This window comes from Mustela erminea, chromosome X, assembly GCF_009829155.1.
Source record: "Mustela erminea isolate mMusErm1 chromosome X, mMusErm1.Pri, whole genome shotgun sequence".
Taxonomy (NCBI): Eukaryota; Metazoa; Chordata; class Mammalia; order Carnivora; family Mustelidae; genus Mustela; species Mustela erminea.
In genome coordinates this window covers 81,388,755-81,532,933 of record NC_045635.1, presented here as the reverse complement: position 1 = coordinate 81,532,933, position 144,179 = coordinate 81,388,755, and positions in this window count along the sequence as shown.

Sequence of the window (144,179 nt, the reverse complement as noted above, 5' to 3'; positions counted from 1 at the left end):
CATTTAATACAATCCCTATCAAAATTCCCAGCATTTTTCACAGAGCTGAAACAAACAATCTTATGATTTGTATGGAACCAGAAAAGACCCCAAATAGTCAAAGAAACTTTGAAAAAGAAAAGCAAAGCTGAAGGAATCACAATTCCAGAGTTCAAGTCATATTACAAACCTGTAGTGATCAAGACAGTATAGTATTGGCCCAATAACAGATACATATTCTGTGGACCAGAATAGAAAACCCAGAAATGGACCCACAACTATATGGTCAACTAACCTTTAACAAAGCAGAAAAAAAATCATCCAACAGTAAAAAGACAAATGATGTTGGGAAAACTGGACAGCAGCACGTAGAAGAATGAAACTAGACCACTTTATTATCCCATACACAAGAATAAATTCAAAATTGATGAAAGACTGAAATGTGAAATAAGGAACCATCAAAATCCCAGAGGAGAACACAGGCAGAAACCGCTTTGACATAGGCTGTGGCAACTTCTTAGTAGACACATCTCCAAAGCAAAAATTAATTATTGGGACCTCATCAAGATAAAATGATTCTGCTCAGAGAAGGAAACAATAAAACTAAAAGACAAACTACAGAATGGGAAAAGACATTTGCAAATGACATATTCGATAAAGGGTTAGGATCCAAAATTTATGAAGAACTTATTAAACTTAAAATCCAAAAATCAAATAATCCAGTTAAGAAATAGGCAGAGGTTCTCACCCTTTGTCCCTCCTTCAATTTGCTCTTTCTAATAAATAAATAAAATCTTAAAAAAAAGAAATGGACAAAAGATATGAATAGACATTTTCCTAAAGAAGACATACAGATGCCTAATAGACCTATGAAAAGATGCTCAACATCACTCTTCATCAGGGAAATACAAATGTAAACTACAATAAGATATCATCTCACACCTGTCAGAATGGCTAAAATTAACAACACTGTTGGTGAGGATGCAGAGAAAGGGGGGCACTCTTACACCCTTGGTGGGAATACAAAGTGGTGCAGCCACTCTGGAAAACAGTATGGACATTCCTCAAAAAGTTAAAAATGCAACTACCTCATGACCTAGCAATTGCATGACTAGGTATTTACCCAAAGTGTACAAAAACACTGATTCTAAGGGTCACCTAAACCCCATTGTTTATAGCAGCACTATCAACAATATCCAAACTATAGAAGAGCCCAAATGTCAATTGACTGATGCATAATTAAAGAATATGTGTGTGTGTGTGTGTGTGTGTGTGTGTGTGTAATTAAATAATACTTAGTTGTCAAAAATAATGAAAAAGCTTGCCATTTGCTATGACATGGATGGAATTAGAGTCTATGATGCTAAATGAAATAAGTCAGACAGAGAAAGACAAATACCATATGATTTTATTCATATGTGGAACTTATGAAACAAACAGATGAATATAGGGGAAGGATAAAAGAGAGGGTGGTAAGCCATAAGAGACTCTTTAACTATAGGGAACAGAGTGAAGTTTGCTGGAGGGGAGGTTTGTGGAGGGATAGGTTAAATAGGTGATGGGTATTAAGGAGGGCACTTGTGATGAGAAATGGGTAATATATGTAAGTGATAAATCACTAAATTCTACTCCTGAAACCAATATTACACTATATGTTAACTGACTAGAATCTAAATAAAAATTTGGGAAAAAAAAGGGGGGGGAAGCAACTAAAATGCAGTTGTAATTTTCCAAGTTAGGATTCAATTATGTCCTCAAATTAAACAAGGTGTCAGTGACAGTGGAAGCAAAGAATGACTAAATGACCCATTTCTGATGCAAAATTGAAAAGCATTGTGATCTATTATGTAGAAATTATATACAGAGGTTAGTGAGAGGGAGAAAAAAGTTAGTAATAAAGTCCAAGTAGAACATGAGTCAATCAATTGACTTAGAAAGTGGAGAAGGAGTTTTGAGTAGATTTGTAATGCTTCTATAAACTAAATTTTTAAGTCAAGAAAAGGTCTGTGTTGGAGATAAACCAAAATCATCAGAATATAACTTTTATTGAGGTCTTTGCTCTAGAATGATTTTACCAAAGGATAGTGTGAAAAAAAATAAGAGAACTGAGAACAGTGATATAAAATATAATATTTTAGTGTTGACAAAAAGAGAAAAGTCTTGAAGGCTAGAGAAAGATTATTTGAGAGGAAAGAGGAGCACCAACAGAGGTGTCATAAAATCCCAGTGAATCTGAGGATGAAGAATACAAAAGATTGTTATTGAAGATAGTTAAGTAATTAAGTCTAGAGAGAAATCCAAGATGACTTACAATTTATGAAACTACTCCTGAAACTAATGTTGTCTTGTACATTAACTAAATAGAAATTAAGCAAAAAATTAGGATGAATAAAAAAAAAAAAAGAAACTGATAGAATAAGATAATTCTGGTGCCACCAGCCACTACAAAAATAGTAAAAAAAAGATTAAAATATGTTGGGTTTTGGCTTAGTTTGTGATGTTTTACATGAAGAGAATTGAAGTGACATCCAAACAATATAGTCTGATTGGCATTGATAGATATGGACTGAACAAAAAGAGATCCTTATTATTCAAAGAGCTCTGGGAATGGGTGCTTGTGCTAATAGGATTGAATATTGAGCCTTTGTTACATCTGATTTAAGCTTCTGGACATAGCCATAGATGGTAATTAAGCTGCATGTGAATAGTTTCTATTACTATGCTTTAGCTCATGGAAAAATCTCTGAAGTGTAGAAATATAAAAATGAAAACAATAAACATGGGGAGGTGTGTGTGTGTGTTTTAAATAAATATGAATTTATGGCTGAATATGTAATTATTGCTGTGCATATACTGATATTGCATAATAAATATATGCACATCTAGCTGCATATATGTAGAGTTTTCAAAATATTTGAAATAATCATTTGCAATTATTTAATATTTTGAGGATATTTTCTTCAAACTGGTTGTCTGGCTATAGGCACTTTTGATCCTAAAGGTAATTACAGAGAATTGTGCTAAAGAGACTAAGTTCTTCAGCTGGAAATGTAGGATATTTGCAAATAACCTCTCTAGTACCTGAAATGTTCATGACATCACTTTGTAAAGTTTTATTTCATGACTTATGTCAGAAACCAATGAAACTTTACTATTATATCTGTTTTCCTTTTTTGTCTCCCAAAATACTTAGCCTTTAATTTTCAATCCCTCTGATTTCCAAGAAAATGTAAGGAACCAAAAATAATGTTTAGCATCGCAAAGATTTTATGACTGAAGGAATCACTTTTACCACTCCTAAATGAGAGGTATGTATATTTTCATTAATTGCAAATGGTGGAGAATAATAGTCATGGAAGAGATTTACCTTTTTAAAAATTATTTTTTAGGGGCGCCTGGGTGGCTCGGTGGATTGGGTCTCTGCCTTCAGCTCAGGTCATGATCCCAGGGTGCTGGGATCGAGCCCCACATCAGGCTTTCTGCTCAGCGGGGAGCCTGCTTCCCCCTCTCTCTCTCTCTGCCTGCCTCTCTGCCTACTTGTGATCTCTCTCTCTCTCTGTCAAATAAATAAATAAATAATCTAAAAAATTATTTTTTATATTATTCAATGACACATGGACATGGTGAAAACATTAAAATAAGATTGAAGTGCATGTGAACAAAAGGAGTCTTTTTTTCCATCCCAGACAACATCTGCAACTTCTCCAACAATTTCTTGAATATTGTTCCAGAAATGTCCTGTGCTTACATGCAATCATATTGTATGTATTGTTCTGTAAGTCAGTTTTTTTCACTTCACCATGTCAAAGATCTTTTCATGTCACTACAGAGCTATCTTACTCTTTACTGTCTGCTTAGTATGTCATTATATATATATTGTGTGTGTGTGTGTGTGTGTGTGTTATAAAAGCAACCCTCTATTGATGTATTTATTTCAGTGGTTTTCCTGCTTTATTCTGTCTTTAAAATAATGATGAAACAAACATCCTGATCACAAGTTGTTGTGTATATGTGCAAAGTTATCTATAAGATAAATTAATAGATATACAATTGATGTATCAAATTTTATGTGTATTTTAAATGTTGACAATTTTGAGGGTGCCTGGGTTGCTCAGTTGGTTATGCCATCAACTCTTGGTTTCAACTCAGGTCACGATCTGTGATCTGGTGGTTGTAAGATCAAGCCCTGCATCAGGCTCTGTGCTCAGTTCAGAGTCTGCTTTGCATTATCTTTCTCTCTCAAATAAGTAAATAAAATCCAAAATAAATAAATAAATAAATAAATAAATATTGATAATTTTTGTCAGATTATCATTAAACAGATAACAGTTTACTCAGCTACTGATAGTACATGAGTGCTTATTTGTCAACATTCTTACAAATAAGGTATTAAAACTAAATTTTTTTGAAAGTCTGATAATGGGGAGATGATATATCATTACTGATTTAACACATTATGTTTTTTAAAGAATTATTTATTTGTTTGACACAGAGAGAGAGTATGTATACATAACATGGTGGGGGAGCAGAGGCAGAGGGAGAGGGAAAAAGAGAATTTTGAATAGACTTCCTCCTGGGTGTGGATCCTGATGAAGGGTTCAATCCCAGGACACTGAGATCATGACCTGAGCTGAAATCCAGAGTCATATGCATAACATACTGAGCCATGCAGGCACCCCTGTATTGTGTTCTTTAAAGAAAATTTTGGTGAGGATGTGGAGAAAAGAGAACCCTCTTGCACTGTTGGTAGGAATGTAAAGTGGTGGAGCCACTCTGGAAAACAGTATGGAGGTTCCTCAGAAAGCTAAAAATACAATTACCCTATGACCTAGCAACAACATTAGTAGGTATTTACCCAAAGAATACAAAAATACTAATTCAAAGGGTTACAGGAGCACCTGGGTGGCTCAGATCATGCCTTTGGCTCAGGTCATGATCTCTGGGTCCTGGGATGGAGCCCTGCATCGGGATCTCTGCTCAGCGGGGAGCCTGCTTCCCCCTCTTTCTCTGCCTGCCTCTCTTCCTATTTGTGATCTCTCTCTCTCTCTGTTAAATAAATAAAAAACAATATTTTTAAAAAAGAAATTTACAAAGGGTTACATACACGCTGATATTTATGCAACATTGTCTACAATAGCCAAATTATGGAAACAGTCCAAGTGTCCCTTGACTAATGAATGGATATATATACATATATAAATATATATATACATATATTAGATACATATATATATGTATATATACACACACACACACACAATGGAACATTATTCAGCCTTTAAAAATAAATTAAATATTGCCATTTGCAATGACATGGACAGAACCAGAGAGTATTACACTAAGCAAGATCAGTCAGAGAGACAAATACCATATGTTTTCACTCATATGTGGAATTTAAGAAACAAAACAAGTGAGCAAAGGGGAATGAGGGAGAAGCAAACCAAGAAACAGACTCTTAACTATAGAGAACACACTGATTCTCACCAGAGGGGAGGTGGGTAGGGGAGATGGGTTAGATAAGTGATGGGTATTAAGGATTACACTTGTGATGAGCACCAGGTGCTTTATGTAAGCCCTGACTCACCAACTTCTGCACCTGAATCTAATATTACACTGTTGGTTAATTAACTGGAATTTATATAAAAATTTCAAAAAATGAAATTAAAAAAGCAGTTAAACCAGTTTAAGACATGTATTTGAGCCTTGCAGTTTTTAATGTTCCCAATTAATTATAATTAATTTGTAGTTTGTTGTAGTTATCATGTGCTTGATTGTTTAGAATAAATCTTGGAAGTGATAAAAAAAGACTTTTAATAATCCACACTTTATTGTAATGAAACTGGGGATGGCCTCACTTATAACTTTGACAGAAAAGTGTATAATCATAACAGGTTAGCATTCCACCAACAGTACTTGAAGTTAGGTTTGATACATTGAGCTTTAGTGCCTAGCACAGTACCTGGCATATAATGGTCCATCAGTAAATATTTATTGCATAAATTAAAATCAAAGTTCGTTTAAAGAGGGCATTTTTATAATTTTATAAAGCAATTAGTGTAAAAATATAAGCTTAACCCAGATAGTTGATGGATACAAATATGGTTAATGTTGTAATGTTTAAGAGTTAGAGAAGATCTTAGAAATACTGTGTGTGTGTGTACTTGTAGATTTTGTATTTGTAGAGAATATTTTATACATTATGCAAAACAAATGGCTTTTGTACATCTAAGTCAGGAAAGAGTAGTCTCTTTCCTTACAATCAAGTGTTTTCAGTAAGTAATGTTTCAATTGATTTAATTATCTTTCTGCTGTATTAGTTATTTTCCCTGAAAGTTTCTCTTTATTTTTGTTTTAAATAAGTGATACAGATCAATAGTACCCAGGTATGTACTGGTCTACAAAATGTTACTGGACTGTAACAAGCTAAATATAGAATTTGAAAGTAAGCTTTAGAATGTTTAGTAGCAAGCTGATTAAGCAATTCAGTTTGCATTGAATCTATAATATTAAAAATATAGACATGTCTTTTATACATTTTTATTATTCTCTTCTATTTCCCTAGCTTTTTTATTATATTTTATAAAACTTTGGTCTGGAACAAGTCAGAGATTTGGAAAATTAACTGCTTTTCACCACAGATAGCTTGAGAAACAATGGTTTAGATGATGTTTATAAAAGACTTCAGCTGTATCCGTATTTTAAGGCAGATTTTCTGAAAGAAAAAATCCCATTTCCTTTGATCTCCTTGAGATGGATACTCAAAGACACAAAATTTTCCAAATAAAATTTTTCTGATCATGTTAAGATTTATTAATGGGTCCTCACTTTTGATAAGATTTAATGTTTAATAGGTTCTCATGAGGCTACTCTTTTAAAGTTTTATTTAAATTTATGTTTTATTAAATTCTAAGCACTACATGCATGGTAGAAATATTTTAAGGTAATTATAATTTGTAATTGCAGAAAAACAATCCAAATTCACTATCAATCTGTTTTAAAGTGACAAATTCTCAAAGTAGTTGACAGCCATGATAATTTTGTAGTATTTCTGTACAAGTGATTTTTCCTTCATTTGTACCACTCTTTTTTTCAAAAATACTAAAAGTAGTTTTCACTTTTCTCCTTGTATTTTTCATATTAAATTACCAGAATACATTACTTTACTCTCCTTATTCTTTATTACTATTTCATACTCTATCCATTTTTATTTATTTATTTATTTATTTATTTATTTATTTATTTATTTTTTATTTCCAGCATAACAGTATTCATTATTTTTGCACCACACCCCGTGCTCCATGCAATCCGTGCCCTCTATAATACCCACCACCTGGTACCCCAACCTCCCACCCCCCGTCCCTTCAAAACCCTCAGATTGTTTTTCAGAGTCCATAGTCTCTCATGGTTCACCTCCCCTTCCAATTTCCCCCAACTCCCTTCTCCACTCTAAGTCCCCATGTCCTCCATGCTATTTGTTATGCTCCACAAATAAGTGAAACCATATGATAGTTGACTCTCTCTGCTTGACTTATTTCACTCAGCATAATCTCTTCCAGTCCCGTCCATGTTGCTACAAAAGTTGGGTATTCATCCTTTCTGATGGAGGCATAATACTCATGAAAGAAATTGAGGAAGACACAAAGAAATGGAAAAATGTTCCATGCTCCTGGATTGGAAGAATAAATATTGTGAAAATGTCTATGCTACCTAAAGCAATCTACACATTTAATGCAATTCCTATCAAAGTACCATCCATCTTTTTCAAAGAAATGGAACAAATAATGCTAAAATTTATATGGAACCAGAAAAGACCTCGAATAGCCAAAGGGATATTGAAAAAGAAAGCCCACGTTGGTGGCATCACAATTCCGGACTTCAAGCTCTATTACAAAGCTGTCGTCATCAAGACAGCATGGTACTGGCACAAAAACAGACACATAGATCAATGGAACAGAATAGAGAGCCCAGAAATAGACCCTCAACACTATGGTCAACTAATCTTCGACAAAGCAGGAAAGAATGTCCAATGGCAAAAAGACAGCCTCTTCAATAAATGGTGCTGGGAAAATTGGACAGCCACATGCAGAAAAATGAAATTGGACCATTTCCTTACACCACACACAAAAATAGACTCAAAATGGATGAAGGACCTCAATGTGCGAAAGGAATCCATCAAAATCCTTGAGGAGAACACGGGCAGCAACCTCTTTGACCTCAACCGCAGCAACATCTTCCTAGGAACAACGCAAAAGGCAAGGGAAGCAAGGGCAAAAATGAACTATTGGGATTTCATCAAGATCAAAAGCTTTTGCACAGCAAAGGAAACAGTTAACAAAATCAAAAGACAACTGAAAGAATGGGAGAAGATATTTGCAAACGACATATCAGATAAAGGACTAGTGTCCAGAATCTATAAAGAACTTAGCAAACTCAACACCCAAAGAACAAATAATCCAATCAAGAAATGGGCAGAGGACATGAACAGACATTTCTGCAAAGAAGACATCCAGATGGCCAACAGACACATGAAAAAGTGCTCCATATCACTCGGCATCAGGGAAATACAAATCAAAACCACAATGAGATATCACCTCACACCAGTCAGAATGGCTAAAATAAACAAGTCAGGAAATGACAGATGCTGGCGAGGATGCGGAGAAAGGGGAACCCTCCTACACTGTTGGTGGGAATGCAAGCTGGTGCAGCCACTCTGGAAAACAGCATGGAGGTTCCTCAAAATGTTGAAAATAGAACTGCCCTATGACCCAGCAATTGCACTATTGGGTATTTACCCTAAGGATACAAACGTAGTGATCCAAAGGGGCACATGCACCCGAATGTTTATAGCAGCAATGTCCACAATAGCCAAACTATGGAAAGAACCTAGATGTCCATCAACAGATGAATGGATCAAGAAGATGTGGTATATATACACAATGGAATACTATGCAGCCATCAAAAGAAATGAAATCTTGCCATTTGCGACAACATGGATGGAACTAGAGCGTATCATGCTTAGCGAAATAAGTCAAGCAGAGAAAGACAACTATCATATGATCTCCCTGATATGAGGAAGTGGTGATGCAACATGGGGGCTTAAGTGGGTAGGAGAAGAATCAATGAAACAAGATGGGATTGGGAGGGAGACAAACCATAAGTGACTTTTAATCTCACAAAACAAACTGAGGGTTGCTGGGGGGAGGGGGTTTGGGAGAAGGGGGTGGGATTATGGACATTGGGGAGGGTATGTGCTTTGGTGAGTCCTGTGAAGTGTGTAAACCTGGTGATTCACAGGTCTATCCATTTTTTTATATCAAGTTTTCCCATGTGTTCTTTTTGCATTTTGGCAGAGGTAAGTTTTTACTGGGTATATTTATGTGCTCCCCTCTCCCATATTTTCCATAAATAGTCATGCTGAAGCCATTGGGAACCTAGTTCTCATTTGGAAACTGAGCATATAAATCATTTTTTGCCATTTTAATTGTGTTCACTTTAAAGTGTGAATGACAGTTTGCTCCTGAGCCTGGTCTTATAATAAAAATAGCCCTCAGATAGGTAGTAGCTCTTGACAACAGATCTTAAATTATAATGGATAGCTAAACATTCAATGTCCAACACTGATGTAATGGATAAGATTTGTTATGACCATATCTACACTATTACTCAATGGCAGAGATGCCAAGATGATCAGGGGTGGGGTCCTTTATTTCCAGGATAAGCACCAACCATTGGCCACTTCAGAGATTCAGTTTAACCTTTAAAACATAAATCCAGACTGTGATTTAAAATAATGTCATGGTTTTGGAACACATGGGTAGCTCAGTCATTTAAGTGTCTGCTTTAGCTCAGGTCACAATCTCAGGGTCCTAGGATAGAGCTCTCAGTTAGACGTCCTGCTCAGTGGGGAGTTTGCTTCTCACTCTCCATCTGCCCCTTCACACTCAGGTTCTCTCTCTCTCTCTCTCAAATAAAAAAATAATTAAATATAAAAATAAATAAAATTATTTCATGATTTAGGGAATTAAAATTTAACAAGCATTTATTGAGTGCTGGTTATATGGTTGTACTAGATAGATGAGGGGAAATTTGAATTAAAAAGTTACTTTGTCAAGGTACTCACATTCAGTACCTAGCACATACACCCCATAGTATGATGAAACTTCGTCATGTCTTTATATGAAAACTATCAAATTTCTGTCTGAGCACATTTCAAAACGTCTATTGAAATATTAAATATAGTTAGATATAGAGAAATAAACTCTGTAAAAGCTAAAGACTACGTATTATTGTTCCCTGGACTTTTTAAGTTTTTATTTAAATTCCATTTGTTAACAGATATTGTGATATTACTTTCAGCAGTAGAAATTAATGATTCATCACTTACATAAAACACCCAGTGCTCATCATAAGAGGTGCCTTCCATAATACCCATGACCTGTTTAACCCATTCCTTTGCCAACCTACCCTCCAGCAATTCTGTTTGTTCTCTATAGTTAAAAGTCTATTTCATAGTTTATCTCTCTCCTTTTCTCCTCTACATTCATCTATTTTCATTTGTTTTTTTTTTCTTAAATTCCACATATGAGGGAAATCATATAGTATTTGTCTTTCTCTGATTAATTTCACTTAGCATAACATACTCTAACTTCATCTGCATAATTTCAAATAGCAAGATTCCATTATTTTTGATGGCTAATATTCCATTCTCTCTCTCTCTTTTTTTAGATTTTTTCAATTTATTTATTTTCAGAAAAACAGTATTCATTATTTTTTCACCACACCCAGTGCTCCATGCAATCCATGCTCTCTACAATACCCACCACCTGGTACCCCAACCTCCCACACCCCCCGCCACTTCAAACCCCTCAGATTCTTTTTCAGAGTCCATAGTCTCTCATGATTCACCTCCCCTTCTAATTTACCCCAACTCCTTTCTCCTCTCTAACACCCCTTGTCCTCCATGATATTTGTTATGTTCCACAAATAAGTGAAACCATATGATAATTGACTCTCTCTACTTGACTTATTTCACTCCGCATAATCTCTTCCAGTCCCATCCATGTTGCTACAAAAGTTGGGTATTCATCCTTTCTGATGGAGGCATAATACTCCATAGTATATATGGACCACATCTTCCTTATCCATTCGTCTGTTGAAGGGCATCTTGGTTCTTTCCATAGTTTGGCAACCATGGCCATTGCTGCTATAAACATTGGGGTACAGATGGCCCTTCTTTTCACTACATCTGTATCTTTGGGGTAAATACCCAGGAGTGCAATGGCAGGGTCATAGGGAAGTTCTATTTTTAATTTCTTGAGGAATCTCCACACTGTTTTCCAAAGTGGCTGCACCAACTTGCATTCCCACCAACAGTGTAAGAGGGTTCCCCTTTCTCCACATCCCCTCCAACACATGTTGATTTCTGTCTTGCTAATTTTGGCCATTCTAAGTGGTGTAAGGTGATATCTCAATGTGGTTTTAATTTGAATCTCCTGAGGGCTAATGATGATGAATATTTTTTCATGTGTCTGATAGCCATTTGTATGTCTTGATGGGAGAAGTGTCTGTTCATATCTTCTTCCCATTTTTTGATATGTTTGCCTGTTTCGTGTGTGTTGAGTTTGAGGGGTTCATTATAGAACCTGGATATCAACCTTTTGTCTGTACTGTCATTGGCAAATATCTTCTCCCATTCCGTGGGTTGCCTTGTTTTTTTGACTGTTTCCTTCGCTGTGCAGAAGCTTTGATTTTGATGAAGTCCCAAAAGTTTATTTTTGCTTTTGTTTCCTTTGCCTTTGGAGACATATCTTGAAAGAAGTTGCTGTGGCTGATATCAAAGAGATTACTGCCTATGCTCTCCTCTAGGACTCTGATGGATTCCTGTCTCATGTTGAGGTCTTTTATCCATTTTGAGTTTATCTTTGTGTACAGTGTAAGAGAATGGTCGAGTTTCATTCTTCTACTTATAGCTGTCCAGTTTTCCCAGCACCATTTATTGAAGAGACTGTCTTTTTTCCACTATATATTTTTTCCTGTTTTGTTGAAGATTAATTGACCATAGAGTTGAGGGTCCATGTCTGGGCTCTCTACTCTGTTCTACTGGTCCATGTGTCTGTTTTTTTGCCAGTACCATGCTGTCTTGGTGATCACAGCTTTGTAATAAAACTTGAAATCAGGTAAAGTGATGCCCCAGGTTTATTTTTGTTTTTCAACATTTCCTTAGCGATTCAGGGTCTCTTCTGATTCCATACAAATTTTTGGATTATTTGCTCCAGCTCTTTGAAGAATACCGGTGGAATTTTGATCAAAATGGCATTAAAGGTATATATTTCTCTAGGCAGTATAGACATTTTAATAATGTTTATTCTTCCAATCCAAGAACATGGAACGTTCTTCCAACTTTTTGTGTCTTCTTCAATTTCTTTCATGAGTGTTCTCTAATTCCTCGAGTACAGATCCTTTACCTCTTTGGTTAGGTTTATTCCCAGGTATCTTATGGTTCTTGGAGCTATAGTAAATGGAATCGATTTGCTAATTTACCTTTCTGTATTTTCATTGTTAGTGTATAACAAAGCCACTGATTTCTGCACATTGTATCCTGCCACGTTGCTGAATTGCTGTATGAGATCTAGCAGTTTGGGGGTGGAGTCTTTTGGGTTTTCCATATAAAGAATCATGTCATCTGCGAAGAGAGAGAGTTTGACTTCTTCATTGCCAATTTGGATACCTTTTCTTTCTCTTTGTTTTCTGATTGCTGTTGCTAAGACTTCTAATACTATGTTGAACAAGAGTGGTGAGAGTGGGCATCCTTGTCGTGTTCCTGATCTCAATGGGAAGGATGCAAGCTTTTTCCCAATGAGGATGATATTTGCTGTGGGTCTTTCATAAATAGATTTGATGAGGTTCAGGAATGTTCCCTCTATCCCTATAGTTTGAAGCGTTTTAATCAGGGACGGATGCTGGATTTTGTCAAATACTGTTTCTGCATCAATTGAGAGGACCATGCGGTTCTTATCTCTTCTCATATTAATTTGTTCTATCACATTGATTGATTTGCGAATTTTGAACCATCCTTGTAGCCCAGGGATGAATCCCACCTGGTCATGATGGATGATCTTTTTAATGTGCTGTTGGATCCTGTTGGCTAGGATCTTGTTGAGAATCTTAGCATCCATATTGATCAGTGATATTGGTCTAAAATTCTCCTTTTTGGTAGGGTCTTTGGCTGGTTAGGGGATCAGGGTAATGCTGGCTTCATAGAAAGATTCTGGAAGTTTTCCTTCTGCTTCAATTTTTTGAAAGAGCTTCAGGAGAATAGGTGTTATTTCTTTGAAAGTTTGGTATAATTCCCCAGGGTATCCGTCAGGTCCTGGGCTCTTGTTTTTTAGGGGGTTTTTGATCACTGCTTCAAACTCATTATTAGATACTGGTCTATTCCGGATGTCGATTTCTTCCTGGCTCAATTTTGGTAGTTTGTAGTTATCCAGGAATGCATCCATTTCATCTAGGTTGCTAAGCTTATTGGCATATAACTGTTGATAATAACTTCTGATGATTGTTTCTACTTCCTTGGTGTTAGTTGTGATCTCTCCCTTTTCATTCATAATTTTATGACTTTGGGCTTTCTCTTTTTTTCTTTTGGATTAGTGTGGCCAATGGTTTATCGATCTTATTGATTCTTTCAAAAAACCAGCTTCTAGTTTCATTGATACATTCTACTGTATCTCTGGTTTCTACCTCATAAATCTCAGCTCTAATCTTGATGATTTCCCTTCTTTATGTGTGGAGTTGGTTTGATTTGTTGTTGATTCTCCAGTTCTTCAAGGTGTAGAGACAGCTGCTGTGTTCTGGATTTTTCAACATTTCTTGAGGGAGGCTTGGATGGCTATGTATTTCCCCCTTAGGACAGCCTTTGCTGTATCCCATAGGTTTGGGACAGAAGTGTCTTCATTCTCATTTGTTTCCATGAATTGTTTCAGTTCTTCTTTGATCTCCTGGTTATTTCAAGCATTCTTTTTTTAAAATTTTTTATTTTTTATAAACATATATTTTTATCCCCAGGGTTACAGGTCTGTGAATAGCCAGGTTTACACACTTCACAGCACTCACCAAAGCACATATCCTCCCCAATGTCCATAACACCACCCCCCTTCTGCCAACCCCCCTCCACCAGCAACCCTCAGTTTGTTTTGTGAGATTAAGAGTCACTTATAGTTTGTCTCCCTCCCAATCCCATCTTGTTTCATTGATTCTTCTCCTACCCACTTAAGCCCCCATGATGCATCACCACTTCCTCATATCAGGGAGATCATATGACAGTTGTCTTTCTCTGCTTGACTTATTACGCTAAGCATGATACGCTCTAGTTCCATCCATGTTGTCGCAAATGGCAAGATTTCATTTCTTTTGATGGCTGCATAGTATTCCATTGTGTATATATACCACCTCTTCTTAATACATTCATCTGTTGACGGACATATAGGTTCTTTCCATAGTTTGGCTATTGTGGACATTGCTGCTATAAACATTCGGGTGCACGTGCCCCTTTGGATCACCATGTTTGTATCTTTAGGGTAAATACCCAGTAGTGCAATTGCTGGGTCATAGGGCAGTTCTATTTTCAACATTTTGAGGAACCTCCATGCTGTTTTCCAGAGTGGATACACCAGCTTGCATTCCCACCAACAGTGTAGGAGGGTTCCCCTTTCTCCGCATCCTCGCCAGCATCTGTCATTTCCTGACTTGTTGATTTTAGCCATTCTGACTGGTGTGAGGTGATATCTCATTGTGGTTTTGATTTGTGTTTCCCTGATGCCGAGTGATATGGAGCACTTTTTCATGTGTCTGTTGGCCATCTGGATGTCTTCTTTGCAGAAATGTCTGTTCATGTCCTCTGCCCATTTCTTGATTGGATTATTTGATCTTTGGGTGTTGAGTTTGCTAAGTTCTTTATAGATTCTGGACACTAGTCCTTTATCTGACATGTCGTTTGCAAATATCTTCTCCCATTCTGTCAGTTGTCTTTTGATTTTGTTAACTGTTTCCTTTGCTGTGCAAAAGCTTTTGATCTTGAAGAAATCCCAAAAGTTCATTTTGCCCTGGCTTCCCTTGCCTTTGATGATGTTCCTAGGAAGATGTTGCTGCGGCTGAGGTCGAAGAGGTTGCTGCCTGTGTTCTCCTCTAGGATTTTGATGGATTCCATTCTAACATTGAGGTCCTTCATCCATTTTGAGTCTATTTTTGTGTGTGGTGTAAGGAAATGGTCCAATTTCAACCACAAGAGGAAGTTTGGAAAGAAACCAAATACATGGAGACTAAACAGCATCCTTCTAAAGAATGAATGGATCAACCGGGAAATTAAAGAAGAATTGAAAAAAATCATGGAAACAAATGATAATGAAAACACAACTGTTCAAAATCGGTGGGATAAAACAAAGGCAGTCCTGAGAGAAAAATATATAGTGGTACAAGCTTTTCTCAAGAAACAAGAAAGGTCTCAGGTACACAACCTAACCCTACACCTAAAGGAGCTGGAGAAAGAAGAAGAAAGTAACCCTAAGCCCAGCAGGAGAAGAGAAATCATAAAGATCAGAGCAGAAATCAATGAAATAGAAACCAAAAAATCAATAGAACAAATCAACGAAACTAGGAGCTGGTTCTTTGAAAGAATTAATAAAATTGATAAAACCCTGGCCAGACTTATCAAAAAGAAAAGAGAAAGGACCCAAATAAATAAAATCATGAATGAAAGAGGAGAGATCACAATTAACACCAACGAAATACAAGCTATTATAAGAACATACTATGAGCAACTCTATGCCAACAAATTTGACAATCTGGAAGAAATGGATGCATTCCTAGAAACATATAAACTACCACAACTGAACCAGGAAGAAATAGAAAGCCTGAACAGACCCATAACCAGTAAGGAGATCGAAACAGTCATTGAAAATCTCCAAACAAACAAAAGCCCAGGGTCAGACGGCTTCCTGGGGGAATTCTACCAAACATTTAAAGAAGAACTAATTCCTATTCTCCTGAAACTGTTCCAAAAAATAGAAATGGAAGGAAAACTTCCAAACTCATTTTATGAGGCCAGCATCACCTTGATCCCAAAACCAGACAAGGATCCCATCAAAAAAGAGAGCTATAGACCAATATCCTTGATGAACACAGATGCGAAAATACTCAACAAAATACTAGCCAATAGGATTCAACAGTACATTAAAAGGATTATTCACCACGACCAAGTGGGATTTATTCCAGGGCTGCAAGGTTGGTTCAACATCTGCAAATCAGTCAATGTGATACAACACATCAATAAAAGAAAGAACAAGAACCATATGATACTCTCAATAGATGCTGAAAAAGCATTGACAAAGTACAGCATCCCTTCCTGATCAAAACTCTTCAAAGTGTAGGGATAGAGGGCACATACCTCAATATCATCAAAGCCATCTATGAAAAACCCACCACAAATATCATTCTCAGTGGAGAAAAACTGAAAGCTTTTCGCTAAGGTCAGGAACACGGCAGGGATGCCCATTATCACCACTGCTATTCAACATAGTACTAGAGGTCCTAGCCTCAGCAATCAGACAACAAAAGGAAATTAAAGGCATCCAAATTGGCAAAGAAGAAGTCAAATTATCACTCTTCGCAGATGATATGATACTATATGTGGAAAACCCAAAAGACTCCACTCCAAAACTGCTAGAGCTTGTACAGGAATTCAGTAAAGTGTTCAGGATATAAAATCAATGCACAGAAATCAGTTGCATTTCTCTACACCAACAGCAAGACAGAAGAAAGAGAAATTAAGGAGTCAATCCCATTTACAATTGCACCCAAAACAATAAGATACCTAGGAATAAACCTAACCAAAGAGGCACAGAATCTATACTCAGAAAACTATAAAGTACTCATGAAAGAAATTGAGGAAGACACAAAGAAATGGAAAAATGTTCCATGCTCCTGGATTAGAAGAATAAATATTGTGAAAATGTCTATACTACCTAAAGCTATCTACACATTTAATGCATTTCCTAACAAGTACCATCCATCTTTTTCAAAGAAATGGAACCAATAATTCTAAAATTTATATGGAACAGAAAAGACCTCGAATAGCCAAAGGGATATTGAAAAATAAAGCCAAAATTGGTGGTATCACAATTCCGGACTTCAAGCTCTATTACAAAGCTGTCATCATCAAGACAGCATGGTACTGGCACAAAAACAGACACATAGGTCAATGGAATAGAATAGAGAGCCCAGAAATAGACCCTCAACTCTATGGTCAACTTATATTCGACAAAGCAGGAAAGAATGTCCAGTGGAAAAAAGACAGCCTCTTTAATAAATGGTGTTGGGAAAATTGGACAGCCACATGCCGAAAAATGAAATTGGACCATTTCCTTACACCACACACAAAAATAGACTCAAGCATTCTTAAGCAAGGTGGTCTTTAGCTTCCAGGTGTTTGAGTTCCTTCGGAACTTTTCCTTGTGATTGAGCTCTGGTTTCAAAGCATTGTGATCTGAGAATATGCAGGGAATAGTCTCAGTCCTTTGGTATCTGTTGAGTCCTGATTTGTGACCCAGTATGTGGTCTATTCTGGAGAAAGCTCCATGTGCACTTGAGAAGAATGGGTATTCTGTTGTTTTAGGGTGGAATGTTCTGCATATATCTATGGGGTCCATCAGGTCCAATGTGTCATTCAATGCTCTTGTTTCTTCATTGATTTTCTGCTTCGATGATCTGTCTATTTCTGAGAGAGGCATGTTAAGATCTCCTACGATTAGTGTATTCATATCAATATTACTCTTTATCTTGATTAACAGTTTTCTTAAGAAATTGTCTGATCCCATATTGGGAGCATAGATATTTACAATTGTTAAATCATCTTGGTGGATAGTCCCTTTAAGGATTATGTAGTGTCCTTCTGTATCTCTGACTACAGTCTTTAGTTTGAAGTCTAATTTATCTGATATGAGAATGGCTACCCCAGCCTTCTTTTGAGGCCCATTGGCATGAAAGAAGCTTCTCCATCCCTTCACTTTTCAGTCTGGGTGTATCTTTAGGTTCAAAATGGGTCTCTTGTAGACAACATATGGATGGGTCCTGTCGTTTTATCCAATCTGCAACCCTGTGCCATTTTATGGGTGCATTTAGGCCATTCACATTGAGAGTGATTATTGATAGATACGTTTTTATTGACATCGAGTTACCTTTGAAGTCTTTCTTTCTGTAGACTGTCTCTATATTTCTGTTCAATGCTATTCTTGGGATTTTTCCTTTTTTATAGAACCCCCCTTAATATTTCCTGCAGTGTCAGCTTGGTGGTTGCATAGTATTTCAAGCCTTGCCGGTCTTGAAAACTCTTTATCTCTCCATCCATTTTGAATGTCATTCTTGCTGGATAAAGTATTCTTGGCTGCATGTTATTCTCATTTAGTGCCCTGAATATATCTTGCCAGCCTCTTCTGGCTTGCCAGGTCTCTGTGGACAGGTCTGATGTTATTCTGATGGGCTTCCCTCTGTAAGTAAGGAGGCTCTTTGCCCTGGCGTCTTTCAAGAGATTATACCTACTATTATAATTCCTTTATTTGACTATCAGGTGTCATGATTTTTTTTGGAATGTATTATCTTGGGTGGAGACCGTTCAGCCTCTAGTACATGAACGCTGGTTCCATTAGCGAGATTGGGAAAATTTTCATGAAGGACTTGTTCCACTATATCTTCTAGAATTCTTTCTTTCTCAATCCCCTTCAGGGATTCCAATAATTCTGACGTTGGAACGCTTCATGGCATCATTTATTTCCCTGATTCTGTTTCCGTGGTTTCTAAGCTGTTTGTTCCAGGCTTCATCCTGATCCTTTCTCTCTATCTGTTTGTCTTCCAGATCACTAATTCTATCTTCTCTCTCAGTTACCCTAGCTTTGAGAAAGTTTAGATTAGATTGGAACTCATTGAGAGCATTGTGAACCTCCTCCCTGGTAGCTTTAAGCTCCGCCCTAACGTTGTGAACATCCTGTCTGGTCGCTTTCAGTTAGGCCCTAATCAATTCTGTTTGGTCATCCATGGCTTTCTCCAACCTAGATATTGCCTGGATAATTGTTAGCCTGAATTCTCTTTCCGACATATTGTCTATGTTGATAGCCATTAGCTCTGTTGCAGAAGGTCCATCCTCTGTATTTTTCTTCTGTTGGGCATTCCTCCTCCTAGTCATTTTGGTGGGAGATGACTGAACAGATGTAGCTGGATGTATCAACTGTGGTGCAGTCAAGGTGCACCCTGGAACACTTCTGAGCAATCAGGATTCCCCACCCAAATGAGAGTCAAAAGAAAAGAAAAAGAAAAAGAAAAAAATAGAAAGAAAAAAAAAGAGAGAGATAGAGAGACAGGAAAGAATGGGAAGATGAAGAAGAAGGTTCAGCCCAGATGGGCCCCAAAGTAGGATTTATGAAGTAGACAAACAAAAAGAGATAAAAATAACTGATACAAATATATGAGAAGAGAAAAAATATATATGTATGCAAATAAAGAAAGAACCTCGTCAAAAAGAACCCCAAGTGTAAAACTTACATGCTATCAGGACAAACACAAAAAAACACAGAAATACTGTTGGAAGAAGATGGGAGAGTTCTTATAAATTCTCAGTGTGTGCGAGGAAGGTTGTTTTTATTCTTCCTGGATTTATCTTTATATCTTTGTTAAAGGACTCAACTTTCCTAAGATAAAGGGATTAAAAATTGGTTTACCTATAGGGGTAGTATTGATTGGAGAAAGGGGATTACTTTGAATTTTAACTCTATATGAATATTAGAGGACAAAAATAAAAAGGAATAAACTAGACTAAACTAAAATTTTAAAAAAGGAATTCAAAAAATAAAAATGCAAAAGAAAAACATAGGTATATGTATCAAAAAGTTCAGGTTAGAAAGGTATTATGGAATTTGATGTACTGCACAGCTCGCTGTGATGGTAAATAGGTTAAAAAAATTACCTATGTGTAAAAAAAAAAAAAAAAATTAACCGGAATAGTGGGAACGAGTGAACAATACAAGTTTTCCTATGAAGTAGTGGTTGTTCTCTTGTAGTCCTTTTTTTTTTTTTCTCTCTTTTTTTTTTTTCTTTCTTGGTTTGTTTTCTGGGGAAGGGGCCTGCCACGTGGGTTGTCAGTCAATGATGTTTCCTGAGTTAAGTCCTCCTGCCCCCCCCTCAAAGGGCGGGCTCTGAGGAAACTGTTTTTTTTTTTTTTTTTTTTTTTTTTCAGGCTTTTGTTCTCTGGCGGTTTTTATGCTTGTTCACTTTTTTTTCTCTCACCTTGACCGCCTTTGATGGTTTTTGTAGTTTTAGAGGAAAACAAACCTCTCAGAGAGAAGCCTTAGTCTGGGTGCAGAGCCTAAATAAGTTCCCCCTTGGCCGCTGGCAGAGCAGGTTCCAAGTTGCAGACCCTGGGGGTGCAGGATCTTTTGCTTGTACCCAAAGCCAAGGCAGTGGCAGCTGTCTGGGAGCTCCCGACCACCAGAGAGGTTCCAAGCAGCGATTGCACACTGAGATTTTGCCGCTGTCCAGGGCTGGGAGTGCCCGGATTGCGCGCACCTCTTTCAGAGGCGGCTATGGGTCCGGCGCACATCTCAGGCACTGAGAACAGGGCGCAAGTCCATAAGCACCAGGCTGGGCTTTTGCGCACCTCTGTCAGGGGAGAGTTTGGGGCATGTGGCTTAGGCTTTGAAACAATGGCACGGGTCAAAGAGCACCAGCCAGGCTTTTGAGACTCAGGGGAGCATGAGGGACATGCGCGCGTATCTCAAGCTTTGTGGTAGGGCTTGCACGTTCTGCCGACTGGCATGGCTTCCATCTCCTCACAGGAGCTAGAATCCACTCATTCTCTCGGGTGCGCTGGCGGCTTAGGGACCAAGAGCTGGTTTCTCTGCCTCACTCTCTCTTCCTCAGCGCCGGGGAGGCTGTTCTGGGACCGGGGACTTAAGTCCCTGTCCCTAGCCGCCCCGATTCCCACAATTTCCCCCCGCGATCCTTTGCTCTTTTGGAGTGCTTTCAACCAGTCTCCAAGTTAATGCTGGTCCCCAGACACAGGGCACTCTCACTCATATTGGGGTATTACTTTCCAACCGGTCGCCGCTGGTGGCTCCCTCCCCCTTTTGTTTATCTTCCCATATCAGTCCGCAGTTCCCACTCTGCTTTACCTGCCCACTAGCGTCTTCTGCCCCTGTAGAGATCCAGACGTGTATAATTCTGATCTCAGGCTGATTTCATGGGTGATTGGAGTTCTTTGGTAGGTAATCAGCTCACTTTGGGGTACTGGCTGAAAAGGCAATTCCTCCTACTCCCCCGCCATCCATCTTGTCCCTCTTCTTTCTCTCTCTTTCTCTCTCTCTCTCTCTATATATATATAATCTCAAGATGTCTATCTATCTCTCTATATATATACCTCACACCTCTTTATCCATTCACTAGTCAATGGACATTTGGACTCTCTCCTTAACTTAGCTATAATTGATAATACTATATACATATATAGTTATGCATATATGCATGTCTATACATATGCAAATATATGTATATACATAACCATGTATATGTATATACATATGCATATATATGTACATAGTATTGATAATACTACTATAACATATGTGATGTATATATCACTTCCAGGCAGTATTTTTTTTTTAATTTTTTTCTTTCTATTTTTTTTTAATTTTTTATTTTTTATAAACATATATTTTTATCCCCAGGGTTACAGGTCTGTGAATCACCAGGTTTACACACTTCACAGCACTCACCAAAGCACATACCCTCCCCAATGACCATAAACCCACACTCTTCTCCCAAACCCACTCCCCCCAGCAACCCTCAGTTTGTTTTGTGAGATTAAGAGTCACTTATGGTTTGTCTCCCTCCCATTCCCATCTTGTTTCATTTATTCTTCTCCTACCCACTTAAGCCCCCATGTTGCATCACCACTTCCTCATATCAGGGAGATCATATGATAGTTGTCTTTCTCTGCTTGACTTATTTCGCTAAGCATGATACGCTCTAGTTCCATCCATGTTGTCGCAAATGGCAAGATTTCATTTCTTTTGATGGCTGCATAGTATTCCATTGTGTACATATACCACATCTTCTTGATCCATTCATCTGTTGATGAACATCTAGGTTCTTTCCATAGTTTGGCTATTGTGGACATTGCTGCTATAAACATTCGGGTGCACGTGCCCCTTTGGATCACCATGTTTGTATCTTTAGGGTAAATACCCAGTAGTGCAATTGCTGGGTCATAGGGCAGTTCTATTTTCAACATTTTGAGGAACCTCCATGCTGTTTTCCAGAGTGGATACACCAGCTTGCATTCCCACCAACAGTGTAGGAGGGTTCCCCTTTCTCCGCATCCTCGCCAGCATCTGTCATTTCCTGACTTGTTGATTTTAGCCATTCTGACTGGTGTGAGGTGATATCTCATTGTGGTTTTGATTTGTATTTCCCTGATGCCGAGATATATGGAGCACTTTTTCATGTGTCTGTTAGCCATCTGGATGTCTTCTTTGCATAAATGTCTGTTCATGTCCTCTGCCCATTTCTTGATTGGATTATTTGTTCTTTGGGTGTTGAGTTTGCTAAGTTCTTTATAGATTCTGGACACTAGTCCTTTATCTGATATGTCGTTTGCAAATATCTTCTCCCATTCTGTCAGTTGTCTTTTGATTTTGTTAACTGTTTCCTTTGCTGTGCAAAAGCTTTTGATCTTGATGAAATCCCAATAGTTCATTTTTGCCCTTGCTTCCCTTGCCTTTGGCGTTGTTCCTAGGAAGATGTTGCTGCGGTTGAGGTCGAAGAGCTTGCTTCCTGTGTTCTCCTCAAGGATTTTGATGGATTCCTTTCGCACATTGAGGTCCTTCATCCATTTTGAGTCTATTTTTGTGTGTGGTGTAAGGAAATGGTCCAATTTCATTTTTCTGCATGTGGCTGTCCAGTTTTCCCAGCATCATTTATTGAAGAGGCTATTTTCCATTGGACATTCTTTCCTGCTTTGTCGAAGATTAGTTGACTGTAGAGTTGAGGGTCTATTTCTGGGCTCTCTATTCTGTTCCATTGATCTATGTGTCTGTTTTTGTGCCAGTACCATGCTGTCTTGATGATGACAGCTTTGTAATAGAGCTTGAAGTCCGGAATTGTGATGCCAACAACGTTGGCTTTCTTTTTCAATATCCCTTTGGCTATTCGAGGTCTTTTCTGGTTCCATATAAATTTTAGAATAATTTGTTCCATTTCTTTGAAAAAGATGGATGGTACTTTGATAGGAATTGCATTAAATGTGTAGATAGCTTTAGGTAGCATAGACATTTTCACAATATTTATTCTTCCAATCCAGGAGCATGGAACATTTTTCCATTTCTTTGTGTCTTCCTCAATTTCTTTCATGAGTACTTTATAGTTTTCTGAGTATAGATTCTGTGCCTCTTTGGTTAGGTTTATTCCTAGGTATCTTATTGTTTTCGCTGCAATTGTAAATGGGATTGACTCCTTAATTTCTCTTTCTTCTGTCTTGCTGTTGGTGTAGAGAAATGCAACTGATTTCTGTGCATTAATTTTATATCCTGACACTTTACTGAATTCCTGTATAAGTTCTAGCAGTTTTGGAGTGGAGTCTTTTGGGTTTTCCACATATAGTATCATATCATCTGCAAAGAGTGATAATTTGACTTCTTCTTTGCCAATTTGGATGCCTTTAATTTCCTTTTGTTGTCTGATTGCTGAGGCTAAGACCTCTAGTACTATGTTGAATAGCAGTGGTGATAATGGACATCCCTGCCGTGTTCCTGACCTTAGCGAAAAGCTTTCAGTTTTTCTCCACTGAGAATGATATTTGTGGTGGGTTTTTCATAGATGGCTTTGATGATATTGAGGTATGTGCCCTCTATCCCTACACTTTGAAGAGTTTTGATCAGGAAGGGATGCTGTACTTTGTCAATGCTTTTTCAGCATCTATTGAGAGTATCATATGGTTCTTGTTCTTTCTTTTATTGATGTGTTGTATCACATTGACTGATTTGCAGATGTTGAACCAACCTTGCAGCCCTGGAATAAATCCCACTTGGTCGTGGTGAATAATCCTTTTAATGTACTGTTGAATCCTATTGGCTAGTATTTTGTTGAGTATTTTCGCATCTGTGTTCATCAAGGATATTGGTCTATAGCTCTCTTTTTTGATGGGATCCTTGTCTGGTTTTGGGATCAAGGTGATGCTGGCCTCATAAAATGAGTTTGGAAGTTTTCCTTCCATTTCTATTTTTTGGAACAGTTTCAGGAGAATAGGAATTAGTCCTTCTTTAAATGTTTGGTAGAATTCCCCCGGGAAGCCGTCTGACCCTGGGCTTTTGTTTGTTTGGAGATTTTTAATGACTGTTTCAATCTCCTTACTGGTTATGGGTCTGTTCAGGCTTTCTATTTCTTCCTGGTTTAGTTGTGGTAGTTTATATGTTTCTAGGAATGCATTCATTTCTTCCAGATTGTCAAATTTATTGGCGTAGAGTGGCTCATAGTATGTTCTTATTATAGTTTGTATTTCTTTGGTGTTAGTTGTGATCTCTCCTCTTTCATTCATGATTTTATTTATTTGGGTCCTTTCTCTTTTCTTTTTGATAAGTCGGGCCAGGGGTTTATCAATTTTATTAATTCTTTCAAAGAACCAGCTCCTAATTTCATTGATTTGTTCTATTGTTTTTTTTGGTTTCTGTTACATTGATTTCTGCTCTGATCTTTATGATTTCTCTTCTCCTGCTGGGCTTAGGGTTTCTTTCTTGTTCCTTCTCCAGCTTATTTAGGTGTAGGGTTAGGTTGTGTACCTGAGACCTTTCTTGTTTCTTGAGAAAGGCTTGTACCGCTATATATTTTCCTCTCAGGACTGCCTTTGTTGTGTCCCACAGATTTTGAACCGTTGTATTTTCATTATCATTTGTTTCCATGATTTTTTCCAATTCTTCTTTAATTTCCCGGTTGACCCATTCATTCTTTAGAAGGATGCTGTTTAGTCTCCATGTATTTGGGTTCTTTTCAAACTTCCTTTTGTGGTTGAGTTCTAGCTTCAGAGCATTGTGGTCTGAAAATATGCAGGGAATGATCCCAATCTTTTGATACCGGTTGAGTCCTGATTTAGGACCGAGGATGTGATCTATTCTGGAGAATGTTCCATGTGCACTAGAGAAGAATGTGTATTCTGTTGCTTTGGGATGAAATGTTCTGAATATATCTGTGATGTCCATCTGGTCCAGTGTGTCGTTTAAGGCCTTTATTTCCTTGCTGATCTTTTGCTTGGATGATCTGTCCATTTCAGTGAGGGGAGTGTTAAAGTCCCCTACTATTATTGTATTATTGTTGATGTGTTTCTTTGATTTTGTTATTAATTGGTTTATATAGTTGGCTGCTCCCACGTTGGGGGCATAGATATTTAAAATTGTTAAATCTTCTTGTTGAACAGACCCTTTGAGTATTATATAGTGTCCTTCCTCATCTCTTATTATAGTCTTTGGCTGAAAATCTAATTGATCTGATATAAGGATTGCCACTCCTGCTTTCTTCTCATGTCCATTAGCATGGTAAATTTTTTCCACCCCCTCACTTTAAATCTGGAGGTGTCTTCGGGATTAAAATGAGTTTCTTGGAGGCAACATATAGGTGGGTTTTGTTTTTTTATCCATTCTGATACCCTGTGTCTTTTGACAGGGGCATTTAGCCCATTAACATTCAGGGTAACTATTGAGAGATATGAATTTAGTGCCATTGTATTGCCTGTAAGGTGACTGTTACTGTATATGGTCTCTGTTCCTTTCTGATCTACCATTTGTAGGCTCTCTCTTTGCTTAGAGGACCCCTTTCAAGATTTCCTGTTGAGCTGGTTTGGTGTTTGCAAATTCTTTCAGTTTTTGTTTGTCCTGGAAGCTTTTAATCTCTCCTTCTATTTTCAATGATAGCCTACCTGGATATAGTATTCTTGGCTGCATGTTTTTCTCGTTTAGTGCTCTGAAAATATCATGCCAGCTCTTTCTGGCCTGCCAGGTCTCTGTGGATAAGGCAGCTGCCAATCTAATATTTTTACCATTGTATGTTACAGACTTCTTTTCCCGGGCTGCTTTCAGGATATTCTCTTTGTCACTGAGACTTGTAAATTTTACTATTAGGTGACGGGGTGTGGGCCTGTTCTTATTGATTTTGAGGGGCATTCTCTGAACCTCTTGAATTTTGATGCTCTTTCCCTTTGCCATATTGGGGAAATTCTCCCCAATAATTCTCTCCAGTATACCTTCTGCTCCCCTCTCTCTTTCTTCTTCTTCTGGAATCCCAATTATTCTAATGTTGTTTCATCTTATGGTGTCACTTATCTCTTGAATTCTCCCCTCGTGGTCCAGTAGCTGTTTGTCCCTCTTTTGCTCACCTTCTTTATTCTCTGTCATTTGGTCTTCCATATTACAAATTCTTTCTTCTGCCTCATTTATCCTAGCAGTGAGAGCCTCCATTTTTGATTGCACCTCATTAATAGCTTTTTTTATTTCAACTTGGTTATATTTTAGTTCTTTTATTTCTCCAGAAAGGGCTTTTATATCTCTCGAGAGGGTTTCTCTAATATCTTCCATGCCTTTTTCGAGCCCGGCTAGAACCTTGAGAGTTGTCATTCTGAACTCTAGATCTGACATATTACCAATGTCTGTACTGATTAGGTCCCTAGCCTTCGGTACTGCCTCTTGTTCTTTTTTTTGTGTTGAATTTTTCCCTCTTGTCATTTTGTCCAGATGAGAGCATATGAAGGAGCAAGTAAAATACTAAAAGGGTGGCAACAACCCCAGGAAAATATGCTTTAACCAAATTAGAGGAGATCCCAAATCGTCAGGGGAGAGAAAGGAGATAAAAATTGGTTCAAAAAGGAAGAAAGAAAAAAAAAGAAAAAAAGAAAAAAAAGAGAAAAGAAAAGAATTTTAAAAAAAGAAAACAAATAAAGAAAAATACAAAAAAGAAAATATATATATTTATTAGATAAACTAGTTAAAAAACGTTAAAAAAGAAAAAGGTAAAAGTTAAAAAAAATTACCAGAAGGAGAGAAAAAAACAAAAATTGAAAAAGAAAAAATTAAATTAACTGCAAGACAAAAGAAAATCACATGGAAAAAGCCATGAGTTCCGTGCTTTTCTTTCTTCTCCTCTGGAATTCTGCTGCTCTCCTTGGTATTGAAACCGCACTCCTTGGTAGGTGAACTTGGTCTCAGCTGGATTTCTTGTTGATCTTCTCGGGGAGGGGCCTGTTGTAGTGATTCTCAAGTGTCTTTGCCCCAGGCGGAATTGGACCGCCCTTACCAGGGGCTGGGGTGAGTAATCCGCTCAGGTTTGCTTTCAGGAGCTTTTGTTCCCTGAGTGCTTCTGTAGAGTTCCAGAGGATGGGAATACAAATGGCGGCCTCCTGGTCTCTGGCCCAGAGGAGCCGAGAGCCCAGGGCCCCACTCCTCAGTGAGCCCACAGAGAACAGTGCCCTGTTACTCCCATTTGCCTGACCTCCGGCCGCGCTCCGAGCTCACTGAGCCTCCGACCGGTTCAAGGTAACACCGAGCTGTGAGCTTACTGTCGGCTCTGTCTCTGTAGCCGGCTTTCCCGTTCCAATACCCGCAAGCTCTGCGACACTCAGACACCCCCGATCCTTCTGTGACCCTTTGGGACCTGAGGCCACGCTGACCCCGCGTGGGCTTCGCCCCGGTTTAGCCTCTGGAGCGATGTCCCTCAGCGGAACAGACTTTTAAAAGTCCTGATTTTGTCCACCGTTGCTCCGCCGCTTGCCGGGAGCCGACCCCTCCCCTTGGGGTCTATCTTCCTGTTGCTTTGGATTCACTTTTCCGCCGGTCCTACCTTTCAGAAAGTGGTTGTTTTTCTGTTTCCGGAATTGCTGTTCTTCTTCTCTTCGATCTGCCCATGGATTTTATGGTGTTTGCAATCTTTAGATAAGCTATCTAGCTGATCTCCGGCTAGCTGAAGTAGTCTCAGCCTGCTACTTCTCCTCCATCTTGACTCCTCCCCCCTCCAGGTAGTATTTTTGTATCCTTTGAGTAAATACCAACAGTTCAATTGCTGGCTGGAAAGGTAGTTGTATTTTTAACTTTCTGGGGAACCTCCCTGCTGTTTTCCAGAGTGGTTAATCCAGTTTGCACTCCGACCAACAGTGTAAGACAGTTCCTGCATCCTTACCAAAATCATCCTTTCTCTGCATCCTTGCCAAAATCTGTTATTTCCTGGGTTGTTAATTTTTAAAAATTTTTTTAAATTTATTTTCATCATAACAGTATTCATTGCTTTTGTAACACATCCAGTGCTCCATGCAATCCGTGCCTCTATAATACCCACAACCTGGTACCACGTCCTCCCACCCCCCGCCCCTTCAAAACCCTCAGATTGTTTTTCAGAGTCCATAGTCTCTCATGGTTCACCTTCCATTCCAATTTCCCCCAACTCCCTTCTGCTCTCTATCTCCCAATGTCCTCCATGCTATTTTTTATGCTCCACATATAAGTGAAACCATATGATAATTGACTCTCTCTGTTTGACTTATTTCACTCCACATAATCTCTTCCAGTCCCATCCATGTTGCTACAAAAGTTTGGTATTCGTCCTTTCTGATGGAGGCATAATACTTCATAGTGTATATGGATCACATCTTCCTTATCCATTCATCTGTTGAAGGGTATCTTGGTTCTTTCCACAGTTTGGTGACCATGGCCATTGCTGCTATAAACATTGGGGTACAGATGGCCCTTCTTTTTACGACATCTGTATCTTTGTGGTAAATACCCAGGAGTGCAATGGCAGGGTCATAGGGAAGTTCTATTTTTAATTTCTTGAGGAATCTCCACACTGTTTTCCAAAGTGGCTGCACCAACTTGTATTCCCACCAACAGTGTAAGAGGGTTCCCCTTTCTCCACATCCCCTCCAACACATGTTGATTTCTGTCTTGCTAATTTTGGCCATTCTAAGTGGTGTAAGGTGATATCTCAATGTGGTTTTGATTTGAATCTCCCTGATGGCTAGTGATGATGAACATTTGTTCATGTGTCTGAGAGCCATTTGTATGTCTTCATTGGAGAAGTGTCTGTTCATATCTTCTGCCCATTTTTTGATATGACTGTTTTGTGCGTGTTGAGTTTGAGGAGTTCTTTATAGATCCTGGATATCAACCTTTTGTCCGTACTGTCATTTGCAAATATCTTCTCCCATTTCGTGGGTTGCCTCTTTGTTTTCTTGACTGTTTCCTTTGCTGTGCAGAAGCTTTTGATTTTGATGAAGTCCCAAAAGTTCATTTTCGCTTTTGTTTCCTTTGTCTTTGGAGACATATCTTGAAAGAAGTTGCTGTGGCTGATATCGAAGAGATTACTGCCTATGTTCTCCTCTAGGATTCTGATGGATTCCTGTCTCACATTGAGGTCTTTTATCCATTTTGAGTTTATCTTTCTGTATGGTGTTAGAGATTGGTTGGGTTTCATTCTTCTACTTATAGCTGCCCAGTTTTCCCAGCACCATTTATTGAAGAGACTGTCTTTTTTCCACTGCATATTTTTTCCTGTTCTGTCGAAAATTATTTGACCATAGAGTTGAGGGTCCATATCTGGGCTCTCTACTCTGTTCCACTGGTCTATGTGTCTCTTTTTATGCCAGTACCATGCTGCCTTGGTGATCACAGCTTTGTAATAAAGCTTGAAATCAGGTAACGTGATGCCCCCAGCTTTATTTTTGTTTTTCAACATTTCCTTAGCGATTCGGGGTCTCTTCTGATTCCATACAAATTTTTGGATTTTTTGCTCCATCTATTTAAAGAATATCGGTGGAATTTTGATCGGAATAACATTAAAAGTATAGATTGCTCTAAGCAGTATAGACATTTTAACAATGTTTATTTTTCCAATCCAAGAGCATGGAATGGTCTTCCATCTTTTTGTGTCTTCTTCAATTTCTTTCATGAGTGTTCTGTAATTCCTCGAGTACAGTTCCTTTCCCCCTTTGGTTATGTTTATTCCCAGGTATCTTATGGTTCTTGGTGCTATAGTAAATGGAATCAATTCTCTACTTTCCTTTTCTGTATTTTCATTATTAGTGTATAAGAAAGCCACTGATTTCTGTACATTGACTTTGTATCCTGCCACGTTGCTGAATTGTTGTATGATTTCTAGTAGTTTGGGGGTGGAGTTTTTTGGGTTTTCCATATAAAGAATCATGTCATCTGCAAAGAGAGAGAGTTTGACTTCTTCATTGCCAATTCGGATACATTTTCTTTCTCTCTGTTGTCTGGTTGCTGTTGCTAGGACTTCTAATACTAGGTTGAACAAGAGTGGTGAGAGAGGGCATCCTTGTCGTGTTCCTGATCTCAACGGGAAGGCTGCAAGCTTTTTCCCATTGAGGATGATATTTGCTGTGGGTCTTTCATAGATAGATTTGATGAAGTTCAGGAATGTTCCCTCTATCCCTATACTTTGAAGCGTTTTAATCAAGAACGGATACTGGATTTTGTCAATGCTTTTTCTGAATCAATTGAGAGGACCATGGGTTGTTAATTTTTTTTATTATTACAGGTGTGAGGTAGTATTTAATTGTAGTTTTCATATGTATATCTCTAATGATGAGGGATGTTGGGCATATTTTCATGTTTCTGTTGGCCAACTCTGTTGTCATCTTTGGAAAAATGCCCATTCATGTCTTCTGCCCATTCCTTGACTGGATTATTTTGGGGGGAATGTTGAATTTAATAAGTTCTTTATGCAATTTAGGTACTAATCCTTTATCAGATATGTCATGTATAAATATCTTCTCCCATTCTGAAGGTTGCCTTTTAGTTTGGGTGATTGTTTCCTTTGCTGTGTAGAAGTTTTTATAATGATAAAGTCTAAATAGTTCATTTTTTGCTTTTGATTCTCTTATCTCCATAGATGTGTCTAGTAAAAAGCTGCACCAGGCAATGTAAAAGAGATTGTTGCCTGTGATCTTCTCCAAGACTTTGATGGTTTTCTTTCTTATGTTTAGATCATTCATCCACTTTGAATTCCTTTTTCTGTATTGTATTAAAAAAATTGTTCAGTTTCATTCCTTTGTATGTGGCTGTTGAGTTTTTCCAACACCATTTGTTGAAGAGACTGTCTTTTACCCATTGGATAACCTTTCCTGTCTTGTCAAAGATTTGTTGACCATATAGTTGTGGATCCATTTCTGGGCTTTCTATTCTGTTCCATTGATCCACGTGTCTATTTTGTATAGTCTTCATGACTACAGCTTTGTAATATAGTTTGAAGTCTGCAATTGTGATTCCTTGCTTTTCTTTTTAAACATTATTTTGACGTCACATACAAATTTTAAGATTGTTTGTTCTAGCTCTCTGAAAAATGCTGGTGGAATTTTGATAGGGATCTCATTAAATGTGTAAATTGCTTTGGATAGTATAGACTTTTTTTTAAAGATTTTATTTATTTATTTGACAGAGAGAAATTACAAGTAGGCAGAGAGGCAGGCAGAGAGAGAGAGGAGGAAGCAGGCTCCCTGCTGAGCAGAAAGCCTGATGTGGGACTCGATCCCAGGACCCTGAGATCATGACCTGAGCTGAAGGCAGTGGCTTAACCCACTGAGCCACCCAGGCACCCTAGTATAGACATTTTAACAATGTTTCTTTTTCCAATCCATGAGTGTGGAATATCTTTCCATTTCTTAATGTTCTCAATTTCTTTCATAAGTGCTACATAATTTTCAGCATACAGCCCTTTTATCTCTTCAGTTAGATTTTCCTTAGGTATCTTATAGTTTTTGGTGCAATTTCAAATGGGATCAATTCCTTGATTTCTCTTTCTGCTTTTTCATTATTGGTGTACAGAAATGCAACAGATTTCTACAGGTTTATTTTCTATCTTGTGACTTAATTGAATTCATGTATCAGTTCTAGCAAATTTTTGGTGGAGTCTCTTGGGTTTTCTACCTAAAGCACTATGTCCTCTGTGAAGAGTGAAAGTTTGACTACTTCCTTACCAATTGTTGTCCGATTACTGAGGCTAGGACTTCCACTACTGTGTTAAATAACAATGGTGAGAGTGGACGTCCCAGTCTTCCTCCTGACCATAGAAGAGAAGCTCTAAATTTGTCCCCATTGTGAATGATACCAGCTGTGGGTCTTTCATATACAGCTTTAATGGTATTGACATATGTTCACTCTATCCCTACTTTGTTGAGGGTGTTTTTCAAGAATGGATTCTGTATTTTGTCAAATGGTTTTCTACATCTATTAAGAGGATCATATAGTTCCTATCCTTTCTTTTACTAATATTGTGTTTCATACTGATTGATTTGAGAATATTGAACAACTCTTACTGCCCAGGAATAAATACCATTTGATCATGATAAATAATTCTTCTCATGTACTGCTGGATTCAATTTGCTAGTATCTTTTTGAGAATTTTTGCATTCATGTTCATCAAAGATATTGGACTATAATTCTCTTTTTTTAGTAGAGTCTTTGTCTGATTTGGGAATCAAGGTAATGCTGGCCTTATAGGAAGGAGTTTGGAAGTTATCCTTCCATGTCTATTTTTTGGAACAGTTTGCAAAGAATAGGTATTAACCCTTATTTAAATGCTTGGTAGAATTCCCCTGGGAAACCAGCTGGCTTTGGGCTTTTGTTTCTTGGGAAATTTTTGATTACGGATTCAAATTCATTGTTAATTATCAGTCTGTTCAAGGATTCTTTTTCCTCCTGTTTCAGTTTTGGTAGTTTATATGTTTCTAGGAATTTATCCATTCTCTCAGATTGCCCAATTTGTGGGCACATAATTTTTCATACTATTCTATTATGATTGTTAGTATTGTGATGTTGTTTGTGAGCTCTCCTTTCTCATTTGTGATGTGATTTTACTTATTTGGATCCTTTCTCTTCTCTTTCTTTATGATAGATTTATTTATTTATTTATTTATTTATTTACTTACTTACTTACTTACTTACTTATGTACTTCTTTATTTATCAGAGGGAGAGTGCACAAGCAGGGGTAGAGACAGGCAGAGAGAGAAGCAGGCTTCCCACTGAGCAAGGAGGCTGATGCGGGATTTGATCCCAAGACCCTAGGATCACAATGTGAGCTGACGGTAGATGCATAACTGACTGAGCCACTCAGGCATCCCTCTCTTTTCCTTTTGATAAGTCGGCTTAAGGTTTGCCAATTCCTTTATTTTTTTCAAAGAAGCACCTCCTGGTTTTGTTTTGTTGTTGTTGTTGTTTTTTAATCTGTTCTACTGTGGGTTTCTTTTTTTCTTTTTTTAATTTTTTTTACATTTCTGTATTATTTATGTCTGCTTTAATTTTTTTTTCAGATTTCTCTTTTTTTAATTGTGTTATGTTAATCACCATACAATACATCATTAGTTTTTGATATTATTTTTCTTCTTCTGTTGCCTTTAGGCTTCATTTGTTCTTATTTTTTCAGCTTTTTTAAAGTATAAGTTCAAATTTTGTGTCTGAATCTTTTCTTCTGTCTTGAGGTTGGTCTCTATTGCTATGTACTTACCTCTTATGACTGCTTTTGCTGCATCCCAAAGGATTTGGACCATCATGTTTTCTGCTTCATTTGTTTCCATGTATTTTTTATATTTTCTTTAATTTTCTGGACCACCCATTCATTCTTCAGTAGGATGTTCTTTAACCTCCATGTATGTTCGAATTTTCTGAATTTTTTCCTGTGGGTTACTTCAAGGTTGATAGCTTTGTGATCTTAAAATATTCATGATATGATCTCAGTCTTTGTGTTTTAAGGCCTGTTTTGTGATCTTGTATGTGATCTGTCCAGGAGAAGGTTCCATGTGAAGTAAAAAACAATGTGTATTCTGCTACTTTGGGTTGAATTATTCTGAATATATCTGTAGGCCATCTGGTCAAGTGCATCATTCAAAACCATTGTTTCCTTATTGATTTTCTGCTTAGATAGTCTCTCCATTGCTGCAAGTGGAGTGTTAAAGTCCCTTACCATTATTGTATTACTATCCATGAATTTCTTTATGTTTGTTATTAGTTGATTTATATGTTTTGGTGCTCCAGTACTGAGGGTATAGCATTTACAATTATTAGATCTTCTTGTTGATAGGCCCCCTTTTATGATACAGTGCTATTCTTCCTCTTTTGTTATAGTCTGTTTTATAATCTAGCTTGTCTCATATAAGCATGACTACTCAAGCTTTCTTTTGACATCCATTAGCATGATACATTGTTCTCCATCCCCTCACTTTCAACCTGCAGGTGTTTTTATGTCCAAAATGAGCCTCATGTAGGCAGCATATAGATGGGTCTTGTTTTTGTTTTTGTTTTTGTTTTTGTTTTTGTTTTTTTAATTTTTTTTTTTTTTATTTCCAGCATAACAGTATTCATTATTTTTGCACCACACCCCGTGCTCCATGCAATCCGTGCCCTCTATAATACCCACCACCTGGTACCCCAACCTCCCACCCCCCGTCCCTTCAAAACCCTCAGATTGTTTTTCAGAGTCCATAGACTCTCATGGTTCACCTCCCCTTCCAATTTCCCCCAACTCCCTTCTCCACTCTAAGTCCCCATGTCCTCCATGCTATTTGTTATGCTCCACAAGTAAGTGAAACCATATGATAATTGACTCTCTCTGCTTGACTTATTTCACTCAGCATAATCTCTTCCAGTCCCGTCCATGTCGCTACAAAAGTTGGGTATTCATCCTTTCTGATGGAGGCATAATACTCTATCCCCAGGGGTACAGGTCTGTGAATCACCAGGTTTACACACTTCACAGCACTCACCAAAGCACATACCCTCCCCAATGTCCATAATCCCACCCCCTTCTCCCAAACCCCCTCCCCCCAGCAACCCTCAGTTTGTTTTGTGAGATTAAAAGTCACTTATGGTTTGTCTCCCTCCCAATCCCATCTTGTTTCATTGATTCTTCTCCTACCCACTTAAGCCCCCATGTTGCATCACCACTTCCTCATATCAGGGAGATCATATGATAGTTGTCTTTCTCTGCTTGACTTATTTCGCTAAGCATGATACGCTCTAGTTCCATCCATGTTGTCGCAAATGGCAAGATTTCGTTTCTTTTGATGGCTGCATAGTATTCCATTGTGTATATATACCACATCTTCTTGATCCATTCATCTGTTGATGGACATCTAGGTTCTTTCCATAGTTTGGCTATTGTGGACATTGCTGCTATAAACATTCGGGTGCATGTGCCCCTTCGGATCACTACGTTTGTATCCTTAGGGTAAATACCCAATAGTGCAATTGCTGGGTCATAGGGCAGTTCTATTTTCAACATTTTGAGGAACCTCCATGCTGTTTTCCAGAGTGGCTGCACCAGCTTGCATTCCCACCAACAGTGTAGGAGGGTTCCCCTTTCTCCGCATCCTCGCCAGCATCTGTCATTTCCTGACTTGTTTATTTTAGCCATTCTGACTGGTGTGAGGTGATATCTCATTGTGGTTTTGATTTGTATTTCCCTGATGCCGAGTGATATGGAGCACTTTTTCATGTGTCTGTTGGCCATCTGGATGTCTTCTTTGCAGAAATGTCTGTTCATGTCCTCTGCCCATTTCTTGATTGGATTATTTGTTCTTTGGGTGTTGAGTTTGCTAAGTTCTTTATAGATTCTGGACACTAGTCCTTTATCTGATATGTCATTTGCAAATATCTTCTCCCATTCTGTCAGTTGTCTTTTGATTTTGTTAACTGTTTCCTTTGCTGTGCAAAAGCTTTTGATCTTGATGAAATCCCAATAGTTCATTTTTGCCCTTGCTTCCCTTGCCTTTTGTGTTGTTCCTAGGAAGATGTTGCTGCGGTTGAGGTCAAAGAGGTTGCTGCCTGTGTTCTCCTCAAGGATTTTGATGGATTCCTTTCGCACATTGAGGTCCTTCATCCATTTTGAGTCTATTTTTGTGTGTGGTGTAAGGAAATGGTCCAATTTCATTTTTCTGCATGTGGCTGTCCAATTTTCCCAGCACCATTTATTGAAGAGGCTGTCTTTTTGCCATTGGACATTCTTTCCTGCTTTGTCGAAGATTAGTTGACCATAGAGTTGAGGGTCTATTTCTGGGCTCTCTATTCTGTTCCATTGATCTATGTGTCTGTTTTTGTGCCAGTACCATGCTGTCTTGATGACGACAGCTTTGTAATAGAGCTTGAAGTCCGGAATTGTGATGCCACCAACGTGGGCTTTCTTTTTCAATATCCCTTTGGCTATTCGAGGTCTTTTCTGGTTCCATATAAATTTTAGCATTATTTCTTCTATTTCTTTGAAAAAGATGGATGGTACTTTGATAGGAATTGCATTAAATGTGTAGATTGCTTTAGGTAGCATAGACATTTTCACAATATTTATTCTTCCAATCCAGGAGCATGGAACATTTTTCCATTTCTTTGTGTCTTCCTCAATTTCTTTCATGAGTACTTTATAGTTTTCTGAGTATAGATTCTGTGTCTCTTTGGTTAAGTTTATTCCTAGGTATCTTATGGTTTTGGGTGCAATTGTAAATGGGATTGACTCCTTAATTTCTCTTTCTTCTGTCTTGTTGTTGGTGTAGAGAAATGCAACTGATTTCTGTGCATTGATTTTATATCCTGACACTTTACTGAATTCCTGTATAAGTTCTAGCAGTTTTGGAGTGGAGTCTTTTGGGTTTTCCACATATAGTATCATATCATCTGCGAAGAGTGATAATTTGACTTCTTCTTTGCCAATTTGGATGCCTTTAATTTCCTTTTGTTGTCTGATTGCTGAGGCTAGGACCTCTAGTACTATGTTGAATAGCAGTGGTGATAATGGACATCCCTGCCGTGTTCCTGACCTTAGCGGAAAAGCTTTCAGTTTTTCTCCATTGAGAATGATATTTGCGGTGGGTTTTTCATAGATGGCTTTGATGATATTGAGGTATGCGCCCTCTATCCCTACACTTTGAAGAGTTTTGATCAGGAAGGGATGCTGTACTTTGTCAAATGCTTTTTCAGCATCTATTGAGAGTATCATATGGTTCTTGTTCTTTCTTTTATTGATGTGTTGTATCACATTGACTGATTTGCGGATGTTGAACCAACCTTGCAGCCCTGGAATAAATCCCACTTGGTCGTGGTGAATAATCTTTTTAATGTACTGTTGAATCCTATTGGCTAGTATTTTTATCGATTCTGACTCTCTACAGCTTTTGATTGGAGAACTTAGTGCATTTACATTCAGATTGACTAATGATAGATATGAATTTAGTGCCATTTATTACCTGTAAATTAATTGTTTCTGGAGATTTTCTCCGTTCCTTTCTAATCTTTGTCACTTTTGGTCTTTCCCATTCAAAGATTTCCCCATAGAAGTTCTTACAGGTTTAGTGGTCAGTTTTTGTTTGTCTGGGAAACTATTTATCTCTCCTTCTATTCTGAAAGACAGCCTTGCTGGATAAGTTAGTCTTAGGTGTATATTTTTTCCCCATTCAGCATGTTGTATATATCATGTCACTGTCTTCTGTCCTGCTAAGTTTCTGTGGTTAGGTCTGCTGCTAACCTTATCTGTCTTGCCTCGTAAGTTCAGGATTTCTTTTCTTTTGCTGCTTTAAGGACTTTTTCCTTATCTTATATTTTTCAAATTTTACCATATTGTTGACTTGCTTTTGTTGTTTTAATGGGAGTTCTTTGTGCCTCCTATATTTGGATGTCTGTTTCTTCTCCCAGATTAAGGAAGTTTTTGACCATCATTTGCTCAAATGACAAGGTCTTTTGCCCCTCTTTCCCTCTATTTTTCCTCTGGGAGTCCTGTGATACCACTGTTATTATGCCTTATGGAGTTGCTGAGTTCCCTAAGTCTGCAATCATGATCCAATACTTTTCTTTCCCTCTTCATTTCAGCTTCATTATTTTCCATAGTTTTATCTTTTATATCACCTATTTGTTCTTCTTCCATCCTTTGGTCATTACCTTTAGTTGGTTTCCCATCTCAGTGATAGCATCTTTTATTTCAGCCTGACTAGGTTTTAGGTCATTTATCTCTGTGGTAAAGAGCACCCTAGTGTTTTCTATGCTTTTCTCAATCCCAGCAAGTATCTTTATGATTGTTTTAAGTCCTGGTTCAGGCATATCACTTATATCTTCTTTGATGAGATCCCTGGTTTTTGTTGTTCTTTCTTTTAGGATTAATTCTACCACGTTGGCATTTTGTCTTGGTATCTGTCTTCTTCCATGTATTAGGAAAGCCCACTATGTTTCCTGGTCCTAAGAGTAATGGCTTTATGAAGAAGAGGTCATATATTTCCCAGGTCCTGGCACTACAGGCAATTTTTCTGGTGTATATGCTGTGTACTTTGCTATTGTGTTTTGGCTGCTTTTTCCCTCATATAAGTGCTCTGCAGTTTCTCCTTGCTTAACATGGGGAATGTTTGGACCTTGTCCAAAGTGTGGAGAGTCTTAACTAGGTGTGCTCTGGTCTGCTTGTTTAAGAGATCTAATAGTATTTCCACTAGAACTGAATTGTGGAGCCCTCTATGGTCAGTATACTTGGTGGATACAGAGGTGTTGTGATGGTCTTCTGGGGTAAGGACTTGTTGCTCTGGTTCTCAGGCACACTTTCCCTATTAAAGAAGCACTTGCAGAGCACAAGTTGTGGAATTTGGTGTAAGTGGTATATTTTCACCACTGTTGGCTCTCTCCTGCTTATTGAAGTTAGTTTATGCCAAAAGGTGGGGGAGGTAAATCTCTCCTTCCTTTCTCCACAGGGGAGTTCATGCCCCTGACTATCCAGGATGCTCTCACAAACAATCTCCCTTTCTGTGTCCCAGACATCTCAGTTCCACGCCTTCACCCTATCTGTATCCCGGTCATCTGACTACATGGCAGTGCAGTATTCCTGTGTTTTATCCCAGCCAGGCCAGGTGAGCTTTAAAACTCCATACATTAGGGACCTGGCATGGTGCAGATGTGTGCTGCTCCTCCGGGGGAGGGTCATGCTATGCTGGGTCTAGTGCAGGGGTGCTCCAGAAGGGAAGTCATATCAATGCACAGGAGCTTGGAATTTGGAGTAAAGCACACACACACACAAAAATCAAGTGTTCAGGTTAGCTGCCTTCAGCAGATGTCTATGCACCTATGCTAAGGTGCAAGGGTGTCTAATGGCACCTGTAGGCCCTTCATTCATGGAATGACAGTGCTACCTCTTCCAGGTATTCCTGGACTTCTCCTCTCCTTCTCCACTGCAGTGCCTGCCAAACTCAACATTAGCCATGGTGTGGACCTCATGATAATCAATGCCTTTGGGAAGAGTTTTCCTTATGTGATCTCTGTGTGTTCTTCTCTTTCCCTTTTCCAGAGTATGAAGTGAAATATAGTACTAAGAAAGTTCTTATTAATAGCAGGAAATTATATATGGAAAAATATAAGGGGCTAAGTATTGGTTCTTATGGGATTTTGATGTATTGAATGACATTTTAAAGGTAATATTTACAGAAAAGATGGAAAATAAGTCTTATTGATAAGAAACTTGCAGAGTTATAACAATATATTAGAACAATTTGACAAACTGTTGAAGATAGAAATTAGATAAATATTTGTTTTAGTCACTAAGGGTGTGATAAAATTAAGTGCAATCTAAAATCTACTTTTGAATAAGTCTTAATTTCATATTTTATGTTTTCATAATGATTATTTAAAAACCTTGATTTAAAATATATTTTGTTATAAATATAACATATAAGAGAATTTAATAAACTATGTAGCTCTATATAAATTCTTGACATTATTTTAAAATTTGTAAATTACTGAAAGACATTTTATTGGAGAAAGTGTTGTGCAAGGTGAAAGATAAATTATGAGAGAGAAAGTGAGTGGACACTTTGATTTGTAACCACCAGTATTGATTTCTGTAGACTAGTAAGATTAGAGACATGATTATGAAAACCGTAAAATGGTAAAAATGTTGTTTTGCTAATTGGCTATATGTTATAAAATATTTTATTGAGCAAGGACCTCAGGCTTAAATCACATTAAAGACACTCAAGTTCAATTGATCATTATCTATTGTGAACTTATGGAATTACACAGTATATACTTTATAACAGGAAAATTTTTTTTTTCATATCTCAGCTTTTATCTTCTGGCAAAAATGGCTGACCTCAACAAAGGGAGCTTCAATGTTTTAGATATTTTATACAGCAATGTTATACATTTTACATTCTATAGTCGATTTAAATTTTTCCCTATTTTCCTTTGGTTGAATTATCCATTTTTTATTGAAAGAACCTCTTTAAAAACAATATTCTCATTTCATTGGACAAATATTTAATGCCTGTGGGATTATAGTAAAATTAATCAAACTGGCATGCAAAAGGAAGGAGGAGGAGTAGAATCCCCTAATTCTCTTCAGTTCAGACTTCAACATTATATCCTGTTTTATTCATAAAAATTTGGTAAAGGGGCAATGACAGAAATCTTTCTTCCTTAGGGATAAATGATAATAAATAGGAGACAATGTTATTTTTCTCTATGTGATGTATAATAAGCTATAAGGGATAAATGAAGTTTTTAGAGGCAAATGTTAAAATTAAGTACTATAACATTTAAACAGATCAAAATGGTTTTGATTGTTTTTAGTCATGCTTCATATGAACATTTGGATCTTAGAGTTTGAGGTTTAGCTAGTTTATTTGGTATGCCAGGAAGCATGATTAAGCCTTATCATAGAAAAGTATAGATTTTTAAGCTGTTGGAATCAACAGCAATAATAATGCCTTACATTCATACAGTGCTTTACAGTACACACAATAACATTTTTTTTAATATTTATTTCTTTACGGCATAACAGTATTCACTGTTTTTTGCACCACACCCAGTGCTCCATGCAATCTATGCTCTCTCTAATACCCACCACCTGGTTCCCCCAAACTCCCACCCCCCACCCCTTCAAACCCTCAGATATGTTTTCAGAGACCATAGTCTCTCATGGTTCACCTCCCCTTCCAATTTCCCTCAACTCCCATCTCCTTTCCATCACCCCTTTTCCTCCATGCTATTTGTTATGCTACACAAATAAGTGAAACCATAGGATAATTGACTCTCTCTGCTTGACTTACTTCACTCAGCATAATCTCTTCCAGTCCCATCCATGTTAACACAAAAGTTGGGTATTCATCCTTTCTGATGGAAGCATAATACTCCATAGAGTATATGGACCACATCTTCCTTATCCATTCATCTGTTGAAGGGCATCGTGGTTCTTTCCACAGTTTGGCTACCGTGGCCATTGCTGCTATAAACATTGGGGTACAAATGGCCCTTCTTTTCACTACATCTGTATCTTTGGGGTAAATACCTAGTCGTGCAATTGCAGGGTCATAGGGAAGCTCTTTTTTTTAATTTCTTGAGGAATCTCCACACTGTTTTCCAAAGTGGCTGCACCAACTTGGGGTCCCACCAAGAGTGTAAGAGGGTTCCCCTTTCTCCACATCCCCTCCAACACATGTTATTTCATGTCTTGCTAATTTTGGCCATTCTAACTGGCATAAGGTGGCATCTCAATTTGGTTTTAATTTGAATCTCCCTGATGGCTAGTAATGGTGAACATTTTTTCATGTGTCTGAGAGCCATTTGTATGTCTTCATTGGAGAAGTGTCTGTTCATATCTTCTGCCCATTTTTTTAAAAATATGATTGTCTGTTTTGTGTGTGTTGAGTTTGAGGAGTTCTTTATAGATCTTGGATATCAGCCTTTTGTCTGTACAGCCATTTGCAAATATCTCCTCCCATTCCATGCATTGCCTCTTTGTTTTCTTGACTGTTTCCTTTGCTGTGCAGAAGCATTTGATTTTGCTGAAGTCCCAAAAGTTCATTTTCGCTTTTGTTTCCTTTGCCTTTGGAGACATATCTTGAAAGAAGTTGCTGTGGCTGATATTGAAGAGATTACTGCCTATGCTCTCCTCTAGGATTCTGATGGATTCCTGTCTCACGTTGAGGTCTTTTATCCATTTTGTGTTTATCTTTGTGTACGGTGTAAGAGAATGGTCGAGTTTCATTCTTCTACATATAGCTGTCCAGTTTTCCCAGCACCATTTATTGAAGAGACTGTCTTTTTTTTCACTGTACATTTTTTTCCTGTTGTGTCAAAGATTATTTGACCATAGAGTTGAGGGTCCATATCTGGGCTCTCTACTCTGTTCCACTGGTCTATGTGTCTGTTTTTATGCCAGTACCATGCTGTCTTGGTGATCACAGCCCTGTAGTAAAGCTTGAAATCAGGTAATGTGATGCTGCCAGTTTTATTTTTGTTTTTCAACATTTCCTTAGTGATTTAGGGTCTCTTCTGATTCCATACTAATTTTGGGATTATTTGCTCCAGCTCTTTGAAAAATACCGGTGGAATCTTGATCGGAATGGCATTAAAGGTATAGATTGCTCTAAGCAGTATAGACATTTTCACAATGATTATTCTTCCAATCCAAGAGCATGGAATGGTCTTCCATCTTTTTGTGTCTTCTTCAATTTCTTTCATGAGTGTGCTGTAGTTCCTTGAATACAGATCCTTTTCCCCTTTGGTTAGGTTTATTCCTAGGTATCTTATGGTTCTTGGTGCTATAGTAAATGGAATTGATTCTCTAATTACCCTTTCTATATTTTCATTGTTAGTGTATAAGAAAGCCACTGATTTCTGTACATTAACTTTGTATCCTGCCACGTTGCTGAATTGTTGTATGAGATCTAGTAGTCTGGAGGTGGAGTCTTTTGGGCTTTCCATATAATGAATCATGTCATCTGCGAAGAGAGTTTGACTTCTTCATTGCCAATTTGGATACCTTTTCTTTCTCTTTGTTGTCTGATTGCTGTTGCTAAGACTTCTAATACTATGTTGAACAAGAGTGGTGAGAGTGGGCATCCTTGTCGTGTTCCTGATCTCAACAGGAAGGCTGCAAGCTTTTTCCCATTGAGGATGATATTTGCTGTGGGTCTTTCATAGATAGATTTGATGAAGTTCAGGAAAGTTCCCTCTATCCCTATACTTTGAAGTGTTTTAATCAGGAACGGATGTTGGATTTTGTCAAATGCTTTTTCTGCATGGATTGAGAGGACCATGTGGTTCTTCTCCCCTCTCATATTAATTTGTTCTATCACACTGATTGATTTGCCAATGTTGAACCATCCTTATAGCCCAGGAATGAATCCCACCTGGTCATGGTGGATAATCTTTTTAATGTGCTGTTGGATCCTGTTTACTAGGATCTTGTTGAGAATCTTAGCATCCATATTCATCAGTGATATTGGTCTGAAATTCTCCTTTTTGGTAGAGTCTTTGCCTGATTTGGGGATCAGGGTAATGCTGGCTTCATAGAAAGAGTCTGGAAGTTTTCCTCCTCCTTCCATTTTTTGAAACAGCTTCAGGAATATAGGTGTTATTTCTTCTTTGAACGTTTGGTAGAATTCCCCAGGGAATCTGTCAGGTCCTGGTCTCTCTTTTTTTTTTTTTTTTGGAGGTTTTTGATCACTGCTTCAATCTCGTTACTAGATATCGGTTTATTCAGGTCGTCAGTTTCTTCCTGGTTCAATTTTGGGAGTTTATAGTTTTCCAGGAATACATCCATTTCACCTAGGCTGCTTAGTTATTGGCATATAAGTGTTGATTATAACTTCTGATGATTGTTTCTACTTCCTTGGTGTTAGTTGTGATCTCTCCCTTTTCATTCAAAATTTTATGAATTTGGGTCCTTTCTCTTTTCTTTTGGATTAGTGTGGCCAATGGTTTATCGATCTTATTGATTCTTTCAAAAAACCAGCTTCTAGTTTCATTGATATGTTCTACTGTATCTCTGGTTTCTACCTCATTGATCTCAGCTCTAATCTTGATTATTTCCCCTCTTATGTGTGGAGTTGGTTGATTTGTTGTTGATTCTCCAGCACCCTGGAATGCTTCTGAGCAATCAAGAGTCCCCATCCAAAATAAAGAAAAAAGAAAGAAAAAGAGAGAGAGATAGGAAAAAAAGAAAGATAAAATAAAAGAGAAGGCCCAGCCCAAATGGGTCCCAAGGTAAGATTTATGAAGTATACCAATGAAAATAGACAAACAAAAAGACTGACAAAAGTAGATGACAAGAGAAAAATAAATAAATATATAAAAACAAAACAAAACAAAGGAACCTCATCAAAAGGAACCCTATGTATAAGACTTATATACTACCAGGACAAAAACAAATACACACAAACACTGGTGGAAGAAAAAGATGGTAGAGTGGTTATAAATTCTCAGTGTGGTTGTGTAAGGTTATTTTGATTCTTCCTGGATGTATCTTGATATCTTTGTTAAAGGACTCAACTTTTCTAAGTTAAAGGGGGATTAAAAACTGGTTTACCTGTAGGAGTAGCATTTATTGGGCAAAGGGGATTATCTTGAAGTTTAACTCTATATGAATATTAATAAATAAAAATTAAAAAAGAATAAACTTAACTAAAATAAAATAAAATTAAAAAAATTATAAATAGAAAAGCAAAGGAAAAACACAGGTATATGTATCAAAAAGTTCATGTTAAAAGGTTATGGAATTTGATGTACTGGACATTTCACTGTGATGTTAAATTGGTTAAAAAAAATCTATAAAAAAAATGGACCAGAATACTGGGAATGTATCTATGAAATAGTCGTGGCTGGTGATTGTTCTCCTTTTTTTTTTTTTTTTTTTTCGGTTGTTGTTTTTGTTGTTGGCTTTCCAAAGGAGGGACCTACCCTTTGGTTTTTTAAGCAGTGTTCCTTGAGTTAAGGAGTTAAGTCCTCCTGCCTGCATCAAGGGAGTGGGTTCTGAGGAAACCGGTTTTTCAGGCTTTTGTTCTCTGGAGGGTTTTTTGTTTGTTTGTTCATTTGTTTTCTCTTGACTTGGTAGTTTTTGATGGTTTTTGGAGGTCTTAGAGGAAAGCAAACTGCCCCCAGACCTCCCTCTCAGAGAGAAGCCTCAGTCTGTTCCCCCCTGGGTGCTCCAGAGCACAGAAATTGCCACTAGGCGGTTGGCAGAGCTAGTTCCCAGTCAAGGTCTCTGGGGTCACGGGAACTCCTGCTTGTACCCAAAACCATGATAGCCATGGCTGCCTGGGCAGCTCCAGACCTCCAGAGAGGTTCCAAGCAGTGATAGCGCCCTGAGATTTTCCCGCCGGCCCGGGCTGGGAGTGCTCAGATTCTGCGTCTGGAGAGAGCACCAGCTGGTGCCTGCATGCACCTCTCTCATGGAGGGGTGTGGCGCGCAACTCAGACTCTGGTAGCATGGTGCACGGAGAGTGCAAAAGGCTATGGTTCTGCTGGCTGGCGCCTGCATGTACCTCTCTGGGGGTGGGGGGGTGGGGCAGGACTCAGACTCTGGTAGCTCAGCAGGCGTGTGTGCAGAGTGCAAAAAGCTGTGGTTCTGCTGGCTGGCGAGGACTGCCCCTCATGGGAGCTGCCACCCAGACACTCTCAGGCACGCTGGTGGCTCAGGGACCAAGACCTGGCTTCTTCACTGCACTCTCTCTGTCTCAGCACCAGGGGTGGCTGTCCTGGATCCAGGGACTTAAGCCCCTGTCTAGGGAACTGCCCCAATTCCTACAATTTCCCCCCATGATCCTGTGCTCTTTTTGAGTGCTTTCAACTAGACTCCAAGTTAATGCTGGTCCCCAATCACAGGGCACTCTCATATTGGGGTATTACTTTCCAATGGGTTGCTTCTGGTGGCTCCCTCCCCCTTTTGTTTATCTTCTGATATCAGTCTGAAGTTCCCACTCCGCTTTACCTGCCCACTGGCGTCTTCTGCCCCTGTAGAGATCCAGACATGTATAATTCTAATCTCAGGTTGATTTCATGGGTTATCAGAGTTCTTTGGTAGGTAATCATCTCACATTAGGGTACAGGTTGAAACGGCGTCTCCATTCAATCCAACTACATCTTGAGCAGTAAAATCTTAAAATTTAAAATGCTACATTATAGAGGTTCTCAAGGGACTTCATTACTAGAATGATTCAATCATTATGTTAATCCCTTAGGGACTCAATTGATCCGGAAAAATATCCAATGAACCCTCTGACTCCTATAGCTACCATTCATAGACTGGCACCATGTAATATTCCTGGTAGAGAGACTGCTCTACTACTACAGAAACCCAATCACATTACCACTGCAGACTCAGCCAGTTTGAGGACCAAAGTAAGTGGCTGTGTTTAATGTGTAGTAGCTGAACCTTTCAGCTTTGCTTTTGAAAGTCTTTAATAATAATTGTAATGAAACTAACAACCTTACATGTAATATTTTTCTGAGCAAAACTATAGATTTGTGTAAAATCACTCCTATCTTTTAGCTATCTATGAGACAGAAATGTCTTGAGTATAATGATTTCTTCTTGACATAATGACAACACTCAGCTAAGCTGTTAAGACTATATATTTTCGTAATGGTTTTCATACATACTGTAAATTGAAATGTACATTATAACAATCTCAGTTTTTCAGCATCAGCAAAGGGGAATAGGTTGTATTTATATTAAAAGTTTGGTATCTTGCAGAGTCTAGACTATGTTCAGTATGAGTATTATTCAAAATATGCATTGCCAATAAAATGATTTGACATAGCGAGATACACATATTGGACACTAAAATACAGGACATTTTAGGGGCACTTGGGTGGCTCAGTCCATCAAACATTTGACTTGGGCTCATGCCATAATCTTGAGTCCTGAGATGGAGCCCTGTGTTAGGCTCCATGCTCAGTGGGGAGTCTGTTTGTCCCTCTCCCTTTGCCCCTCCCCCAATTCATGCTCTCTGTCGCTCAAATAAATAAATTACATCTTTAAAAAATAAAAATAAATAAGGGACATTTTAAGTTGCCTGAGCAGTGATTACACTTTGAATTTTTTTCTTTGTGTTTTTTGTACCTAGAATAGAGTCAGAAAAATAGAAAGCATTCAACAAATTTTTGATGGGATAGTAAATGAAGAATTGAAAAAATAAATGAATAGATGAGTAAATGAAGAATGGAATTGCCTGAAATAACTTTCTGCATTCTCTGTGGGCATTTTTAAACAAAAATGTAAAAAAAAATATTATTGAAAGTTGTATGCAACTGCTCTGGATCAAATGAGGTTTTAACTCTTCACTCTGCTACTCCCTAACTTAAGAGATAAAATTGTAGCATAGAATGATATGGAAGCTTAGGATTTCTTTGGGGCTGACAGAGAAACAGAGGATCAGGGACTTAGTGATATCTTTTTGCCTTTTGACATTATGTGACCACAACACTATATGAATTGATTTTAATTTGGGGTACCTCAACTAGAACACATTTTTGAAAATTGGAATTAAGCACTAATTCTCTCCCTACCAATAAATCTGCTTAACTGTGTGTGATGACTCAATTGCTTTCATCAGTGTGTTATAGTTTTCAGAGCACAACTTTTTTACCTCTTTAGTTAGATTTATGCTTAGATATCTTACGGTTTTTGGCGCAATTATAAATGGGCTCGATTCCTTGATTTCTCTTTCCGTTGCTTCATTATTGATGTATAGAAATACAAAAGATTTCTCTGTGTTCCTTTTGTATCCTGCAACTCTACTGAATTACTTTATTAGTTCTAGAAGTTTTTTGGTAGAATCTTTCAGGTTCTCTATATATTATACTATCATGTCATCTACAAATAATGAATATTTTACCTCTTATTTTCCAATTAAATACCTTTTATTATTTTTCCTTGTCTCAATGCTTTGGCTAGGACTTCAGTAGTATGTTAAATAATAGTGGTGAGATTAGATATTCCTGTCTTATTTGTGACCCTATAGTAAAAGCTCTCAGTTTATCCCCATTTAGGATATTGGCTGTGGGTTTCCATATTTGGATTTTGTTATGTTGAGGGATGTTCCCTCTAAACCTACTTTGTTGAGTTTTTTGTTTGTTTTGTTGTTGTTGTTGTTGTTGTTTCATGAATGATGTACTTTCTCAAATGCTTTTTCTGCATCTAGTGGAAGGATCATATGGATTTTACCCTTATTTTTTTAACCCTTACTTTTAATATTGTGGTGTATCACATGGGTCAATTTGCAAATATTGAACCATGCTTATAACACAGGAATAAATCCCACTTGAACATGGTAAATGATTGTTTGGTAAATCATTTACCATTTACGTGGTAAAGCATTGTTGGATTAAGCTTACTCATATTTTATTGAGTATTTTTGCATCAGTGTTCATTAGGGATATTGTCTTCTACTTCTCTTTTTAGTGGAGACTATATCTGGCTTTGGTATTGCATAATGCTGACCTCATAGATTGAAGTTGGAAGTTTTCCTTCCTTTTCTATTTTTTGGAGCAGTTTGAGAAGAATAGGTATTAGCTCTTCTTTGAATGTCTGGTAGAATTCACCTGTGAAACCATCTGGTCTTGGACTTTTGTTAGGAGTTTTTTGATTACTGATTCATCTTCTTTATTGGTTATTGGCCTGTTCACGTTTTCTATTTCTTTCTACTTCAGTTTTGGTAGTTGATATGTTTCTAGGATATATCCATTTCTTTCAGGTTGCTCAATTTGTTGGCATATTTTTTTTTCATAATATTCTCTTATAATTGCTTGTATTTCTGCAGCATTAGTTGTTACCTTTCTCTCATTTGTGATTTTATTTATCTAATCATTTTTCTTTTCTTTCTTTTAAAAAATACTTTATTTCTTTCTTTCAAAGAGAAAGAGAATAATCAGGGGAAGGGGCAAAGGGGGAGGGAGAAGCAGACTCCCTGCTGAACAGGGAACCTGATGTGGGGCTTGATCTCAGGACTCTGGGATCATGACCTGAGCCAAAGGTAGATGCTTAACCACCTGAGCCACCCAGGTGCCCACTGAATCCTTTCCCTTTTCTTTTTGTTAAATCTGGCTAGAGGTTTAACAATTTTATTAACTTTTTAAAGGAATCAGCTTCTGATTCCATTGATCTGTTCTATTGTTTTTATTGGTTTGTTCATCTTGTTTTTAGTTTCTGTGTCATTTTCTTCTCCTCTAATCTTTATTATTTCTTCCTGTTTGCTGGATTTAGGCTTTATTTATTTTTCTTTTTCTAGTTACTTTTAGAGTAAGGTTAGGTTGTATATTTGAGATTTTTCTTGCTTTTTAAGGTAAGCAAATTATATTTCCTTCTTAGGACCACTTTGCTGCATCTCAAAGGTTTGGACTGTTGTGTTTTCATTTGTCTCCGTGTATTTCTTTTTATTGATTGATTGATTCATTCATTCATTGGTTGACCCATTCATTCTTTAGTAGCTTGTTGTTTAACTTTCATGTATTTGTGGTCATTCCACAATTTTTCTTGTGGTTGATTTCCAATTTCACAGTGCTATGGTCAGAGAAGTTGCATGGTATGATTTCAATCTTTTCGTGTTTGTTGAGTCCAAATTTGTGACCTAATATGTGATCTATTCTGGAGAATGTTCCATGTACACACACAAAAAATGTGTATTCTGCTGCTTTAGTATGAAATGTTCTGAATCTATATATATATATATATGTATATATATAATATATATTTAAGATTTTTATTTATTTATTTAACAGACAGAGATCACAAGTATGCAGAGAGAAGAGGAAGCAGGCTCCCTGCTGAGCAGAGAGCCCGATGCAGGGCTTGATCCCAGGACCTGGGATCATGACCCGAGCCGAAGGTAGAGGCTTTAACTCACTGAGCCACGCAGGTGCCCCTCTGAATCTATATATTAAGTCCATTTGGACCAGTGTGTCATTCAAAGCCATTATTGCCTTGTTGGTTGCTTAAATGATGTGTCCATTGATGGAAATGGGTGTTAAAGTCCCCTACTATAATTTTATTATTATCAATGAGTTTCTTTATGTTTGCTATTAATAGTTTTATATATTGTGTGCTCCCATGTTGGGGCATAAATATTTACAGTTGTTAGATTTTACTGGATTTTTCTGTTTATTATGATATAATGCCTTATTTGTCTTTGTTTTAAAGTCTAGTTTGTCCTATATAAGTATCGTTACTCTGGCTTTCTTTTGACATCCATTAACAAATGTTTCTCTATCCCTTCACATTCAATCTACATTTGTAGATTGTCTGTAGGTCTGAAATAAGTTTCTTAAAGGCATCGTAGAAATGGGTAATGTTTTTTATCCATTCTGATACTCTATGTCTTCTGTTTGAAGTGGCTAGTCCATTTATATTCAGAGTAATTATTGACAGATATATGTTTATGGCTATTTTATTATTTGTTTTGTCATTGTTTCTGGAGATTTCTCTGATCCTTTCTTGTCTTTGTCACTTTTGGTCTCTCCTTTGCAATGAGTCCCCTTTAATTATTTCTTGCAGAACTGGTTTAGTGGTCATGAACTCTTTTAGTTTGATTTGGGAAATTCTTCATCTCTCCTATTCTGAATGATTATCTTGCCAGATAGACTATTCTTGGCTGCAGATTCTTTTTCCATCCAGCACTTTGAATATACCATGCCATTCTTCTGGATTGCAAAGTTTCTATTGAAAAACCTCCAGTTAGCTTTAAGCTCCTTTCTTCTTATGTCTTGCCACTTTAATTATTTTCTTTATCACCGTATTTTGCAAATTTAACTACATTATTTGGTAGTTATTGTAGTTATTAATAATATTGTAGTAATATTATTGTAATTATTATTGTATAATTATATACAAATTATATATATAATTAATTATATATTAATATAATTAAATAATTATTATAATTTTATTGTAATTATTGTAGTAATAATATTATAATAATATTAATAATATTGTAGTTATTAATAATAATTATTATTATTATTACTACATCTTGGTGTGGGTCTTCTTTTGTTGATTTTGATGGAAATTTACTGTACTTCCTGGGTCTGGATGTCTGTTTCCTTTCCAAGATTAGGGAAGAGTTCAGCTATTACTTTTTTCAAATAAATTTTCTGCACCCTTTTCTCTTTCTTGTTCTTTGGTTGTCTTATAATGTGAAAGTTATGTTTGATGGAGTCACTGAGTTCCCTAAGTTTGTTCTCATTTTGCATAATTATTTTTCTCTCTTTTGTTTAACTTGATTACTTTCCATTACTCTGTCTTCTATGTTACTTGTCCATTCCTCTGTTTCTTCCATGCTGCTATTCATTCCATTATGCATGTTTTTTAATTTCATGTATTGAGACTTTTATCTCCATTATGTTTTTCTTTATCTCTGTGTTAAGGGTCTCAATCATGTCTTCCACTCTTTTCTAAATTCCATTGAGTAGCCTTATGATCATTGCTTTAAATTCTCTATCAGACATGTAACTTATATCTGTTTTTCTTGGATCTCTGTCCATGGAATTATAATATTCATTCACTTGGGATAAATTCCTATGTCTCTGCATTCTTTTTAAGTCTCTGCCTTCTTCTGTTTGTTAGAAAAGCCAGTTATGGCCACAGTTGCCAAACTGTGGAAAGAACCAAGATGCCCTTCAATGGACAAATGGATAAGGAAGATGTGGTCCATATATACTATGGAGTATTATGCCTCCATCAGAAAGGACGAATACCCAACTTTTGTAGCAACATCATGGGACTGGAAGAGATTATGCTGAGTGAAATAAGTCAAGCAGAGAGAGTCAATTATCATATGGTTTCACTTACTTGTGGAGCATAACAAATAGCATGGAGGATATGGGGAGTTAGGAGAAGGGAGTTGGGGGAAATTGGAAGGGGAGGTGAACCATGAAAGACTATGGACTCTGAAAAACAATCTGAGGGGTTTGAAGTGGTGTGGGGGGGGTGGGAGGTTGGGGGAGCCAGGTGGTGGGTATTAGAGAGGGCACGGATTGCATGGAGCACTGGGTGTGGTACAAAAACAATGAATGCTGTTATCATGAGAATAAATTAAAAGAAAAGAAAAGAAAAGCCAGTTATGTCTCCTGCTCATTCTTCAACGTGGTCTCTTTTCTTCCTTTAGTTGTGGAGATTGCTCTGTCAGGATTCAGGTTGACTTCAGAGATATAAAAGATGGTTTGATAGTTATCTAGTTGTGTTCATGGGACAAGGTGAGCTTATGATCCTCCAAATCTGCTGCCATGTTAGGAACAACTATTTCATTCAAGTGCTACTTATTCCCTTTTAAATATATCTTTGCTGCTTCTCTTATCAAGAGGTGAAGTTTGTAAAATCACTCTTTAAGTGTTAGGATGGTTTGTCAGCTGGTTTGGTCAATAAAACCTGTCAGAAGTGATATTGTGCTAATTTGGAATTCCTCTCTCTCTCTCTCTCTGTCTCTCTCTCTGTATTCATCTGAACTCTGCCATTTCTATGTGTTCAAAACTAGTCTAAGTTACTGAAGAAAGGTATCTATCTATGTAAAAAAAGATATCTATCTATCTATATATCATTCTCTGTATAGATCTATTTACCTATACATCTATATATAGACAGATCTCTCTAGATAGATCTATATAGACAGTTAGATATCATTGTCCATGTAGATCTATTTATCTACATATTTACATATAGACAGAGATCTCTAGATAGATCTATAAAAGAGGCCTATCTGGGCACCTGGGTGGCTCAATTGGTTAAGTGACTGCCTACAGCTCAGGTCATAATCCTGGAGTTCCAGGATCAAGTCCCACATCGAGATTCCAGCTCCATGGGGAGTCTGCTACTCCCTCCAACCTTCTCCCCTCTCATATTCTCTCTCTCTCTTTCTCTCAAATAAATAAATAAAAGATTTTTAAAAAGAAGAGTCCTATCTATGTATATATAGATATAGATGATGTAGATACATCATATAGATGAGAGATACATCTATAGATAGGTCTATACAGAGAATAGAGAGAGAGATATCTCTATAAAGAGGTAGCTATAGATACATATATCTTCTTTATCCATTCATTTATTTATGGACACTTACATTGCTTCTATATTTTGGCTACTGTAAATAATGCTGCAATAGACATATTGCATATATAGTGCATATATTTTATCTTTTTCTTCAGGCAAATATCCAGAAGTGGAATTACTGGGTTGTTTGTTATTTCTATTTGTAATTTTTTGAGAATCTTCCGTGCTGTTGTCCATAATATTTGCACCAATTTACACTTCCATCAACAGTGCATGAGAGTTCCTTTTTCTCCACATCCTCACCAATACTTATTTGTTCCCTTTTTGATACTAGGCATTCTGACTGGAGTGAGGTGTTATCTTGTGGTTTTTATTTACATGATTCCTTCATGATTAATTGTGTTAAGAATCTTTTCATGTATCTTCCTTGGAGAAATGTCTGTGCAGGTCCTTTGCCAATTTTTAATCCAATTATTTGTGGTCTTGGTATTGAGTTATAGGAGTTCTTTACATATTTTAATGTGTATTTACCCATCAGGTGTATCATTTACAAATACCTTTGCCCATTCAGGAGGTTGACTTTTTGTTTTGTTGATGGTTTCCTTTGATGTACTTTTTTTTTTTTTAATTTGAAATTGTCTGAACTGTTTATTGTTGCTTTTGTTGTCATTACCTTAGGAAATCCAATCCAAAATGTATTGTGAAAACTGATGTTCAGTTACTGCCTGTGCTTATTGCCTATGTTTTCTTTTTGGGGGGTTTTATGGTTTCAGGTCTTACATTTAGGTGTTAATTCATTTTGAATTCATTTTTGTATATGTTGTGTGAAAGTGGTCCAGCTTTAGTTTTTTACATGCAGCTGTCAAGTTTCCAAGCACCATTTATTGAAAAGGCTGCTTTTTCCTCATGTAAATTCTTGGTTCCTTTGAAATAAATTAATTGACCATATAAATATGGGTTTATTTCTGGGCACTCTATTCTGTTCCATTGTTCTAGGTGTCAATTTTTGTGCCAGTGCTATATTGTTTTAAATACTATAACTCTGCCGTATTGTTTCAAATCTGGGATTGTGATACTTCCAACTTTGTTTTTCTTTCTTCAGATTCCTTTGGCTACTCCAGGCTTTCTGCGTTTCCCCAGAAATTGTAGAATTATTTGTTCTACTTCTGTGAAAGACTAAGGATTGCATTGAATCTATAGACTGCCTTGGGATGTACAGATATTTTAACAATAGTAATTCTTTCAATCCATGAGCATTATCTCTCATTTTACTTTTTGCTTGTCACCTCCAACTTATTTCATCAATGTCTTATAGTTTTCAGAGTAAAAGTCTTTCACCACATTGGTTTAGTTTATTCCTCTGTTTAGTTTATATCTTTTTTTTTTTTGGATGCAATTGTAAATGGGATTATTGTCGTTTTTAATTTCCTTTCTGTTACTTTGTTATCAGTGTATTGCAATGTAATTGACTTCTGTCTGTTAATTTTGTACCTTGCTAATTTACTCAATCCATTTATTAGCTCTATAGTCCTTTGATGGAGTCTTTATGATTTTCTATATATACTGTCATGTCATCTTCAAATGGGAAGAGTTTTACTTCCCCCTTACCAACTTGGATGATTTTTATTTGGCTTTCTTGTATTATTTATATGACTAGGACTTCCAGTACTATGTTGAAGTGGCCAGATATACATCCCTGTTTTGTTCCTGATCTTCTAGGAAAGCTTTTAGTTTTTCACCATTGCATATGATGTCAGCTGTGGATTTGTCAAAAATATCTTTTATTATGTTGAGATATATTTTCTCTATACCCACTTTGTTGAAAGTTTATGTATTTTTTTACTTTGTTGAACACATTCTAAACGCACGATATTTTTATCCCTTCTATGTTTTATGTATATGGCATTATATTTTACATATTTTTATTTTGTGTATCCCTTAACTAATTATCAGAGATAAAATTGATTTCACTATTTCTGTGTTTTAATTTCTACATTAGCTTTATAAGTGTTTGACCTACTACCATTACTATATGTTTACTTTTACAAGTGAATTTTTTTCTTTCATAAAATTTTTAGTTCTAGTTATGAAATTTTCTTTTTTCCTTAAAGAAGTCTCTTTAACTTTTTTAAGGTCATTTTTGTGGTGACAAATTTTTTTTTTGCTTTTATTTATCTGGAACATTTTATCTCTTCTTCAATTTCAAGTAATAAAATAAACTTTCTGGGTAGAGTACTCTTCCCTGTAGAGCTTTTTTAAAAACTATTTTCTCTAAGATTTTCATTTTGATTCCAGTATAAATAACATACAGTGCTATATTTGTTTCTGGTGTGTAATATAGTGATTTAACAATTCTATTCATTACTCAGTATTCATCATGATAAGTGTACTCTTTAATCCCCATCACCTATTTTACCAATAAACCCATCCACCCTCCCACTAGTCCATTAGTTTGTTCTCTATAGTTAAGAGTCTGATTCTTGGTCTCTCTGTCTCTCTCACTCTCTCTCTCGTTCTCCTTTACTCATTCACTTTGTTTCTTAAGTTCCACATATGAGTGAAATCATATGGTATTTTTTTCTTGCTCTGACTTATTTTGCTTAGCGTAATATTCTCTAATTATATCCATGTTGCTGTAAATGGTAAGATTTAATTCTTTTTTATGGCTGAATAATATTTTATTGTGTACATATGCATGTGTGTGTAAACATATATAATATATTCCTTATCCTTTATTCTTTTGATGGATCCAAGGCTGCTTCCATAATTTGGCTATTGTAAATAATTCTGCAATAAACATAAGGGTGCATGTATCCCTTTGAATTAATGTTCTTGTATTTTTCTGGGTAAATACCCAGTAGAGTAAGTAGTGGATTATAAAGTAGTTCTATTTTTAATATTTTGAGTAACCTCTCTACTGTTTTCCCAAGTGGCTGCATCAGTTTTGCATTCCCATCAACAATGCAAGAAGGTTCCTTTTCTCCACATCCTCATCAGCACTTGTTTCTTGTGGTTTGATTTTAGTCATTCTAAAAGGTGTGTAGTGATATTTCATTGTAGTTTTGATTTACGTTTCCCTGGTAATGAGTGATATTGAGCATCTTTTCATGTTATCTGTGGACAAAAAAACTTCTGCAGAATGAAGAAAATAATCAACAAATCTAAAATGTAACCTACTGAATGAGAGAAGATATTTGTAAAGGACATATCCAATAAAGGGTTAGTAACCAAGACATATAAAGAATTCATACAACTCAACAGCCAAAAAACAAATAATCTGATTAAAAATGGTCAGAAGACAGGAACAGATATTTCTCTTTTTAGCCCTTTGAATATACCATGCCGCTCCCTTCTGACCTGCAAAGTTTTGGCTGATAAATTAGCTGATAGTCATATGGGGTTTCCCTTGTGCATAACTAGTCCCTTTCCTTTATTGTTTTCTAAGATTCCCTCTTAATATTTAGTTTCTGACATTTTAATTATTATGTGTCTTGGTGTAGACCTCTCTGGGTTCATCTTGCTTGGGGCTCTCTGTGTTTTCTGGACACCAGTGTCTGGTTTTGTTTTGTTTTGTTTTCCCCAGATTAGTTAAGTTTTAAGCTATTATTGTTTTTTCATATAGATTTTCTGCTTCTGTTCCTTTGGGGACCCCTATAATGGGAATTTCATTATGCTTGATGTTATCTAGATTTCTCTTAATTTATCTTCATTTTTTAAAATTAATTTTCTTTTTGTTGTTCAGCTTAGAAGATTTCCACTACCTTCTCTTCTAAATTGCTCATCCATTTTTCTGAATCCTCCAATCTGCTATTGACTCTTTCTAGTGTATTTTCCATTTTAGCTATTGTATTCTCCAGCTCTGATTGTTTTAATATTTTCTCCTTGCTGAAGTTTTCACTAAGTTCTTCCACTCTTCTCCTAAGGACATAAGTGTATTTAAGATCATTGATTTAAATCACCACAGATGATGAAGGCTGTCCCATCCCTATGCTGACTGGAATTGGTTTGGATGGAGTTCTGGTCCCAGTTGAGGCTGCTTGCCCTTGAGGCATGGCAAAAGCTGTTTTGGAAGGTTACTTTCCAGGAAGAGGGTTAGGTATACTGGGTATGTCAGGGAATGCTTGGGTGGGGTGAATGTTGGTGGTAACGTTGATGGAGAGTGTAAATAATGGCTTCCACCAGCATTAGGTCACCTAAGCCTAGCATTAGACTGGTGTTAGGCTAGCATTAAATGGTGCCTGCCAACACTTCCATTCCTGGAGAAATTTTTATAGATACCTGCTCCTTTAGCTCATGTCTTAAAATGTGTTGGAGGGGATGTGGAGAAAGGGGAACCCTCTTACACTGTTGATGGGAATGCAATTTGGTGCAGCCACTTTGGAGAACAGTGTGGAGATTCCTCAAGAAATCAAAAAAAGAGCTTCCCTATGACCCTGCCATTGCACGACTGGGTATTTACCCCAAAGATACAGATGTAGTGAAAAGAAGGGCCATCTGTACCCCAATGTTTATAGCAGCAATGGCCATGGTCACCAAAGTGTGGAAAGAACCAAGATGCCCTTCTACAGATGGATGGATAAGGAAGATGTGGTCCATATACTCTATGGAGTATTATGCCTCTATCAGAAAGGATGAATACCCAACTTTTGTAGCAACATGGACGGGACTGGAAGAGATTATGCAGAGTGAAATAAGTCAAGCAGAGAGAGTCAATTATCATATGGTTTCACTTATTTGTGGAGCATAACAAATAGCATGGAGGACAAGGGGAGTTAGAGAGAAGGGAGTTGGGGGAAATTGGAAGGGGAGGTGAACCATGAGAGACTATGGACTCTGAAAAACAATCTGAGAGGTTTGAAGCGGTGGAGGGTGGGAGTTTGTGGGAACCAGGTGGTGGGTATTAGAGAGGGCATGGATTGCATGGAGCACCGGATGTGGTGCAAAAATGATGAGTACTGTTATGCTGAAAATAAATTTAAAAAATAGTCAATTAATTTCCTTCATGTATAGCAGGCACTTTTCAAACTGTTGCCTCTGTTCTGGGTCTCACAGTGAGTGTTACAGTATGCTCATGCTTTCAGTTTTGAGTCTCAGTTTCTGACAGACCTCTGGCTCAATCAAAATTAAGCCCCACTGATTTTCAAGCCTCCTTAAGTTAAACCCAGTTGACTTTTAAAGGAAGATGTTATGGGGGTTTCTCTTCCTAGTCAAGATCCCCAGGGCATGGGGTGCCTAATTTAGGATTTCATTCTTTCATTCCTGAGAAGGGACATCAATGTGTGTGTTACCTCTCCAACGTGTAAGTCATTGTGTTGAATGTTGGCTTTCTGGCTGCCTCTCTGACACTCCTCCCCCTCTTTTTTTTTAATTTATTTTTTATTTTCAGCATAACAGTATTCATTATTTTTGCACCACATCCAGTGCTCCATGCAATCCCTCTATAATTCCCATCACCTGGTACCCCGACCTCCCACCCTACACCCCTTCAAAACCCTCAGATTGTTTTTCAGAGTCCATAGTCTCTCACGGTTCACCTCCCCTTCCAATTTCCCCCAACTCCCTTCTCATCTCTAACTCCCCATGTCCTCCATGCTATTTGTTATGCTCCACAAATAAGTGAAACCTTATGATAATTGACTCTCTCTGCTTGACTTATTTCACTCAACATAATCTCTTCCAGTCCCGTCCATGTTGCTACAAAAGTTGGGTATTCATCCTTTCTGATGGAGGCATAATACTCCATAGTGTATATGGACTACATCTTCCTTATCCATTCATCCATTGAAGGGCATCTTGGTTCTTTCCACAGTTTGGCAACCATGGCCATTGCTGCTATAAACATTGGGGTACAGATGGCCCTTCTTTTCACTACTTCTGTATCTTTGGGGTAAATACCCAGGAGTGCAATGGCAGGGTCATAGGGAAGTTCTATTTTTAATTTCTTGAGGAGTCTCCACACTGTTCTCCAAAGAGGCTGCACCAACTTGCATTCCCAACAACAGTGGAAAAGTGTTCCCCTTTCTCCACATCCCCTCCAACTCATGTTGTTTCCTGTCTTGCTAATTTTGGCCATTCTAACTGGTGTAAGGTGATATCTCAATGTGGTTTTAATTTGAATCTCCTGACCCTCTGATATGGCTTTTTCTTTTTATATCTTTAGCTGTGGAAGAGTTGTTCTGATAGTCTTCAAGTCATTTTCAGAGTGAGTTACACTCTATTCAGTTTCAGCCTTGATGTGTCTATGAGAGAAGGTAAGCTGAAGATCCTTTTACTCTGCCATTTCTCAAGCTTCTCTGACCATTTTAAAAATCACGTTTGTATGGGCTTTTGTGCCATTGAGTTGTATGAGTTTTTTTTTTTAATTATACTTTGTGTATTAACCTGTTATTAGATATTTGATTTACATGAATTTTCTCCAGTTCCATAAGTTACATTTTCGTTTTGTTGATGGATTTTTTTTTTTTTTTTGCTGTGTATGTTTTTTAAGTTAATATAGTCCTACTTATTTAATTTTGGTTTGGTGCTTATGATTTTGGTTTCATACATAGGAAATTGCTGTCAAGACCACAATTTTTCAGTCAACATCATTGTCAGTGGTAAAAGATTGAAAGATTTTCCTCTGAGGTAAGAAGCAAGATAAGAGTGCATTCTTTTGTTACTGTTATGGATCATATCCAGAGCAATCAGGCAAGATAAAACAAAATGAGTAAAAGACATTCAAATACAAAAAGAAGTAGTAAAATTGTCTTTGTCTGCAAGATGTGAACTTATTTATAAAATCCAAAAAACTACACCAAAAAACTGTTATAATGAATTAATAAATTCAGTAAAGCTGTAGAACACAGATTCAACATAGAGAAAATAGTTATGTTTCTATACATTGGCTACAAAACATATGAAAAAGAAATTTAGAAAACAATGTCATTCACAGTAGTGTCAGAAAAACAAAAAAATATTTCAGAATATGGGGTGCCTGGGTGGTTCAGTCAGTTAAACATCTGATTTGATTTCAACGCAGGCCATGATCTCAGGGTCCTGGGATTGAACCTTGCATGGGGCTCCCACTCAGCTGGGAGTTTGGTTGTCTTCTTCTCCCTCTGCCCTTCCTGCTGTTTTCTCTCAATTAAGTAAGTAAGTAAGTAAATAAATAAATAAATCTTTAAAAAAAACAATACTTAGGAACAAATTAAACCAAGGAGGTAAAGTTCTATACACTGAGAACTACAAAACTTTGATAAATAAACTGAAGAAGAGAAACAAAAGGAACTATATCCCATGTTTATAGATTAGAATAAATGTTACTAAAATGTCCATATTATCCAAAGCTATCTATAGATTCAATTCAATCCTTATCAAAATGCCAATGACATTTTTTATAGAAATAGAAACAAAAATGTAAATTTTTTGTGCAACCACAAAATACTCAGAATAGCTGAATCAATTCTAAAAAAGAAGAAAACCAGGGGCATCACACTTCATGATTTCAAACTATACTACAAAGATGAGGTAGTCAAAACAATATAGTACTGGCATAAACATAGACACAAAAAGTAATGGAACAAAATCAATATTCAAAAAATAAATGCCTGCATATACAGTTAAGTGCTATTTGACAAAAAAGCCAAAAATACTCAATAAGAAAAGGATTTTTCTCCAATATGTGATGTTGGGGAGACCGGATAACCACATGCAGGAGAATACAACTAGACCTTTATCTTACATTACTCACAAGAACTACCTCAAAATTGGTTAAAGAATTAAACATAAGACCAGGACCTGCAGGTATAAAACACTTAAAAAATTACTTTAAAAATATTATTTGACATTGGTCTTGTCATACATTTCTTGGATATGACACCAAGTCTTTTTATTATACCCCCAAAATGAATGTTTATGAATGATTTATGAAGTCTTGACCTTGTTTACTCTATGATTTTTAAAATGACTTCAAGGGTCTTGGATAGGCTAGGCTGGAAATGTCCAAAATAGAAGCAAACAGAATGAAGGAAATTGGATTTTTTTTAATGTTTAAGTTTAAAGAAATTGATTCTTTAATCTAGGAAGAGAAAACACTGGATATATGAAACCTTTTCAAATATTTAGAAAGTTGTCCTTTGGACATATGATTCTTTTTTCTCCAGTGTTTTTTCACATAGATCCAATGACTTTGTTTTAATATTGTAATGGACAATGGTTAAATAAAAAAAGCCATATATTCCAGTCCCTTACTTCTGGTGAAGTGTCTACTGTCACTCTTAGAAGGAATCAACTAGTTGGCTATTTTGAGCTATGAGGTGGGGATGGGAGAAGAGCAGAAGAGGTGGCATACCAAGCTGTATTCCTCATTTATACCTCATTGTTAATGAATCATTGGAAATATTTCTACATGAAAACTGATTTTAATGGAAGAAATGGACGAAACATAGAATAAAATTAAATGCTCATATGTGGGATAAAACAGGGAAAAGAGGTGCAAAAGATTTCAGAGGGAAACTCAGATTCATCTCTGATTTAACACAACTCTACTACAACAAATTTGTTGAAAGTCTCCCCATTGTTTAAGGAATCAAAACTCATACCTTGGCATGCCAGATTGTTTCTGGTTTTGCCTCTGCTTTCCATTCTAATACTATATCCCATACTTTAACTTCATCACTATTGTCCTTCATTTGAGCTAAACTACCTGTTGTAATCTGTATGTAAAATTCTTAACCATGTTTTGTAAAAGCTAGGCAAAACACTACCTTACCAACCCAGCTTTCTATAACCTCTTCTCCCTGACCGTACTTTCCCAATCATTGACTTATCAATACTTTCTCCCTTATTCTGATCAAACAGGGCACTATTTTTACATCTTACTTATTTTAGTTATGATTTCTTCTTTGTGCTTTGTATTTTAGTATTAAGTTAAACTACATGAAATTGTTGGTACTCAACCATTTTTAACTAATATAAGCATAATTTACATGATTCAACTTAATATGTGCCTTATCTCTCTTTAAAAACTGTAAGCTTTTTGAATTCCCCTAAAGTGTATACCTAGTACTCCCTCTAATTCCCCTTCCAGCATAATATTATTTGTTGAAATGAATGACTGTATTATGTTCAAAGTGGGTCCCAATGTTCAGGAATTCTCAGGTGAACAATTTAAGTAGAATTTGTTTTCTTCTGAAGATAGATAACTAAAGAGACTCTCATAGTCTCTGGATAAAGTGGCTGAATCAAAATAAGACAAATTTATACATTATTCAGTAAGTTATATTATCCCTAAATGTAACTTCAACTTTAAGATTTTATTATTTTAATTGCCAAACTATCTTGGTATATAAATTGGTGGCTGCCTCCTAAACATATTTCAGTTGGACCTCATATCCCAACAAAGTTCTTACTCTTTTAGTTTTTGTTATATAGATCTTTCTCCAAGGGGCAAGTTTCATCTTGATTCTAAACACTGTCAGTTTTTTATTTTCATTCCCTTATTTGCCATGGCAATCATCATGTATTTGTAAATTCCCTGTTTAGTTTTATTTTCCTTTCAAGTGGTTATGCCAGTGTCTATGCACAAAGGTTTCAATTTCTTGTTTTATTATTTTCTGTACTCTCAATACACGGTACCTGAAACATCATAAGACCCTGAGATAATTAGTGTTTGCTAAAGGGAGAATAAAAGAAAAAAGGGACTTAAGAAGGAAAGAAGGTTGGAAAGAAAGGAGGAAGGAAGGATGACATTCCAGAGATTCATTAAGTATTAAGTTAAACCTCCATTAGCCAGTCTGCAATTTTGTTTTGGTTCAACAGTTGGAATCCATAGAAAGAATGTAAAATGTAAACTTTTAGTAGGAATTAGAGACAATGGAATTGGATGATTTTCATTTGTCTTCTGAATGCCAAGATAAAGGTAGTAGTAAGATTTCCCCCTGTGATGAACAGAACACTAAGAAAAATCAACTTTAAAATACAGGACAAAAGAAGAGATGCCACTGAGAAACATCTCATAAATGAAAGCAGAAAAGACCTTGGCATGGGAGCTGAGCAATAGAAGATTGACAATCTGCTTATCTCCAGGAAAAAAAAAATTATATATATATAAACAAGCAAGAAGATTGCTTCAGGTTCCAAGCCTTTAAGGCCATGGTTACTACATATTTTCACGTCTTCCACTTTCAACATATCAAACAATCTCAATAATGCAGCAAATAATTAATGACTTCCAAAACTATTAGCAAATATATTCAGAACACAGGATCCTGCAAGGCATAGTAAAGGCAGGCTGAGGATTTTTTGTTCCCCCAAGCATAATGTCTCTCAGAAAGTTCTTCCCAATGGACAGATCAGTGAAATGCTGACTCAAGAAAGCTGCTGTCTGGGTGACAGAACTTTAACTTGGACTTTCAGTCATTCATTCGCCTTTTGGTCTGGCGCCTAGAAATGCCTGATAAGGAGCAAACATATCTCCCTTTGGAGGAAAAAAAAAATGAATATCTGTCAATCAATCCTTTTTATTTCAGATTGAAGAAATATTCTCAAGAAGGGCATGATCCTGTTAGAGGAGGGGCAATCCCAGCAATACTGATTAAGGACACAGATTCGGGCTTTTTAATTCAGTACCTCCAGTTTTCTTCAAGTAGAGTTCTGCAGGCAGAAAAGATGCACAGTATATATATATATAGAAATATGATACTCTTCTATTGAGATGTTATTTCCCAGTGACATTACTTATCTTACATTAAAAGATTAACAAAGAACTTATAGGTTGCAAAACAAGAAACTTATATCCCCTTCTACTTATGAAATAACAAATTATCATTTAAAAAATACCTTCATCAAGCTGGTGCAGTCACTCTGGAAAACAGCATGGAGGTTCCTCAAAATGTTGAAAATAAAAAATACCTTCATTACTGATAGGCAATTATATATTATTTGTTACATGTGTATTATATATAATTATTATTGGATATATATATTCAAATTGGGTAATATAGACAATGCATCTAGCAATGAAGGAACTTAGAATATGGAGGTGACAAATCTTTATCCTTTCCACCAAGACAGGCAGTCTTTCTTTTTAATTATATATAGTCTGAGTTTATAGATCAAGTATAATCCTTCATTTTTTTCATTCACATTATATCTGATTTTGTATTGCATTTTATGGATTGTATTGTTTTCTACATTTCAAGGTAAGTGCGGGTCATATTGGCCTTCAGTGGAACACAGAAATAGGAACGTAAACCAAATCTGGAGAGGCATAACACAGTTTAGGACCAGAATAAAGAGATCTTAAGAGTATTAGAATCCAAGGAAAATGAAATACCAGGAGTTAGGATGATGTCAAAAGTTAAAATTAACAGGACAGGAAACAACAAGTGTTGGAGAGGATGTAGTGAAAAGGGAGCCCTCTTACACTGTTGGTGGGAACGCAAGTTGGTACAGTCACTTTGGAAAACAGTGTGGAGATTCCTCAAATAATTAAAAATAAAGCTACTCTATGACTATAATTGCACTAGTGTGTATTTACTGCAAAGATACAGATGTAGTGAAAAGAAGGGTCATATGTCCTCCAATGTTCATAGCAGCAATGGCCATAATTGCCAAGATGTGGAAAGAGCCAAGATGCCCTTCAACAGATAAATGGATAAAGAAAGTATGGTACATATATACGATGAAATATTATGCAGCCACCAGAAAGGATGAACACCCAACTTTTGTATCAACTGGGCAGGACTGGAGGAGATTATGTTGAGTGAAATAAGCCAAGCAGAGAGAGTCAATTATCATATGGTTTCACTTACCTGTGGAGCAGAAGGAATAACATGAAGCACATTACGAGAAGGAAAGAAAAAGTTAACCAGGGTAAACTAGAGGGGGAGGCTAACCATGAAAGACCATGGACTCTGAGAAACAAACTGAGGGTTTTGGAAGGGTGCGGGTTGGAGGATGGGTGAGCCTGGTGGTGGGTATGGCATGGAGGATTGGGTGTGGTGCATAAACAATGAATCTTGGAACACTGAAAAAAAATAAAATAAAGATGTTAAAAAAAAGTTAATAGTAGACACAGAACCAAGAACATGAGAAAAAGAAGGAAGAGGTCATATTCAGGCAATAGGTCAAAACACTGTAAGTAATCTGTAGAGTATACACAAAGTACCCAAAACAATAACTGAAGTAAAATTTCCCTCCAATAGAACATTTCCCTACAGTGGACAGCAATGGCAAAAAGGACTAAGAAATTGTATTTGTGCAGCATCTTGTCATGCTTTGAAGAGATTGAGTTTGTTGTAGAAGTACACAAATCCATTGTGTTATCTATTCATCTATTTAATATCTATCTTGAAGCCAGGCATTCATAGATTCATTGATCTATGCATAGGAGCATAGTACTTTCCTTCATTTTCAGGTACTTTCAGGTACTTCAGGTACTTTCCTTCATTTTTTTATGAAAAGGAATGAATATATTTGGGAACTAATGACAGTTATTTCCTGCCTTCCCTCAAATCACAATGGCCCAGAGATTATAGGGCCTAACTATCATACTCTAGGAGTGAAATAAAATAGCTTATTAAGTGCCAGTTCATTCCAGAAAATTAATAGAAATATGTCCTTTACCTACACCAATTTTTAGATGGTTGGTAATAGCTTATAATCTCTGTCACATAGTCTAAAGTAAAAAAAAAGAAACAACTTTTTTGAGTTTCCACTATGTGCTAGGCACTCTGTTAGTCTCCTTTAAAAATATAATCTCATTTAGTGTTCATAAATAGACCTTCAAACTTCATATAATTATGATTTAAATATATTGTTTCATAATTGCTTTCACAGTGTTCGAAGTCCCTAAGTCACTTCACAATGGGCAATTTTTGCAAATCATTTAATAGAACAACAATAAGATCTAGATTAGCCTTTGGAACATGAAATGATGCCTGCAAACACAAGAAGATTGTTGCATTCCTTAATGTTCTCATAAAACTGTTAAGTGTAACAGAAGTTTAGGATAATTGTTGTAGTAGGCTATTTCTGATAATGTTAGAAGATTTCACAAATTCAGTTATTGCCAGTAAATGTTTGTAGACATTTTTTTTTGCATTGCATAGTAATTTACTGAGTTAAATATTTTTATCATAGAATGATGTCGTTAGAAGAGAAAGAGTGACATATATGTATGTCTGTATGTATATATAAGCACATATACTAACAGTCTCTTATGCATAGTATCCCCTTCCCTGAACTACCCACAGATAATTTTTAGTCCTGTCCTCCTTACCTCAACACACACTAAACAAAAATACCAGAGATACAATCACATCAAATTTTAAACTCAGTTTAAATTCTACAAAATGCTTGGTAAACTGCAATCTTTATACATATTACCTAAGAGTGATTATTATCTACCTTCTTGGCTAGTAAGAAAAACAAAATCAATACTATTAATGAGGTTATTACTAGATGTATTGGTGTTTAAGAGGCAGAACATAAGAACTGGGACTCAAGATTTCTGTATCTGTTCCTTGGGCATAGATCATTAGTTAGGTAACTACCTTTCAGCTTACCCATCTGTTAATTTCATGTAAAAATACTCTCACTTCAGAAGAATGATGTGAGTATTAGTAGATATTTGTAATATGCTTTGAAATCCTGGGATAAAAGCCACAAGCCATTTCTATTATTGTTCCTTTTGTTTTGGTATAATTATCTATCTAATTCTGTTGGATTAGTTGCTGAAGGTAATAATTTGTGGAAAGCACTGAAGAAGAAAATTGCCAGATAAATGTTAAATTTTTCTTCTTTATTAAATTGACTGAATATAAAGTTCATCATTGGGCTGGATTTTGTTTGTGTGTGGTTATCCTGAAGACAATGTAACTCTGTAATTTGACAGGAGAAGTCAATCTTTAGAGATTCTTCTGCTATGTGCTCCAACTTGATTCTTGTTCTGTACAAGTTTCTACTGATCTCAAAATCCACTACGTAATTGGGGACTGGCTTACTTTTTAGAATATATATACTCTCAACAAAAAGCTCTGCAGCATTTCAGCCAATCAATGTCTCAGTCTGATGACCTTTGAATTGCTGCTTATTGCTAAAAAAAGAAGCGCAGCATAATGGTTAAGAGTATGAACCCCAAACAAACTTGAATTTATTTAGCTACTGCACCAATTACTAGCTGTATGGCCTTGAAAAAGTGTTTAAAGTCTTTGTGATTCAATTTCCCTATCTACAAAATGGGAATGAAAAAAAAAACCCTCATAGAATTATTGTGGAAATTAAATGAAAACAAAAAATCCATGCAATTTTTAGCCCAATGCCTGGTATGCATTTACTATTCCATACATGGTAGTTGTTATTGTTAGAAAATAAAGCCATCTCCCTAGAGAAAGAAACTCCTTATATATGACAGGGAAATTTCTGCAATGTACTGTGAAGTGTTTGACCTTGGGTTAGTTGCATAACTGCTCTGATATTAGTTTCCTTTTCCATAAAATGAAGATAATACTTAGATCTACATTACAGCTTTTGTTATGAAATGCAAATGGTTAATATGTATAAATTGCTTATAACATACTTGGAAATATAGTAAGAATATAAATGTTAGCTACTCTACAAACCAGGTTCAAAAAATTTCTGTTAAGAAACTAAAATTCCTTTTCCATTCATACAGGGAATTACTTTTTCCAAAGCTATCTATATTTACTCTTTTCCTAAATTTTTCCACTTTAATTGAACATGTCTTACAGAAGATTGTTATCCTCAAGTCCATGAACTTTTTCTCAGGCACAAGTTAGTTTTATTTGTGCCACTAGTCTTTGATCTCATGTCTAGTGTATATGTGGCAGTTGTTGATCCACCAAATGATCTTCAGTGATTCTGCAAAGAATCAGTTGATGGAACACAATTTTTACTGGAACCTTTAAAACATTCCATTTTGTCTCAGTGTAGATTTCTTCCTGCTACATAATCATCTCTTTGCAATTTCTAAAGTAAATAATTTTGACCCGGCATAGTATCATCTTTAATTTTCTAAAAAATTAACTCAAAATATTTTTTCAGGAAGTTATTTTTGATGGGACAACATAGCATATAGATTAAATACTGTATATACATTTCCAAGTGAAATAAACCTTATTTTCATTTCCATTGCATTGTCTTAATCCAAGCTCCCATCATTTCTGTACAAGACTATTACCATAGTCTCAATAATCTCTTAAAGGTCTTGCACTCTCTAGTCTTTCCTTTAAACTGTTATTCACACCACTGCCAGAATGATGGTTTAAAAAATCTAATAATGTCATTCTTTAAAAATATTTCCCTACTTTGTATCCTGCTCTATACTGTGAATAATTTTAACACCATAGCAGTTTTTCCTTACTTTGTAAAAATATTTCAATACTCCCCCATCTCCTATAGGACGAGGTTTAAACTTCTTAACTTGATAAAGGATTCTAAATTATTTAACTTGGCTACTGGATCATTATAGTGCCATTAATTAGAAATGAGATTGGAAACATAATTCAAAGAACAGATTTTGCCAGTAGATGGTGGAGAAAAGGATAATGACTGAGAAATGAGTCAATTTTTAGACATATTGAGTTGAAGGTGTCTGACAAATCTTTTACATATTTGTTTCCTACTGGACAATTGCATGCAAAATACTGAAACTGGACCACTTTCTTACATCATACACAAAAATAAGCTCAAAATGGATTAATGACCTAGATATGAGACCTGAAACCATAAAAATTCTAGAAAATATCAGAGTATAATTACTCTGACATTGCTTATAGCAACATCTTTCTAGATATATCTCCTAAAGCAAGATGAACAAAAGCAAAAATAAACTACTGGGTTTATATAAAAATAAAGAACTCTGTGCAGTAAAGGAAACAATCAACAAAACTAAAAGACAATCTTCAGAATGGGAGAAGATATTTGCAAATTACATATTTGATGAAAAGTATCCAAAACATATAAATTACTTCTATAATTCAACACCAAAAATCCAAAAAAATCCAATCAAAAATGGGCAGAAGACATGAAAAGACATTTCTCCAAAAAAGTCATATAGATGGCCAAGAGACACATGGAAAGATGCTCAACATCACTTAGCATCAGGGAAATGCAAATTAAAACTACAATGAAACATCACCTCACACCGGTTGAATGGCTAAAATCAACAACACAATATAGGACAAATGTTGGCAAAGATATGGAGAAAAAGGAACCCTCATGTATTGTTAGTAAGAATGCAAACTGATGCAGCTACTGTTGAAACAGTAAGAAGCTTGTTCTACTTTATGATCCAGTAATTATACTGCTGGATATTTACCCAAAAATACAAGAACACTAATTCAAAAGGATACAGGCACCCCTGTGTTTGTTGCAGCACTCTTTACAATACCTAATTATGGAAGAAGTCCAAGTATCATTGACTGATGTGCCATTTCTTTATCCCTTTATGTATGTGTGTGTGTGTGTGTGTGTGTGTGTACAATGGAATATTTTTCTGCCATAAAAATGGCATTTGCAATGACATAGATGGAACTAAATATTATTATGCTGAGCAAAATAAGTCAGTCAGAGAAAAACAAGTATCATATGATTTCACTCATATGTGGAATTTAAGAAACAAATGAGCAAAAGAAAAAAGAAAAATCAGGGATCAGACTCTTAATTATAGAGATCAAACTGATGGTTACGAGAAGGGAGGTAGGTGGGGGCATGGGTGAAATAGGTTATGGGGATTAATGAGTATACTTATGATGAGCACTAAGTAATGTATAGTATTGTTGAGTAACTTCAATATACACTTCAAACTAATATAATATTATGTGTTAAATACATTGGAATTAAAAATAATAACAATAAAAGAATATAGCTTCCAAAAATTTTTTTTTTCTTTTCATTGCTACCTCCACTCCAGCATCCAATATAGTACATTGCAGATACAGGAAGTAAATACTAAAAGAATCAGTTACAGAGCTATTCGGAAGATAAATTTGATAAGAGTTAGCAATTAGTTGATGAGGTATGTCAGATTCACAACTTGGGAAACTGAATACATGACTATCTCTATCTGTATTAACATCTATAAGTATATCATGGAACAGATAATACAAGATAAAAAGGAAATTTGGTGTGGGAAGATAAAGAGTTCTGTTTATGCTGCTTTGAGGTAGTCATGGGATATTCACTTAGCATTGTTTATATAGGAGGCAGTTAAAACTGTAAATTTTAAAGTTCATGGGAGTTAGGTATACAATAGACTGGATTTGGAAGTCAATAATCCACTGGTTGTATTAAAGATATGGGATGCATGAAATCACCTACCTGAGAGAAAGTGTGAATATTATTTCTTTAGAAATATATTTTTTTCTTGATAGATACAGTCCTATGGGGGAAAACAGAGATCCTTGAGATCAGGGGTTAGGTTTGGGAACAGGAGCAAAGGTCCACTAAAAGGGATAACTTATAAGTACTATCCTAATGTCTCAGTCAATGGTATTGTGTCCCCTAAGATTGGTGAGTAGCAAAACAAGTTTGGATGGATTCAATTTTCCCTTATGTCCATGTTTTTCTTTCTTAATATGATGTTATGTATGCTATGGGCATTCAATAAGTGTTATGATGATAGCAAAATGGAAATATGAAGACAAGCACTTTGGTGTACTGTAAGAAATAACTCATCATACATGACCAATAGTTGATTCTCGGAGGTTATGATTTTGATGCCCTCAGGAATTTATCATATTAAGTAACTGCTCTTAAGGAGAAAACATACCTATCCTCTTGATAGGTGCACATCTCTCATCCTCCACATGAGAATGTATACTAATTAAAAAATAAAAGTTATATGATTTCTATTGATAAGCTGTATTGAGACACACAGAATCATATGTGCTGCCACTGTCTGATCATCTATAGTTTAAGGATGCAGATGCATTAAGCCCTAAAAACAAGTGGGTTTTTTCATCATTATTGTGTGTTTGTTTGTTTGCAGGTATTTGCATAGATGTCTTTTGATCTTTTTTTTCCCCATTGCAATACATCACACAAGGATTATTAGTTGTTAAAAAAAAAAGTATTTGCAAATGATACAGCTTAAAGGCAAAAATAATATTTATAGCTGCCTGTTTGAAAAGATGATCCTATACTTCATTTATAGATTTGCAAGGTGAAAGCTTCTATAAATGGAAAATATAACTACCAACTCTATATCTGTAATGCAATCAGTTTCAGGGATATTTATGCACATGTTAAATGGAAAAAGAAAACCCTAAATACTTCATATGATGTGAGGCCTACCTCAACTTGTAATTTCTCATAATACTGATTTTAGCTGTACTGTTCCTCTAACAACAGAGAAAAATAGAAAGGATAACTTGTCTTTTCAAATGTGTCTCATATTCTCTAGTTTTCATCCAAGTAATGCTGAAGTTTCATCACATATTAAGTATTAATGCAAATTAATAATATTTCATCTTTGTGTCTGAGCCTGGAAAAATAATAATGGAAAAATAACCTGTCATTGTTCACTAACCCTGCAGACTAGTGCCAAGATCCAACCCAATTACAGAAATAGCCTGTCTCCTTGATGTACCTGGTATAAAGATAGACATAATGACCTTTGAAAATACATTCACTCATTTATTAATCCAATAAATAGTCACTGATCATTGACTATGTTTAGAGTATATTGTTGGGTAAATTAATGACTAATACAAGTCGTAATGTGGTAGTGGTGTAAGAGTGGTGCAAATAGGATGCTATTGGAGTGTAGAGAAAATAGCATTAGAAAAAGCTTCACTGAGAGTAGATTTTCAGCATGCTTGTAAATTTCTATACAAGAAAATAAGTTAACATTGGAAAAGTGGTTATTTTAGTTTGAATGAATTAGAAGTAACTCCTGTAGGAGATGGGATAGGCAGATAATCAAAGGCAAAGTTATGGAAAACTTTGACCAAGGAATGTGGACTTTAATTGGTGATAAGGAGCTATTGAATATTTCTGAGTATAGGAAATCATAATAAGAGTTATACTTTAGTAGTAGTTTTTGGGCAACAATGTCATCAATAAATTCCAATGAGAATAAATTGGAGATAAGGAGAATGTTGCAATGAAGGTGTGGGCCAGAGTGCACAGACTAGTTATTACTTTCAAAAGAGAAACAAGTGACCATCACCTGGGTAGACTGTTTCATTGTAATATTCTAATGATATTGCTTAATGATCATTAAAATTCTTGATGATTAAGGAATTGTAGAAAATGCCACTTTTTTTTTCCTCAATAAAAGCTAAGATGACAGGAATGTAGTGAAATCAAATGGCATGATTTCAAATTATGTGCCTCCTACATAAAATTTTATGTGTTTTCCCCTAACAGCAGGTTACTACTCTTTCCCTTCTTCTCACTTCCTGTCACATGAGAAAAATTCCTCAACATGTAATCAGGCAGGTCCCTTCTGTTCCATAGATTCCTTAAAAGTAGTGGGATTTGCTGGGGGTCTTAATTCTACCTTGGAAATAATTAGATCATCCCTCCTATTTTCTAACTGACTGCTTAATCTGACAGTTTATTAGCTTGAAATGCCAATGCACACTTAAGGACTGTCTAGTTCAGAATGATTGGCTATAAGTGCATGGAATTCTGGGGCTCTTGGTGTACTTTAAAGATTTTTAGTTATCAAGGCAGGTTCTGTCAGCAATAGGAGAATGGACTTACAAAAGCCCAGCAGTTATACTGTGTTTCCTACTCCTGAAGTCAAAGTGACTGATTAAAATAGTTGCTGTGGGTTGTTTCTAAGTTTTATATTCCCTTGTGTGCATTCAGGAACACCAGGAGACTAGTATATATTTCACACTTCAGTTCAGAGCAGCCAACTACATCCTACTCCCTCCACCTGTGAAATGTTTTGCTTTGGTCGGTGCTTTGTGATTAGGAACTATGAATTACTTATGCCCATATTGGATGTTGCCTCTATTTCCTGTCAAGGTGACCTTAAAACCATTGCTTCTTTTCCTAATGTTATTACCTTGACTTCTGGTGAAAGGGCTGTAATTCACATAGCTAATAAATTTGTTAGGCTACAGTATAATATTTATCCATCTTTATTAAAAACAGGAGAAAAAATATTGGGCTTATTTAATGGGGAAGCCCATTGCTGCCACTGTCACATGCAAAATAGGTAGTTTTAGTTTTGCCTCAGTGGCTGAGACATTTAAAGAAGTAAAGATTTAGGGGGGGCTGGCTGGCTCAGTTGGTAGGGCATGTGACTCCAGATCTTGGGGTCATGAGTTCAAGCCCCATGTGGGGCCTACTTAAAGAAAAGAGAAATAGATATTTACAGAGACAAAAGAAGATAAGATGAATTAACAGATAAGGAGATTTTTCAGCACACTTTGGCCCTTTAAGATTGGGTAAGGGCAGGTAATGCTACTGATTGACAGAAACAAAACAGCATAAGCATTAGGAATAAACATTCAAAATAACCAGATGAGAATCTAGTATATAAATAGCTGATTATTCTTTTTATCTGTCCATTATCTGAACTAATTCATGAGGTAATGGTTCTATTGGTAGCATCCATTTCCCAAAATTGGTGATAATTGGTAGCAAGCTGTGATATCTGTGCCCAGTGGTGGCAACAGTGGCATCTCATGGAACCAGCTGTGTACCATGATTTTTAATGATGTTCCTGGGTAGGTAGACTCAAATCCTAGCACTCTATTTTGTTAGATGAGGATTGGCTTCTGATAATTTGGAAGAGAGAAGGGACTACAAAAGAGCCTTCCATGTAGTCTGCCTCATGTAAGCCAGGCTCAGAGCATATCCATCAGATGGAGACACATCTGATGGAGACACATTTCCTTATTATTCATTCAAATTTTTCACGTATTTTATCATCCAAAATATATTTCCTCCAGAGAGCTTTAACCACTGTCTATAAAAGACAGTTGAAAAGAACCTGTCAGGTTTGGACAGAAAACCCTGAGAAGGCTAATGAAAAGATTACTCCAAACACCCTAGTAGGAGAAAGGAGAGGCCTGAGATCCATATGCTCTAGTGGTGAAAGGCCTCTATTCAAGCTTTGTCTCCACTTTTACTGGGATCATATCAATACACCAAGCACAAGTGCAAAACAAGTAGGGAAGTGTAACCTTAATGCTCAGTATAATAATATATGGGGCAGCATGTGATAAGAGCAAAGAGACAAGAAGTTCGTGAAGTATGTGATCACCATAGGTGCCTGTTTTTCTTCAAAATTTAAAATTTACTCCCTAGATGAGAACCTTGAGCCACAGTAAGAACATGGCCACATTTTGCCAAGAAACTTCAAAGAAGGCCCAGCATTCCAGGCACTCCTCCTTTGCTTTTCAATTAGTCTCATCCAGGGAGGCATATACAAGTCAGATTTTGTCTATCCAAGCACTGTGAATTCTCACAAAAACCTACATAAAAATGTTGTTTGTCCCCCACAACCTGAAGTTAGAAAACACTGACCTAAATGAATGTTAATAATTATAACAATAATTATGTTATTAACAATAGGGACAAAACAGCTAACTTGTATTGAGCACTTTCAGCTATTGGAACAGTTAACATTCTTTACCTGCTTATCCCATTTAGCAACAACCTAAGAAATAGATACTATTAGCATCTTGATTTATAGATGTGGAAACTGCATCTTAGAAAGGGTAAGCAACTGACTGAATTTACGCAGCTGTATGAAGAAAGTGAAATTGGAAACTAGATCTGTTGGATTTCAAAAGTCATGCTTCTCACCACTCAACCATGTTGAAATACAAAGAATAATATATTCTGCATATATGTATCTCATAATACATCTCTTTGAAGAAGAACTAGAGAGAAGATGGGGTGGAGGGCTCAGCAAAATTAATGAAAATGAATGAAAGATATAGGCTTCCATTTATGAAATGAAGAAGTCACAGGAATAAAAGGCATAGCATAGAGAATGTACTTAATTGTGATGTAATGGCATTGTGTGGTGATAGATGGTAGCTACTGTTGTGGTGAGTATAGCATAACCTATATAGAAGTTGAATCACAATGTTGTATACCCGTAAGTAATATAATATTGTGTATCAACTATACTCAAATTTTTAAATAGTAAAATATTTTAAAAATAAAGAAGAAAGAAATAGAAGTAAAAGAATAGTAAAGGAAAGGAAACTACCTTTTCAATGTGCCAGTCACTATACCTCTTGCTTTATCTTTATCTTGTTTCATCTTTACAACATCCAAAAAAATTTGATACATTTTATATTTTATATTTAAGGAAACTAAATTTCTTATACATTTTTATTTTATCTTGGAAACTAGGGTCTTCTTTATACATTTAATATTTTAGGGAGAGATCACAAGTAGGCAGAGAGGCAGGCAGAGGGAGGAGGAAGCAGGCTCCTCGCTGAGCAGAGAGCCTGATGCGGGACTCGATCCCAGGACCCTGAGATCATGACCTGAGCCGAAGGCAGCGGCTTAACCCACTGAGCCACCCAGGACACTGGGGTTCAGAGAGGTGATTTGCTTAAAGTCACAGAGGTAGTAAGTAATCAAGCAGAACACAAACTCTTGCTATGTCTAAATACAGTTTTAAAATGTGGTTATTACTAGTCTTCATAAATGTGTTCTCTCTCATTTGTCTACCTTGAGAAATGGTGAGGTTGTTAAGAAAGCTAACTTTATCAATATGTGTACTTGTTTGTTTTTCCTTTAATGAATAAGTGGAGAGAGCAACAGAGAATGAGATAGATAGATAAAGAGAAATAGAGATAATTAGAGAGGGAGTGAGAGAGAGAGAGTGATTATAAATGAGAAAAGAGATATACAAACCAGCTTTACATGGAGCCACTCTAAATTATGAGCTCTGAATAAATAAAGAAAAGTAGATTTTGGCAAAATCTTATATTTCATGTTTATTTCAACTCCCAGTCAAGACTTGATTTCTCTCTAATAAGAAATACATTAATCTCTAAAATATATAACTTATAATTTGCCTTAAGTTTTCCTCCTTTACAAAATGTCTCTGATATCTGAGACATCAAATAGTGAGAAATATATGATGTTATAAAATAGTCTTAGTAAATATTTACAGAGTGTTGAGTCTGGAGGATTTTCTCCCACTTTCCTGATTCCTGACTTAGCATTGCATGCCCTAAATGATTATTTTTGGTCATTTAAATTAACCTCTTCTCAGGACACCTGGGTGGCTGTCAGTTAAGCATATGCCTTTGGCTCATGTCATGATCCCAGGGTCCTGAGATCCAGTCCCACATTCGGCTCCTTCCTCAGTGGGGAGCCTGCTTCTCCACCTGTTGGCTTCTCCCACTGCCTGCCCCTCCTCCTGCTTGTGCTCTCTCTCTCTCTCTCTCTCTGACAAATAAATAAATAAATAAAATCTTAAAAAAATTAACCTCTTCTGATTATCTTTTAGGGATGACATTATTTTTTAAAAGATTTATTTATTTATTTTGTTTTATTTATTTATTTTTCTTTTATTTATTTTCAGCATAACTATTCATTATTTTTGCACCACACCCAGTGCTCCATGCAATCCGTGCCCTCTCTAATACCCACCACCTGGTTCCCCCAATCTCCCACCCCCCGCCACTTCAAACCCCTCAGATTGTTTTTCAGAGTCCATAGTCTCTCATGGTTCACCTCCCCTTCCAATTTCCCCCAACTCCCTTCTCCTCTCTAACTCCCCATGTCCTCCATGCTATTTATTTATTTGAGAGAGAGAGAGAAAGAGAGAGAGAGAGAGTTGGGGGAGGGGCAAAGGGAGAGGAAGAGAATCCTAAGCAGACTCCTCACTGAGCATGGAGTGCAGTGCAGAGCTCTATCTCATGACCCTGAGATCATTACCTGAGCCAAAATCAAGAGTTGTATACTCAACTGAATACACCACCTCAGTGGTGTATTAGAGAGGACATTATTAAAATTTTTCTACACATTATTACAAAACACTAAGGAAGAGGTCAGAAGACTACTTACCTTCTCTGCTTTTTCCAAGCTCCTAAAATGGATACCCAGTCTTTGACTTACTACCTTCTTTCCTCCATATCGTTGCATTATAAGAGGGAATAGCAATATTTTTGAAGGTATAGATTATGGAAACATTTAGGGGACAATAGTAAATGTTTGGAGAATGTGAAACAATGATGGTAGATGTGGGACCAGCGCACAAATGGAGTGGGAGTGCACACTTATAAAGACAGTTGCCTGACTTCCAGTTATGGAATGAATAATTCATGGGAATAAAAGTCACAGAATGAGGAATATAGTCAATTACATTAAAATACCATTGTAATGTGATAGACGGTAGCCACACTTGTGGTGAGTATAGCACAATATATAGAGAAGTTGAATAACTATGTTGTATGCCTGAAACTAATGTAACATTGTGTGTCATCTATACTCAAATAAAAGTAACATTATAATTATCTTATTAAGAGGTTCATAGGCAAAAATTAAAAGAAGCAGCTAATTGAATTGAAATTTATTTTATCTGGGCAAAGGGAAGAGGCAGAGAGGCACAAGGGTTCACTATTATTCGTTATTGACATGAAGTATATGTAAAACTTTTATTTAAAAAATAAAAATAAATTATAAATTGTATTTTTAAGAAAATATGGCTGTCCAAGTTATCATTCTGACTTCAGTGTATAAGACCTGCAATTAGTCACACAAAATACATGGATACTAATCTTATATTTCATTCTGATTCAGATTGTACATTACAAAACTTGCTTGATACTCACTAAATCTCTCATATCCTAGCTTAATATTTAGAAAGACAGAGCCTATGAGTGATGCCCCCTAGGTGCCATATATGCTTGATATGTGTCTAGTAAATTGTGCCTTGCTTTCCAGTTTTGAGATATAGAGTGAGGTGAGTGACATAAATATTTCAGATTCCAGGTGAGTTCTCCTAGAGTAGCAAAAACTTAGAAAGTGGGATCAAGAAACATAAATGCCATGACTTGTATGAAGTTTGTTCCTCAGTGCTAAGTTCCAACAAAGAATACAAGAGAAAGTTGGAAATGGAAATGTGAAGAATCATACTACACATGTAAGATGAGTGACAAGGTTAATAGCCAAGAGACTGACATTTTATCAAGAGATTTTAAAGATCAGGAAATGTAAAATTCTGATTTAATTTAATAGATATTTTTCATGTATTATATGCTGGAGATGAATCCAGTTTTTGGTTCATGATACAAAAAACTTGGTTTCTACTTTTATTGAACATACATTCCAGTAGATAGACAATAAAGATGACAAGCAAGTTACATTCGAACAGAGATCCAAGTGATAAGGAGTTAGTCTAATGAAGACTTGGAAGAAGGGGTTTACCAGAATGCATAAAAAGAATTTTGTGTTTATTGATGGAAGAAATGTGATCAGTATGGCTGGGATAGTGAGCAAGGGAGATAGTGGTAGAAGATGAGGTTAAATGGGAAGGCAAGGTCAGATCCTCTACAGGCCAAGTTAACATATGTGAATTGTTTTCTTTCTTTCTTTTTTTAAATAAAGACTTTATTTATTAGAGAGATGGAGAGAGAACACCGTAGCCAGAGCAACAGGCAGAGGGAGAGGGAGAAGCAGGCTCCTCGGTGAGCAGGGGGCCTGACGTGGGACTCTATCTCAGGACCCTGGGATCATGACCTGAGCTGAATGCAGCTGCTTAACTGACTGAGGCACTCAGGTGCTCTGTGAATTGTTTTCTAATGAAAACAGATTACTGATCTATGTGGTAAACCTGAATAACTTTATGAGATTTTTATGATAGCTACTTGAATGAGATTTCACTAACCAATCTTTATTAGCAAAAGTATGGGAAATTTTAATGTAGAGCAGATTTCTTAACTTTATTTTTTCCAGCTTTATTGAGATATAATTGACATACAATATTGTGTAACATATGGTGATTTGATACACATACATATTGTGAAATGATTACCACAATAATGTTAGTTAATAATCCACCACCTCACATAACTACTGTATTTTTAGAAGATTTAAGTTATACTCTTTTAACAAGTTTCAAGTATATAACACAGAATTGTTAACTACAGTTACCATGGTGTATATTAGATGCCAAAAATTTATTCATATTAAAATAAGTCTGTACCCTTGACCAACATCTTTTCATTTCCCTCATATCTCAGTTCCTAGCAACTGACATGCTCCTCTCTGTTTCTCTAAGTTCAACTTGTTTTTAGATTCCACATATAAATGAGATCATGCAGTACTTGTCTTTCTCATTTCACTTAGCATAATACCTTCAAGCTCAATCGATGTTGTCACAAATGACAAGATTTCCTTCTTTTTATGGCTGAAAAATATTACATTATAATATATATGCATATACTATATAATATAGTATATTATAGTATAATATATGACAGTATAGTATAATATATAATATATAATATAGTATAATAGTATAGTATAATATATGAGTATAGTATACTATATATACTATATATAGCATATAGTATATATATATGCTATATATACTATATGCTATATATATACTTATATAGTATATATATACCATATATATACTATATATACTAATATATACTATACTATATATATACTTATACTATATAGTATATATATACTATATATATATACTTATACTATATAGTATATTACATTATAATATATATGTATATACTATATAATATATTATATTATAATATATAATAGTATAGTATAATATATAATATATTATATTATATATATATAATATTATATATATATAGTATTGCATATACTATATAGTAAAACAATATATATATATATATGCTATATACATAAGTATATATATATACTTATATATATATAAGTACATATAAGTATATATAAGTATATATAATTATTTACTTATTTACTATATATAGTATATAGTATATATATACTATATGCTATATATATACATAAGTATATACATAAGTATATATATGTATATACATAAGTATATACATAAGTATATATATAGCATATAGTATATATATACTATATACTATATATAGTAAATAAGTAAATAATTATATATACTTATATATACTTATATGTACTTACATATACTTATACTATATATAAGTATATATATAGCATATATATATACTAAGTATATATATATAGCATATAGTATATATATACTATATAGTATATATATACTATTCTATATAGTATAGTATATGCTATACTATATATATAGTATATGCATATACTATTTATATTGTTTTACTATATAGTATATGCAATACTATATATATATAATATTATATACATATATAATATAATATATTATATATAATATATATAATATATTATATATTATACTATACTATTATATATTATAATATAATATATTATATAGTATATACATATATATTATAATGTAATATTTTTCAGCATATACTATATACAGTATATACTATATAGTATATACTATATATAGTATAAGCATATTATATATTCATATTACATATTTATTATGTTATATGCATAGTATATATTGCATATATTATGTATGTCGTTATTATATTTTATATATTATGTATATATAATATATGCACATAATAAATACACATAAAACTTGTATTCTCTTTTTATCCACTTAACCCATCAATAGATAATTATGTTCTTTTCATATCTTGGCTATTGTGAATAATGCTGAACATGAGAACACAGTGAACACAAGAGTGCTGATATCACTTCAAGATCTTGGTTTCAATTTCTTTGGACATATCCCCAGATATGGGATTTCTGGATCATTTGATATTTCTATTTCTAACTTTTTGAGAAACCTCCATATTGTTTTCCATAGAGACTGTACCAATTTATATTCCCATCAACAGTGCACAAGTGTTCCCTTTTCTCTATACCCTGATCAACACATCTCTTGTTTTTTTCATGATAGCCATTCTAACAAATGTGAGGGGATTTCTCACTGTGGTTTTGATTTGGATTTCCCTGATGATTATTAATCTTGAGTACCTTTTGTGTATCTCTTGACCATCTGTATGTCTTCTCTGGAAAAAATGTCTTTTCAGTCCCTCTGATATTTTTATTTTATTTTTTTTTAATTTTTTATTTTTTATAAACATATATTTTTATCCCCAGGGGTACAGGTCTGTGAATCACCAGGTTTACACACTTCACAGCACTCACCAAAGCACATACCCTCCCCAATGTCCATAATCCCACCCCCTTCTCCAAAACCCCCTCCCCCCAGCAACCCTCAGTTTGTTTTGTGAGATTAAGAGTCACTTATAGTTTGTCTCCCTCTCTGATATTTTTAAATTAGATTTTTGGAGTTGTATGATTTCCTTTCATATTTGGGGTATTAATACTGTGTCAGATACACAATTTGCAAATATTTTCCCCCATTATATAAGTTGCCTCTTTGTTTTGTTGATTTTGTTCTGCAGAAGCTTTTTAGTTTGATGTAATCCCGCTTACTGACATTTGTTTTTATTGCTTATGCTTTTTGGTGTCATATCTAAAAAATCATTGCCAAAACCAGTGTTGAGATTTTTCTGTATGTCTTCTTCTAGGAGTTTTACCATTTCATGTCTTGCATTTAAGTCTGTAATCCATTTTGAGTTAATTTCTATGAGTGGAATAAGATAGGAGTCCAATTTCATTCTTTTGCATGTGGTTATCCAGTGTTCCCAATATAACTTATTGAAAAGATTATCTTTTCCCTAATGAATATTCTTGGCTTCCTTGTCAAATATTAATTGACTGTGTATGCACGGGCTTATTTCTGGCCTCTAAAATCTGTTTCATTGGTCTACAAATGCAATTTTTTTCCCTCAAAGCCAAAGGGGGAAAAACATAAATGATCTTTTTATATTTATTTTTTATATTAAAAATATAGATAATATTTTTAAATTAAATTTTAAATTAAATAGATTATTTATATCAACAGTTTTCTCATTTTTTTCCGCTTTCCTTGACTCCCTGTCTAAAGTGGAAGATATTATAATCTCATTTCTTTGTTTAGTATGTGTTCTATTTTGGTATCTGGAGTTTGTTGATGTAATTGGAAAAGAAAAGCTGAATGATAATTTACAGTGATGGTTTCTTGACTGGGCCATTTTTTAAGATATTTTATTTATTTATCTGACAGAAGGAGAGAGAGCACAAGTAGGCAGAGCAACAGGCAGAGGGAGAGAGAGGAGCAGACTTCCTGCTGACCAGGGATTGTGGATGTGAGGCTCAATTCCAGGACCTTCGGATAATGACCTGAGCTGAAGGCAGCAACTTAACCAACTGAGCTATGCAGGTGCTTGATTAGGCCATTCTTAAGTATGGAAAAGAGAGGCCCAAATCAACACATAAATCCCTGAATAAAATGATCATTGTGAAGAGTTTCAAATTTAGAAATTTTAATATTGTGGGTTACAAAAGTCTGGCCATCTCCCCTGTAGAATGAGAGCTAGTATTTCTTAACCACCCAAAAGTTAATGTTGAGAAATCTCTGAGATAATTCCTGTATAGCTTTCAAATGTGTTGGGTTTTGAAAGGTGTAATTAAAGCTTATTATTCTCCCTTTCTTTGTCTATTAGCTATTGGATCATAGGAAGAAAAAACAAACAAGATTTTTTTTTCCTCTGATCAGTGAAGGAATTTGCTAGATTTAACAGAAAGTGCTGTTATATATTAAAAGCACCTCATATCTCTTTACAAGATATCAAAAGATGTTGAACTGAATTACAGTCAAATGAAATTTTAAACATATAAGCTGAAAAAGTAAGTGAAAATGTTAAGTGATATTCTCATTTTTAAAAGGTGATGTCGGCGTGGAACCCTGTGAAGCAGTGCTGATTGCATTTGCTATCATGGCTAATATGCACACATATTAACATATTATTATTACTATTTTATACATTTATCCACATTGTGAAAATCTTCTTTTGGAATTTTCTACTTTTGTCTCCATGACTGGGAAGTGAGGGATATGAGGGATATTAAAATGATTCAGACATACCGATCAAAATTCCACCAGTATTCTTCAAAGAGCTGGAGAAAATAATCCTAAAATTTGTATGGAATCAGAAGAGACCCCGAATCGCTAAGGAAATGTTGAAAAACAAAAATAAAGCTGGGGGCATCACGTTACCTGATTTCAAGCTTTACTACAAAGCTGTGATCACCAAGACAGCATGGTACTGGCATATAAACAGACACATAGACCAGTGGAACAGAGTAGAGAGCCCAGATATGGACCCTCAACTCTATGGTCAAATAATCTTCGACAAAACAGGAAAAAATATACAGTGGAAAAAAGACAGTCTCTTCAATAAATGGTGCTGGGAAAACTGGACAGCTATAAGTAGAAGAATGAAACTCGACGATTCTCTTACACCGTACACAAAGATAAACTCAAAATGGATAAAAGACCTCAGTGTGAGACAGGAATTCATCAGAATCCTAGAGGAGAACATAGGCAGTAATCTTTTCGATATCAGCCACAGCAACTTCTTTCAAAATATGTCTCTAAAGACAAAGGAAACAAAAGCAAAGATGAACTTTTGGGACTTAATCAAAATCAAAAGCTTCTGCACAGCAAAGCAAACAGTCAAGAAAACAAAGAGGCAACCCACGGAATGGGAGAAGATATTTGCAAATGACAGTACAGACAAAAGGTTGATATCCAGGATCTATAATGAACTCCTCAAACTCAACACACACACAAAACAGACAATCATATAAAAAAAAAATGGGCAGAAGATATAGACAGACACTTCTCCAATCAAGACATACAAATGGCTCTCAGACACATGAAAAAATGTTCATCATCACTAGCCCTCAGGGAGATTCAAATTAAAACTACATTGAGATATCACCTTACACCAATTAGAAGGGCTAAAATTATCAAGACAGGAACAACATGTGTTGGAGGGGATGTGGAGAAAGGGGAACCCTCTTCCACTGTTGGTGGGAATGCAAGTTGGTGCAGCCTCTTTGGGAACAGTGTGGAGATTCCTCAAGAAATTAAAAAAAGAGCTTCCCTATGACCCTGCCATTGCACTCCTGGGTATTTACCCCAAAGATACAGATGTAGTGAAAAGAAGGGCCATCTGTACCCCAATTTTTATAGCAGAATGGCCATGGTCGCCAAACTGTGGAAAGAACCAAGATGCCCTTCAACGGACGAATGGATAAGGAAGATGTAGTCCATATACACTATGGAGTATTATGCCTCCATCAGAAAGGATGAATACCCAACTTTTGTAACAACATGGATGGGACTGGAAGAGATTATGCTGAGTGAAATCAGTCAAGCAGAGAGAGTCAATATTTTATTTTTTAACTACTAAAAATGATAGGTTGACATTCCTTTTAGAAAAATGATTGCTGTCAACCATAATTTATTTACAAATAGTTATGAATTTACAAATATTTATTGAATATCTAGAAACTTTAAATTTCCTATCAGAGACACTATGGGAAATAAAGCCCTTTTCTGTCTGTTTTCTCCAACCTTTCAGTCAGAGTCAGATATTTTGGTCAAATATTAATACCATGATATTTGACTTTTGGTTGGACAATGATAATTTTTAAAATAATTGTGTACTTTTGGGTAAGGGAGCTGTATTAGAAACTTCTTAGGTGCCACATTAGATCTTAGTTTCACCTTTCTCCAGGGCCTGTGGCCTCTTGTTTCATCTCTGACTCTGCTTTGATGACTAAATCAAAGTAAGAACTACCCAACTTCATGTAGACACAATCCAACACTCTATCTCATGCTCAAATAACTTGCCTCTAAACTTCTGCTCCAAAAATTTTCCATTGTGGGTGAGGCATGAAGTGCCACCAGACCCAGTCAGGGGCTATGTTTGCACAAACTATAGTGTAAGAGATTAAGTGTCCTTTAGAATAAAAGGTAAGTAGGAGACAGGAGCCAGTGCATAAATTCTTCTTCCTTTCTCTGCCACACAGTCCTGTAATGCAATAGTTTATATGACTTCTCAGTAGATGGTACCAAAAGATTAAGTAATCTGTTGGGCTTGATACCCATCAGTGACCATATATTAATTTTCCTACTTTATTTCTGTTTCCCTCATCCCTGCTACTATATAATATCACACTTCCTAAAACTTAGTAGCATAGAACTTTTGCATCAGAATTTACTTTCTGGAGACCCAGGATAAGAAATGTTATTGAAGCAAAAGCAATCAGATCTATTTTCTCTAAAAGTGCTACAATCTGACACGGACTTCTAATTTTCCTGCACATTAGATGAACATTTGTGGTAGTAATTAGGGCTTATAATAAATACTGTAGATTTCATCAACCTCTGCACATGATAGGATTGCACTTCCCAGTCCTCTTAAAATAAAGCATGACCATATAACTGATTATAACTAATGAAATATGAGCTGAACTGGCATGTGTCTGCTCAAGGCAGAAATTTTAACAGTGAATAATTTTCCACATTGCCTTCCCCCTGCCATGCTATTAAGATAAAATTTCTGTCAGTGTGGCTCCCTGAGTAACTACTAATAGTAACTACTCCATGACCTGAGTTGGACATGTAGCCCAAGCAAGAAATATAACACAGAGCTTTGAAATTGTTTTGTCCTTTACTGTAATCTAGTTAATGCTGACTGATACAGCATCTTCCTTTCCAAAAGTAGAGGAGATCACATATCAGACATAGAAATTTGATACCTTACTGTCTATGGCTCTAGCTCCTTCAAAAAATAATGCCACTATGATTGACAGTGACTTCTTTTCATCAGCTTTGAAAGTCAGTTGTGTAAGGTACTAGAACAATTTCCATATATGTCTCATACAAAGAACATTGGAATAACTCCTGGCTTGAATGAATACTTCCTCAAACACTCTGAAATAGGTTTCTAAACTGCTCAGTATTTTTTCACAAATTATTGGCATTAAAACTTCCGTTAGGGAGGAGTCAAGATGGCAGAGAAGTAGCAGTCTGAGACTACTTCAGCTACCCGGAGATCAGCTAGATAACTTATCCAAAGATTGCAAACACCTGAAAATCCATCAGCAGATCGAAGAGAAGAACAGCAATTCTGGAAACAGAAAAACAACCACTTTCTGAAAGGTAGGCCCGGCGGCGAAGTGAATCCAAAGCAACGGGAAGATAGACCCCGGGGGGAGGGGCTGGCTCCCTGCAAGCGGCGGAGCAACCGCGCACAAAATCAGGACTTTTAAAAGTCTGTTCCGCTGAGGGACATCGCTCCAGAGGCTAAACCGGGGTGAAGCCCACGCGGGGTTAGCGTGGCCTCATGTCCCGCAGGGTCACAGAAGGATCGGGGGTGTCTGAGTGTCGCAGAGCTTGAGGGTATTGGAACGGGAAAGCCGGCTACAGAGACAGAGCCGACAGTAAGCTCACAGCTCGGTGTTACCTTGAACCGGTCGCAGGGTCGGTGAGCTCGGAGCGCGGCCGGAGGTCAGGCAGACGGGAGTAACTGGGCGCTGTTCTCTGAGGGCGCACTGAGGAGTGGGGCCCCGGGCTCTCGGCTCCTCCGGGCCGGAGACCAGGAGGCCGCCATTTGTATTCCCATCCTTCAGAACTCTACAGAAAGCGCTCAGGGAACAAAAGCTCCTGAAAGCAAACCAGAGCGGATTACTCAACCCGGCCCCTGATAAGGGCGGTGCAATTCCACCTGGGGCAAAGACACTTGAGAATCACTACAACAGGCCCCTCCCCCAGAAGATCAACAAGAAATCCAGCCGAGACCAAGTTCACCTACCAAGGAGTGCGGTTTCAATACCAAGAGAGCAGCAAAATTCCAGAGGAAGAGAAAGCAAAGCACGGAACTCATGGCTTTTTCCCTATGATTTTTTTTAGTCTTGCAGTTAATTTAATTTTTTTCTTTCATTTTTTTTTTTTTTTTGCCTTCTGGTTAAATTTTTTTTAACTTTTACCTTTTTCTTTCTTAACGTTTTTTAACTAGTTTATCTAAAATAAATATTTTTTCTTTTTTATATTTTTATTTTTTGTTTTTTTTTTTAATATTATTTTCTTTTTTTTTTTATTTTTTTTTTTCTTTTTTTTTCTTTCTTCCTTTTTGAACCTCTTTTTATCCCCTTTCTCCCCCTCACGATTTGGGATCTCTTCTAATTTGGTTAAAGCATATTTTCCTGGGGTTGTTGCCACCCTTTTAGTATTTTACTTGCTCCTTCATATACTCTTATCTGGACAAAATGACAAGACGGAAAAATTCAACACAAAAAAAAGAACAAGAGGCAGTACCGAAGGCTAGGACCTAATCAATACAGACATTGGTAATATGTCAGATCTAGAGTTCAGAATGACAATTCTCAAGGTTCTAGCCGGGCTCGAAAAAGGCATGGAAGATATTAGAGAAACCCTCTCGAGAGATATAAAAGCCCTTTCTGGAGAAATAAAGGAACTAAAATCTAACCAAGTTGAAATCAAAAAAGCTATTAATGAGGTGCAATCAAAAATGGAGGCTCTCACTGCTAGGATAAATGAGGCAGAAGAAAGAATTAGTGAAATAGAAGACCAAATGACAGAGAATAAAGAAGCTGAGCAAAAGAGGGACAAACAGCTACTGGACCAAAAGGGGAGAATTCGAGAGATAAGTGACACCATAAGATGAAACAACATTAGAATAATTGGGATTCCAGAAGAAGAAAGAGAGAGGAGAGCAAAAGGTATACTGGAGAGAATTATTGGGGAGAATTTCCCCAATATGGCAAAGGGAACGAGCATCAAAATTCAGGAGGTTCAGAGAACGCCTCTCAAAATCAATAAGAATAGGCCCATACCCTGTCACCTAATAGTAAAATTTACAAGTCTCAGTGACAAAGAGAAAATCCTGAAAGCAACCCGGGAAAAGAAGTCTGTAACATACAATGGTAAAAATATTAGATTGGCAGCTGACTTATCCACAGAGACCTGGCAGGCCAGAAAGAGCTAGCATGATATTTTCAGAGCACTAAACGAGAAAAACATGCAGCCAAGAATACTATATCCAGCTAGGCTATCATTGAAAATAGAAGGAGAGATTAAAAGCTTCCAGGACAAACAAAAACTGAAAGAATTTGCAAACACCAAACCAGCTCTACAGGCAATCTTGAAAGGGGTCCTCTGAGCAAAGAGAGAGCCTACAAGTGGTAGATCAGAAAGGAACAGAGACCATATACAGTAACAGTCACCTTACAGGCAATACAATGGCACTAAATTCATATCTCTCAATAGTTACCCTGAATGTTAATGGGCTAAATGCCCCTGTCAAAAGACACAGGGTATCATAATGGATAAAAAAACAAATCCCATTTATGTTGCCTCCAAGAAACTCATTTTAAGCCCGAAGACACCTCCAGATTTAAAGTGAGGGGGTGGAAAAGAATTTACCATGCTAATGGACATCAGAAGAAAGCTAGAGTGGAAATCCTTATATCAGATCAATTAGATTTTAAGCCAAAGACTATAATAAGAGATGAGGAAGGACAATATATCATACTCAAAGGGTCTGTCCAACAAGAAGATCTAACAATTTTAAATATCTATGCCCCCAGAGGGGGAGCAGCCAACTATATAAACCAATTAATAACAAAATCAAAGAAACACATAAACAATAATACAATAATAGTAGGGGACTTTAACACTCCCCTCACTGAAATGGACAGATCATCCAAGCAAAAGATCAGCAAGGAAATAAAGGCCTTAAACGACACACTGGACCAGATGGACATCACAGATATATTCAGAACCTTTCATCCCAAAGCAACAGAATACACATTCTTCTCTAGTGCACATGGAACATTCTCCAGAATAGATCACATCCTCGGTCCTAAATCAGGACTCAACCGGAATCAAAAGATTGGGATCATTCCCTGCTCATTTTCAGACCACAATGCTCTAAAGCTAGAACTCAACCACAAAAGGAAGTTTGGAAAGAACCCAAATACATGGAGACTAAACAGCATCCTTCTAAAGAATGAATGGGTCAACCGGGAAATTAAAGAAGAATTGAAAAAAATCATGGAAACAAATGATAATGAAAATACAACGGTTCCAAATCTGTGGGACACAACAAAGGCAGTCCTGAGAGGAAAATATATAGCGGTACAAGCCTTTCTCAAGAAACAAGAAAGGTCTCAGGTATACAACCTAACCCTACACCTAAAGGAGCTAGAGAAAGAACAAGAAAGAAACCCTAAGCCCAGCAGGAGAAGAGAAATCATAAAGATCAGAGCAGAAATCAATGAAATAGGAACCAAAAAAAACAATAGAAAAAAACAACGAAACTAGGAGCTGATTCTTTGAAAGAATTAATAAAATTGATAACCCCCTGGCCCGACTTATCAAAAAGAAAAGAGAAAGGACCCAAATAAATAAAATCATGAATGAAAGAGGAGAGATCACAACTAACACCAAAGAAATACAAACTATTATAAGAACATACTATGAGCAACTCTACGCCAATAAATTTGACAATCTGGAAGAAATGGATGCATTCCTAGAAACATATAAACTACCACAACTGAACCAAGAAGAAATAGAAAGCCTGAACAGACCCATAACCAGTAAGGAGATTGAAACAGTCATTAAAAATCTCCAAAAAACCAAAGCCCAGGGCCAGACGGCTTCCCGGGGGAATTCTACCAAACATTTAAAGAAGAACTAATTCCTATTCCCCTGAAACTGTTCCAAAAAATAGAAATGGAAGGAAAACTTCCAAACTCATTTTATGAGGCCAGCATCACCTTGATCCCAAAACCAGACAAGGATCCCATCAAAAAAGAGAGCTATAGACCAATATCCTTGATGAACACAGATGCAAAAATACTCAACAAAATAATAGCCAATAGGATTCAACAGTACATTAAAAGGATTATTCACCACAACCAAGTGGTATTTATTCCAGGGCTGCAAGGTTGGTTCAACATCCGCAAATCAGTCAATGTGATACAACACATCAATAAAAGAAAGAACAAGAACCATATGATACTCTCAATAGATGCTGAAAAAGCATTTGTCAAAGTACAGCATCCCTTCCTGGTCAAAACTCTTCAAAGTGTAGGGACAGAGGGCACATACCTCAATATCATCAAAGCCATCTATGAAAAACCCACCGCAAATATCATTCTCAATGGAGAAAAACTGAAAGCTTTTTCGCTAAGGTCAGGAACACGACAGGGATGTCCATTATCACCACTGCTATTCAACATAGTACTAGAGGTCCTAGACTCAGCAATCAGACAACAAAAGGAAATTAAAGGCATCCAAACCAACAAAGAAGAAGTCAAATTATCACTCTTCGCAGATGATATGATACTATATGTGGAAAACCCAAAAGGCTCCACTCCAAAACTGCGAGAACTTATACAGGAATTCAGTAAAGTGTCAGGATATAAAATTAATGCACAGAAATCAGTTGCATTTCTCTACACCAACAGCAAGACAGAAGAAAGAGAAATTAAGGAGACAATCCCATTTACAATTGCACCCAAAACCATAAGATACCTAGGAATAAACCTAACCAAAGAGGCACAGAATCTATACTCAGAAAACTATAAAGTACTCATGAAAGAAATTGAGGAAGACACAAAGAAATGGAAAAATGTTCCATGCTGCTGGATTGGAAGAATAAATATTGTGAAGATGTCTATGCTACCTAAAACAATCTACACATTTAATGCAATTCCTATCAAAGTACCGTCCATCTTTTTCAAAGAAATGGAACAAATAATTCTAAAATTTATATGGAACCAGAAAAGACCTCGAATAGCCAAAGGGATATTGAAAAAGAAAGCCAACGTTGGTGGCATCACAATTACGGACTTCAAGCTCTATTACAAAGCTGTCACCATCAAGACAGCATGGTACTGGCACAAAAACAGACACATAGATCAATGGAACAGAATAGAGAGCCCAGAAATAGACCCTCAACTCTACAGTCAATTAATCTTCGACAAAGCAGGAAAGAATGTCCAATGGAAAAAAGACAGCCTCTTCAATAAATGGTGCTGGGAAAATTGGACAGCCACATGCAGAAAAATGAAATGGGACCATTTCCTTACACCACACACAAAAATAGACACAAAATGGATGAAGGACCTCAATGTGCGAAAGGAATCCATCAAAATCCTTGAGGAGAACACAGGCAGCAACCTCTTCGACCTCAACCGCAGCAACATCTTCCTAGGAACAACGCCAAAGGCAAGGGAAGCAAGGGCAAAAATGAACTATTGGGATTTCATCAAGATCAAAAGCTTTTGCACAGCAAAGGAAACAGTTAACAAAATCAAAAGACAACTGACAGAATGGGAGAAGATATTTGCAAACGACATATCAGATAAAGGACTAGTGTCCAGAATCTATAAAGAACTTAACAAACTCAACACCCAAAGAACAAATAATCCAATCAAGAAATGGGCTTTGATGACTGCTGTGAAGTGTGTAAACCTGGTGATTCATAGACCTGTACCCCTGGGGATAAAAATATATGTTTATAAAAAATAAAAAAAAAATTAATTAAAAAAAAAAAAAGAAATGGGCAGAGGACATGAACAGACATTTCTGCAAAGAAGACATCCAGATGGCCAACAGACACATGAAAAAGTGCTCCATATCACTCGGCATCAGGGAAATACAAATCAAAACCACAATGAGATATCACCTCACACCAGTCAGAATGGCTAAAATCAACAAGTCAGGAAATGACAGATGCTGGCAAGGATGCGGAGAAACGGGAACCCTCCTACACTGTTGGTGGGAATGCAAGCTGGTGCAGCCACTCTGGAAAACAGCATGGAGGTTCCTCAAAATGTTGAAAATAGAACTGCCCTATGACCCAGCAATTGCACTATTGGGTATTTACCCTAAAGATACAAACGTAGTGATCCAAAGGGGCACGTGCACCCGAATGTTTATAGCAGCAATGTCCACAATAGCCAAACTATGGAAAGAACCTAGATGTCCATCAACAGATGAATGGATCAAGAATAGGTGGTATATATACACAATGGAATACTATGCAGCCATCAAAAGAAATGAAATCTTGCCATTTGCGACAACATGGATGGAACTAGAGCGTATCATGCTTAGCGAAATAAGTCAAGCAGAGAAAGACAACTATCATATGATCTCCCTGATATGAGGAAGTGGTGATGCAACATGGGGGCTTAAGTGGGTAGGAGAAGAATCAATGAAACAAGATGGGATTGGGAGGGAGACAAACCATAAGTGACTCTTAATCTCACAAAACAAACTGAGGGTTGCTGGGGGGAGGGGGTTTGGGAGAAGGGGGTGGGATTATGGACATTGGGGAGGGTATGTGCTTTGGTGAGTGCTGTGAAGTGTGTAAACCTGGTGATTCACAGACCTGTACCCCTGGGGATAAAAATATATGTTTATAAAAAATAAAAAATTATAAATAAATAAATAAATAAATAAATAAATAAATAAATGGTAAAAAAAAAAAACTTCCATTAAAAGTAAAACTTAAAATTAGATTGTTTTGGGGCATGTCTTGATTTCCAATAGTAAGAAAACTTATATCATGAAAAACATATAATAAAAAGCAATTTCTTCAGAAAGGAAAAGTCTCAGATAAATCTCATGAGTGGATTCAGATCAGTGAAGTGATTTATGTTGAAAATGAAACAAATAAAACGTTCCTTCAATGGGACAATAGGTCCCCCTTAAAATTTTATAAAAGACTCAAATTATCTAAAATAAGATTTAATGTCTTCATTTAGCAAAAACTCTTATCTTGCCCAATGTTTATTGGTACTGGTGATTTTTGAGTCACATGTAACTAATCCGATAAAGACATTTTTTGGCTTCCTATGTTCTCTCTTTCCATCTCCCTTTAGCCTCTGGGATTCAAGAGCACCTTACATCTTTGAAAGAAAAGGAGGATGCCTGGATGGCTCAGTTGATTAAGCATCTGCCTTCATCTCAGGTCATGATCCTAGGGTTCGGGGGATCAATCCCCTAAGTCTGACTCCCTACTCAGCAGGGAGTCTGCTTCTCCCTCCCCCACTCCCTCTCTCTCTGCTCATCCCACATTTGTGCACGTGCTCTCTCTCTCAGATAAATAAATAAAATATTCAAAAACAAAAGTGAAGCAAATATTTATATAGTGCTTACTGTGTTCCAGGCACCATCCTAACCAGTTTTTTTTTTAATTCTTACAATAATCCTTTGAGTTAGATATTAGCACTATCTCCATTCCCATTTTATAGTCAAGGAAACTGGAATTCAAGAATTTTGAATCTCTTGTCCAAGATTATGCAGTTAGTATGTTTAAAAAGTCTAAGGTTAAAACTCAGGCAATATCTTTTGGAACCATATCCATGAAACAATATTTGTATTAAGTACTCAAGAATTCCAAAGGAAAAATGAGAGGGAACATAGTATGCAAGTTAAGTGCCTCAATGGCCAGACATATACTGTGCATATGGGAAGCCTTGTGCAGGACAGTAGGGAGCAACAGGGTCTGTGATAAACTGGAGACTGACTATATGCCTTACCTCAGTTTAGCCAAAAGAAATAGTTTTTAATCTTGGCTTTTTGTCTTCCAAGAGTTATTTTGTCCTCCAACGTGTCCTCCACGTTGTTGTCTTTAATAATGCTTAGTTTAGGGGATCCTGGGTGGCTCAGTTGTTTAAGCCTCTGCCTTTGGCTAAGGTGGTGATCCCAGGGTCCTGGGATAGAGCCCTGCATCAGGGTCTCTGCTCAGTGGGGAGCCTGCTTCGTCCTTTCTCTCTCCCTGACTCTCTGACTACTTGTGATCTCTGTCAAATAAATAAACACAATCTTTAAAAAAAAAAAAAAAGAATGCTCAGTTTACTTGAAAAGGAAGGAGCACCAAAGGCCATAATTCTACAATATCTTTTTATGTTGTTTTACAAAAAGCTGCAGGTATTTAATGTAAAATAATTTGATGAGTATGAATGTAAGTGTACACCCATAATACCATCATCACAATCAAAGTAAAAACATATCCATCATCTCAAAAAGTTTCCTTGCCTCCCTTTCCATTTTCTTTGTGGTAAGAACACTTAACATGGGATATAATCTCTTAACTTTTTAAGTGCACAACTCCATGTGGTTAAATAACTATGGGCGCTCTGTTGTACAACAGTTCTCTAGAAGCTATTCATCTTGTATAAATGTAACTTTCTATTCTCAAAAACAATTACCGTTTTTCCTCTCCTCCCATCTTCTGGCAACCACAATTCTATTATATGTATGTATATATATATATATATATATATATATATATATGCATAGATACACACACATATATATAAAGTATATAAAATATAAAAATGAGAATGAAGACACTTTGGTCCAAAATCTATGGGATACAGCAAAGCCGGTCCTAAGGGGGAAATACGTAGCCATCCAAGCCTCCCTCAAAAAATTTTGAAAAATCCAGAACACAGCAGCTCTCTCTACACCTTAAAAAACTGGAGAATCAACAACAAATCAAACTAACTCCACACATAAGAAAGGAAATAATCAAGATGAGAGCTGAGATCAATGAGGTAGAAACCAGAGATACAGTAGAACGTATCAACAAAACTAGAAGCCGGTTTTTTGAAAGAATCAATAAGATTGATAAACCATTGACCACAGTAATCCAAAAGAAAAGAAAGAAATCCCAAATTCATAAAATTATGAATGAAAAGGGAGAGATCACAACTAACAGCAAGTAAGTAGAAACAATCATCAGAAGTTATTATCAACAGTTATATGCCAATAAGCTAAGCAACCTAGATGAAATGGATGCATTCTTGGAAAACTATATACTCCCAAAATTGAAGCAGGAAGAAATTGACAACCTGAATAGACTGATATCTAGTAACGAGATGGAAGCGGTGATCAAAAACCTCCCAAAAAACAAAAGCCCAGGACCTGAGGGATTCCCTGGGGAATTCTACCAAACTTTGAAAGAAGAAATAACACCTATTCTTCTGAAACTGTTACAAAAATTTCAAACAGAAGTAAAACTTCCAGACTCTTTTATGAAGCCAGCATTACCCTGATCCCCAAACCAGGCAAAGTCCCTACCAAAAAGGAGAATTTCAGACCAATATCACTGATGAATATGGATGCTAAGATTCTCAACAAGATCCTAGTAAACAGGATCCAAGAGCACATTAAAAAGATTATTCACCATAACCAGTGGGATTCACCCCTGGGCTACAAGGATGGTTCCACATTCGCAAATCAATCAATGTGATAGAACAAATTAATAAGAGAAGAGAGAAGAACCGCATGGTCCTCTCAATCGATGCAGAAAAAGCATTTGACAAATCCAGCATCCGTTCCTGATTAAAACGCTTCAAAGTATAGGGATAGAGGGAAGATTCCTGAACTTCATCAAATCTATCTATGAAAGACCCACAGCAAATATCATCCTCAATGGGAAAAAGCTTGCAGCCTTCCCGTTGAGATCAGGAACAAGACAAGGATGCCCACTCTCACCACTCTTGTTCAACATAGTATTAGAAGTCTTAGCAACAGCAATCAGACAACAAAGAGAAGAAAAGGTATCCAAATTGGCAATGAAGAAGCCAAACTCTCTCTCTTCGCAGATAACATGATTCTTTATATGGAAAACCCAAATGACCCCACCCCCAAACTACTAGAACTCATACAGCAATTCAGCAACGTGGCAGGATACAAAGTCAATGTACCTAAATCAGCGGCTTTCTTATACACTAACAATGAAAATACAGAAATGGAAATTAGAGAATCGATTCCATTTACTATAGCACCAAGAACCATAAGATACCTGGGAATAAACCTAAACAGAGAGGTAAAGGATCTGTATTTGAGGAACTACAGAACACTCATGAAAGAAACTGAAGAAGACACAAAAAGATGGAAGATCATTCCATGCTCTTGGATCAGAACAATAAACATTGTTAAAATGTCTATACTGCCTTAGAGCAATCTATACTTTTAATGTCATTCTGATAAAAATTCCATCAATATTCTTCAAAGAGATGGAGCAAATAATCCTAAAATTTTTATGGAATCAGAAGAGACCCCGAATCACTAAGGAAATGTTGAAAAACAAAAATAAAACTGGAGGCATCATGCTACCTGATTTCGAGCTTTACTACAAAGCTGTGATCACCAAGACAGCATGGTACTGGCATATAAACAGACACATAGACCAGTGGAACAGAGTAGAGAGCCCAGATATGGACCCTTAACTCTATGGTCAAATAATCTTCGACAAAACAGGAAAATATATACAGTGGAAAAAAGACAGTCTCTTCAACAAATGGTGCTGGAAAAACTGGACAGCTATATGTAGAAGAATGAAACTCGACCATTATCTTACACCATACACAAAGATAAACTCAAAATGGATAAACCACAATGTGAGAAAGGAATCCATCAGAATCCTAGAGGAGAACATAGGCAGTAATCTTTTCGATATCAGCCACAGCAACTTCTTTCAAGATATGCCTCCAAAGACAAAGGAAACAAAAGTGCAAATAAACTTTTGGGACTTAATCAAAATCAAAAGCTTCTGCACAGCAAAGCAAACAGTCAAGAAAACAAAGAGGCAACCCACGGAATGGGAAAAAATATTTGCAAATGACAGTACAGACAAAAGGTTGATAGCCAGTATCTATAATGAACTCCTCAAACTTACACACAAAACAGACAGTCATATCAAAAAAATGGGCAAAAGATATGAACAGGCACTTCTCCAATGAAGACATACAAATGGCTATGAGACACATGAGAAAATGTTCATCATCACTAGCCCTCAGGGAGATTCAAATTAAAACTACATTGAGATATCACCTTACACCAGTTAGAATGGCCAAAATTAGCAAGACAGGAAACAACATGTGTTGGAGGGGATGTGGATAAAGGGGAACCCTCTTATACTGTTGGTGGGAATGCAAGTTGGTGCAGCCTCTTTGGAGAACAGTGTGGAGATTTCTCAAGAAATTAAAAATAGAACTTCCCTATGACCCTGCCATTGCACTCCTGGGTATTCACCCCAAAGATACAGATGTAGTGAAAAGAAGGGCCATCTGTACCCCAATGTTTATAGCAGCAATGGCCATAGTCGCCAAACTGTGGAAATAACCAAGATGCCCTTCAACGGACGAATGGATAACGTAGATGTGGTCCATATACACGATGGAGTATTATGCCTCCTTCAGAGAGGATGAATACCCAACTTTTGTAGCAACATGGACGGGACTGGAAGAGATTATGCTGAGTGAAATAAGTCAAGCAGAGAGAGTCAATTATCATATGGTTTCACTTATTTGTGGAACATAACAAATAGCATAGAGGACATGGGGAGTTAGAGAGGAGAAGGGAGTTGGGGGAAATTGGAAGGGGAGGTGAACCAAGAGAGACTATGGACTCTGAAAAACAGTCTGAGGGGTTTGAAGTGGTGGGGGAGTGAGTGGTTGGGGTACCAGATCGTGGGTATTATAGAGGGCACGGATTGCATAGAGCACTGGGTGTGGTGCAAAAATAATAAATACTGTTATGATGAAAATAAATAATTAATTAATTTAGAAAAAATATATATATAAAATATAAAAAAGTCAAATTATATTATATATAAATATATATTAATTATATATCATTAATTTATTAATATTAATATCATATATTAATTCGACTATTTTAGATACTTTATATAAGTAGAATCATATCATATTTGTTCTTCAGTAACTGGTCTATTTCATTTAGCTTACTTAATGTCTTTTTAGTTCCTTTAATGTTGTTTTATGTGGTAGGATCTCCTCCCTTTCTAGGGGTGGATGATACTCCATTGTATGTACATACAATGTTTTCTTTATCCATTTCGTTGTTGATGGACATTTGTTTTTTTCTATATCTTGGCTGTTATGACTAATTCTGCAATTAATATGAAAGTGCAGATTTTTCCTTGAGATCCTAATTTCAATTCTTTGAATGTATACCCAGAAGTGGGATTGCTAGGTCTTACTGTAGTTTTCTTTTTAATTTGGGGGGGGGGGGCTGTTTTCCATAGTGGCATCATCATTTTACATTTTCACTAACAGTGTACAAATGTTTTAATATCTCTACATCCTGGTCCACATAGCTTCATGGAAATATTGATTTAACAACTATGTTTGGACCAGAATACCTTTAAGAGAACCCTAGAATCTAAGATAAAAGTTTGCAGCATCCCCGAAAAACACAGGACTAAGAAGAACCACATTGAAACATATAAGAAGAGTTTTACTTTGCCTATCTTTTCCTCCCCCAAGTTGGTACAGCTCAGCACCAAGAGAGATCCTTTTGGCCAAAAGAGAGTGAGGGGTGCATCCAGTGTAGTGTTCTGATTTAACTCCCTCATGGTGCTCTGAAGATTGATAGAAATTGGAGTTAGAATCTGTCTAGCCTCCCATAGAATAAATTTTAACCCCTATCTGATATGTGTGTGTGCTGTTCAGTATATCCAAAGCACGTATCCTTTCCTTTGCATCTGTATATGCACATGTCTAATTGTTCTTGCCTCTAATCAAAGTTAACTAGATTCATAGTAGTAGTTTTTCTTCTATAGTTCAGTGGAAATTTAATGATTCCTAGTCATCCACAGCTGGCTGATAGAACATTGTTTAGTATTTCTTGTATTTTTCTTCTGTCCCTCTAAAGTTTTCCATAATATACTTGGGAATGGAAACCATGCATTATTCATACACAAGTGCTCTAATTTGATCCACCTTTTTAGATAACCCCAAATCAAGGAAAATTTGAATTAAGGGGCAACTGCCTATAGAAAGTCACATGGAAGCACCTGCATTGCAGTTTTCTCTAATGTCATATCAATGGGCCATAACCCCACAGAAAAAAAGTTGACCCTTATAGGAGATAATTGTCTGTGTCCATTCATTCTAAAAAAAAAATGTGCCAATTGATGTAGATTAGGAACTGGGAAGGCTTATTTCTCATAGGTCAAAACACATCATCACTTAGTAATAGTTTTTGGTCACTACTGACTTGGTTTGGATTTGAACAAATGACTCAGAGTTTAATAAATGTTTCTCATTATTTATTCTTTTTTATCTTGCCTTTTTAAGAAAAGCAACCAGCATACTTGTGTTCACAATGTTGTATGGTATTTATACACTGTCTTATTCCTTATGTAATAATCTTCCAGGCAAGAATTACTGCACATTTTCTATACTGCATAGTAAGTAAGAGGCTTCATTTTTTCTTTTTGTTGTCTTTCTTTCTTTTTTACTTTTTTCTTTCTTTTTTTATTTTTTGCCAAGAACACTCAATAGTTTAATGTAGTGTGGAAAATACAACCACAGTTGGTTTTAATTTTGACACTTTATGTTCCACAGAAGAAGCTAATCTTGTAACAGATTAGAAAACATGGAACATACTTTGTATGATTTTTTTTTTCTGGAACACCTTGATGTGTGTGTGTAAATCTTGTAGAATAACAGCTGTTTCTGCTAAAATAGTAAGACTGTTTGATATTCTGTCCCTCACATGGGGTGGTTTGCTTTGGACAGTCAAATAAAATTATCGAGAAAAATGGTATCATTGGCAGTTATTTTATGTTGCATATTCTGGAGCAATTTTTTTTTCATCTGAACCTTAACTTACAGAACCAATATTTTCAATCTATCAATCACTGAGGGAAAAAATATAAATGACTTTCAGATTATTTATCACTATAATTCTGTTGTTACCTTAAGTGATTTTTAACTGATTATTTGATTGTAGTTTTAAAAATAATGTGTTCAATGCACTTATCCATATTTTCTTTTCCCTATCCTCAGGGCAATTAAGAAATGTTAGCAAGCAGGACGCCTGGGTGGCTCAGTTGGTTAAGCAGCTGCCTTCCTTCGGCCCAGGTCATGATCCCAGCATCCTGGGATCGAGTCCCACATCGGGCTCCTTGCTCAGCAGGGAGCCTGCTTCTCCCTCTGCCTCTGCCTACCATTCTGTCTGCCTGTGCTCGCTCTTTCCCCCCTCCCTCTGATAAATAAATAAAATCTTAAAAAAAATAAATGTTAGCAAGAGAAGGAAATCATGAAAACCAGTTACAGAGATAAAGTAACTGAGATGAACAATGTTCTTAAACATTCTTCATCATTACTTGGTGATTCATTGGCACCATACCAGCTAATACACAAAGCTCTTGATTCCTTGTTCATCTACTACTCATTTTCTCTCTCTCTCTCAATTACTATATTTTATCAACATTTTTAATTACTTTGTGATAAAAAAGTTCTTTAATGATTAGATTGCATTTTCTAATGTCATACTTGCCTTTTTAAAAGACTAAAGCAACCTTTAGAATAAGAATCAACTGGTCAAGAAGATTTGCAAATATATAAAAGAACTATTCTAGCATCAGTGACTTTAAGAACAAACCTTGATGGTAGCTAGACTTGTAGTGAGCACAGCACATAAAGAAGTTAAATCACTGTTATACATCTGAAACAAAGGTAACATTGTATGTTAATTATACTCAAATATTTTTTTAAAAAATGATACAGGGAAAGAAAAAACAAAGAACAAACCTTGATTTCCCAATGTGAGAGACATATGAAGAAACTAAATAAGATTGAGAGACAATAAATAGAAATATAGATGTTTTTAAAGTGGACATATTGAAAAAGGTTAAAGTAGTAAAAGTTATTTAATCAGAAATTCAAAAGTTACAATTTATAGTTTAGTAAGTTTGCAGAACAGGATGGTAATTTTTTTTTTTATTTCCAGCATAACAGTATTCATTATTTTTGCACCACACCCCCTGCTCCATGCAATCCGTGCCCTCTATAATACCCACCACCTGGTACCCCAACCTCCCACCCCCCGTCCCTTCAAAACCCTCAGATTGTTTTTCAGAGTCCATAGTCTCTCATGGTTCACCTCCCCTTCCAATTTCCCCCAACTCCCTTCTCCACTCTAAGTCCCCATGTCCTCCATGCTATTTGTTATGCTCCACAAATAAGTGAAACCATATGATAATTGACTCTCTCTGCTTGACTTATTTCACTCAGCATAATCTCAAATTTTAAAGATGATGACCAACCAACATGTATTGTTTTCCTGGTGGATGAAGGACAGGAAAATTCAAAATTCAGGAAGATATTAAGGTAATTATCAAGAATTTATTTACTAATCTTGGGACACCTGGGTGGCTCAGTTAAGCATTTAACTTTGGCTCAGATCACAATCTTGGGGTCCTAGCCCTGTGTTGGGCTCCCCACTCAGCAGAGAGTCTGCTTCCCCCTTCCTCTCCTTCTGCACCTCCCCCTGCTCATTCTGTCTCTCTGTCTCTCTGTCAAATGAATAAATAAAATCTTTAAAAATTTTTTTAAAGAATTTATTGATCTCCTATACTATAATACACAGAATTCTAAGATGGTTCCTAAAATTCCTCCCCTCAGGTACACAAGCCCTAAATAATCTCCTCCTCTTGAGTATGGGTAAATCTGTAAATATAACAAGATATTTTCTCTTGATTATGTTACATTATATGGTAAAAGGGATTACTTTTTCAGCTGTAATTTAGTTCCCCAATTAGTTGAGCTTAAGGTAGAGAGATTATTCAGATGGACGTCACTTAATCATATGAGTCAATAAAACTGTGTCTAGAGTTTAGAGTGAGGAACTCAGAAATTTGAAGCATGAAAAGGATTTGGTTCAGTGCTTATGTCTTGAAGATGGAAGGGGCCATGTGGCAAGTAATATGGATGACCTTTAGGAGCTGAGAGTGGCCCCTGAATGATAGCCAGTGAAGAAACAAAGACTTTAGTCCTACAGCCACATTCTACCAACAATAAGAATGAGCTTGGTAAAGGATTTTCTCCTACATCCTACATATAAGAACTCAGCCTAGAGGACAGCTTGACTTCAAATCATACTTTGCTGGACTCTTGTTCTTCGGAAACTGTGAGATTGTAATGAATTTGTATTTTGTTAAGTTGCTAAGTTTGTGGTAATTTATTATACAACAATATAAGACTAATACACAGTATATAGTCATGAAATTTCTTTCTTTTTTTTTAAATTTCTTTTCAGCGTAACAGTATTCATTGTTTTTGCACCACACCCAGCTCCATGCAATACGTGCCCTCTTTAATCCCCACCACCTGGCTCCCCCAACCTCCCACCCCCCACCCCTTCAAAACCCTCGGGTTGTTTTTCAGAGTCCATAGTCTCTCATGGTTCACCTCCCCTTCCAATTTCCCTTAACTCCCTTCTCTCCATCTCCCCATAGGGAGATTCAAATTAAAACCACATTGAGAAACCACATTGAGATACCACCTTACACCACTTAGAATGGCCAAAATTAGCAAGACAAGAAACAACATGTGTTGGAGAGGATGGAGAAAGAGGAACCCTCTTACATTGTTGGTGGGAATGCAAGTTGGTGCAGCCACTTTGGAGAACAGTGTGGACATTCCTCAAGAAATTAAAAATAGGGCGCCTGGATGGCTCAGTGGGTTAAGCCGCTGCCTTTGGCTCAGGTCATGATCTTGGGGTCCTGGGATCGAGTCCCGCATCGGGCTCTCTGCTCAGCAGGGAGCCTGCTTCCTCCTCTCTCTCTCTCTGCCTGCCTCTCTGCCTACTTGTGATCTCTCTCTGTCAAATAAATAAAATCTTTAAAAAAGAGAGAGAAAGAAATTTAAAATAGAGCTTCCCTATGACCCTGCAATTGCACTCCTGGGTATTTACCCCAAAGATACAGATGTAGTGAAAAGAAGGGCCATTTGTACCCCAATGTTTATAGCAGTTTGGCCATGGTCGCCAAACTGTGGAAAGTTATGAGATTTCTTAGAATACATATTTAAAAGCATACCATCTAATAGGGGAGACAAGACAGACATCTATCAGATTAATTGAAATAACATGGTTTCAATTGTTCTATTATGGGAAATGGTAGCATTCTATTCCGGTGATGTTTATCAGGAGAGTGACTAGATAATTCTGTTTGCACTATTTTGGGAAAAGCTTGCCTAAGAGACTAGGCTGAAGTGGTGACTTTTCAGTGATACAACTTTAAAAATTAGTTCACAGAATTTAATTTGATCACATATGTATTCTCAGATCTCTGAGATTATTACCTTTCTTCCTAAGGAAAATTCTCCTGTACTAATTGTTGTCCACTGATCCTCCAGATCCACTCTCTATTCTTCGTCCTGCTCTCTGACTTGGGAGGCTGACCTCACATAACTATCTCCTTGGATTCTTTGCCCTCTGGTTTCTATAAGATTCAAGAGAGTCAATAACAAGGGATTAGAAGGTGGAGGGAGAGTGAAATCAAGGCATTTCTGCACTTCTGTTTCGCTACCTTCCTATCATTTTTCTGCAGCAGCTGTGTCCCTCTATCATTATGTCTCCCATTAGGAGTTCCTCCTTCCTACATAGCTGCAGCTCTCAGCTGCTTCTAATAATATTTTTTTTTTCTGTAACCTAGAGGTGGTACTAGTTTTCAGCTATTATTAGTGTTGGAATTCCTCACCATTTGTTGGTTGTTCTCTTAACTCTGTGTTATGAACTGAGAGTTTGTGTCCCCCACAAATTAATATGTTGAAACTCTAATCCCCAACGTGATGATGTTTAGAGGTGAGGCTTTTGAGAAGTGATTAGGTTTAGGTTACATCATGAATGTGGGACACTCAAGTTGAGATTAATGCCATTATAGGAATACTCATGCACTCACTGATGAAAGGTCATGTGAGCACACAGAGAGATGGCAGCTGCCTGCAAGCCAAGAGAAGGTCTCAGAATGAAATCTACTTTTAGTCTCCTTGATCCTAGACTTCTAGCCTCCAGAAGTATAGGAAATAAATTTCTGTTGTTTAAGCCATTTGGTCTATGGTATTTTGTTTTATCAGTCTGAGCTGACAAAGAAACCCTGCCCACACCTTTATAAGTAGTACTCTCATTAAAGGATGTTTATGTAAATCATCTGAATAAATTCTCCTCCCTACCAAGATTCTAAGCAGAGCATCATCCAGACCAGCTATCAACTAATTTTGCCTTTTCAAAAATTGTATCTGGCTCTTCTCTGAAGGCTTTAAGTTAAAATACATCAGGGTACTACTAAATTTTGATTTTCATTGCTGTGTTCTCAGGTAGGAGCAGAAGGGGTTGGATGAAGTCTGATGTTTTTATGTTTGAGTTGGCAGTGCTACTCTTCAAACTGCTTTTTTTTTTTTTGTAAACTATAAGGTAAGAGTGCTTATTCCTATTTCTGAAGGTTTCTCCCATGTAGAAGGAGTTTTACTAGCTATATCACTCCAGACTTCTCTTTGACTCCTCACTTATTCCTCTACTGGATACATTTAATCAGTAAATTTTAAAATAAAAAATAAACTGAGCAAGATACACTTAGCTTCTGCTTTCTTCTAAGCAGTTTGCCTTCCAGCAAAGTTGATGCATTCCTCTCTGTTTCAATGTGGTTGCATTTCTCACATTGGATTGCTGATAGGATTTGGAAGGGTGAGATAAAGTGACTGATTATGAAATTCAATATTAGAAGGCTGTTTTGCTTTTAAGTAAGCTATATTCTCTAACTTAGCTTAAAAAAAATAAGGTAGTGAGAAAGGATGTTTGTTTGGGTTACCTATCCATGGACCCTACCATTCCCTTTGCCTGATTACTGCTACCAGATTGATTTCCTGGGACAAATTACTTTTCACCAGATTGAACTTCCTGGACCAAAAAGTTTTTCATATTTCTATTTTTTCTCCTATAAGTTCCCTTCGAAATGACCAGATATATCTATTTGAGGAGATGTATATGCAGATAACTGTAAGAAGAAACTTCTTGCATGCTTTTTTTTTTTTTAATAACAAAGAATTCTCCCACTTTTTATTTATTTTGACATATTGGTATTTTCATAAACTTATGTAAGGGCCTATTTAGCCAGAGCAGCTCCATCTGGTTAAACAGTGATTTTGTTATTTATGCATCAAAACTTAAATTGACCCTGCCCCCCCACCCCGCCCCCAGGGCAACTTACTTAAAAGCAAGTTCTGGAAACCAGGAGAATGTGGTCGACTAGTCCCTGATAACAGAGCCCAAATACAAGGGCGAGTCAGGTCAGGGGGAGACAACAGAGCCGGAATACGGGGATGAGTCGGGCCAGGTGGAGACATCCAATCAGTGGAGTGCACATACTGACTCCCTAGCTACCAAGGAGTGTGGGCCCTGCCTTTTGGGTGCCAATTCTGACCGAGGTGATAGGCTAGTTCAAATAGCTACTATGGGGTGAATTGTAATTAAATTGGCCACCCATGTGTGATGTAGCATAACTGCAGCTTTCTCTGTGTGTTGCAATCTCATTGGCCACCTGTGTGTGGCCAGGCTCAACCACATGGCCTTTGCTCTATAAATGTTAGTCTGTGAGGCCGGGGGTCGTTGCCCTCTCTGTAAGAGGCGGCCCTGAATGGTTGGTTTGATTCTCGATGCTTGGAGCAAAATAAAGCTTTGCTTGACCTTCGCTTTTTATCAGTCTCACTCCTTTAATTACAGATCCTTCACTTGCAAGTGGAAGATAAGCTGTTCAATAAAAGCCATTTCATATATACAATATATAAAAATTATTTTAAAAGCATGTTCATATAATGAATTCTTTTGGTACTGACAAAAAAATTAAGATACAAATAATTGACTAGAAGTGAAACTATCACTAAACTAACACAGGAACTACACTTCACTTCAGGAAAAAAATCCAGATCTTACTCTGTTAGAAGAATAAAGCACATTTGTCATAGTATACTTTATCATATTCCCTTAAAGCAGGGATTATTTAAAAAATTTAAATTATAAAGTGTTAGGATTATTCTGTCTGTACATTCAGGAACTATCATATCACTGGTTACACAAAATTCTCTCATCATGCAAAACACCTGTTAGCTGTTTACTAAGGTTTAATCAAGTCAAACAATAAGCTAATTATAGCAATTTAATTAGCAAGCTGTAAATCAGAGACGTGTAGAAATTCCATAGTTGAATTGTATTTTCTGTGAATAGTAAGGCTGCTATTCAACTTTCTCCATATATTAGAAGAACTAATCGACATTGATAATCAAATAAACATTTCATTGTAGCAGCAAATGATAGAATATGTGAGAAAAAGAAGAGTTCCTAATTTCATGACAATCTTTATTACCCTTTATAAAGGTAAAGAACTGTGTGTGTATATGTGGAAAGGAGTAAGAAACAAAGGCAGGCAGGAGTTTAAGACAGGTATATAAAGGGAATGTTGAGACTATATCAGAATAGTATTTATTTTTAAAAAACTGATCTGAAAGTCTGCCCATCAAGTGTACAAAAAACAGAGCAGATGTTAGTGCAAGTTTAACCTGGTAACTTATTTGTGAAAAAAGCTAGTTTTTGATGAGGAAAAATCAATCCTGTCTTTGTTTATTTGACAGAGAGAGATCACAAGCAGGCAGAGAGGCAGAGAGGAGGAAGCAGGTTCCCCGCCAAGCAGAGAGCCTGATGCGGGACTCAGTCCCAGGACCCTGAGATCATGACCCAAGCCTAAGGCAGAGGTTTAATCCACTGAGCCACCCAGGCATCCCAGAGAAAGAAGCAGGCTCCCATTGAGCACAGAGCCTCATGTGGGACTTGATCCCAGGACCCTGCGACCATGACCTGAGCTGAAGGCAGAGACTTAACCCTCTGAGCCACACAGGTGCCCCCAATCCTGTCCTTGTAAACATAAAGAAACTCAAGGGGAATTTTAGAGATAATAGGCCAGAAAGTGCCGACATTTACTTTTACATGCTTTTAAAGCAATTATTTTCTATAAAATAGGTTTGTTAAATAACAAAGATGTGATATTTAGTTAAACTTGAAACAATGAACTATTAAATCAAGAAGAAATGCAAAGATATAAGCATGATTGGGTAGCTTTCATTCTAAACTTTATCACAATGAAATTTTTAAATGACAATAGGCAGCAATTTCACAACATGAAGTTAAAGGCCCAGCAGATAGCAGAAAAAGACTGTAAGAAGTATGGAGAGAAGAGACCCTTCTTCAGCACAATTTTCAGATACCAGCTTAGTAATTGATTTAATTTATTTAGGGTATAATTTTGGGGATACCTTGAGGACAGGTAAGTTTTACTTCTTCCTTTTTAACTCCCAGGAATCAGTTTTCTTGCTTACTCTCAACAATCCCATCTTTTAGAAGAATCAAATTTTATGAAGTGATTATTTGCTTCTTGTAGGCTGGTGTCATTTTCCTGCCCTTCTATAGACATTCTGACTTTTCATACTCTGAACACTTCTGACCTGGTTAGTTATAACTTTCTCTGATGTCTAATTTTCTATAATGTTCTCTTTCAACTTTTGACCCTGTTTGGGTATGGTGAGGCTCATATTAAGTACAGAGTTTGATAATCACAGTGTAGCAGTCAGATACTTTTGTTACTACTCATCCCATCAATCTATTGCTGTAGCTTTCCCCATCCTCTAATGTGGATCATCAGAAGTCTGTGCCATATTATATCTTGTTTTGAACTGCAGAACTGGAAATGTGTCATGTACTGAAATTCTTGGACTCTTCTGAAAGCTATTCCATTTCTTCTCACAACTGCATTTATTAAACAGTAATGTAATTATATACATCATTCTTATGGGCATTTGAAATGTTGTCTTTAAGTACCTGGAAGTTAAGTTAAGTACCTTGAAGTTAAGTACAGGTTTTAAAAATAATGAAATTATCAGCATCTGAACATTGTGTACCAATTTAAGACATAGATTCTATGCCTAAATAAGACTATAAGACTTTACAGGAAGGGCAATAAAAAACTGAACTTTTGTTATAATGCCTGTAATAGAATGTTTGTGTGGCTTACTACAATTCTTACTAGAGCATTGCCTATGTCCTTAGAGACTTATAGCATTTAGACCCACTTTTATCCTGCCATCCTGTCTAACAATCTAAAGAATACCTGACAATTACAGAGGGATTTGCATTCCAAAGGGTTTTACAAACTACACATGTACAGGAATTATTTAACTATAAAACTGAAAGGCATCTTGCTCTGGGGAATGAGTCTAGGGAATTTTTCATGACCACAGCTATCCAGACCTTTGCGTTTATGACTCATTTTAAAGGCAAAAGCAACATATACTTTAATTTTGCAACAATTTGACTCTATATTCTGCAGAAAAGAAAAGGTCACATGATCAAACTGGATAGCAGCACCTAGAAGATATTTTGGGAGATGTTATGTCAACTTTTCCTTGGTTTAAGAGAGTTTTGTGTAAACCTTAGGGTAGATAGAGCAAGATGTGTACCTTCTCTGAGCATTTGCTTCATTAGACCATATTTCTTTGTGAACGTCTCCTTTCCCTTAAATCCAGTCTGGTTTGGGGTATCAGGTAATATGGTAGTCACTGTAGATCATGTTCCAGCTTTACTACCAACGGCATTTTTTGGCTTAAACCCTGACTCCATCTTCCTGCATTTCAATTCAGTTGTAAATAGGAAAATCTTAGAACTAGGAGAGATGTTAGTACAAAATTACAGCTATCATTTTAACACTAGCTGCCTTAATAAGTAAATTTAAAAATTCCAGTGGCTTCAAACAATAGAATTCATTGCTTTTATGATGTTCAGCAGGTGAAGGAAATGGGGTTCCCCTGATCTAGTAATTATAAAACCCAGGCAGTTGGAGACTCTGCAATCTTCAACAACAGGCATTACCTTCCATCTGGCAAAGAAATGGATAGTGGAGGATTTTGCATATAGTTTTTATAGGCTGGTTCTAGAATAGGCACACAACATATTCACTTACATTACAATGGCCACAACTCTATGAAATTACTACCCTTCAATGTAATTGAGACTTTGGCAGCTTTGTGGCTCAGCCAGTTAAGCATTCAACCCTTGATTCTGGCTCAGATCATGATCTCAGGGTTGTGAGACTGGGCCCCATGTAGGGCTCTGTACTGACTATGGAGCCTGCTTAAGATTCTCTCTCCCTCTCCCCCTGCCCCTCCCTCTCCCTCTTTAAAGAAAATTGTAATCGAGGATGAGGAATGTAACTAACTGTGTATCTAAGAGGATAGGGAAATGAGTTTGATAAAAAGATATCTCATCTCTGCCTACCTAATATGTGGGCACACCTATGCTAAGTAGTGATTTTAGTTAAATTATATTTAATTTCCACAAAACTGTATGCAGAATTGATTTTGTTATGCACATTTAATAGTGGAAAAATTGTAGCTTAAACTGGTAATATAATTGATTTAGATTACTTTAGCTTGTAAATGTCACAGCAGGTATTTGTACCCAGATTTGATGAAAATCACGAGGTAAAGTTACCTCCACTCAGATTTTAAAAAAAGAAAAGTCTAAACCTATTATCATCTTCAAAAACCTTCAAGATGAAGGCTTTTGACTGCAGTTGATAACCATTCCGGTGTATATTCATGTGAAGATTAAAATGTTGCTCTTTATGTTTTATATAAAGATGTTTGGAATTACTTATTTTAGGATATTTAGGAACACTCAGAAGAAAATATAAATATCTAATAATACTATTACTCAATAATAACTACTTTTATCTTGGAAAATATTTCCAGATATTTAAATAACTTTTGTTCTACAAAATTAAATTCTACTATACATATTTCATTTAAAAATGCTTATTTTTATAAGCTAAAGAGCCTACTGTAAAAAAGTCTCCATTTCATTACACTTCCAAAGTATTACTTTTTATTTTTTTGTCTTTTATAAAATTTTTAAAATTTATTTTCAGCGTAACAGTATTCATTGTTTTTGCACCACACCCAGTGCTCCATGCAATCCATGCCCTCTCTAATACCCAGAAACTGGTTCCTCCAACCTCCCACCCCCCACCTCTTCAAAACACTCAGATTGTTTTTCAGAGTCCATAGTCTCTCATGGTTCACCTCCCCTTCCAATTTCCCCCAACTCCCTTCTCCTCTCTAACTCCCCATGTCCTCCATGCTATTTGTTATGCTCCACAAATAAGTGAAACCATATGATAATTGACTCTCTCTGCTTGACTTATTTCACTCAGCATAATCTCTTCCAGTCCTGTCCATGTTGCTACAAAAGTTGGGTATTCATCCTTTCCGATGGAGGCATAATACTCCATAGTGTATATGGACCACATCTTCCTTATCCATTCATCCGTTGAAGGGCATCTTGGTTCTTTCCACAGTTTGGCAACCATGGCCATTGCTGCTATAAACATTGGGGTACAGATGGCCCTTATTTTCACTACATCTGTATCTTAGGGGTAAACACCCAGTAGTGCAATGGCAGGGTCATAGGGAAGCTCATTTTAAATTCCTTGAGAAATCTCCACACTGTTCTCCAAAGTGGCTGCACCAACTTGCATTCCCACCAAAAGTGCAAGAGGGTTCCCCTTTCTCCACATCCCCTCCAACACATGTTGTTTCCTGTTTTGTTAATTTTGGCCATTCTAACTGGTGTAAAGTGGCATCTCAATGTGGTTTTAATTTGAATCTCCCTGATGGCTAGTGATGATGAACATTTTTTCATATGTCTGATAGCCATTTGTATGTCTTCATTGGAGAAGTGTCTGTTCATATCTTCTGCCCATTTTTTGATATGACTGTCTGTTTTGTGTGTGTTGAGTTTGAGGAGTTCTTTATAGATCCTGGATATCAACCTTTTGTCTGTACTGTCATTTGAAAATATCTTCTCCCATTCCGTGAGTTGCGTCTTTGTTTTGTTGACTGTCTCCTTTGCTGTGCAGAAACTTTTGATTCTGATGAAGTCCCAAAAGTTCAGTTTCACTTTTGTTTCCTTTGCCTTTGGAGACATATCTTGAAAGAAGTTGCTGTGGCTGATATCTACGAGGTTACTGCCTATATTCTCCTCTAGGATTCTGAGGGATTCCTGTCTCACGTTGAGGTCTTTTATCCATTTTGAGTTTATCTGTGTGTACGGTGTAAGAGAATGGTTGAGTTTCATTCTTCTACATATAGCTGTTCACGTTTCCCAGCACCATTTGTTGAAGAGACTGTCTTTTTTCCACTGTAAATTTTTTCCTGTTTTGTCGAAGATTATTTGACCATAGAGTTGAGGGTCCATATCTGAGCTCTCTACTCTGTTCCACTGGTCTGTGTGTCTGTTTTTATGCCAGTACCATGCTGTCTTGGTGATTACAGCTTTGTAGTAAAGCTTCAAATCAGGTAATGTGATGCCCCCAGTTGTATTTTTGTTTTTCAACATTTCCTTAGCAGTTCAGGGTCTTTTCTGATTCTATGCAAATTTTTGGATTATTTGCTCCAGCTCTTTGAAAAATACCAGTGGAATTTTGATCAGAATAGCATTAAAAGTATAGATTGCTCTAGGCAGTATAAAAAGGAGAATTTCAGACCAATATCATTGATGAATATGGATGCTAAGGTTCTCAACAAGATCCTAGCAAACAGGATTCAACAGCACATTAAAAAAACTATCCAACATGACCAGGGGGATAAATTCCTGGGTTATAAGGATGGTTCAACATTTGCAAATCAATCAATGTGATAGAAGAAATTAATAAGAGAAGAGAGGATCCAACTTTTGTAGTAACATGGTCGGGACTGGAAGAGATTATGCTGAGTGAAATATGTCAAGCAGAGAGAGTCAATTATCATATGGTTTCACTTATTTGTGGAGCATAACAAATAGCATGTAGGACATGGGGAGTTAGAGAGGAGAAGGGATTTAGGGAAAATTGGAAGGGGTGGTAAACCATGAGAGACTATCGACACTGAAAAACAATCTGAGGGTTTTGAAGGGTCAGGGAGGTGGGAGGTTGGGGGAACCAGGTGGTGGGTATTAGAGAGGGCATGGATTGCATGGAGCACTGGGTGTGGTGCAAAAATAATGAATACTGTTATGCTGAAAATAAATAAAAAATAGAATAAAAAAAAAGAAAAAAAATAAGAGAAGAGAGAAGAAACACATGGTCCTCTCAATCCATGCAGAAAAAGCATTTGATAAAATCCAGCATCCATTCCTGATTAAAACGCTTCAAAGTATAGGGATAGAGGGAAGATTCCTGAACTTCATCAAATTCATCTATGAAAGACCCACAGCAAATATCATCCTCAATGGGAAAAAGCTTGCAGCCTTCCCGTTGAGATCAGGAACACGACAAGGATGCCCACTCTTACCACTCTTGTTCAGCATAGTATTAGAAGTCCTAGCAACAGCAATCAGACAACAAACAGAAATAAAAGGTATCCAAATTGGCAATGAAGAAGTCAAACTCTCTCTCTTGGCAGATGACATGATTCTTTATATGGAAAACCCAAAAGACTCCACCCCCAGACTACTAGAACTCATACAACAATTCAGCAACGTGGCAGGATACAAAGTTAATGTACAGAAATTAGTGGCTTTCTTATACACTAACAATGAAAATACAGGAAGGCTAATTAGAGAATCGATTCAATTTACTATAGCACCAAGAACCATAAGATACCTGGGAATAAACCTAACCAAAGTGTTAAAGGATCTGTACTTGAGGAACTACAGAACACTCATGAAAGAAATTGAAGAAGACACAAAAAGATGGAAGACCATCCCATGCTCTTGGATCAGAAGAATAAACATTGTTACTTTTTATTAATAATGACCACAAGATATTTTGTACCCCAAAGTTTATAGCAGCCATGTCCACAATAGTCCAAATATGGAAAGAGCCCAGATGTCCATTGACTGATAAATGGATAAAGAAGATATGGTACACACACACACACACACACACACACACACACACAGGAATATTACTCAGCCATCCAAAAGAATGAAATCTTGTCATTTGCATTGGCGTGGATGGAACTACAGTTTATTATGTTAAGTGAAATAAGTCATTCAGAGAAAGGCAAATACTATAGGATTTCACTAATATGTGGAATTTAAGAAACAAAACAGATGAACATAGGGGAAAAAAGGAAAAGTAAAATTAGATAAAAACACAGGGAGGCAAACCATAGAGACTCTTAATCGTAGGGAACAAACTAAAGGTTGCTAGAGGAAAAGTGGGTGGGGAGTGAGGTAAATGGGTGATGAGCATTAAGGAGGGTACTTGTTGTAATGAGCAGGGGTGTTATATGCAACTGTTGAATCACTAAATCCTAACCCTGAAACAATACTACACTATATGTTAACCAAGTAAAGTGTAAATCAAAACTTGGTTGGAAAAACAACAACAACAACAACAACAAACACATTTGGCTCTTAGCATATACCATACTCAATAACTTCTGAATCTTTCTATTTCATCTAACATTTTGAAGTATTTCTAAGTCTTTATTTTAATTTCAGTTAGTTAACATATAGTGTTATATTAGTTTCATTTATACAATATAGTAATTCAACAGTTACATACATCACCCTGTGCTCATCATGATAAATACACTCCTTAATTCCCATCACCTATTTAGCCCTGCCCTCCTAACCTCCCCTCTGGTAACCATCAATTTGCTCTCTATAATTAAGAGTTTGTTTATTGATTTACCTCTCAGTTTCTTATTTCTTTTTCCCTTTGCTTGTTTTTCTTGATCCTTAAATTCCACATGAGTGAAATCATATGGTATTGCCTTTCTCTGACTGATTTACTTTGCTTGGCATTATACTCTCTAACTTCATCCATGACATTGCAATTGGCAGTATTTCATTCTTTTTTATGGTTAAATAATATTCCATTGAATATATAAACCACATCTTCCTCACCCATTCATCATTTGATGGGTACTCATGCTGCTTCCATATCTTGGCTGTTATAAATAATGCTGCTATGAACATAGGGATACCTGTATCCCTGTGAATTACTGTTCCTGTATATTTTGGGTAAATGCCCAGTAATGTGATTCCTGGCTTATAAGGTAGATCTATTTTTAACTTTTTGAAGAACATCCATACTGTTCTGCACAATGAAGGAAACCATCAATAAAATTAAAATTAAAAGGCAGCATATGGACTGGGTATTTGCAAATTATATATCTGCTAAAGGGTTAGTATCCAAAACATATAAAGAGCTAACAAAATTCAAGACATAAAAAACAAATAATCCAATTTAAAAATGTACAAAAGACATGAACAGACATTAGTCCAATGAAGACATCCAGATGGCCAACAGACACATGAGCAGATTCTCATAATCACCTATCGTCAGGGAAATGAAAATCAAATCCTCAATGCAATATTACTTCACACCTGTCAGAATGGCTAAAATAAACAACAGAGGAAACAACAAGTATTGGTGAAGACATGGAGAAAAAGGAACACTCATGCACTGTTGAGAATGCAAACAGGTGAAGTGAAGCCATTGTTGAAAACAAGATGGAATTTCCTCAAAACGTTGAAAAATTTTTTTCATTTTAAATTTATATTTTATAAACATATAATATATTTTTATCCCCAGGGGTACAGGTCTGTGAATTGCCAGGTTTACACACTTCACAGCACTCACCAAATCACATACCCTCCCCAATGTCCATAATCCCACCCCCTTCTCCCGAACCCCCTCCCCCCAGCAACCCTCAGTTTGTTTTGTGAGATTAAGAGTCACTTATGGTCTGTCTCCCTCCCAATCCCATCTTGTTTCATTTATTCTTCTCCTACCCCCTTAACCCCCATGTTGCATCTCCATTTCCTCATATCAGGGAGATCACATGATAGTTGTCTCTGATTGACTTATTTCACTAAGCATGATATCCTCTAGTTCCATCCACGTTGTCGCAAATGGCAAGATTTCATTTCTTTTGATGGCTGCATAGTATTCCACTATGTATATATACTACATCTTCTTTATCCATTCATCTGTTGATGGACATCTAGGTTCTTTCCATAGTTTGGCTATTGTAGACATTACTGCTATAAACATTCAGGTGCACATGCCCCTTCAGATCACTACGTTTGTATCTTTAGGGTAAATTCCCAGTAGTGCAATTGCTAGTTTTAAAAGATGTTGGTCTGAACACACTAAATACCTTCATATATATTTTTCTGTATTTTGAAGATGTGGATAACTCTGGTTCATTTTTGGTCTTTATTATTTCTCCAAGATCAGCACATTATTTGTGTATGGATATCAGACATGGTGAGACTTAAGATAATATTGATAAAAGTCTTTTGGGCACCTCAGAGGAAGTTCATCTATCAATTAAGAGTTTCTTGGAGCAGCTGGGTGGCTCAGTTGGTTAAACATCTACCTTCGGCTTGATTATAATCCTGAGGTCCTGAAATTGAGCCCCATGTTGGGCTCTCTGCTCAGCAGGGAGTCTCCTTGTCCTTTTTCCTCTGTCCTTCACCCCTGCTCATGGTCTCTGTCTCTCTCAAATATTAAAATGTCAAATAATAAAATCTTTTTTAAAAAAGTTCTTTTACTATAATAGGCATAGAAAGCTGGAATGATTGTGAGAATTTCTATGGGAAATGCAGAATGAAAGATGTTCTCTCTCTCCCTCTTTCTTTCTCTCTTTCTTTTTTTTTTTAACCAATTTGATGTCATGTAGGTTTAAAGGGTTTATTTATTTATTTTTAAGAGAGAGAAAAAGCATGAATGGAGCCAGGGGCAGAGGGAGAAGCAGATTCCCTGCTTAGGAGGGAGCCCAATGCAGGGCTTGATCCCAGGACACTGGGATCATAACCTGAGCTGAAGGCAGACACTTAACTGCCTGAGGCACCCAGGCACCCATCATGTAGGTTTATAAAGTAGGTCAATATCACTAACTTGCCACAAGGAGAAGAAGCTAATTGATTTTGCTGTCACCTGTGAGTGCAAGTAAGCGGCAAGTCTCATATTGCTTACTGATTGTCTTGACAAAGTACATGTTTGTTCACCAATAGCAAACTCAAGAAAAATTATCTTAGTTTCACATTGCCTTTATTACTCCTCATGGCTTATTTCAACAAACAGTTCAGTTCTGTGGAACAGACCAGAAGACTAATGTTTTCTGTTGGCACAGACCCTGGCAGAATGCTGTTCTCAACATCAAGACAAATAGTTGCCAAGCTGTCCACAGAATGCATGACACCACAGAATGCTTGTCACCATGGGGTTTATACCATTAGTATTAGACATGGTCCATACTCCCAACACACTTAAAATATTACCAAACCTAGGTGATATATAAATGTGGACATGAAATAGAACAGACATGTGAACACACACACACACACACACACACACACACACACACAACCATTCCATACAGAAATAACATTCTTACCAGTGTAATCTTTGAGATGAAAAGGCAATATTTTCTAATTCAGTAAAGTACAAATGCCAAGGTACTGTCAAACACTGTTATCAGGGTGAGAGTATAAATTGGTACAAACTCTTTGGAAGGCAATTGAGAAGCATTTATTAAAATTTAAAATATACTACCACATTGAGATATCACCTTACACCAGTTAGAATGGCCAAAATTAACAAGACAGGAAACAACATGTGTTGGAGGGGATGTGGAGAAAGGGGAACCCTCTTACACTGTTGGTGGGAATGCAAGTTGGTGCAGCCTCTTTGGAGAACAGTGTGGAGATTCCTCAAGAAATTAAAAATAGAGCTTCCCTATGACCCTGCCATTGCACTCCTGGGTATTTACCCCAAAGATACAGATGTAGTGAAAAGAAGGGCCATCTGTACCCCAATGTTTATAGAAGCAATGGCCACGGTCGCCAAACTATGGAAAGAACCAAGATGCCCTTCAATGGATGAATGGATAAGGAAGATGTGGTCCATATACACTATGGAGTATTATGCCTCTATCAGAAAGGATGAATACCCAACTTTTGTAGCAACATAGACGGGACTGGAAGAGATTATGCTGAGTGAAATAAGTCAAGCAGAGAGAGTCGATTATCATATGGTTTCACTTATTTGTGGAGCATAACAAATAGCATGGAGGACATGGGGAGTTAGGAGAAGGGAGTTGGGGGAAATTGGAAGGGGAGGTGAACCATGAGAGTCTATGGACTCCAAAAAACAATATGAGGGGTTTGAATTGGCGGGGGGGTGGGAGGTTGGGGTACCAGGTGGTGGGTATTATAGAGGGCGTGGATTGCATTGAGCACTGGGTGTGGTGAAAAAAATAAAGAATACTGTTATGCCAAAAATGAATAAAAAATAAATTAAAAACAATTTAAAATACACTATGCAGTGAAACAGCAGTTTCACCTCTAAGATTCTATTTTTAGAAAAAGCAATAATAAAGCAGATAAGTAAAAATATCTGTGTATAAGAATAGCTACTTATTTGTGGAGCATAACAAATATCATGAAGGACAAGGGGTGTTAGAGAGGAGAAGGGAGTTGGGGGAAATTGGAAGGGGAGGTGAATCATAAGAGATTATGGACTCTGAAAAACAATCTGAGGGGTTTGAAGTGGCAGGGGTGTGGGAGGTTGGGGTACCAGGTGGTGGGTATTATAGAGGGCACAGATTGCATGGAGCACTGGGTGTGGTGAAAAAATAATGAATAGTTTTTCTGAAAATAAATAAATTGAAAAAATTAAGAAAAAAGAATAGCTACTGATAGCGCTTTTTTTTGTAATAACAAAACAAAATCGGACCAAAAAAACTGGAAATAATTAAAATTTCCTTTAGTGAGAGAGTGATACAACTATTTGATGGAAAAGGACATAACCATTATAAAAGAATGGCGTGGAATATGTGTTAGTCTAGACAGTTGTGCATATCTTATTGTTAATGAGAACAAAAAAATTGCCATATGATCCCATTTTTTAAAAGATTTTATTTATTTATTTGACAGACAGAGATCACAAGTAGGCAGAGAGGCAGGCAGAGAGAGAGGAAGGGAAGCAGGCTCCCCACTGAGCAGAGAGCCGGATGCGGGGCTCGATCCCAGGACCCTGGGATCATGACCTGAGCCGAAGGCAGAGGCTTTAACCCACTGAGCCACCCAGGCACCCCTGATCCCATTTTTTTAAGTAATCATATTCTTGAATAAATATATCTATATGATATATAGATAAACATATATATATGATATATAGCTAAACATATCTATATGATATTCATGCAAATATCAATATATTTTCTGTCTGTAAAATCACGGGGAAAAAATAGGAGGGGCAAAAACCAATCCATTTATAATACTTTCCTCTGGAGAGTAGATATAGAAGACTTTAGCTGTGGACATCAGGGTTTTACACACATACATACAAAAAGCATGTGTATACAAATACACTTATATATAATACATACACATTTATTATATATTTTAGAGATTTATGAGTGATTTTAACTTCTATATTTTTATATTTTTCAGTGTTATTAAATTTCATTCATACAAACATTCATTCATTCATTCATTCATTCATTCATTCCAGGGGTGTAGGAGACCCAATCTTGAGTCAAAATTTGATTAAGATTTAAAACCATATGAAGATTGCTATTGCTAGATCTTATGGGTAATTGGACCAGATTTTTTAAAGATTTCTTTATTAGAGGGAGAGGGAGAGCATAAGTGGGCTGAGGGGCAGAGGGCAAGGGAAAGATTCCTCAAGTAGACTCCCCACTGAGCAGGGAGCTCAATGTAGGGCTTGACCTTAGGACCCTGAGATCATGACCTGAACCCAAATCAAGAGTCAGATGCTCAACCTACTGAGCCACCAAGACACCACTGGATCAGATTTTTTTTAAAGCCCCCTTTGGGATTTATTATTTTAAGTGTTGAGAGAGAATGGTATAAATATGCAAGAACAATAGCATTTCTACAAATTTAATTTTAATGAATAGTTATTACCTCCTAACCTATCATATCACTTACCAAGACTGTAAAAATGTAGTCTATTAGATTGGTTAGAATTTCATTTTACTATTTTTACCATTGTGTCCTTTGACATGGGTGTTAATGAGCAACGCAATGTCTGGACACATTGAGAAAGAAGAATTTACAAGCCTCAATGAGCCAAAAGTCAGGGAATTGGATGAAAATAATCAGTTCTCCTGGGTAAATAAGAACTGATCATCCTTTGCAGATAATAGGAAAAAAATCTGGTAGTTGTGCTCTAAAACTAAAAGGGATTAGATATGAGCTCTGTAAAATTCTGAGTATTGGAGATAACCTTTTTTTTATCATTAACTGGAATTCAGTTGGGGTGATAATGACTAGAGAACTACAGAATCAAATATTTTGTTCCAATATCTCATTGTTGTTAATTAAACTCATTGTCACAGCAGGAAAATTGAAAAACTTTCTGAGACAAAAAAAATGATTGTGTCCTGAGTAGCCGTTCCTACATCCTACAGAAGTTTCATACAATTGTCCTGCTTCCCTGACACATTGTGAAGATATGTTGCTTAGCTTTTATTGCTTAGTATAGATAGGTTTTGAGTAATAGAGACTTGACTTACAAATAAATTACAAGAAAACATTTGGCCATATGTTGGAAAAACTCAGTATGGGTCTGCCAGTTCTCATAAGAGCAATATTTGAGAATGAATTTTCTAGGGAGATGCCATCTCTTATTTAGGTTTACAAAGTGATGAGATATTGAGCTACTATTAATACTATCAACAGCTAAACTTGATCAAGGGCATTTTATGCACTGAATGCTGTTTCAGACATTTTGTCTTATTTAGTTATCATACCTCTTTGAAAGTTACTTTATTATTCCCAATTCATAGGTGTAGAAGTGGAACTTAAAGATGTTAAATAATGTGCTGAAAATCACATGGTAAATTAACAGTTAAGTAATATTTCAAACACAAGTCTGTCAGATTCCAAATTCCATCCTTTTAATTAATGACTACCTCATATTGCCTGAATAGTAGGTACATTATTTGATGGACAATATAGATATAATAGTTTTTGTCAATTTAATCAAGGGATATATGAATAATTTATAGTATTATTTTATATGCTTTGATGAGTCTTTTGGGATCATAAACTTTTAATAAAATAGGGATTCCCTGCCTTATATTTATATAATTGTCATTTCTATTATAAAAAGATGTTTTAGGAGGATTTACATAGTGCTTTAGCTTTAATTATTTTACCTTTCAGTTAACTACACTTAAAAAATAAAAGCCAATAAAGGTTCCTTCAGACCCCCCATTTCGTCTCTTTTTTTTTACATTGCTTTGTGTCTTGGGAGTCTGACCTGAATTAGAGACCATTAGAGGACACCCTTGCCTTCTGGTTTCAATACTAGGGACAAAGCTCTAACCTAGGACAAAGAAGAGAATAAGGAGATCACTTGCATGAAGACTGGTGTTGCTAAGTGAGATTTGAGTATTTCTCTATAATCCTTTCCTTTAGGGATCACCAGGGACTAATCTATCTGTAAAGCTACAGATACATAGCTATTTCATCTCAAGGTTGCTGTCACTATTCATCTCCCCTGGCCTATTTGGATCTCTCCTTACTCAGCCCTGGAGTTTTCCTTTTGTGGTATTCCTGCATACTCCTCATATCTATGAAACTATTCCCTTTTTAAAACTTTTCAAATTATCCAGATTGTGTAAGCTGACTAGGTTTATATCAAGGCAATGACTGAGGTACATGCATATCCCTATGTACCCTTAATTAAAGACAGGTAAACCATGAGAGACTATGGACTCTGAAAAACAATCTGAGGGTTTTGAAGCGGTGGGGGTGGGAGGTTGGGGGAACAAGATGGTGGGTATTAGAGAGGGCACAGATTGCATGGAGCACTAGGTGTGGTGCAAAATCAAGGAATACTGTTATGCTGAAAATAAAAATAAATAAATGAATAAATAAATAAATACATTTAAATTAAAAAAAAAAGACATGATCTTCCCAGAAAAAAAAAAAAAACTGGATTGTTTTTAGATTGAACAGCAGTAGCAGAGGTATTTCTTGGTGGTATCTTTAAGCAAATTTTCAAGGCCCCAATTCTCACCTCACCAGGAGCTTCTCCTCTTCCCATTGTATCACTTTGATTCCCTGGAATAACCCTAAGCTTCCAGCATTATGAAGAAAAGCATATTATCTCTTTGGAGGTGCGAGCAAAAGACTCCAGTAAAAGATTGTGTCTGCACACTTTTCATGAGAATCTAATTTTTTCCCATCAAAATTGTATCATTCATCTATGTTCTGATTAGATAAGTGAAGCTAATCTCCTTGTTTGTAATGAGCTGTCTATAATGTTACATGGGTACAAGCTCTGATTCACCTTTTCTCTTCAGAACAAATTTTTAATTGATTCCTGTGTTTTTTATACATGTTTATGGGGTGCAAAGTGGTAGCAAAAGAATACTGGATTTTAAAAAAAATACTGGATATTACCTATAAAGTCTATCAGAGCCTCATCTCTAAGTATTGGTAAGAATAATCCCTGCCATGTTAATTAATAAGGTGTTTGCAAAGCTTAATATGTACCATTATATGAATGTGCTACATAAACTTTATAGTACAATGCAGGTGTTTTTGATACTGCTACTGCAGTGCTACTAATGATATTAAAAGAAATTTCCATTTTAGAGTTTAAATTCTGTGTAAGGAGAGAACAACTAGCAATAATAGGATCTGTATTCTGTTGTCATTTAAAATACTTAATACATTTTTATATTAAATGATAAACAACACTAGACCAATTTCAGTTTTTTTTTTTTTTTTACAAAACCAAAAGTATTGTAATATTAATTCTAAAGTGGTTACAAAATAAATAAATTACTGGATATCCCAATTCAAAGAGAGATGATATACTTATAGGATGATAGAATGCACTTACTTTTATTATGTTTATTTAGTCCCAATTTTTATATTTTTTCCCAGATTTCAATGGAATCTCTTTCCCTAGCCATGAATGGATGAGAATTTTGTTTGGGACAGAGTTTGTAGAAAATTTAGCCAAGTAAGATCCCATTTGGAAGTTGGTCTCTAATGCCAGGACAAACAAATGTGGTAAAATGTCCCTTCCTTTTAAGTTATCATAACCCTGGAGAGGTTATAACCATAGCCATGGTTACTGGAGTGACCCAGGAGTTACTGTGGCAGGGTTTCTCTTCTTGTTGTCATTTTTGCTTTCTTTTATTCAGTATGCCACTGATCTCCTTATAGTTGCCTGTGGAAACAGGCCAGTGGATGGGCAGTTCAAGAAGACAACAACAAATGTGAAATATCTGAAAATTGTAGAGCAGTACATGTAACTCTGCTTAATGTTATCATTATAATGTTCAAGACAAGCCTACATCATTACTTTGTATAAATTAACTGTTTTGCTGGTCTCATGTACATAATTAGGTTTATTATTTTAATAGTAGATCTCATGTACATAATTAGTTTATTATTTTTTTAAGATTTTATTTATTTATCAGAGAGAGAGAGGGGGAGAGAGCGAGCACAGGCAGACAGAATGGCAGGTAGAGGCAGAGGGAGAAGCAGGCTTCCTGTCGAGCAAGGAGCCCGATGTGGGACTCGATCCCAGGACGCTGGGATCATGACCTGAGCCGAAGGCAGCTGCTTAACCAGCTGAGCCACCCAGGCATCCCTAGTTTATTATTTTAATAGTAGAAATATGAATGTTGAATCTAAGGTATTTTCCACAAAATAAAATAAAATAAAATAAAGTTGAAGGGTTTCAGAGATACTGTGCACCTACATGTATGCTATGTACTAGTCTGGACATGAGATAGATATTAAGACCAAAAGTAATTATGGAGCCAAGATTATTTTGATTGATAATCAGAGGCAGCAGTGTTTATTATAGATAGCTTGAAATTTGAGGGCAATGTGATTTGTTTGAAGAAAAGTAAGAATTTCAGTGGACTTTATTTTGGTGAGGTGCTATTTTTTATAACTGCAAAATTTTTGTAAAATAAAGAAGAGTAAACAAGTAAAATACAAGTAGAAGTTTACCTTTCCAAGATCTAGTGACACTGGAAAGAAGAAGAAAAAAATGTGTGAAAGGTAAGAAAATGTACTGTGTGTGCAGGTGGCAGAAACATTCTCAAGGATTTCTGCCAGGGAGTAAGGGAGACAAAGCTATGAAATAGTAAGATTGTATTTTCTTAAAATCTGCATATTCTGCAGCCCTTAAACCATTACCTTCAGCTGAAGAGCTCCAATAAAAGTGATTTAAAAACTCGTTCTGGCTGCCTCCAGATGCCAGCCCCCTAAGGTTGCCACCACACATTAAGAGAACTGAAATCATCAAGCTCAAATTAAATAATATGCCTGATTCAGCTCTTCTATAGGGAGCCCCTTCTGCCTGTAACTGATGAAGTGTTGTTAATGATTGAAATTGTTTTAATATTTCCTATTAGTTTTTGACATCTATTTCTTTTTTCCTTATCCTTGATTTACTTTTGTTTCTGCTTCAAATTTGTATATTTATTTTCCTATTGACTGTCCTGTTCTTGAACACTTAGAAGTCCTACTGAATAATACTGAATTATGGATTCATTGGATTCTATTTTATTTTATTTCATTTTAGACTTATTCATTTATCTATTTATTTTTTCATTTATATATTCATGTATTCATTTATCAGAGAATGAGAGAGACCACAAGCAGGGGGGTAGCTAGCAGAGGGAGAAGCAGACTCTGTGCTGAGCAAGGAGCCCAGTGTGGGACTGGATGCCAGAACCCTGGGATTATGACTTAGGCCAAAGGTAGCTGCTTAACAGACTGAGCTACCCAGGCATTCCTGGATTCTATTTTAGCATACAACCTGATGAACATTCTGTTAAAAAAAAATAGAAGATGATCATGATTCCAGTGATCTTTTGCCTTGGAAGAAGGGAAGATACTTTACATAATTAAAAAGATATTTTTATTGAGGTATAATTGGCATACCACATTATATTAGTTTCAGACATATAGCACAATGGTTTGATATTTGTATATACTGTGAAATAATCACCAAAATAAGTCTAGTTTATATCTATCACCATAATAGTAACACAATTATTTCTCTTGTGATGAAATTTTGAGATCTGTTCTCTTAGCAACTTTCAAATATGCAGCATGGTGTTATTAACTATAGATATCACCTTACACATTACATCTCTGTAACTTATTTATTATAAAACTAGAAGTTGGTAACTTTTGATTGCCTTCACCTATTTCACCCACCTCATCAACCACCTCTGGCAACCACCAATCTATTCTCTGTATCTGAAAGTTTAGGTTAGTTTGTTTTTTGGTTTCTAAATATAAGTGAGATCATATAACATTTGTCTTTCTCTGTCTGATATATTTAACAGTATAGTACTCTCAAAGTTCATCCATATTACTCTGAATGGTAAGGTTTCATTCTTTTTCATGTCTGGATAATATCCCATTGTGTATATATACCACATTTTCTTTATCCATTCATCCATTGATGGACATTTAGGTTGTTTCCATATTTTGGTTTTTATAAATAATTCTGCAGTGAATATGGGGTGAATATATTTTTCTGAGGTAGTGTTTTCGTTTTCTTTAGATAAGTACCCAAAAGACGAACTGTTGAATCATATGGTAATTCTATTTTTAATTTTTTGGAGAAACTTTCATAGCATTTTTCATAGTGGCTGCATCAATTTATATACCCATCAACAGTACACAAGGATTCCCTTTTCTCCACATCCTTGCCAACATTTGTTGTCTCTTTTCTTTTCTATAATAGCCATTCTCACAGGTGTGATGTGATATCTCATTGTGGTTTCGATTTGCATTTCCCTGATTAATAATGTTAAGCATTTTTTCATGTACCTGTTTGCCATCACCTTACCTTCTTTTGGAGGAAAAAAAAAAGTATCTATTCAAATCACCTGCCCATTTTAAATCAGATTGAGAGGTGTTTTTTTTTTTATTTTTTTGAACTGAGTTTTATGAATCTTTATATATTTTGAATATTGCCTTCTTATAAGATGTGTTGTTTGCAGTTTTCCTAGTCAGTAAATTGCCTTTTCATTTTGTTGATATTTCTTTTGCTGTGTAGAAGCTCTTTAGTTTGGTGTAGTCCCACTTATTTATCATGGTGGACTAATGTCGAGGAGCTTACTGCCAATGTTTTCTTCTAGCAGTTTTAGGGCTTCAGGTCTTATATTCAAGTCTGTAATCCATTTTGAGTTCATTTTTGTGTGTGGTGCAAGATAGTGGTCCACTTTCATTCTTTTGCATGTGGCTGTCCAATTTTCCCAATACCATTTATTGAAAAGACTGTCTTTTTCTATTGGATATTCTTTCCTGCTTTGTTGAAGTTTAATTAACCATATAGTGGTGGGTGTATTTCTAGGTTTTCTGCTCTGTTCCATTGATCTTTGTGTCTGTTTTTATGCTGCTACCATACTGTTTTAATTGCTACAGTTTTGTAATATAGTTTCAAAGCAGGGAGCATGAGTCCTCCAGCTTTGTTCTTCTTTCTCAAAGTTGTTTTGGTTATTCACTTTTTTGTTTTCATACAAATTTTCAGATTGTTTGTTCTATTTCTTCAAAAAAATACCATTGCAATTTTTTAAAAAGATTTTATTTATTTACTTGACAGAGAGAGAGAGAGAGAGAGATCACAAGTAGTCAGAGAAAGAGGGGGAAGCAGGCTCCCCGCCGAGCAGAGAGCCCAATGTGGGGCTTGATTCCAAGACCCTGAGATCATGACCTGAGCCAAAAGCAGAGGCTTAACCCACTGAGCCACCCAGGTGCCCCACCACTGCAATTTTGATAGGTCTTACATTGACTCTGTAGATGACTTTGGTTAGTATTTGAACAATATTTATTCTTTTAATCCATGGATACAAAATATTTTTAAAATTTATTTGTGTGTTCTTTAATTTCGTCCATTAACATTTTATAGTTTTTGGAATACAGATTTTTCAAATCCATGGTTAAATTTATTCTGGGGAATAAAATACTCAGGAATTTATTTTTGATGGAATTGTAAATGGCACTGATTTCTTAAATTCTTTTTGTGCTATTTCATTATTAGTATACAGAAAACCGACTGATTTTTATACATTTATTTATTTTCCTGCAACTTTATTGAATTCATTAGTTCTAACAGATTTTTTTTTATAATGTGTAGGGTTTTCTATATATAATATCATGTCATCTGCAAATAGCGACAGTTTTATTACTTGCCAATTTGGATGTGTTTTATTTTATTCCTTGCCCAATTGTTTTAGCTAGAACTGCCAGTTTTATGTTGAATAAAAGTAGTGAGAATGGACATCCTTGTCTTATTCTGATATAAGGGAAAAAAATTTCAACTTTTCACCATTGTGGATGGTGGACTTGTTATATGAGGCTTTTATTATGTTGAAGTACATTCTCTCTATACTCACCTTGTTGAGTATTTTTATCGGAAGTGGATTTGAATCTTGTCAAATGCTTTTTCTAAATCTATTGAAAAGATCAGGCCTTTTCAGCTGGTAGCCCAAAGTGAGCTAATTACCTACCAAAGAACTCCATTAGCGCATGAAATCAGCCTGAGATCAGAATTATACACGTCTGGATCTCTACGGGGCAGAAGACACCAGTGGGCAGGTAAAGTGGAGTGGGAACATCAGACTGATATCAGAAGATAAAAGGGGGAGGGAGCCACCAGAGGCGACTGGTTGGAAAGTGATACCCTAATACGAGGGAGAGTGCCCTGTGTCTGGGGACCAGCATTAACTTGGAGACTGGTTGAAAGCACTCCAAAAGAGCAAAGGATCACGGAGGGAAATTGTGGGAATCGGGGCGGCTAGGGACAGGGGCTTAAGTCCCTGGTCCCAGGACAGCCTCCCCAGCGCTGAGGCAGAGAGAGTGCAGCGGAGAAACCAGGTCTTGGTCCCTAAGCCGCCAGCGCACCCCAGAATGCGTGGGTTCTAGCTCCTGTGAGGGGATGGGAGCCACGCCGGTTGGCAGAACGCGCGAACCCTGCTACAAAGCCTGAGATACACGCGCACACCCCTCATGCTCCCCTGAGAGAGTTACAAAGGCCGGGCCGGCGCTCTTTGACCCACACCATTGTTTCAAAGCCTAAGCCACGTACCCCAAACTCTCCTCTGACAGAGGTGTGCAAAAGCCCAGGCTGGTGCTCTCGGACCTGCGCCCCGTTCTCAGTGCCTGAGACCCACGCGCGACCCATAGCGGCCCCTAAAGGAGGCTCGCGCAAGCCTGGCACTCTTAGACCCAGCAAGACCAGGCACTCCCAGCCTGGGCCAGTGGCAAAATCTCAGTGTGCCATTGCTGCTTGGAACATCTCTGGCGGTCGGGAGCTCCCAGACAGCCGCCACTGCCTTGGCTTTGGGTATAAACAAAAGATCCTGCGTCCCCAGGGTCTGCAACTTGGAACCTGCTCTGCCAGCAGCCAAAGGGGAACTTATTTACACTCTGCCCCCAGACTGAGGCTTCTCTCTGAGAGGGAGATCAGGGTGCGGTTTGTTTTCCTCTAAAACTACAAAAAACGATCAAAGGCAGTCAAGGTGAGAGGAAAAAAGTGAACAAACATAAAAACCGCCAGAGAACAAAAGCCTGAAAAAAACCTGTTTCCTCAGAGCCCACCCCCTTGAGGGGGGTGGGAGGACTTAACTCAGGAAACATCATTCACTGACAACCCACATGGCAGGACCCTCCCCCAGAAAACAAACCAAGAAAGAAAAAAGAAAAAAAAGAGGAAAAAAAAAAAAAAGGACTACAAAAGAACAACCACTACTTCATAGGAAAACTTGTATTGTTGACTTGTTCCCACTATTCTGGAACATTTTTTTTTTTTTACACATAGGTAATTTTTTAAACCTATTTACCATCACAGCGAACTGTACAGTACATCAAATTCCATAATACCCTTCTAACCTGAAATTTTTGATACATACACCTATGTTTTTCTTTTGCATTTTTATTTTTTGAATTCCTTTTTTAAAATTTTAGTTTAGTCTAGTTTATTTCTTTTTATTTTTATCCTCTAATATTCATATAGAGTTAAACTTCAAACTAATCCCCTTTACCCAATCAATACTACCCCTATAGGTAAACGAATTTTTAATCCCCTTTATCTTAGGAAAGTTGATTCCTTTAACAAAGATATCAAGATACATCCAGAAAGAATCAAAACAACCTTCCTTGCACACACTGAGAATGTATAAGAACTCTCCCATCTTCTTCCACCAGTGTTTCTGTGTTTTTGTGTTTGTCCTGAGAGCATATAAATCTTACACTTGGGGTTCTTTTTGACGCGGTTCTTCCTTTATTTGCATATATATATATTTTTTTCTCTTGTCATATACTTGTATCAGTCTTTTTGTCTCTTTTTGTTTGTCTACTTCATAAATCTTACCTTGGGGCCCATCTGGGCTGAACCTTCTCTTTCATCTACTCTTTCTTTCCTGTCTCTCTCTCTCTCTCTCTTTTTTTCTTTTCTTTTCTTTTCTTTTTCTTTTTCTTTTCTTTCGTCTCTCGTTTGGGTGGGGAATCCTGATTGCTCAGAAGTGTTCCAGGGTGCACCTTGACTGCACCACAGTTGATACATCCAGCTACATCTGTTCAGTAATCTCCCACCAAAATGACTAGGAGGAGGAATGCCCAACAGAAGAAAAATACAGAGGATGGACCTTCTGCAACAGAGCTAACAGCTATCAACATAGACAATATGTTGGAAAGAGAATTCAGGCTAACAATTATCCAGGCAATAGCAGGGTGGAGAAATCCATGGATGACCAAAAGGAATTGATTAGGGCCAAATTGAAAGCGACCAGACAGGATGTTCACAATGTTAGGGCGGAGCTTAAAGCTACCAGGGAGGAGGTCCACCATGCTCTCAATGAGTTCCAATCTAATCTAAAGTCTCTCAAAGCTAGGGTAACTGAGACAGAAGATAGAATTAGTGATCTGGAGGACAAATAGATAGAGAGAAAGGATCAGGAGGAAGCCTGGAACAAACAGCTTAGAAGCCACGAAAACAGAATCAGGGAAATAAATGATGCCATGAAGCGTTCCAACATCAGAATTATTGGAATCCCTGAAGGGGAGGAGAAAGAAAGAAGTCTAGAAGATATTGTGGAACAAGTCCTTCATGAAAATTTTCCCAATCTCGCGAATGGAACCAGCATTTATGTACTAGAGGCTGAACGGTCTCCACACAAGATTATACATTCCAAAAAAACATCAAGACACCTGATAGTCAAATTGAGGAATTATAATTGTAGGTATAATCTCTTGAAAGACGCCAGGGCAAAGATGCTCCTTACTTACAGAGGGAAGCCCATCAGAATAACATCAGACCTGTCCACAGAGACCTGGCAAGCCAGAAGAGGCTGGCAAGATATATTCAGGGCACTAAATGAGAAGAACATGCAGCCAAGAATACTTTATCCAGCAAGACTGACATTCAAAATGGAGGGAGAGATAAAGAGTTTCCAAGACCAGCAAGGCTTAAAAGACTATGCAACCACCAAGCCGACACTGCAGGAAATATTAAGGGGGGTTCTATAAAAGAGTAAAAATCCCAAGAATAGCATTGAACAGAAATATAGAGACTGTCTACAGAAAGAAAGACTTCAAAGGTAACTCGATGTCAATAAAAACGTATCTATCAATAATCACTCTCAATGTGAATGGCCTAAATGCACCCATAAAACGGCACAGGGTTGCAGATTGGATAAAACGACAGGACCCATCCATATGTTGTCTACAAGAGACCCATTTTGAACCTAAAGATACATCCAGACTGAAAGTGAAGGGAAGGAGAAGTATCTTTCATGCCAATGGGCCTCAAAAGAAGGCTGGGGCAAGGATTCTCATATCAGATAAATTAGACTTTAAACTAAAGACTGTAGTCAGAGATACAGAAGGACACTAAATAATCCTTAAAGGGACTATCCACCAAGATGATCTAATAATTGTAAATATCTATGCTCCCAATATGGGAGCAACCAATTGCTTAAGAAATCTGTTAATCAAGATAAAGAGTCATATTGATATGAATACACTAATTATAGGAGATCTTAACACACCTGTCTCAGAAATAGACAGATCATCGAAGCAGAAAATCAATGAAGAAACAAGAGCATTGAATGACACATTGGACCAGATGGACCTCATAGATATATACAGAACATTCCACCCTAAAACAACAGAATATTCATTCTTCTCGAGTGCACACAGAACCTTCTCCAGAATAGACCACATACTGGGTCACAAATCAGGACTCGAACCATACCAATAGACTGAGATTATTCCCTGCACATTCTCAGGTCACAATGCTTAGAAGCTGGAGCTCAATCACAGGGAAAAGTTCCGAAGGAACTCAAACACTTGGAAGCTAAAGACCACCTTGCTTAAGAATGCTTGGATCAACCAAGAGATCAAAGAAGAATTGAAACAATTCATGGCAACCAATGAGAATGGAGACATTTCTGTTCCAAAACCTATGGAATACAGCAAAGGCGGTTCATAAGGGGGAAATACATAGCCATCCAAGCCTCCCTCAAAAAAAAAATTGAAAAATCCAGAATACACCAGCTGTCTCTACACCTTAAAGAACTGGAGAATCAACAACAAATCAAACCAACTCCACACATAAGAAGGGAAGTCATCAAGATTAGAGCTGGAATCAATGAGGTAGAAACAAGAGATACAGTAGAATATATCAATGAAACTAGAAGCTGGTTTTTTGAAAGAATCAATAAGATCGATAAACCATTGGCTACACTAATCCAAAAGAAAAGAGAGAAAGCCCAAAGTCATAAAATTATGAATGAAAAGGGAGAGATCACAACTAACACCAAGGAAGTAGAAACAATCATCAGAAGTTATTATCAACACTTATATGCCAATAAGCTTAGCAAAATAGATGAAATGGATGCATTCCTGGAAAACTATAAACTAGCAAAATTGAACCAGGAAGAAATCGATAACCTGAATAGAGAAATATCTATTAATGAGATTGAAGCAGTGATCAAAAACCTCCCAAGAAAAAGAGCCCAGGATCTGACAAATTCCCTGGGGAATTCTACCAAACTTTCAAAGAAGAAATAACACCTATTCTCTTGAAGCTCTTTCAAAAAATTGAAGCAGAAGGAAAACTTCCAGACACTTTCTATGAAGCCAGCATTACCCTGATCCCCAAACCAGGCAAAGACCCTACCAAAAAGGAGAATTTAAGACCAATATCACTGATGAATATTGATGCCCATATTCTCAACAAGATCCTAGCCAACAGGATCCAACAGCACATTAAAAAGATTACCACCATGATCAGGTGGGATTCATCCCTGGGCTACAAGAATGGTTCAACATTCTTAAATCAATCAATGTGATACAACAAATTAATAAGAGAAGAGAGAAGAACCACATGGTCCTCTCAATTGATGCAGAAAAAGCATTTGACAAAATGCAGCATCCATTCCTGATTAAAACGCTTCAAAGTATAGGGATAGAGAGAACATTTTGAACCTCATTAAATCTATCTATGAAAGACCCACGGCAAATATCATCCTCAATGGGAAAAAGCTTGCAGCCTTCCTGTTGAGATCAGGAACAAGACGAGGATGCCCACATTCACCACTCTTGTTCAACATAGTATTAGAAGTCTTAGCAACAGCAATCAGACAACAAACAGAAATAAAAGGTATCCAAATTGGCAATGAAGAAGTCAAACTCTCTTCGCAGATGACATGATTCTTTACATGGAAAACCCAACAGATCCACCCTCAAATTACTAGAACTCATACAGCAATTCAGCAACATGGCAGGATACAAAGTCAATGTGCAGAAATCAGTGGCTTTCTTATACACTAACAATGAAAATACAGAAAGGGAAATTAGAGAATCGATTCCATTTACTATAACACCAAGAACCATAAGATACCTGGGAATAAACCTAACCAAAGTGGTAAAGAATCTGTACATGAGGAACTACAGAACACTCATGAAAGAAATTGAAGAAGACACAAAAAGATGGAAGGCCATTCCATGATCTTGGATTGGAAGAATAAACATTGTTAAAATGTCTATACTGCCTAGAGCAATATATACTTTTAATGCCATTTCAATCAAAATTCCACCGGTATTCTTCAAAGCGCTGGTGCAAATAATCCAAAAATTTGTTTGGAATCAGAAGAGACCCCGAATCGCTAAGGAAATGTTGAAAACCAAAAATAAAGCTGGGGGGGGGGGTTTTGGAGGAGTCAAGATGGCGGAGAAGTAGCAGGCTGAGATTACTTCAGCTAGCCGGAGATCAGCTAGATAGCTTATCTAAAGATTGCAAACACCGGAAAATCCATCGGCAGATCAAAGAGAAGAAGAACAGCAATTCTGGAAACAGAAAAACAACCACTTTCTGAAAGGTAGGACTGGCGGAGAAGTGAATCCAAAGCGACGGGAAGATAGACCCCGGGGGGAGGGGCCGGCTCCCGGCAAGCGGTGGAGCAACAGCGCACAAAATCAGGACTCTTAAAAGTCTGTTCCGCTGAGGGACATCGCTCCAGAGGCTAAACCGGGGCGAAGCCCACGCGGGGTCAGCGTGGCCTCAGGTCCCGCAGGGTCACAGAAGGATCGGGGGTGTCTGAGTGTCGCAGAGCTTGCAAGTATTGGAACAGGAAAGCCGGCTACAGAGACAGAGCCGACAGTAAGCTCACAGCTCGGTGTTACCTTGAACCGGTCACAGGCTCAGTGAGCTCAGAGAGTGGCCGGAGGTCAGGCAGACGGGAGTAACTGGGCGCTGTTCTCTGAGGGTGCACTGAAGAGTGGGGCCCTGGGCTCTCGGCTCCTCCTGGCCGGAGACCAGGAGGCTGCCATTTGTATTCCTGTCCTCCGGAACTCCACGGAAAGCGCTCAGGGAACAAAAGCTCCTGAAAGCAAACCCGAGCGGATTACTCAACCCGGCCCCTGATAAGGGCGGTGCAATTCCACCTGGGGCAAAGACACTTGAGAATCACTACAACAGGCCCCTCCCCCAGAAGATCAACAAGAAATCCAGCTGAGACCAAGTTCACCTACCAAGGAGTGCGGTTCCAATACCAAGGAGAGCAGCAAAATTCCAGAGGAGGAGAAAGCAAAGCACGGAACTCATGGCTTTTTCCCTGGGACTTTTTTAGTCTTGCAGTTAATTTAATTTTTTTCTTTTTCATTTTTTGTTTTTTTTTTCTCGCCTTCTGGTTAAATTTTTTTTTAACTTTTACCTTTTTCTTTTTTAACGTTTTTTAACTAGTTTATCTAAAATATATATTTTTTCTTTTTTATATTTTTCTTGTTTTCTTTTTTTTAATTCTTTTCTTTTCTTTTTTGTTCTTTTTTCTTTCTTCCTTTTTGAACCTCTTTTTATCCCCTTTCTCCCCCCTCACGATTTGGGATCTCTTCTAATTTGGTTAAAGCATTTTTTCCTGGGGTTGTTGCCATCCTTTTAGTATTTTACTTGCTCCTTCATATACTCTTATCTGGACAAAATGACAAGACGAAAAATTCAACACAAAAAAAAGAACAAGAGGCAGTGCCGAAGGCTAGGGACCTAATCAATATAGACATTGGTAATATGTCAGATCTAGAGTTCAGAATGACAATTCTCAAGGTTCTAGCCAGCTCGTAAAAGGCATGGAAGATATTAGAGAAACCCTCTCGAGAGATATAAAAGCCCTTTCTGGAGAAATAAAAGAACTAAAATCTAACCAAGTTGAAATAAAAAAAGCTATTAATGAGGTGCAATCAAAAATGGAGGCTCTCACTGCTAGGATAAATGAGGCAGAAGAAAGAATTAGTGATATAGAAGACCAAATGGTAGAGAATAAGGAAGCTGAGCAAAAGAGAGACAAACAGCTACTGGACCACGAGGGGAGAATTCGAGAGATAAGTGACACCATAAGACGAAACAACATTAGAATAATTGGGATTCCAGAAGAAGAAGAAAGAGAGAGGGGAGCAGAAGGTATACTGGAGAGAATTATTGGGGAGAATTTCCCCAATATGGCAAAGGGAACGAGCATCAAAATTCAGGAGGTTCAGAGAATGCCCCTCAAAATCAATAAGAATAGGCCCACACTCCGTCACCTAATAGTAAAATTTACAAGTCTCAGTGACAAAGAGAATATCCTGAAAGCAGCCTGGGAAAAGAAGTCTGTAACATACAATGGTAAAAATATTAGATTGGCAGCTGACTTATCCACAGAGACCTGGCAGGCCAGAAAGAGCTGGCATGATATTTTCAGAGCACTAAACGAGAAAAACATGCAGCCAAGAATACTATATCCAGGTAGGCTATCATTGAAAATAGAAGGAGAGATTAAAAGCTTCCAGGACAAACAAAAACTGAAAGAATTTGCAAACACCAAACCAGCTCAACAGGAAATCTTGAAAGGGGTCCTCTAAGCAAAGAGAGAGCCTACAAGTGGTAGATCAGAAAGGAACAGAGACCATATACAGTAACAGTCACCTTACAGGCAACACAATGACACTAAATTCATATCTCTCAATAGTTACCCTGAATGTTAATGGGCTAAATTCCCCTGTCAAAAGACACAGGGTATCAGAATGGATAAAAAAACAAAACCCATCTATATGTTGCCTCCAAGAAACTCATTTTAAGCCCGAAGACACCCCCAGATTTAAAGTGAGGGGGTGGAAAAGAATTTACCATGCTAATGGACATGAGAAGAAAGCAGGAGTGGCAATCCTTATATCAGATCAATTAGATTTTAAGCCAAAGACTATAATAAGAAATGAGGAAGGACACTATATCATACTCAAAGGGTCTGTCCAAAAAGAAGATTTAACAATTTTAAATATCTATGCCCCCAACGTGGGAGCAGCCAACTATATAAACCAATTAATAACAAAATCAAAGAAACACATCAACAATAATACAATACTAGTAGGGGACTTTAACACTCCCCTCACTGAAATGGACAGATTATCCAAGCAAAAGATCAGCAAGGAAATAAAGGCCTTAAACGACACACTGGACCAGATGGACATCACAGATATATTCAGAACATTTCATCCCAAAGCAACAGAATACACATTCTTCTCTAGTGCACATGGAACATTCTCCAGAATAGATCACATCCTCGGTCCTAAATCAGGACTCAACTGGAATCAAAAGATTGGGATAATTCCCTGCTCATTTTCAGACCACAATGCTCTAAAGCTACAACTCAACCACAAAAGGAAGTTTGGAAAGAACCCAAATACATGGAGACTAAACAGCATCCTTCTAAAGAATGAATGGGTCAACCAGGAAATTAAAGAATAATTGAAAAAATCATGGAAACAAATGATAATGAAAATACAACAGTTCAAAATCTGTGGGACACAACAAAGGCAGTCCTGAGAGGAAAATATATAGCAGTACAAGCCTTTCTCAAGAAACAAGAAAGGTCTCAGGTATACAACCTAACCCTACACCTAAAGGAGCTAGAGAAAGAACAAGAAAGAAACCCTAAGCCCAGCAGGAGAAGAGAAATCATAAAGATCAGAGCAGAAATCAATGAAATAGAAACAAAAAAATCAATAGAACAAATCAACGAAACTAGGAGCTGGTTTTTGAAAGAATTAATAAAATTGATAAACCTCTGGCCCGCATATCAAAAAGAAAAAAGAAAGGACCCAAATAAATAAAATCATGAATGAAAGAGGAGAGATCACAACTAACACCAAAGAAATACAAACTAATATAAGAACATACTATGAGCAACTCTACGCCAATAAATTTGACAATCTGGAAGAAATGGATGCATTCCTAGAAACATATAAACTACTACAACTGAACCAGGAAGAAATAGAAAGCCTGAACAGACCCATAACCAGTAAGGAGATTGAAACAGTCATTAAAAATCTCCAAACAAACCAAAGCCCAGGGCCAGACGGCTTCCCGGGGGAATTCTACCAAACATTTAAAGAAGAACTAATTCCTATTCCCCTGAAACTGTTCCAAATAATAGAAATGGAAGGAAAACTTCCAAACTCATTTTATGAGGCCAGCATCACCTTGATCCCAAAACCAGACAAGGATCCCATCAAAAAAGAGAGCTATAGACCAATATCCTTGATGAACACAGATGCGAAAATACTGAACAAAATATTAGCCAATAGGATTCAACAGTACATTAAAAGGATTATTCACCACGACCAAGTGGGATTTATTCCAGGGCTGCAAGGTTGGTTCAACATCCGCAAATCAGTCAATGTGATACAACACATCAATAAAAGAAAGAACAAGAACCATATGATACTCTCAATAGATGCTGAAAAAGCATTTGACAAAGTACAGCATCCCTTCCTGATCAAAACTCTTCAAAGTGTAGGGACAGAGGGCACATACCTCAATATCATCAAAGCCATCTATGAAAAACCCACCGCAAATATCATTCTCAATGGAGAAAAACTGAAAGCTTTTCCGCTAAGGTCAGGAACACGGCATGGATGTCCATTATCACCACTGCTATTCAACATAGTACTATAGGTCCTAGCCTCAGCAATCAGAAAACAAAAGGAAATTAAAGGCATCCAAATCGGCAAAGAAGAAGTCAAATTATCACTCTTCGCAGATGATATGATACTATATGTGGAAAACCCAAAAGACACCACTCCAAAACTGCGAGAACTTATGCAGGAATTCAGTAAAGTGTCAGGATATAAAATTAATGCACAGAAATCAGTTGCATTTCTCTACACCAACAGCAAGACAGAAGAAAGAGAAATTAAGGAGTCAATCCCATTTACAATTGCACCCAAAACCATAAGATACCTAGGAATAAACCTAACCAAAGAGGCACAGAATCTATACTCAGAAAACTATAAAGTACTCATGAAAGAAATTGAGGAAGACACAAAGAAATGGAAAAATGTTCCATGCTGCTGGATTGGAAGAATAAATATTATGAAGATGTCTATGCTACCTAAAGCAATCTACACATTTAATGCAATTCCTATCAAAGTACCATCCATCTTTTTCAAATAAATGGAACAAATAATTCTAAAATTTATATGGAACCAGAAAAGACCTCGAATAGCCAAAGGGATATTGAAAAAGAAAGCCAACGTTGGTGGCATCACAATTCCGGACTTCAAGCTCTATTACAAAGCTGTCATCATCAAGAAAGCATGCTACTGGCACAAAAACAGACACATAGATCAATGGAACAGAATAGAGAGCCCAGAAATAGACCCTCAACTCTACAGTCAACTAATCTTCGACAAAGCAGGAAAGAATGTCCAATGGAAAAAAGACAGCCTCTTCAATAAATGGTGCTGGGAAAATTGGACAGCCACATGTAGAAAAATGAAATTGGACCATTTCCTTACACCACACATAAAAATAGACTCAAAATGGATGAAGGACCTCAATGTGCAAAAGGAATCCATCAAAATCCTTGAGGAGAACACAGGCAGCGACCTCTTCGACCTCAGCTGAAGCAACATCTTCCTAGGAACAACGCCAAAGGCAAGGGAAGCAAGGGCAAAAATGAACTATTGGGATTTCATCAAGATCAAAAGCTTTTGCACAGCAAAGGAAACAGTTAACAAAATCAAAAGACAACTGACAGAATGGGAGAAGATATTTGCAATCGACATATCAGATAAAGGACTAGTGTCCAGAATCTATAAAGAACTTAGCAAACTCAACACCCAAAGAACAAATAATCCAATCAAGAAATGGGCAGGGGACATGAACAGACATTTCTGCAAAGAAGACATCCAGATGGCCAACAGACACATGAAAAAGTGCTCCATATCACTCGGCATCAGGGAAATACAAATCAAAACCACAATGAGATATCACCTCACACCAGTCAGAATGGCTAAAATCAACAAGTCAGGAAATGACAGATGTTGGCAAGGATGCGGAGAATGGGGAACCCTCCTACACTGTTGGTGGGAATGCAAGCTGGTGCAGCCACTCTGGAAAACAGCATGGAGGTTCCTCAAAATGTTGAAAATAGAACTGCCCTATGACCCAGCAATTGCACTATTGGGTATTTACCCTAAAGATACAAACGTAGTGATCCAAAGGGGCACGTGCACCCGAATGTTTATAGCAGCAATGTCCACAATAGCCAAACTATGGAAAGAACCTAGATGTCCATCAACAGATGAATGGATCAAGAATAGGTGGTATATAAGCACAATGGAATACTATGCAGCCATCAAAAGAAATGAAATCTTGCCATTTGTGACAACATGGATGGAACTAGAGCGTATCATGCTTAGTGAAATAAGTCAAGTAGAGAAAGACAACTATCATATGATCTCCCTGATATGAGGAAGTGGTGATGCAACATGGGGGCTTAAGTGGGTAGAAGAAGAATGAATGATACAAGATGGGATTGGGAGGGAGACAAACCATAAGTGACTCTTAATCTCACAAAACAAACTGAGGGTTGCTGGGGGGAGGGGATTTGGGAGAAATGGGTGGGATTATGGACATTGGGGAGGGTATGTTCTTTGGTGAGTGCTGTGAAGTATGTAAACCTGGTGATTCACAGACCTGTACCCTGGGGATAAAAATACTTGTTTATAAAAAATAAAAAATTTAAAAAAAATTAAAAAAAATAAGGCTGGGGGCATCACGTTACCTGATTTCAAGCTTTACTACAAAGCTGTGATCACCAATACAGCATGGTACTGGCATAAAAACAGACACATAGACCAGTGGAACAGAGTAGAGAGCCCAGATATGGACCCTCAACTCTATGGTCAATTAATCTTTCACAAGACAGGGAAAAATAAACAGTGGAAAAAAGACAGTCTCTTCAATAAATGTTGCTGGAAAAACTGGACAGCTATAAGTAGAAGAATGAAACTCGACCATTATCTTACACCATACACAAAGATAAACTCTAAATGGATAAAAGACCTCAACGTGAGATAGGAATCCCTCAGAATCCTAGAGGAGAATATAGGCAGTAATCTCTTTGATATCAGCCACAGAAACTTCTTTCAAGATATGTCTCCAAAGGCAAAGGAAACAAAAGCGAAAATAAACTTTTGGGACTTCATCAAAATCAAAAGCTCTGCACAGCAAAGGAAACAGTCAAAAAAACAAAGAGGCAACCCACGGAATGGGAGAAGATATTTGCAAATGACAGTACAGATAAAAGGTTGATATCCAGGATCTATAATGAACTCCTCAAACTTAATACACACAAAACAGGCAAACATATCATAAAATGGGCAGAAGATATGAACAGACACTTCTCCAATCAAGACATACAAATGGCTCTCAGACACATGAAAAAATTTTCATCATTACTAGTCCTCAGGGAGATTCAAATTAAAACCACATTGAGATATCACCTTACACCAGTTAGAATGGCCAAAATTAACAAAACAGGAAACAACATGTGTTGGAGAGGATGTGGAGAAAGGGAAGCCCTCTTCCACTGTTGGTGGGAATGCAAGTTGGTGCAGCCTCTTTGGAGAACAGTGTGGAGATTTCTCAAGAAATTTAAAATAGAACTTCCCTATGACCCTGCTATTGCACTCCTGGGTATTTACCCCAAAGATAACAGATGTTGTGAAAAGAAGGGCCATCTGTACCCCAATGTTTATAGCAGCAATGGCCACGGTTGCCAAACTATGGAAAGAACCAAGATGCCCTTCAATGGATGAATGGATAAGGAAGATGTGGTCCATATACACTATGGAGTATTATGCCTCCATCAGAAAGTACGAATACCCAACTTTTGTAGCAACATGGACGGGACTGGAAGAGATTATGCTGAGTGAAATAAGTCAAGCAGAGAGAGTCAATTATCACATAGTCTCACTTATTTGTGGAGCATAGCAAATAGCATGGAGGACAATGGGTGTTAGAAAGGAGAATGGAGTTGGGAGAAATTGGAGGGGGAGGTGAACCATGAGAGGCTATGTACTCTGAAAAAGAATCTGAGGGGTTTGTAGTGGCAGAGGGGTGGGAGGTTGGGGTACTGGGTAGTGGGTTCTATGGAGGTCACATATTGCATGGACCACTGGGTGTGGTGAAAAAATAATGAATACTGTTTTTCTGAAAATAAATATATTAATTTATAAAAAAAAGAAAAGATCATATGATTTTAATCTTGTATTTTGTTAGTGTGGTGCATCACATTGATTGATTTACAGATACTGAATGATCCTTGCATTAATGGTATAAAATACACTGATAATGGTTTATGACTCTTTTAACATATTGTTGAATTTGTTTCACTAATATTTTGTTGAATACTGTTCAATCTACATTCATCAAGGATACTGACCTGTAATTTGCTATTCTTGTGGGTGTCTTTATTAGCATATTGGGGGAATGCTGGTCTTGTAAAATGAGTTTGGAAGTGTTTCCTCCTCTTCTGTTTCTGAAAGATTTTGATAAGGAGTCACATTAATTCTTTTTTGAATGTTTGGTAGAATTAACCAGTGAAGTCATCTGGTCTTGTACTTTTGTTTGTTGGAAGGCTTATGGAGAATTTCTTAACTAGTAAGAATCTAATGCCAGTAACAGGGTGTTAATTCTGGGAGTTGTCTTTTATTTTTCTTTTTAAAATATTTAAATGGGTCATTTATATGCATACAGCTACAATTGTACTTATGCTGCACAACATCTTTCTGGTGTTCTTCACCAATCCATTATTACTAGAGAATTAATTAACTGGGAGTTGTGATGGGGAAACTTGTCATGTTTTATTATAATTATCTGTTTACATCTCTGCCCCCTTACCTTAAGTTCTAGGAGATCAGGGATATTTTCATATTCTCACACTGCCTGTTCTGTCAAAGATGCTCATATAATACATGTTGATGAATAAATGAGTGATTCTGGTAAAATGTTCTTTTTGTAAACTTGGTTCTATATCACACAGAGTTTAACATTCTTCGTTTGCTATGCCTCTTCATACTTCCCATCAGACTGACCAGGTCTTTGTATCTTGGCTGATAATAATCTGCTATCTATAGAGATGTTTCTGGGTGTTTTTTTTTTTTTGATCCATAATTCCTTACAGTTCAGCTCTTGCAATGTATCACAAACACATATCAACTACATTACTTAAATCTAGATATTTTTGGTTTCCTTTGGCTACTGCACAAATCCATATAATAAGGAAAGCCAGGTTCACAGTTTCCTTCCAACATGAATTTTCTCTACCAATTCCCTTTCAAAAATTTTTTTCTATGTATCTGTGGTGGGATTCAAATGTATAGTTCCCCATGAGTTTAGGTAGAAAAGGAAATATTTTTTTGGTTGAGTAGTACCTAAAAAACCCATTATTTAAAAGTCCCTTTCTTGGGGTGCTTATGTGGTTCAGTGGTTAAGCATCTGCCTTCAGCTCAGGTTATGGGCCTAGGGTCCTGGGATCCAGTCCTGCGTAGGGATCCTGCTTGTCCCTCTCACCCTGCCCCTACCACCCCACCACACTCCTTGTGTGCTCTCTCAAATAAATAATATATTCATCAGAGAAAGAGAACACAGCCAGTAAGAGTGGCAGGCAGAGGGCAAAAAAGGCTCCCTGCTGAGCAAGGACCCCAGTGTAAGACTCAATCCTAGGACCCTGAGCTCATGACCTGAGCTGAAGGCAGATGCTTAACTGACTGAGTCACCCAGGTATCCCAATAAAATCTTTACAAAAATAAAACACTTTTCTTTTGGGGCACCTGGGTGGCTCAGTCGATTGAGTTCTAACTCTTGTTTTTGGCTCAGATCATGATCTCAGGGTTGTGGGATCAAGCCATGTGTCTGGCTCTGTGCTCAGTTGGAAGTCTGAAATAACTCTCTCTCTCTCTCTCTCTCCCTCTACCTCTCCCTTCCTGTCTCTCAAATAAATTAATTTTTAAAAATTCCCTTTTTCAATGAGTGCTCTCTGCCTCCTATTATCATGGATACTCCACGGATACTGCATATATGCCTTTCACTTCTGCTTTCCTGGTTCTTTTCTGTTTCATTTACCCTTATATGTGGACTGAAGTAGCACCCTATATATGTACTACTTTGGGAGACTGAGTACACTTCTGTATGATGTTTGGAACAAGTCGACTTTTATATTGTAAGGGCCAAAATAAAGAAAACTGAACCAAATAATATATAGTCCCCATGATACTCTTGGGCAATATATAATTCAACATTAAAAAAAAAATAGTGGTCATTCTCTTTCCCAAAATGTTTTTTTTTTTTCATTACCCAAATGAAAAACCTGCCTTTTCTTTTCCTTCATGGTTTTCTCTTCCCTCCTTTAATCTTCTTTGGTGGCAAGATGCTTATGGGTTTAGAGTAGCCTATTCTTTAGGTATATGGTTTTCTTTCAAGAAGATTGTAAGAACCCAGATTCCTAAAGCTACTTCTTGTGAGTCTAATTGAATACTTAGTATGTACAGAATGATTAATTTCTATATTATTTAGAAAGTAGAGTTGCATTATTCTGAAAAACTATGCCTTGATAGATTTCATATGTCTCAGTTTTCTAATGTATTTCATATTTTTTAAATGATTCAAATAGAGAAATGAACAAACTTGTTCCACATTCAGGTTTATGTTGTGCCTCCTAAATGATCCTGGATGCAAATGCCAAGTTAAAATATCTTTGATAGTTTGTTTCTCTATAGCTTTGGACAAACAAGAACAAAAGATTGTATAGTGAAGCCAAATTCAAGCCCCTGAGTTGTCTTTCTTCCCCTCAGTATTCCTCTTTGCTGATTTGGAAGTTCATCTGTGCTAATCAAATTTACAAGGGGTTGACAGGTGGAAAGTGAGTAATAGTAAATATCTAGTGCAATTCCTATGAAATTGTAATCAGTTTTTTAGCAAAACCTTTTCAGTTCTCAACTTCTATTATTTAAAGCATCAGTCATCTTGATTGTCCATGCTGGTCTCAGGAGATACACCATTTAAAATTCAAGCATATTGTTAACAAAAGTGTCATACAAAAATTATACAATGTCTTACCTTTCAAATCCAGTGTGGAAGGGTTTATTGCAGTAATATTTTATGTTTCTATTCATTTCAGAGTAGACACCTAAATCTTTCCTAAATATTGAATTAATATTCTTCTGTAGATGTTACATTACCAGCCTATAATTCCAAGGTATATTCATATTGTTTATTTACAAGTAAATTACCTTAGTTTTTCTCTGTGGAAAGTATTTAGCTTTTTCTGAACATTTAGCATAACAGACAGGTGTGTAAGTGAAAAAAAAAAGTTTCTAAAGATGAAAAGGCCTTTATATGGTTTAGCACTGTCAACAATTAACTTTAAATGATCCTACAAACAAAAAAATAAAGCCAACTTTTTGAGATACAGGCCAATGAAGGCTGGTAGATTATTATTGCTGTTCAAATGATATTAAAAGAAAATATGGGAACATAGATTAAAGGTTTGGATCATATATGCACTCAAAATGTTTGCTTGTTTTCCAAGAATGTGTTTAGGCATTAAATTTCACTAATTTGTATGTTCTTTGATTAACAGTCACTTTCACAAAACCATTGCAAAAAAGAGTATGTACAATGTGGTATATCTTTAACTATTAAGATAAAACTGGGAATTTATGGAGTCACTAACACTTCCATATGAAAGGAACCCAGAAAAATGATTCTGGACCATCTAGATAGATGAAGAGGGAATTTTCTTCTTTCTTGGCTATGTATTGCCGAAATCTTCCCTGTGTAATGTACTAGTTAACACAGTATCTCACCTTCTATTCAGAATCAAAGGCTGGGAATTCCGTTTTTTGCTACATAGGAGCTAAATTCTGGGTATATAACCTAGGCTGAAATAAATGGATGCTAACATCCCAGACTATGAATCAATATTGAATAACACAAAATTTAAATGATTGTAATTAATTGCAATAAACTGTTACCATGTCTAGCAGTAGTAATGGTAGTTTTTAGAGGAGATGGAGGCCTACAAATATTGGTGGCTCTGTCCTGGTCATACTGTTCTAGCTAAATTTTTGTTCTTTGTTTCTTATCTCTCCGAATCTCATTTGGGTCCTACCAGTCTTAGAAGTCTGCTTTCTAGCCAATATAATAGTATCAAAAAAAAAAAAACCTTCCAATGAATTTCTTTTTATTTCTTAAGATAGCTTAAGACTACAAGAATAATGACAGAGACTATATAATGCTACTCAATGTCCCTGAACTAATGATATTTAAAGACTCAAGATCACACTTTCTGGAGAGTGCAGGAGCCCATCATGCTTAATTTAATGCTTAAGAGGAGATTGTTACATTTGACATTTACAACATCTGCAAATCAATCAATGTGATATAATACAGAAATAAAAAAAAAGAACAAGAACTATATGATACTCTCAATAGATGCTGAAAAGCATTTGACGAAGTACAGCATCCTTTCTTGATCAAAACTCTTCAAAGTGTAGGGATAGAGGGTACATGCCTCAATCCTATCAAAACCATCTATGAAAAACCCACAGCAAATATCATTCTCAATGGGAAAAAAAAAAACGAGAGCTTTT